At 43.9% G+C, this 143,305-nt stretch overlaps 5 protein-coding genes across 10 annotated transcripts; 3 read left to right on the top strand and 2 right to left on the bottom strand.

The window, feature by feature from the left end:
* Positions 1–38,836: 38,836 nt before the first annotated feature.
* Positions 38,837–44,013, top strand: COMTD1 (catechol-O-methyltransferase domain containing 1). 2 transcript variants are annotated; one of them, XM_046027042.1, is made up of 7 exons: positions 38,837–39,027; positions 39,189–39,316; positions 39,577–39,682; positions 39,773–39,891; positions 39,985–40,039; positions 40,314–40,447; positions 41,410–44,013. In XM_046027042.1, exons 1-7 carry the CDS (start codon positions 38,934–38,936, stop codon positions 41,419–41,421), a joined length of 648 nt encoding a protein of 215 aa, XP_045882998.1. In that variant the 5' UTR covers positions 38,837–38,933; the 3' UTR covers positions 41,422–44,013. The 2 variants fall into 2 exon arrangements, with proteins under 2 accessions (XP_045882998.1, XP_045882997.1); XM_046027041.1 differs by lacking the exon at positions 41,410–44,013 and adding an exon at positions 40,699–40,948 and having other exon boundaries at positions 38,839–39,027.
* VDAC2 (voltage dependent anion channel 2) lies at positions 43,640–55,939 on the bottom strand. Its single transcript, XM_046027040.1, has 10 exons — positions 55,779–55,939; positions 55,525–55,579; positions 54,352–54,420; positions 53,509–53,558; positions 49,744–49,896; positions 49,599–49,651; positions 48,747–48,974; positions 47,698–47,848; positions 45,525–45,582; positions 43,640–44,021 (listed from the first exon to the last, which is right to left on the bottom strand). Exons 2-10 carry the CDS (start codon positions 55,553–55,555, stop codon positions 43,930–43,932), a joined length of 885 nt encoding a protein of 294 aa, XP_045882996.1. The 5' UTR covers positions 55,556–55,579; positions 55,779–55,939; the 3' UTR covers positions 43,640–43,929.
* A 20,458-nt stretch (positions 55,940–76,397) lies between these two features.
* SAMD8 (sterile alpha motif domain containing 8) lies at positions 76,398–128,533 on the bottom strand. Of its 5 annotated transcripts, none has more exons than XM_046027225.1 (6): positions 128,332–128,533; positions 100,867–101,459; positions 89,750–89,845; positions 87,633–87,750; positions 81,241–81,391; positions 76,398–81,069 (listed from the first exon to the last, which is right to left on the bottom strand). In XM_046027225.1, the coding sequence occupies exons 1-6, from the start codon at positions 128,503–128,505 to the stop codon at positions 80,765–80,767; spliced, it is 1,437 nt and encodes a 478-aa protein (XP_045883181.1). In that variant the 5' UTR covers positions 128,506–128,533; the 3' UTR covers positions 76,398–80,764. The 5 variants fall into 5 exon arrangements, with proteins under 5 accessions (XP_045883181.1, XP_045883182.1, XP_045883183.1 ...); XM_046027226.1 differs by lacking the exon at positions 128,332–128,533 and adding an exon at positions 104,735–104,847; XM_046027227.1 differs by lacking the exons at positions 76,398–81,069; positions 87,633–87,750 and having other exon boundaries at positions 81,261–81,391.
* A 1,951-nt stretch (positions 128,534–130,484) lies between these two features.
* On the top strand, positions 130,485–131,632 carry LOC123955035 (dual specificity protein phosphatase 13-like). Its single transcript, XM_046026585.1, has 2 exons — positions 130,485–130,630; positions 131,398–131,632. Exons 1-2 carry the CDS (start codon positions 130,485–130,487, stop codon positions 131,630–131,632), a joined length of 381 nt encoding a protein of 126 aa, XP_045882541.1.
* On the top strand, positions 131,550–142,806 carry LOC123955483 (dual specificity protein phosphatase 13). The gene is made up of 7 exons (XM_046027591.1): positions 131,550–131,615; positions 132,626–132,833; positions 134,811–135,014; positions 136,002–136,096; positions 139,658–139,831; positions 141,519–141,739; positions 142,437–142,806. The coding sequence occupies exons 2-7, from the start codon at positions 132,747–132,749 to the stop codon at positions 142,637–142,639; spliced, it is 984 nt and encodes a 327-aa protein (XP_045883547.1). The 5' UTR covers positions 131,550–131,615; positions 132,626–132,746; the 3' UTR covers positions 142,640–142,806.
* Positions 142,807–143,305: the final 499 nt, after the last annotated feature.

Here is a 143,305-nt window from a genome sequence, read left to right as displayed (position 1 = left end):
CCTGGGTGGCTCAGTGGGTTAAAGCCTCTGCCTTTGGCTCGAGTCATGTCTCAGTGTCCTGGGATCGAACCCTGCATCAGGCTCTCTGCTCAGCCACATGGTGTTGGGTCCAACCCTCACTAGCCATGTGACCTTGGCCATGTAACTTAACCACCTACCTGTAAAGTGGGGATGGCACCAGGGCCGTGAGAGTTTGGGGGTTATGAGGACTCAGAGGAGAAACGTGACCTCAAAGCTCTCAGCGCAGTGCCTGGCACTCAATGGACACTCAGTAAGGATTTGTTGTTGAGTATGTTGAGTGTGGCATCTGACAGGATGTGTTATATTTCTTTAGCTCTTTCTTCAATTGCATCCTCTGTTTAAAAATCAGTAATCCCAGCTAATATCTATGCCTAGTTTTTCTAAGAAGCCATTATATTGGGGCACCTGGGTGGCTCAGTGGGTTAAAGCCTCTGCCTTTGGCTCGAGTCATGTCTCAGTGTCCTGGGATCGAACCCTGCATCAGGCTCTCTGCTCAGCAGGGAGCCTGCTTCCCTCTCTCTCTCTGCCTGCCTCTCTGCCTACTTGTGATCTCTGTCTGTCAAATAAATAAATAAAATCTTAAAAAAAAAAAAAAGCCATTATATTTTTTTAAGTCTGTTGATGTGGAAATAAGAGCCTACCTTCCCCTTAGTTAGCCACACCCGCGGGAATCTGCTGGCGTAAATTATAATCCAGAGAGGACAACTGCTTGGTGGCAGGACGACCAAGTGAAGTCAAAGGGTTCAGATGACAGCCTTTCCCACATTAGCCTCACACACGTCATGCCTTGACACGACAGAGTTCATCCTAGCCCTGGGTCCTGACTCAGGACCATCTCTGTCCACCCAGCAGGCCCAAGAAGGACAGGGGAATGCTCTGAACCTGAGGCTGGTGAGGGGGCGCTGGGGGGCTTCCACCTTCTGTTTCTAGCCTGCTCTTCCTGTGCTCTCTTCCCCGCTGCCCCTCAGTCACTTTCCCCACCCCCCAGAGCAGACCCCAGCCCATCCCTCCACTGGCCTCTCTTCACCACTCTGCTCTCCCAGACTGGTTTGTTAGGGCATGAGAAATGGCTCCGTGCAATAAAGACGTTTCCCCTCTGATGAGCACATTTGCAGAAGGTTTGTCAGAGATCCTGAGGCTGGGCTTGGGCGGTGTCTCAAGAAAGTTGTCCCCCCCACACACCCTGTCTAACCCCCCCCCTCCGCCCATCTTCTTTCCCCTCTCCCTCCTGTGCCCCCGCCCCACTTTGCTTACTTATTGGAAGAGTAATAAATATCGGCCGACAGGCCCTTCTCACAGTTACAAAGCCTACCTGTAAGCGAGCTCAATAATTAGCAGTCTTGAAGATGATCTATGACTTTCATTACCCTTTGGGACTGGAGACTAAATGAGGACAGAGCTAATTGCCGTGCAAAGCAGTTTGGCATGAATGAGAAAAATGCAGGCCCTGTCTCCTGCCAAAAAAAGGGCCCTATTGCCGCTCTGATCTCAAGGCTGGTTTCTGCCGCAGGAGTTCACTCGGTGTCCATAAATCATGGGCTGCTTACAGCTGGGGCTGCCCTGAGTCGTCAGCAGGCCGTGCGCTGAGTGACAGATCCCAGCCGACCGAATTAGGGCTTCAGCTAGCTCCTTTCTTCTCCTCCTCCTCGTCCTCTTCCTCCTCCTTTTGGCACTGACCAGAAAATTAAACCCAGACTCCTCAGAGAGGGGAGGCCGGGTGGGGGTGGCAGCTGTTGACTTGGGTTGGGTCCGGGATGCCCGTGCCCGCTGCTCACACCCCGCACCCAGCCTCCCCCTCCTCAAAACAGGACCCAGCCCCGAGGCCACGGGAGGAGGGCAGGCCCCTCCTGGAATGCTCCAGACTGAGCTTTTGTCCTTGGTTTGTCATCGAGACAAATGTGGCCTCTCTTCTGGCCACATGGCTCCCTCTTCCCCCGCCACCCTCTCAGGAAATGTTTCCTTTCCCTTAAAGGGGAAGGGCTGACACCAGCCACATGTGTGTCTGCAGCTGACAGATGTGCGCAAGCCACGGAGGGCGGGGCTGGCTGTGACTGACCGGCTGTGATGGGGGGCGGGGGGAGCGGGGCACCTCCTAGAAACTGTTTTCATCTCTGCCCAGAAGCCCTACCCCTTGGCCACACTCCTCAAGGAGCCCCATTTCCCAGGACCCACGGTGGGAAATGCCCCGACCATGCCAAGCACCCTCGCTGTCCCCCTCCACTCACTCTTCGGGGTTGGGAGGGGGGCTTCCCTCCCTTGTGGGCAGACACCAATTTCACACTCAGAGCTGAGCTTCCTGGCTTTTCTAAGGGCAGTCATATAATTAATTCTTAGTGTGGCCAAATTATATTTGACACTTAATTTAAAACTCAAGGTTCCATAATGCAAAATCCTCTCCTGGTAATAAGGGTGACGCGTACAATGAGCCCGTGTGTGACTAGACAGCCAGGATCGGAGGGGTGGTTCTGGAATTCCCAAAGAGGGGAGGGAGCTGACTTTTATTGAACAGCTACTGTACAACCAGGCATTTCCTGGAGGTCTTGCTTTCCTTCTCATTATCCCATTTATTTTCTCCCTTCTTTTCCAATAATCCTGTGAGGCAAAATGCTAGTCATCGCCTCCCCTGCCCCGATGAGACCAAGACCCAGTGAGGTTAATTCACCCAAGGCCATCCCGTTAGGGCAGAAGCCAAGCTGGTGTTCATGATCTTAGGAGCCTCCTACTTCTTTGTATCATTCAATTCCTCCTCTAAGGATGGGGGCAGGGGTTCCCCAAACTGGAAGCCACAGCCGCTTTACGAGGGTGAGAGTGAGGGCCACACTCGGGCTGCGGAGTGCAGGATGCCTGGTCGTGGCAGCGTAAACAAGGAGAGGTTATTGTCTCACATAAGAGGTAGGTCACCCAGGACAGGTGCCACCAACAATGACTTCAAGAGCCCAACCTCTAGGTTTCCACACTATCATTCCCGCATGCTAGCTTCTTGCATTCTGGTGACCAAGCGGCTGGTGCACTCCCGAGTATCATGTCTCAGTCCAGGGATGGAAAAGGGGTGAAAAGGCATTCTACAGCCAAGTATTTGTCCTTCTTTTTGGGAAGAAGAGCCTTCCCCAGCAGACTTGCATCTCATGTACCAGAACCGGATCCGATATCTCCCACCTTTCCAATCCCCACACCCTGCCCCATCTAGACCGATCATAAGCCAGGGGAATGAGTTGCCACAGTTCCTTGATTGAATCACCAGTCATGACTCATCTCCTGAGGCTGGGAGAGGCCCCAGGGTCCCAGCTTCCCAAAGATCAAGGCATTCCAGTCGCTAGCAGCAAAAATCACACTGTTAACAGGGATGGAGAGGGGATGGCTGTTGGGTATGCAATGGACAGTGTCTGCCACACCTGGTTCTTACCCTTGGCCTTCCCTTGTTCTCAAGGAAGAGACCCAGGATCCAGCTGGAGAAAGACTGATTTGCTGGATATGTGCATAGACAGCTTTGGGGGAGTTTTAGAAATTTGGTTCCCTCCAGAGTTACCATATTCCCTGGATTTTGTCTACCCCGAGTTCCGTGGTGGTAGGAGTTTGTGTTCTGTCCTTTGGACCTGGGTCTGTGGATCAATATGTGTGCATGGGGAGGGGTGACACCATGACCACTCTCCTGCGTGTGAGCCCCAGAGCCAGCGGTGGACTCTGCTTAGGGCCGACACTGTGATGAGTGAGTGGAATGAGAGGTAACTCCCCCAGGAAGGTAAAGATCAGCCTGCTAGAGACCCTGTCACCTTCCTGCGGAATTTCACACTCTGGCTTTGTAAAATCATCGACAATCAAGTTGATGTAGGCTGCTATTAAGAGGGTTTTTCTCTTCCCACCTCCACCTGCAGCTGGGGTAGGACTGAGCATTCCCTCCCCACTGAGTCTACAGCACCCACGGGGAAAGCTCTCATCACTGCCCCCAACTGGGGGCAGATTCACTTGCTGGGAGAGGCATCTATCCCAGAGCAGGGTGGAGACAGATGGCACACTCTGCCAGGGCCACCAGCTGGGGCCCAGGGGTGCTACACAGCAATGGTCACCCGCTCACCGCCCAACCTGCAGGACTCCACGGGCCTTTTCTGGGCTCCTGCCTGCCTCTCTCACTCCCAGATTTCGGATACACAACTTTCCCCAGAGGCTCCTCCATGCAGATAGGAAGGATAACGGGAGGTTTCTGAGCTCTATGGCCCCATTTCAGGCTCCAGGTGCAAACCAGGTCATATCTCTCTTTCCTCAGGATCCCAATGGCTTCTCATAACCTTGAGAATGAAACTCAGACTCTTTCCCTCGACCTACAAGTAGGGTGACCTGTTATCCCGACATTATTATTTGTAGCACCCCTTCAGTCTCAAATGTGTACTAGTCTGGATGATAAATTATGTGGCCACCTTATCAAGCAGTAGGCTCTACATCTTCCCAGCCCTGCCTCTGCCCCCAGGCTCCTCCACAGAGAGCCCCACTGCTCTCTCCAGCTTACACACCTCACTCTAGCCAGGGGGAGCCATTCTTTTTTTTTTTTTTAAGTAAGCTCCACACCTATCAAGGAGTCAAACATGGAGCCCAACTTGGGTTTTGGACTCACACCCCTGAGATCTGATCTGAGATCAGAAGTTGGACACTTAACCAACTGAGCCACCCAGGCACCCCTAGCAGAGTCATTCTTTGAAGGGACCTAGCTCTTGCCTGCCTCAGGACCCTCATGCCCGTATTACCCTTCCTGGAACACACCTAGTTCTACTCAGCTCTCAGGTCTCATTTCCAATGTTCCTTTTCCAGAGCAGTCTTCCATTAGGCCCCTATGAACCTTAGTTCTATCATACCCATGACGGTATTTTCCTTTATTGCCAGAATCATCAATTTGATGACATGTTTTTCGTTTAATACCTGTCTTCCCCACTGGATTGTAAGCAGTCACCTCTGTAACTCCAAAACCTAGTAGAGGCTTTTGCCCCATAACTGTTTTATGAATGAATGAATGAATGAGTACATGATATTTCTCCCAAATGCATATGCCCACTCCCAAGATAACGAAGTCGCCATAGTCATCTGCAAGGAGGTGTGTGTGGCTGACATGTCTGAAGCACAGTGTGAGCTTCCCAACAACACAACACAGCACTCCGAGCAGCCCGTCACAGTAGGACATCAAACCAAAGCTGTTATGGAATGAGAGACACTGCACCATAAGGCCTTCCCTGCACCTGGTTCTCATCTTACTCCAGGAGAGACATCAGCCAATCTGCCTCCGAGTCCACATCCCCATACACAATGTCAGAGTGAACGTATACACGTCCCCTTATGGACCTGTGAGAACATTTCCTTGGAATCTAGATCTCCCAGGGAGCTGAATCAGTAGATTATCAGAGATATACTCATTTAATATACTTAATTGGATTTAAGCCCCTCCCTGCCTTTTTTTTTTTTTTTTTTTTTTTTTGGTCTGCATAAGTTCGAGAATTCTTGGGCCAATTATCCATCTTGACAAGTGGGACCTTGAACCAAATTTAATTTGGTCAAAAAAATATACACAATTCTTCTATTCCAAGTATCAGGGAAAATTTGCTACCTGCTTTAGACACAACTTTATGTGCTATTGTCCACCTTTGGACTAAAGGCATCAGAAAGAGCTGGATGCTATGGAGGTGACCTGGGTAACATGAACCCTTGTCCCAGGTGGGGAGCAAGAGAAGAAAAAGAGAAAGTTCTGCTAAAGGCTGGCTCTCCTGGAAGTATGATGGCATTTGTTCTCCTGGAAGCTCTTGGAAAAATCCATCGTACAGAACACTAAGTATGTTGCTCTGAGACTTGAACTGGGCTGATAGCAGCAACCAGAGCCCTTTTATGCCCAGAGAGACCAGCATGCAAGCTAAGAACCATAAAAGAGTTAGCCTGGGGGCCTGTGGGAAGGGAAAGGAGCAGGAGAACCCTCAGATCAGCCCCAGTGACTCAAAACAGAAAAGCTATTCTGCTCTCACCCTGTCTTCTCAATCAGAACTACATAAGGCAAATGCCTGCTTGGCTCATCTGCAGCCTGTCCACCCACAAGCTCAGGTCTGATGAACTCTGGCATGGGACATCCAGAAATTTGGCAGGATGACCATATGAGCAGCCTGGAATATCACCTGAACAGACAGAAGGAAGAACCCTGTCCCAGGGAGACAGCCACAGACAGCTTCCCAAACTCTGATAGAATGCTTTCAGGCTTGCAGACAGACATACAGACAGATGTGCAATCAGGGATGACAGATATACAGCTGTGGGTGCAGAGACGCACATCCTGTCATATAAACTCACTCTCCTTCCAGCCAATCCCATCTCAGTGTCCTCCAGAACTGCTAGCCTCCCAGTTTCATGACACTATTCTGAAAGCAAAAGAGCACTGAGCACTTTCCACTTCCAGCCAAGATGGAGTAACAGGGACTGGATTTATTCTCCCACCTGAAACGATTAAAACATAGGACAAAATATACGAGACAATTTTTGAGACACTGAAAATGAAGCAACAAAGATGGGAAACCAACAAGGTGAGCCATACACTTTTCCCAACCTACTGCTTTGAGAGTTTCCAGGATGCAGCAAAGGGAGGAAGAATTCCAGACAGAGCTTAGTTAAGGAGATGAATTAAGGCGATGGAGCTAAGATGACCTCTGAGGAAACCAAGGTATCTGGCATTTGCGGGACAGATTCTTGGAGAGAAGAGAGCTGCACAGACAGACAACCTCAGAGAGGTGCAGTTCTCCCTTAAAACTCAGCAAAGGACTGGCCAGTGCATGGTGTGTGAGGACGCTCCCTCTGAACTATCAGAGAAAATTAGAGGGCCAAGAATATTTCCTGTTTCCACCAGCCAAACTGGAATCCCTCATTTTTCATCGGGCAATGAGTAAAGTACTTAGAAGGGTCTTACAAAATTAGCCCTAGACAAACACTACTCTGGTTCCACTAACAAATTTTAAAAGCAAGACCCAAAAGGATCAAACTGTTTCAAGTAAGTTAATGCATCCAGAACAAAGCTCAGGAAGATTAATACAAATACAAAGTACTCAACAAAGTAAAACTCAATATATCTGGCATTCATCAAAAATTCATCAAAAACTAGCTAAAGAAGTAAGAAAATGCAACTCATAAAGAGGAGAAAAATCTACCAACAAAAATCCAGAATTGACACAGACTTAGAATTGGGGAACAAGAATATTAAAACAGTTTTTGTAACTGTATCTGTATTTCCAAAAGCTGGAGGAGAGAGCAAACATGGTAAGTAGAGAAATGGAAGACACAAAAAAGACCCATATCAGCTTCTAGAGAAATAAAATTGGCCACATCATCAGCAAACTGTAGAACAACTCAAGCAGCCTTATATATAAGTATATAATTTTACAATATTATGTAATATATATTAGATAAAATACAAACACACATAACAACATGAATCGCCAAAGGAAAAGAGAGAGAAGAAATAGTAGCCACAATTTTTTTTAAAGATTTTTACTTATTTATTTGACAGAGATCACAAGTAGGCGAGAGGCAGGCAGAGAGAGGGGGAAGCAGGCTCTCTGCTGAGCAGAGAGCCCGATACGGGGCTCGATCCTAGGTCCCTGAGATCGTGACCTGAGCCGAAGGCAGAGGCTTAACCCACTGAGGCACCTAGGCACCCCAGTGGCCCCAATTTTTCAGCAAACTACTAAGAAAGCTGATGCAAGGAGAAATGTCTATTTCTGTATATGTATATGTATAAATGTCCTGAACATTCCTGTATCTCTTACAGAAATCAAATTTATAGTCATAAACCTTCCCAGTCTCAGATGACTTTACTGGTAAATTCTGTCAAACATTTAAGTTAGAAATAACATTGATTCTACACATTCTTCCAGAAAGTTGAAGAGGACAGAATACTCCTGAACTCTTTCTTTGAGGCTTACATTACTTTACCAAACTAGACAAAGACACCACTGAAAAAGAAAACTGTTGACCAAAATCCCTTGACATAAAAATTCTTAACAACTTTTAGCAAATTGAATCCAACAATATATAAAAAGAGTAATACTTTATGACCAGGTAGGGTTTATCCTAGGGATGCAAGATTGATTTAAATCTTTGATACAAAAATCAATTAATATGATACACCATATTAATAGAAAAAAAGGTGATAAAAACCAGTTGATTATATCAATTGATACAGAAAAAGAACTTGACAAAAAGAACAAAAAAAAAAAGCACCCATCCATGAGGAAAATTCTCAGAAACTAGAAAAAGAAAGAATATACTGGACCTAATAAATGGCACTACGGAAAGTTCACAGCTAAATCACATGTAATGATGAGAGACCTAATGCTTTTCCCTCAAGGTCAGGAACAAGATAGTAATGTCACTCTTGTCACTCCTGGTCTAGTACAGAGGATCTAGACAATCCAATAAGGCAAGAAAAAAGATTTTTTTTTAAGAGAGAGAGAGTATATTTGTGGGGGGTGGGGTGGCGGTGCCATAGGGGTGGAGGAGGAAAGAGAATCTTAACCAGGCTCCAGGCCAAGCATGAAGCCTGACAAGGGGGCTCCATCTCAAGACCCTCATTGAGATCATGACTTGAGCTGAAATCAAGAATCGGATGCTTTAACCTACTGAGCTACCCAGGTGCCCCAAGGCAAGAAAAAATTTTTAAGAAGGCATCCAGATTGGAAAAGAAGGAACAAACTGTCTTTTTTGCATATGACATGAGCATCTATGTAGAAAATCCATTGGTATCTACAAAAACCTACTAAAACTGAGTTTAGTAAGATTGCAGGATACAAGATCAATGTCCAAAAATCAATTACAGTTCCATATCTAGCAGTTAACAGCTGGAAACTTAATCAGAAATTCAAACTCCATTGTAGAAGAAATTAGAGTGACTATCATCAATCAAAAAGGTAAGCGATAAGAAGTGTTGGCAAAAATGTAGAGAAAAGGAAACCCTTGTGCACTATTGGTAGGAATCTAATTTTGTGCAGCCACTACAGAAAACAGAACGGAAGATCCTCAAAACACTACAAAATAGAACTACCATATATGATCCATATTCAGTACCTACTTACTTTTGGGTATATAACCAAAGGAAATGAAAAAAGGAGAATGAAGAGATATTTGTACTCCCATGTTCACTGTAGCATTATTCCCAATAGCAAAGATACAGAAACAATCTATGTGTCCACCAATGGATGAATGGATAAAGAAGATGTGGGGTATATTTTTTAAATGGAATATTACTCAGCCAAGAGAAAGGAGACCCTGCCATTTGCAACAACATCGGATTGAATTTCAAGGGATTATGCTAAGTGAAATAAACCAGGCAGAAAAAAATATAATGCATGGTATCACTTACCTCTGGAATCTAAAAAAAGGTCAAACTCATTGAAACTGTAGAAAAGTAGCTGTTAGAGATGGGAGGTAGGTAAAAGGGTACACAGTTTCAGCTATAAGATAAATGAGATGTGAGGATCTAATGTAAAACATGGTCACTATGGGGCGCCTGGGTGGCTCAGTGGGTTAAGCCGCTGCCTTCGGCTCGGGTCATGATCTCAGGGTCCTGGGATCGAGTCGCACGTCGGGCTCTCTGCTCGGCAGGGAGCCTGCTTCCTCCTCTCTTTCTGCCTGCCTCTCTGCCTGCTTGTGATCTCTCTCTGTCAAATAAATAAATAAAATCTTTAAAAAAAAACAAAACATGGTGACTATGGTTGGTAATACTGTATTGCATAACTGGAATTTGCTAAGAGCATAGAGATTAAATATTCTCACCTCCCCCAAAAAGATAAATGCATGAAGTAATGGACGTCAATTAACTAGATGATGGGAGGACGGGACTCTTTACACGGGGTATATGTGCGTTAACGTGCTGTAATGTCCACTTTATTTTTTTTTAAGAGGGTTTTTTTTAAGAGGGTTAAGGCAAAGGCTTAACCCACTGAGCCACCCAGGCACCCCTGTAATGTCCACTTTAAATACCGTAAAAACCAACGGCCTGGGTGGTGCAGTCGGTTAAAGCTTTTGACTCTTGGTTTCAGCTCAGGCCATGATCTCAAGGTTGTGGGTTTGAGCCCAGCATTGGCTCCACCCTCAGCATGGAGTCCGCTTGTCCCTCTCCCTCTGTTCCTCACCTCCCACCCCCTCTCACTCTCTCTCTCTCACACACATACACACACTCTCTCTCTCCCAAATAAATAAATAACATCTTTTAAAAAATAAGTACCTTACAACTTTGTCAATTATACCTCAATAAAGTTTCAAATGTTTTAAAAAATCATATAATGCCATCAAAAATACAAACTATTTAGAGAGAAATCTGATAAAAGATGTGTAGGACTTACATAGCGAAAACTACCAACCATTACTGAGAGAACACAAAAAAGACCTAAATAAATGGAGAGATACACCAGGTTCATAGGTCAGGAGATGATTAGAAGGTCACTTCTCCCCCAGGTTCATGGACAGCATCAAAGCAATCCTAATCAAAATCCTAGCAGGCTTTTGGCAGAAACTGAAAAATTCTAAACTGATTCTAAAATTCATATAGAGGGGCGCCTGGGTGGCTCAGTGGCTTAAAGCCTCTGCCTTTGGCTCAGGTCATGATCTCAGGGTCATGGGATCGAGCCCCACATCAGGCTCTCGGCTCAGCAGGGAGCCTGCTTCCTCCTTTCTCTCTGCCTGCCTCTCTGCCTGCCTCTCTTCCTGCTTGTGATTTCTGTCAAATAAATAAAATCTTTAAAAAATAATAAAATAAAATAAAATTCATATGGAAATACAAAAATACAAAAAAACTTAGAATAGCCAAAACAACTTTGAAAAGCAACAAAGGTGAGGGTCAGCACTACTGGATCTCAGGAAAGCTGCAGTTAGCAAGATAGTACGGAACCGGCATCAAGAGAGACAAACAGATCAATGGAGCAGAAAGAGACCCACACATATGTGGACAATAAACTTTCAACAAAGCTGCAAAGTCAATTCAGTGAAGAAAGGCTAGCCTTTTCAACAAATGGTGCTGAAACAACTGGACATGTATATGTTTAAGAAAATGCAGTTCAGGCTCTACCTCATGCCATATGCAAAGCATTAGATCAAAATGGATCATAGACTTACCACGTAAAACCTAAAACTGGAAATTTCTAGAAATCTTTGTATCTTGAGTTAAGCAAATATTTCTTAGATACGACATCAAAAGCAGGACACATGAAGGGAAAAAAATGATGAATGGGACTTGATCAAAATTAAAAAGTTTTCTACTCTTCAAAAAGCACCGTTCCGAGAGTGGAAAGACAAGTCCTACATTCGGAGGAATATGGGCAAATCACACATCTGAGAGTAGACTTGCAGCTCAAAAACAGGAAGGACTTTCAAAATTCAAAAATAAGAAAACAAACGACTCCATATAAAAATAAGCAGCCCAGGGGCGCCTGGGTGGCTCAGTGGGTTAAAGTCTCTGCCTTCAGCTCAGGTCATGATCTCAGGGTCCTGAGATCGAGCCCCGCATCGGGCTCTCTGCTCAGCAGGGAGCCTGCTTCCTCCTCTCTCTCTCTGCCTGCCTCTCTGCCTACTTGTGATCTCTCTCTGTCAAATAAATAAATAAAATCTTTAAAAAAAAAATAAGCAGCCCAATATTTGAACAGGCACTTTCCTTATATCCAAGGAAGATACACATAAGGCAAACAAGAGTCAATAGGGAAACACAAATGAAAGCCACATGGGGATGCCACGGCACACCTATTAGAATACAGAGCTGAAATCTAAAAGCCCGACCGTACCAAGTGTAAGAAAGAATGTGGAAGAACTGGAACGTTCATATGCTGTGGCTAGAATGTAACATGGTTCCACGCTTTGGAAAACAGTTTTGACAGTCTCTCCAGGAAGTTAAATATATACCTAGTGGACGATCCAGCTTATCCGCAGATACGTGCCCAGAGGAAATAAAAGCACAGACCCACATGAAGACCTACAGACAAATGTTTCAGCAGCTTTATTTGTAATCACCCCAAACTGGAAACAACCCAGACATCCATCCACCGATGAATGGACAAACAAGCGTTAGCTGGAAAGAACAAAGTGCTAAGGAGCTACTTGTACACCCGTATCCACAGCGGCATCATTCACAACAGCCAAAAGATGGACGCGATCCAAGTGTCCGCGGACGGATGGATGGATAAACAAAATGGGGTCTCTACATGCAATGGAATTGTATTCAGCCTTTAAAAGAAAGGAAATTCTGCCATTCGCTACAACAGGGGTGAACCCTGGGTACGTTATGCTCAGTGACATAAGCCAGACATAAAAAGACAAATACTGTTCCATTCCTCTTATTATGACATATCTAAATTTATCACATTCATAGAGACAAATAGTAGAAGGGTGGCTGTGGGAGGATGGGCGAAGGGGGAATAAGGAGTTATTGGTTAATGGGCACAAAATTTTAGTTTTGCAAGATGACAAGAGTTCTATGGTTGGATGGTGGTGGCTGTGCAATGAAGGGAGGGTACTTAAGACCACTGTGTAAACCTACAGATGGTTAAGAGGGGCACTGGGTGGCTCAGTCAGTTAGGCATCTGCCTTCTGCTCAGGTCATGATCCCTGGGTCCTGGAATTTAGCCCCAAGTTGGGCTCCCTGCTCAGCAGGGAGTCTGCCTCTCCCTCTGTTCATGCTCCCCCCCGATCATGCCCTCTCCTTCTCTCTCTCTCTAATAAATAAATAAAATCTTTTTAAAAAAATTGTTAAGATGGTCAATTTTATGTTATGTGTATTTGATCACAATTTTTTAAATTTGCTTTTTTTTAATGCCAGGGAAAGAAATTCCTTGAAAGTCTCCTAGACAACTTCCTGGAGGAGGTGTCATTTGAGTGAGATTCAAGAAGAATAGGATTTAGCTGGAGACAGGATTTGGCCGTCAGTCAGGGCACAGCTTGAGCAAAGGCAGGGAGGCTGGGACGAGCTGCAGGACAGGGGGTCAGAGAGCTGGCAGGCAGCGGGGCACCTGGGGCTGGCGGGGGGTGGTACAAGGCTGAAAAGTAGACTGGACACGGGCCACAAGGGCCTCTCGGCCTCCGTTAAAGAAGAGACATTTGTAAACACCAGCTTGGAGGGAGCCAGACCCACAGCGCCGTGGCTCCATCCAGACAGCCATTCGGGAAGGGAAAGACTTGGGATCAGCTCTGGACGGTCGTGGAAAAATAAACATGCCCCTGGACATTCAGGAAACGCTCAGCAAGGCTGTGTCCAGGCGGGGCTGTTTGCTTATTTGTGACTTTCCTGCTTTCCATCACCCTGTCAGCAGCCACCCTGGCCCTATCCTGACCCTGACACCTGGCGCTGCCTGGCCTCAGTCATTGGCTCCAGAAGATAACAGGTCCCTGGGAGGGGGAGGCAGGCAGAAGGGGCAGCACACATAGGGTCGGCGCGTGAGTGTGTGTGTGTGTCAGAGTGTGTTTGCATACAAGCAGGTCTGGCAGCATCGTGATTGGCAAAAGATGCGTATGTGGGTGTGTTGGCACACACGTGCATGAGTGGGTCTGTGTGTACATGGGAAGGCTGATGCATGTTAGTGTGTGTACAAGTACACATGCACATGCACACACACATGCACACGCAGGCACACACATGCACGCGTGCACACACACACACATGCACACGTGTCACACCAGACAGAGTAGGTGGGAACCTGGATGGACTCTAACATCGACTCTAGCCCCAGACGGACTGGGTGCGGATCCAAACTCAGGCAATTTACTTAGCTCCTCCGTGTCTCAGTTTTCCTATCTGTTAAATGGGGAAAATAAGATTACCTATCTCGCTGGGTTGTGGAAAGGACTGACATGAATTCATGACTAAAAAGCACTAGATGAAATGGTGCTGGTGGTACACAGTAAGTGCCTAATAAGTGCTAGCAGTTATTATTCCGAAGTGTACCCATGTGCATGTGTCTGCGTGGGTTCTGAGGGTGGAGATGTGAGCAGCTTTGCGGTGAATGAGCACGAATGCTCTCGAGGGCTCATGTGCCAGGATTCAGGAAAGAGCAGCCATGCCCAGCCGAGTGCCAGCCCCCAGGGTGCCTTCCCAGCCTGGCACCCACCCCTTAGGAGGCCGGGCCCAGCCTCCCCGTGGAGGCCAGCGAGGCCTTTGCACAGCTGCCTTCTCCGCAGCCCTGGGCCCTGGGGAGCAGGCCTTGCACAAGGCTGGCTCCTTCCTATCTTGGGCTATTGAAGGCTCCTGTTTTCTTTCCATTTCCTCAGGCTGAAGGATCACGGGTACGTTCTTCTATCAAAGGTCACTGACCCCAAAAAGAAATCAAGCAAGGGTCACATACAAAAATCAACTTAATCTGGGAACTGTTTTTCCTTGAAAAACACCAAAGGAACTCAACTCCTCTGCTTTTTAAATCAAGAGCAGTAAGTGGCGCCAAGTCTAAAAAAAGTCTTCAGTTTCATATTATGTGAAGTTGCTTTAAAAAGGATAAGGCACTTTACAGATGTGAGGAAGTCTTCTCTTTCAGAGGCACAGCACACCCCACTAGGGCGGAGGAGGACCGGGGAAGGGGGAAAAGAAAGGCCAAAAAGAAACCTGTGGTTCGGAGCTGAACAGTTCATGCAGGATGTGAACCTCAGGTCCAGCCTTCTGCGCTCATACGGGCCAACCCCGGCCCTCCGGTCTGGCACTGCCCTAACTCTCAAACCTTCAGGGGTTAAATTCCCGCTGGCAATAGCGGGCTTTGGAATCAGTCTGGCCTGGATTCAAGTTCCAGCTCTGCCCTCACCAGCAGGGCCACTGTGTTCAACACCGCGTCCCTGGAACTGCGTCCCCTCTGTTGTGTCCCAGAGCACTCACTGCTGGGGACACATGGTGAGTAAGACATGAGATCAGTATCGCAGGGAGAATTTTCAGTTTTACATCTACTTCGGAGGCCTCAAAGCCTGATTCTCTGCCTTGGTCACCTCCTGACTCCCAGCAACAGTCTAGAGCTGCCCTTGTCTCTAACGGTCTCCCAATATCTACTCTCCCCCTTCTTCCTTTTAGTAGCAGCGACTGCTGAGTGGCCGCTGAACACCTGGCTCTCCAACCAGAGACTTCATTTCCCAGCCTCTCTTGCAGCTAGGTGTGGCCCTCTAAGTTCCCACCAATGGGACGTGAGAGGAAGTGATGTGTGTCTTGAGAAGGAAGCTGCTCGCCTTCCCATTTCTCCTCCCCTTCCTGAAATCTACCAGGAGGACTGGTGGCGTCCCTTTCAGCCAGGCAGGTAAGGACAACAGTCTAGATAGGGTGTTCAGCACTGGAGTCATTAGCCACAGGTGTCTATTTAAATTAATTGAAATTAAATAAAATTTAAACTCAGTCCCTCAGTTGCTCTTTCACGTGCTCAACAGACGGATGTGGCCAGTGGCTACTGTTCTTGACACACTGAGAAGACTGTCATCATCACCAAAAGTTCTACTGGACAGCACTGTCCTGGAGGCCGTGGAGCAACAAGACAGAAGGAACCTGGGTCCTTGGACAACTTTGAGGAGCAGTCACCCTGCAGCCTCCCCTTCCCCAACATCACCTTATATTTTTACAAGAGAGAAACAAACCCATCTTTATATGCCTGTCAATGCAGCCAAACCAATATTCTAATAAATACTTAAAAAAAATCATTTAGGGGCACCTGGGTGGCTCAATCAGTGAAGCATCCAACTCTTGATCTCGGCTCAAGTCATGATCGTAGGGTCATGGGATCGAGCCCTGAGCTGGCTCCACACTCAGCAGGAGTCTACTTGAGATTCTGTCTGTCCCCTCCCCTCCCCCTACTTGTGCACTCTCTCTCTCTCTCTTTCTCTCTCTCAAATAAATAAATCTTTTTAAAAAAATCATTTAGAAAAAAAAAATCATTTAGGTTACTAGAGACAGTTCCTATTGCTTGCAAGTAATAATGTTGACTGTTAACAAAAGCAAGTAAAACCAGAAAGGAGAAAGAAGGGCTGCTGGTGTGTGGTCTGGGAGAGCAGGGAGGCCTTTCTTGGGAAAATGCTGTTTATGCCAAGACCATTGCCACCTGCTCTGTCCAAGAAAATGAACCTGGGTGTAGCTCTTTGGGTCATACAGTGCCCAGCCCAAAGTGGGGCACACAGCGTGAGAGAGGATGACCCTCCTCCCAGATGGGTCTAGACGTGTTCACCCACAGAAAATGGCAGATCCCAGTTCTGAGGCAGAAAATGTGTAAGATGAGCCACGTTATACCATTTAGCAAAGACTCTTCAAAGACCCCAAGGGTGCTGTCAAAAGGACTCAGGAGCCTACTGAAGTGCTTGCTCCCATTGGACAAAGATGGGACAAGCTGGGCATCAATAATAAAACTAACTGTAATGGGTTTGAAATGTGTCAATCTGTTTAAATCTACACATGCATAATGACACTAAAAGCAAACAAACTCAGGAGGATGATAGGAAACTAACTTTTTCTTTTGAAGACTAATAAATAAAAGGACAAATCAGCCTTATTCTCCCTTTCCTGTATCAACTATACTCAGTAACCAAGTGAGAGACAAAGAGAAGTTCCTTTGTGCTAGCAAATGAAGAAGGAACAATAGTTTTTGCAACCTCTTATGAATTTCTGGATCTAGGTATTGAATATCAGTGGTCCCTGATATCACAAAAAAAAAAAAAAGAAAGAAAGAAAAAAAAGAAAGAAAAAAAAAAAAAAGACAACCAGACATGATGTGTCTCCCAAAGGAAGAATATACTGCCACAGACTAGTCTTGCCAAAAACATAATAAATAATTTTTTAAAGACCCTAAATCTTATCAAACTTCTAGATCCAACTTCCAATTTACAGGAAATTCGGAGTCCAGAGGAGGTTTCCTAAACATACAATTAGAAAATTCAGGCTACAAGAAACTCTTCTGAACAACATTCTAGTTTCTTCAACAAATCAACGTGAGGAAAAAAAAGAATAGAGGAGGAACTTACGGAATGAAAAAGACTTAGCGATACACCGTCAATTAATCACAATGTGCCAACCTTGTTTAGATCCTGACTCCGACAAACAATTTTTTTAAAAGTATGACATTAATAAGACATTTGGAAATTCAGATAATGACCAGATATTTGATGATCTTAAGGAATTCCTATTCTAGGTGTGGTAATGGTATTATCAGATAAAAAGATGTGATGCGTGTGGGATTCCCTTCAATACAATCTGGAAAGGACAGAAGTATACGAGGATGTGGATGAAATTAAACAGCCACGTGTTGCGAATTGTTGAAGTTGGGTGACGGGTACACAGGAGTTTATTCTACTCTTCTCTTTCTGCTTGGATATGAAATTTTCTGTTTGACATCTACTTAAAGACCCCTTTGGTACCTTTATCTGTTTGAAATTTTCTAAAAATGTATATATTCTTCAATAATTCACCACACACAAAATCCCAAGGTGTAAACCCAGATGACTGGGCCAAGGCAGAATTCGGTTTCTGCTGCCTTTCCCACCCAGAGCCTCCTCCCTCTCTGCCAGCCAGGCCACTGGTGCCAAGCCTGTCCCTTGGTGATGTTATCTCAGGGACCTCAATAACCTTCCCTGCCACTGGGTTTCTTTGTTGTTGTTTTAGTAACCGCCTTACTGAAATAGAGTTCACACGTCGTACAATTCACCCATTTAAAATGTACAGTTCAGTGGTGTTTGGTCTAGTCACAGAAACGTGCAACCATCACCACAGTCCAATTTCTGAACATTGCCACCGGGTCTTTATCATAAACGCATTCCAAAAGCTCTTCATACCTTCAAGTCTTACACAGAAAGAGTTGGAATCTTGGTCCTTTCTCTTGCAGGACGTTTCTGCATTCATGCCCGTTTTCCTGCAATGACACAAGTCCCATGTATCCTTTATGTTATACACACACACACACACACAGTGCCGTCTCACTGGCCACCCTGGTCTTCCAAGCCCAGTCTCAGGAGGAGCAGAGGCCAGGAGGCATGAAGCCGTGAGCACAAGGGATCCATAGGAACGATTAGGTCATTCAGAGGCAAAAGAAGCAAGAGATGGAGAAAACCTGGCTGGGTGGAGGAGACTAGAGTGGACCATTAGCCAGTGGGGGCCGCAGGGGCCTCTGCCCACAAGGGTGGGGGCTGCCCCCTCAGCCCTCCTCCCAGGCAGGAAAGTCCTTTGCCCTCACCACCTTCACCCAACCTCCCACCCCACTCCTGAGGCCAGCAAATCACACAGGCCTCTAGTCCTGGCAGTCACACCTTTCAAAACAGTAGTTTCCCTTATTTGAGGACAAGAGACATTTCCACTGTGGGCAGGCTGGCCAGGAGCCCTTTCTCCTTCCCATCCTTCCTTCCCAAGGAATCAATCTTCTTAAACTTTATCCTCCCAGAGACCATCCAGATGAAAACCATTCAGGAAACTCGGCTGGGTACTAAGCCTAGAGCTCTCATCCATCTTGCCCTGTCAGAGCTCAGCATTCTGGTCTTAAAGAATCCTTACAGCTGGGGCCACCATAGGCCTCCCGCACTCTGGCAGCCTCACCTTCCAGACCACTCAGGACGGCAAACTGCCTTGCGGTCTTCTCCAGGCCTTGTCCTACTGCTAGACCCTTGGTCCCACTCTGCTACATCACCCAGTTACAATATTCAGACAAGTAGTGTGGTAGACTGGGAAGAATTCATACAGACCCAGAGCTGGAACCTTTCTCTGCTGTGTGACCTTGGCCAAGTGACCTGACCTCTCTGAGCCTCAGTGTCCTCACCAGTAATGGTAAGGTCAAATCAGATAACATACTTTAAAATTATTCTCCTCCTCATTTATTCTGCTCAAGCCTGCTTGGTATTCCTTGAATTTGCCAACTATCCCCCTACCTCAGGGCCTTTGCACTTGTTGTTCCCTATACTTGAGAGCTCTTTCTCTGGATAGCAGTATGCATAGCCTACTGATTGTAGGTCTCAACTCAAAGCTCTTGCCAGAGAGGCCTTCCTTGACCAGACTATCTAAAACAGACACTACTCTCAGTCCCCCACCTGCATCCCTCTTGACCCTTTACCCTGTTTTAATTTTCTTCAAAGCCCTTACTACTACCTAAGGCATTAGAGAATAAAGTGTTTACTGACTGCCTATCCTCCTCACTAGAATGTAAGTTCAACGAAGACAAAGACCATGTATGTTTTGTTCCCTGCTGTCTCCCCAGCACTGGGACGGTGCCAGGCACACAGAAATACTAAACCACTAGAAGAATGAGTGACGGATTGCATGAACACGTTGCACAGTAGTGGGACCATCACAGGTCCTCAGTTAACACGAGTTATTACTGTTACTCATTTGGAGCGCTGAGAGTGGCACACGGGACTGGATCTTTCATAATGGGTGGGGCTAAAGAGAGGAACTCAGAAAACTCCCTGGCCAGAGGCAGACCTCAAGCTCTACCCACAGCTTTCCCCAGTGTCCTCTTGGAGCTTGGTCCGGGATAGGTAGGGGCTTGGAATGTCCTGAGGCTGGATACCTCCCACCCGCACCTGCTGGGTGCGCAGCTAGCCCCAGCAATGGGGCTAATATGAGGCTTGTCCCCATAGGCAGCCCAAGCATCAGAAGGGATTTGTCACTGGGATGACTTTGTGACTGACCGCCCCCGCCCCCCCGCCCCAGGCCAGGTCCAGTCAGAGGAACCAGAGAACCAAGCCATGAATCTATCACCTCACCATGTACCTCCAGAAATCTGGGGTTTCCCACTTCAGAAGAGGCTGAGCCCCAGCGTTAGAGAGGAAAGAGCAAATCTGTGCTGAAAGCCCACCTCCAGCACTTTAACTGGTGATAGCGGGCAAATCACTTAAACCCTCTGAGCCTCAGCTTCCCCATCTGTCAGGTAGAAATAATAATATCCATCTCAAGATGCTGACCAGATGATCATTAAGAATACTATTAGCTGGGGTGCCTGGGTGGCTCAGTGGGTTAAAGCCTCTGCCTTCAGCTCAGGTCATGATCCCAGGGTCCGGGGATCGAGCCCGCATCGGGCTCTCTGCTCACCCTTCCTCTCTCTCTACCTGCCTCTCTGCCTGCTTGTGATCTCTGTCAAATAAATAAATAAAATCTTAAAAAAAAAAAAAAGAATACTATTAGCTAACATTTGCTGTGCTACGTGCCAGTGGCATGACATGATCTCCTTTGATTCTTTTTTTTAAAGATTTTATTTATTTATTTGACAGAGAGAGAGATCACAAGTAGGCAAAGAGGCAGGCAGAGAGAAGGGGGAAGCAGGCTCCTTGCCTAGCAGAGAGCCCGATGCGGGGCTCGATCCCAGAACCCTGGGATCATTGCCTGAGCCGAAGGCAGAGGCTTTAACCCACGGAGCCACCCAGGTGCCCCGATCTCCTTTGATTCTTAAAACATCCCTAATGTTAGACATTGCTACTCCTACTTTACAGAGGAAGAAACTGAGGTCCAGAGAGGGTAGTGACCAGCCTAAAACCACACAGCCAGAAAGAATCAGGGCAAAACTGGACCCAAGTCCACTGGTTGTAAAGCCCTGTGTCAACCACCACTCACAGAATGCCCTGAGGCACCTGGCCAGGCACAAAGTCCCAGTCAAGGTGAATTTTCTTCTGCCCTGAGCTTCAGGTCTGGGGGCAGATGAGCTCCGCTACAGGGGCTGAAGGGACAGACAGCCAGATGGCCCTCACGTGCCAGTCTGAGGCTGCAGCACCTACCGCCCCCCCACCCCCACCTCAGCCAAGCACTAGAAGCCTGGGCTAGATTCACGCTTCTAGCCCTTCCAACAGGCTCCTTCCCCGACACCTCCTCCCTCCCCGCAGGGATCAGGCTGGGCTCACCCCCACAGAGGAAGTTCAGCTAGGTCAGGCCTGCCCCTTTCCCACAGCCCCGGAGTGACCCTCCACAGCTTTTCCACTCACCTCTGGGCTGAGACTCTCCCAACGTCCCCCGCCCAGGGCCTGAGGGGTTATGCTGCCATTGGTCTCACGCCTTCTATAGGGGACAGCCTAATTCATGCATGACCCACACCAATAAATCAGGGAGGGGTGGGGGGGCGGGGACATTCATAAATCCATATCAAACAGTCCCCAAATTATGACAGATGACACGGCAGTCATAAAATTGCACAAGCAAAACTCACCAAGTCATTAATTTCATGGCCGTAGAAAATAAACAGACACATTTTTTCGCGGCCCTAATAAATTTTTAAAAACTCAAAGAATGGTCCATCTGCTTCGAATAATTTTTAATTTCCTATTCTGTCTCATTCCCATTAGCTATTCCACCGAGATATTTGCTAAATTCTTTCATTTACCTCCTCCCATCTGTATTCAATTACCCTATTCCCAAATAGAGTGAATTTTTGTTTCTCCTAAGCGCGGGACAAAATACCCCCGCCTGTACCTTAAAGCAAATGTTATGTGTGTTTTATTATCTGTTAGACCGTATGAGTCATTCTAACTCGATTGCCTGTGTGGAAAGGTTTGGAGAGCAATCTGATTTTGATGTTTTTTGGCTTGGGTGGAAAACACCTGCCCGATTCTCAAAGCTAATCTATTAACGTGGTAAATGCTGTAGCAGATGTTCCTGAGTGAGCGAGGGGCCGTGCTGGGCTGTGACCAGGCCCGGAGTGTGGGGCACACAGTGGAAATGCTCGGAGACCGGAGGCCAGAAGCGTCACTGGAGGCCCAGCTGTCGCAAAGTCACATTTTCTGGCTGCCCCCAGGCTCCGGCGATTCCTCACTGCCTCCCTGGGTTCTCAGTAGCCACTCCAGATAGAAGGACATTTCAAGGTCACCTGGTCCACTCCACCGGCCCTCATGTTTTTTACATAAGAGACACCGAGGCCCAGAGAAGAAGTGTGCCTTGCTCAAAACCACACAGCATCCTGAAAAAGAACATCCTTTGGGCTGACTCTAGTGTTCAGGAGACCCTGTAAGTGAGCTGAGACTCATTTTGTGGAGCTGAGATATGAACCATTTGGGAGGGTGGATTTTGTGAGCACACTTTCCCCCAAGTGCCTTCTACCTGGAAAAACAAGATCACCAAAGGCCTTTCCAGTCTAAAACTTTTCTATTCCAGTGCTTGGGTGGCTCAGTCAGTTGAGCATCTCCCTTTGGTTCAGGTCATGATCTCAGGGTCCTGGGATCGAGCCCCACATCGGGTCTACCCTCTCCCTCTGCCTGTCACTCCCCCTGCTTCTGCTCTCTTGCTCTCTTTCTCAAATAAATGGATAAAATCTTAAAAAACAAAAATAAAAACATGAAACTTTTCTATTCCATCTTTCCTCATCCTGCAAGAGTTGGGCCAGACCCATAGGAAGCAGGGTGAGGGGCCAAAGCCTTGCTCCAGGATGGGTTAGTTTCAGCACTAAGTACACACTGGGAACTGCAGAGCCCAAGAACATGGACTTCCAGGCCAGGCGACACATCTGGGAGGGATTCAGGGTCCCCAAAGACACACATTGCAAGATCTATGCAGCCGCACAGTGGGTGCCCACGTCCTCTCAGCCCTCATTAAATCCATGCATGCTGGTGACTTACTGTGGGCACCTGCAACACTGCCTGAGAGTTTTCTCTGGCCTGGGATCATGCCCAGTAGACCTTCAGGACAGGCCAGAGGTGCCAGGGACTTGATGTCCCCAAGAGCAATCCTAAAACAATGATAAATGGGAGTTGGTGTGCAAATATCCCAGCTCCCTCCCCTCTTGAATGGAGCAATTCTGAGACATGTTCTGTACCCACGGTTCTCAACCAGGTATGATCCTGCCCCCAGGGGACACTGGCAATATCCAGAGGAGAGATCTTGGTGGAATGCATCTAGCTGGTAGAGGCCAGGCCACTAAACACCCTACAGTTGCACAGATCAGCCCCCCAACAAATAATTATCCAACCCAAAATATCAGAAGTATGGACGCTGAGAAACCCCAATCTATATCCTCTCTAGAGGTTCCCAATGGGAATGAGCCTCAGATGCCTACATCAATAACCTGCTCACTTAGGCACACTCTCCTGACTTCTTTCTCTTCCCTGCCCCACTTCCCTACTCACCTTTCAGCACTTCCCAGGACCACCTCTCATGTAACTTTTACTCAAATCCTCATCTCAAGGTGACCTTCTTAGGAACCCAAACTAAGATCATCCATTACTACAGTCACAGCAACAAACCCGGAAGGTTCTCAAAGACTTGGGTTCCTATTTCAGTCATCTACACTCCTACCATACATATTCAGTTCCAGTGACACCCACACTGATGTGGCCACTTAAGAACACACATATGGGGGCACACCAGACCAGCCCGCCCATGAGGCCCTTTCGTCCTATTCTGGGAGACCATCTGATTGGAGCTATTTTTACCCTGAAAAGTGATATAAGACTTGAGTACCAATTCAATATAATCCCTAAAAGAACCTCAGCTGACTTCTTCATAGAAATGGATGAGGGACGCCTGGGTGGCCCAGTGGTTAAACATCGGACTCTTGATTTCAGCTCAGGTCATGATCTCAGGGTCAGAGATTGAGCACCGCCTCCTTTTCAGGCTCTGTGGTCAGCAGGGAGTCTGCTTGGGATTCTCTCTCTCCCTCACCCTCTGCATCCCCTCTCTAAAATAAATAAATAAATAAATAAATAAATAAATCTTTTTTTTTTTTTTAATGAATGAACTGATTCTAAAATTCATATGGAATTCCAACTAACCAGGAATAACCAAAACAATATTTAAAAAGAACAGACTAGGGGCACCTGCGTGGCTCAGTGGGTTAAGCCTCTGCCTTCGGCTCAGGTCGTGATCCCAGGTCCTGGGATCGAGCCCCACATCAGGCTCTCTGCTTGGCGGGGAGCCTGCTTCCTCCTCTCTCTTTACCTACCTGTGATCTCTCTCTCTCTCTCTGTCAAATAAATTAAAAAGAAAAAAAAGAACAGACTAGGAAGACTCGTGCCTCCCGTTTCAAAATTTGTCACAAAGCAACAACAATCAAAATAGTATGGTACTGACACAAAGATATATAGATCAATAAACCGTGTGTACATAAACACCCATATATCTGTGGTCGACTGACTTTTTTTTTTTTAATGTAGGCTCGACATCCAGCATGGAGACTGATGCAGGGGTTGAACTCCTACCCTGAGCTCAAGACCTGAGCTGAGATCAAGAATTGGACACTTAACTGATTGAGTCACCCAGGTGCCCTTTAACTTTCAATAAGGGTGTCAAGACCATTCAATGGATAGTCTTTTCAATAAATGATACCAAGATAATTGGATACCCACAGCAAAAGAGAAAAATGTTGAATCCCTACCTCACACCATATACAAAAATTAACTCAAGATGGATCAAAGACTTAAATGTAAGAGATTAAACTATAAAACTCTTAGAGGAAAACATAGGAGTAAATTTTCATGACCTAGCATTTGGGAAAGCATTTTCAGATATGACCCCCAAAGTATGAATAATAAAAGAAAAAAATAGTTAAACTGGACTTCATCGAAATTGAAATTCTGTGCTTCTAAGGACACCATCAATAAAATGAAAAGACAACCCAGGGCATAGGAGAAAATATTTGCAAACCATGTATCTGACAAGGGACTTACATTATCAAATATCTATGAATTTAGAATTACTATTTTCACCTGGTGAACCTAAATCTTACATATTGACCTCTTTTTTTTTTTTTAAACATTTTATTTAGAGAGAGAGAAAGAGAGAGTGCAGGGGGAAGGCGCAGAAGGAGAGCAAAAGAGAAATCTAAGCAGACTCTAGACTGAGCCCCAAGCCTGACACAGGGCTCAAAGTCATGACCCAAGATTACTACCAGAGCTGAAACCAAGAGTCTGACCCCTAACCAATGGTGCCACACAGGAACCCCACAGTGACCTTTTACATCACTGTACCTTCTATAGCCTTTTTGCCTTCAATGTATTCTATCTGATAGTAATATAACTATGCCAATTTTCTTTTGGTTACCTATTTTTCTGATGTTCTTTCACTGTTTTACTTAATTTTTTTTAAAAATCTGTCCTCGTGTTCTAGATGTATCTCATGCAAGCAGCATTTGGCTATTCTTTTTAAAATCCAACCTGATAGTCTATGCATATTAACCAAAAAGTTCAGTCTATTTAAATTTATAAAGATTACAAATATATTTGGTTTTATTCCTATGATCTTGTTTTGTGTATGGCTGTGTTGTTGTTGTTGTTGTTTTGTCCTGCTTCCTAAGGATTTTTTTCATCTTCTTTGTTGGATTGTTTGGAATTGATTGAGGTTTTTTACCCACTCCATTTTTTTCCCCATCTGCTAATGTGGAAGATAGACATTCTACTACTTCTTTCTTTTTTTTTTTTTTTAAGATTTAATTTTTAAGTAAACTGTCCACTCAGTGTGGGACTTGAACTTACAACCCCAAGATAAAGAGTCATATGCTCCACTGACTAAGCCAGTCAGCTACCCTACTACTTTTTTTTTAATGATTTTTAATTTATTTATTTGACATACAGTAACAGAACAAGCAGGGAGAGTGACAAGCAGAGGAAGAGGGAGAAGCAGTCTCTTGCTGAGCAAGGAGCCCGAAGTAGGGCTCAATCTTAGGACCCTTAGATCATGACCTGAGCTGAAGGCAGTTGCTTAACCCACTGAGCCACCCAGTCGCCCTCATTTAAGAAAATATTTCAGGGGGTACATGGGTGGCTCAGTGGGTTAAGTCGCTGCCTTCAGCTCAGCTCAAGATCTCAGGGTCCTGGGATCAAGTCCCACATCAGGCTTTTTGCTCAGCAGGGAGCCTGCTTCCCCCTCTCTCTGCCTGCCTCTCTGCCTACTAGTGATCTCTCTCTGTCAAATAAATAAATAAAATATTTTAAAAGAGAGAGAGAGAGAAGAAAATATTTTAGGGACACCTGGATGGCTCAGTCAGTTAAGCATCTGCCTGTGGGTCATGTCATGATCTCAGGGTCTTGGGATCGAACACTACATCCGGCTCCTTGCTCAGCAGAGAGCCTGCTTCTCCCTCTCCTTCTGCCTGCTCATCCTCTCCCTCTCTCTCTCTCTCTCGTGCTCTCTCTCAAATACATAAGTAAAATCTTTAAAACAAAAAAAAAAAAGAAGAAGAAGAGGCTATTTCAGTCTTATTGGGAATTGAGGCATACAGTTTTTGGTTGGTATGACTTTTTTAAAGTCCTTTAAATCTACTCCTCTTCTTTCATTGTTACAACATTTATGAACAACAAAAATTTTTCTTGCTGTCATTTAAAGATCTTCTCCTTATCCTTGTCTTTCCTCAATTTGACTATGATGTATCTATGTATGGACTTATTTTTATGTATCCTGTTTCAGATTCATTGGAATTCTTGAATCTGAGGATTCACAGAGGTTTTTTTAAATTTTTTATTTTTTTACAAATATTTTTGCTTGTTTTAATGAAGCTGGTACAATATCCCAGGCCAAAAATTACAAATAAAATAAAAAAGAGCAAGGTTCTGTTGAATATACTTCTGCATGACTAACTTTATTAACTGCTAATGAAAATTAGAACTTTTCTAGATCTCCTGACAAGACTTTTCTTTAATCTTAAAAATGCTTTCTCTTCAGTGAAGCCATCTTTGGAACCAGTCATTACTCTCACTAGCTCTGTCATCTTGACTCCAGGGTGGTATTTCTCATCTTTTGGTCCAGACCCTTAAATTTTAAAAGTAGCTTCAAGTTAAGGAGAGGTCATTTTCCCACAGTTCAGTTCCCTGAAAAACTTCCATCTCCCACCGGAAGTCATAGTCCCGCAGGGAAGCAAACATGCACGAGAACTTTAAGGTCAATGGGAACGTCATTATGGACACTTGTGTTGGTCAGTATTATTTATTACAAACCTGAAAATGCAATCCTGGAAAAGGTGGCCTCTCTGTGCATACATGTAATTTTTTGAAAAGGAGAGGGTGATATGAAGGGGGTTGAGGTTTGACCACCAAAAATCAGCTCAATGAAAACAAGGGATAATGAACAATGGGCACAAGAATTCAAATTGCCAGATGTTTTAAGGAGACAGGGGCCAGTTTTCAATTCCATATTGAACACCACATTACAAAATAACTATTTTGAAAAATAACATAGGATTGAGGGTGAAGAAAAAGATAAAAAGAAAATCTAAATCATTTATGACCCCCTTTCTATTCCTGATAAACTTCAATCACATCTTCTTCCTCCAATCCCAGTCGTTTGTGTGATTATCAGCAATTCTCTGACCTTCAAAGAGAAGCCTAAGTAAATTCACTGGAACTCCCTGTCTTTGGTGGTACAATTCTTTTTTTTTTCTTTAAGATTTTATTTATTTCTTTGTCAGAAAGAGAGAAAGCACAAGTAGGGGGGAGCAGCAGGCAGAGGAAGAAGCAGGCTCCCTGCTGAGCAAGGAGCCCGACCCGGGACTCGATCCCAGGATCCTGGGATCATGACCAGAGCTGAAAGCAGATGCTTAACCAACTGAGTCATCCAGGCATCCTGACAGTTCAATCCTTTGAATTTCTTGAGATGTGTTATCATTTTCACTTGGAAGTAAATCTCACTGCTATCCTGCCCAATGACTTTGAGTTTAATGTATTCTTCCTTCTTATTCCCGAAGTCCTAAGTGGAAGGTTTTGCCTACTGGTGATGGTGGCTTCACCCAGGATCTCCACATGGCAGCAGGCTTGGGTAGACAGAACCTCACTCCTGGGTTGACAAATCCACCTGTCTTCTGAAGAGTATAACACCGTGGCCACAGGGATTTCTGGGCTGCCTCACTTCCCAAGGATTCATTTTTTTAATAATCATGACAAATTCTCAGCTACTATCTCTTTACATCTCTCTCCCATTATCCTTGTCATTGCTTTCCAAAAGCTGACTAGACATATCTTAGAGCTTTTATTGTATCTTCCATGTCTCTTCACCTCTCTTCCATTTCTTTCTGTGCTGAATGATGTGTAGTATTTTCAGATTTGTCTTCCAATATGCTAATTCTCTCTCCAGCTGTGTCCAGTACGTGCCAGGCAGGAGTGCCCACTTGCTGAGCATCTGCTACAGGTCGGTACTGCACTCTCTGTCCTTGCCAACCTCCTTACAAGGGAGATGTTCTATTCTACTCAGTCACAGGATGAAGAAGCTGAAGTTGGAGGAGGAGGGAACATTCTAGTCTGTGCCCAAGCTGAGGTTCATCATCACATTTGTCTGAACATTTATCTCTAAAACCTAGATCCTTCTCTTCTCCCTTCCTCCTACCCTCCTTCCACCTCTCTCACCCTCTTCTTCCCCACCTCTGTCTATTTTTTGTGTCTCTAGGCTCCTTCTCCCTCTCTTTTGCTGTAACACTCCCACAAGGGTCTAGGACTCTTTAAAAGCTAGAATTATCTCCAAAATGGGCTTGACCTTCTCTTCGGTCTTTGGCCCCCAAATTTGGCCACACTTGTTAGGGAAACTCCAGAAAGGAAGGAATGGTGGCTACCTGCCACCTCCTTCTCCCCACCCCACCCTTCCTAGGTCTCTAAGCTAATACCCAGGGTGGGATGGATGGAGGAGGGAATGACCAAAGACCAGAATAGCAAGGAAGGGGGATTATTCCCTGGGGTCAGACTACAATAGGACACACAGGTCAGAGAAGACAGGAATTAAAGCTCTTATCAATAATCAAAGTTCCTCCAAACTTGAAAGGTCCAGCTCAAAAGAATGCTGCCATTTGCCAGCTATGTGACCATCATTATGTCACTTAACCTCTCTGAGTTAATAGTAATCCCTAATTTACAGGATTGTTATTATAATATAGCACTGATTTGTTTGGAATGCTTTGGGCAGCAAGTAACAGAATAGTCAACCAAGACTTCCTTGAGCAATCAAGATACTTAATTCTTCCACACACTGAGATTCTAGAGGTAGGTATTTTCAGGTTTTATGCAATAATTGAGAACGTCATTGAAAACCAGTTTCTATATTTCTGTTCACCACCCTTATTACCTTGCTGTTTCCTCATGGTTTAAAGATAGCTGCTGCAGCTCCAGACATCACATACCACATTTAAAAAGCAGGGCGGGGCCATCCAAATGGCCAACAGACACACGAAAGAGTGTTCCACATCACTTAGCATCAGGGAAATATAACTCAAAACCACAGTGAGATACCACCTCACACCAGTCAGAATGGCTAAAATTAACAAGTCAGAAAATGACAGATGTTGGTGAGGATGTGGAGAAAGGGAAACCCTCCTACACTGTTGGTGGGAATGCAAGCTGGTGCAGCCACTCTGGAAAACACATGGAGGTTCCTCAAAGAGTTGAAAATAGGGCTACCCTACCACCCAGCAATTGCACTACTAGGTATTTGCCCTAAAGATACAAATGTAGTGATCCAAAGGGGCATGTGAACCCCAAGTTTATAGCAGCAATGTCCACAATAGCCAAACTATGGAAAGAGCCCAGATGTCTATCAACAGATGAATAAAGATGTAGTGTGTGTGTGTGTGTGTGTGTGTGTGTGTGTGTGTATAATGGAATATATGCAGCCATTTAAAAAAACCGAAATCTTGCCATTTGCAATGACGTGGATGGAACTAGAGGGTATTATGCTAAGTGAATTAAGTCAATCAGAGAAAGACAATTATCATAGGATCTCACTGATATGAGGAATTTGAGAAACAAGACAGAGTATCATAGGGGAAGGGAAGGAAAAATGAAACAAGATAAAACCAGAGAGGGAGACAAACCATAAGAGACTCTTAATCTCAGGAAACAAACAGAGGGCTGCTGGAGGGGAGGGGGTAGAGGGATTGGGTGGCTGTGGGATGGACACTGGGGAGGGCATGTGTTATGGGGAGTGCTGTGAATTGTGTAAGACTGAGATTCACAGACCTATACCCTTGAAATAAATACATTATATGGTAATAATAATTTAAAAAAAAGGATGGGGGGGAGGGGGGTATTACTACTAATAACACCCTTTCAGGCCCTGGATTCCATTGCAGATGATCTAAGGATCCCACCTTGAGAGATTCTGACCTGCGGCACGACCTCCTAATGTGAAACTCATCCTCGTCTCAAGAAGCTTTTGCATCTTAAAAGTTCCGAGAAAAGGTGATGCCCCAGTAGTAGGGCTCCATGCACGTGTGAGGAAAGGTACAGGCAGGAGAGGGCTTCTTGACATCTTGGGTTAGATCACAGACCTTCAGAGCTGGGAGGGACCAGAGAGAGCTTCCCCTGACCCCAAACATATAAATGAGTAAACCGAGGCCCAGGGCACAGAAGTGATTTCTTCATAGTCACACAGCAGAGCCTGGCTCAGGGCCAAGGATTCCTGGCTCTGAACCCCTCTTAGCACCCTGGGAGAAGTCTTCAGAAGGGAGGGCTTTGGCCAGGAAATGCAGGCTATCTTACGTGGGTTCCCCAGAAGCACAGCCTGAATCAGGGATCCCTATTCATGGAGTTTACTGGGAGAGGCTCTGAGAAAAGGAGGGGAAGCACCCTAGGGCAAAGGGAAAAGCTAATGATGAATGTGGTCTCAGTTGGGGTGTAGCCACAGTCGGGTCCCACTGAGGGTTCTGGAGTATGAACGACATAACAGAGATAGTCCTACCTTGAGGCGTGGGATGGCCTGTTGTACCGCATCAGCCCGCCGTGGGCCACAGTCCACCCAGCTTGTGTGAGCCGGTGTGCGGCCTTCTGGGTGGGGTTGCCCTCGGCTGCCCGGGAATCGCCTCCCGGGAAGGGGCAGCTGTGAGCCATTAGCAGCAACACTCCAGCAGCTGGGGGAAGCGCCCACCAGCAGTCTAGAAGAAAAACAAGCAGGTCTCGTCCCCAGAGCCCTAAGTCATCTCTGCATTCCCAGCCACAGGGCTCAGGGTGGAGAGAACGGGCCCAGCCCTCCACCGCCTCAGTTTCCCCGGTCATAAAACGGGCGTGCAGGACCGAGGGCTGCTGATCTCCTGGCCCGCTCTTCCTTCCCAGCTTCTTTGATTCCACTTCCGCCCCGCCCCGAAGTTCCAGCCGGGCAGCCTTGGCCCCCAGACTGGCCCCAGCAGTGGAAGCCAGTGAGACCCAAGCAGGGTCTCCAATGAATCGGGCTTGAACCCCACGAGGCGGACAGAGGCAACAGTTTCTTGGCATCTGTACATCTCCCGCCTGCTGAGCCGGCCTGGGCAGTCAGTATTTCTTGAAATGTAAGTACCGAGACCACACTGGGTTGTCAGTAAATTCATTATCCCATTACGCAGGCCTGAATTATTCAGCGCTCTTGAGGGCGCCTCAGGAACGTGCCGGAGCACAGTCGATGCCGGCATTAGTGGGATGGATGGAGTCAGGCCCGGGGCATGGTTGGTGCCAGGATGACGGATCTGGGCCCGGAGCGGCTGCCAGTGCTTGAAGGCACAAGGGAGTGTCTGGAGAGCAGAACCTGGGCCCTGGGTGTTTCTGGGGCCTAGGAAGGGGAGAATGCACATATCCACAGTCTTCCTCACCATCACCCACCCCAGGAAATTGGCAGTGTGTCTTTGGAGCCCCATTGGTTCCACAGGGGCCAGGGACAGAAGGTCTAGGCTTCACCTTTTTCCTGGCTGTGTGACCTGGTTGTTCGCCTCTCTGAGCCTTAGTTTCTTTATCTGTAAAATGCAGCTCAGTGTTCCCAGTACCCATTCTCCCTTTCAGGTTTAAAGATAGAACTGATTTTTCTCTGAGAATATAATGCTCTAGAATAAAGACAATTTCTAAACTGAAATGCGGCCATATGACTAAATGCTGACCAAATAATACAAGGAGTATCCTGTGAAACATTCAGAAAGTATCATTAAAGGAAGGCGGTGAGTCCTATTTTGTCCCTTTCTGTCTTCTGAAAATTAAGGTGAAGATGTGATGGCTGGAGCTCAAGCAGCCATATTGTTCAATGAGGTGAAGCCACATGATGAGAACAGAGTAGAACTCTGTGTCCCTGTTGGTCCTGGAGCCTCCTTACTACCTCCAAGTTGCAACTCTATAAAATACTAATCAAATTCTCTCTTGGTTAAGTTGCTATTCTTTTGCATTTTTCTGTCACTCACACCCAAACCCAACCCTATCTTTTTGCACAAGTCTCAGGGTGAAATAAAACATTACAGGAAAAGCAGCCATCTCAGTAGGAATTTCCTCTAGGACACCTCAGTGATTAAGAACTGTAAGCCCTGAAACCTTAGGATCAAAGATCAAATCCCCTCTACCACTTATAAGCTGTGCAACTTTGGGCAGGTTGCTTAATCTCTCTGTGCTTCAGCTTTATCATCTGCAGATGGAGATCAAAAATTACACCTTGTCCCTCACAGGATTAGTGTGGACTAAGTGAGTTAAGTAACAAGAAGTTAAGAGTTAAGTTACAAAGTTACAAGAAGTAGCTGGAACACCGTATGCGTTATGTAAGTATCAGTCAGTATCCCATTTTACACATTACAGGGATTCCCTGTGTAGCTCAGGGACCTGGGTCCCCATAGCATCTGCCAAAGCATCATCTCAGCTTGGCTTTTTGCCTTCAAGTGATTGTGTTCTCAGGACAGTGAAGCCAACAGTGTTCTGAGCTTCAGCATGACGTGAACAGCTTTGCCCCAAGGGAGAGGACCCCAATCTGAGGCCACAGCACGGGGCAGCACCGGGCTGCTGGCCCCTAGAAGGAGGACTGCTCTCCAGGATGCAGATGAAGTTCTTACTCAGGAAAAGAGAGAAAAAGGCTCCCTTCCTGGCTACGTACTGTGCACAGACGCCCCTCCTCTCTGGGCCTCCTGGGCCTCCATTAAATCAGAGGTCACACAGTTCATGAGCCAGCAGGACAGAGAGCAATAAGAGATACAGGTGAAATGTGCTGGGTCTGAGGCAACGGGGAGTAGTGTAGACCAGGACCAGGGCCCCAAACCACCGGGGACAAGCATGGCCCAGCACCAGCTAACCTGCCCAAACCGGCTACTGTTGTCAGGCCTCCCGCCTTTTCAAAAGAAATGGAAATCAAATCTGAATTCCTTGTGACAATTTCTGATTGTTTAGTGTTGGCTCCATTCCAACAAACAAAACACTGATAAAGGCAGTGTCCCCAGACCAGCTTCCCGCCGCCCCAGCGGTCCCAGGCTGCCCCTCCTAGAGCCCGGCAGGAGGAGGCGCTGCCACTGAGCGCACCAGGCAGCTGCGCGGGGAGACAGCTGCGGGACGCTGTCCTTCCCAGGGAGGCAGGTGCTGTGCGGGCTGTCTGGGTTCAGAGGGGCAGGGAGCGTGGGCAGAGGTGGGGGGGTCACCTGCTGCCTCAAGAAACACTCTGACCCCCAGCGCTTCATGTGTTTCCTCTAAGAAGCAGACTGGGGAACCCAGCTCCAGCAGGAGGCAACACACAGCCCACCTGCCCGCTGAGGCCCTACCTGATGCAGAGCCCCTGCGCCTACAGCTTTGGAAACACCCCAAGAGGAGTCCCCATGGGGGGGCACCCACGGGGGCCCCACAGGGCCACTTGGACCTGTGTGTAGACAAGACCGCTGGTCCTGACTCTTGCTTCTGCCACCGTAACAGGTGCCACCGTAACCCCCACACCCTTTGCCACGGGACCCAACAGAGCCGCTCCCCAGAGGGGGCAGACTGCACACCCTCGCCCCCGACTCGTGGCCTGGCCAAGTGGCTTGCTGTGGACCCTGGAACATTCACAGACCCGACCGAGGCAGAGCCTTGAAAGCCACTGTGTGGTCGGCGTCTTGCCCCTGTGCCCTCTGCTGGGCACGAGTCTCCCCAGGCAACCGCTGGCCTCCAAAGGCTCTGAACCCACAACCCGAAGAAGAGGCCTTGCAGCTAAGCTGCTGACCCAGGAGAGAGAAGTGCATGGTTATTCTGGAAGCCACGGACACTTGGGACTGCTACATGGCACTTTGGCAGCAGCAGAAACCTATTACACCAGAAGACATGGGCTTCCCTGACCCCATCCCCAGCTCACTGCACAGAATCTCCCACCTGGTCTGGCCATCATCCATTGTCACAGAAGCCGCTGTGCCCCTACCCCTGAGGCATAATAGAGACTCCCCCTGGAGTGGGGAGTCCCCCCAGGTTGTGCGCCAGGAGACCTTTGGAAGAGTCATTTATAGGGCATGGGTGATCACGCCTACCTCACCAGGGATCGGGAGGTGTCAGTGGGATACCACAGGTCTGTGAGGGGACAGGGCGTAGGGGATGGCCAGTGCTGATATTTGCACTCATCAGGAGGGAGAGGGACTGGGCCTGGACATGGGAGATGGAGCATCTCCTCTGAGGAAGCTCACCCCTGTGGAAAATGAGGCCTCACTTTTGGAGGGCATGATTTCGAGTACAGTGGGGAATCTGGCACTCTAAACTGAAGAAAAAGCAAACAGGGTTATCTCAGTACCACCTCTAAACCACTCCTGTGGATAGAGGCCACACTGTTTGGAGGCCTGTATCCAGAATGCTTTTGAACTTCAGGTAAAAGAATATACAGCTAATCATGGGTTAAATACAAAGGGTTCCTTTTTCTCTTGTAACAAGGAGTCTGCAGGGAAACAATGGATGGTGTTGGTGGCTAAATAACTCCTTCAAGGACCAACATCTCATCTTTTCCTCTTGCCATCTTTACTGTTTGGGTTTTTCAGTCCTGAACATTATTACCTCACCATCACAAGAGGGCTGCCACGGTTCCAAGCATTTCATCTTTATACAACCCCTTTCAAGGTAAGAAGCAGCTAAACAAGAAAAAGGAGGAAAAAATCCTAAGAAGCACCTGTTTATCCCAGGCCAGAAATTCACTGCAGCTGAGGGTGAGAAAGCAAGTTATCTTCAAAAAAAGACTATGTTGGTCATGACCATCTGAGCTGGCTACATTGCCCAAACAACAACAGGTTCCTGTTAGCAGAAGGAAGCAGAATAGCTCCGAGGTAGATCAGATAGGCTGTTAGCAGGGCCGGCTGGAGGTGGGGCAGTCAGTCCCATAGAAGAACGGGTACCAGGCCAGACTCTTAACTGCAAACCTTCTAAGCTGCTCTGTGACAAACAGCAGATTTCACTTTGTTGCAAACAACAGAATCCACTCTGTTGCAAACAGTAAATTCCACTCTGAGGCATCGCCCACCTCAGCTCTGCAGCATCTCAGCACATGGAGACCGGAGCAGCCCGTGGCTCTCCGTCCTCCCAGCTTGTCTGAGGAGCCCCAGAAGCCCCTAACTCATGGTCTATCTGCATCCACCTGCTCAGCCTGAAGCACCCCCACCCCCCCGACTGGCCCCAGAACCCTTGGAGTCAGGGCACTCCCCCTCACCTGGAAGGTATAGGTTAACAGGTACCATCCTCTCTGGGGAGCGTGGCAAACCTCCCCCAGATGTGGTCAGACTTCAGGCTGCAAGTTTCTGTGTGGAGAGGCCTACAGAAGGCAAGACCTGGAGAGAGGGTCAGAGGTGCCTCCCGGAGAGCCCACTGAGGGTGGGAAAGGGATGGCGGGCCCAGAGGTAGGAAGAGGATTCCTGAGGTGGGAGCAGGGCAGAAGCGTCAGGCAGCCCCAACAGATTCCACTTCTATGTCTTAACTTCTCTGATCCATGCTCCCAATCAGAGGAAACAGTGGTCCCTTGGGCCAGATCAGACACAGAGATCAAAGAGCTATTCAGTTTGGCTGATGAAGTGTTAAAAAAATAATAAATAAATTTTTTTTTTAAAAGTCTATTCCAAATATTTAAAATTGTAAGATTTCACATTACCTGCCAAATTTCAACCTTTTTTGAAAAATCAGAAGCTCTGGCCATACTGCACCCATCGTCCCAAACGGCGACTTGAGCTAGACCCTAGTGGCGGTCCTGCCTTCAGATGGGGCTGGAGCGCCACAGTCCCCACTGCCTCCTACTGCCTCCCCTCACCTACCCTTGCAGCCCGGGAACACTTCCCCATTCCAATCGCTTACGCCTGACTTGACTCTATATCCCTACTCTTCTGCCCCTGCCCCTGCCCTGTGCAGTCCTGGGGGGCCTTGGGGGAGAAGACCCAGCCTGTGTGATCTTAGCAGGGAAAAGAAGTAGAAGTTGGGGGGATCCCATGATAGAGACTCAGGGGCCTCTTCCAGACCCATTTTTGTGACCAGCTGCTTCCAGTGGCCTGGTTTGGCTAAGAATTTGTCGGGGGTCACAGCCCTCCCTTCCTGGCATGGGCCGAAAGGCATGACGGGACTCCCATTGTCTCTGCTCTCCTGAGCCTGAGGGTTCCTTCCTTGATGCCTAGTGGGGCATTTGACCTACATTTGACCAAAAAGGCAAATGAGAGGGGTAGAAATGGTCTCCCTCCTCCCCAGCCCCTCCTGCACATCCACACGGCTCTTTGGGGATGCTTAGCCCCCCCCCACCACCACCACCACAACCACCACAGGGGCACCTCTGGGAAAAAGAAGCAGAACAGACTGTTTTCAGCTGCCTGGAAAAGGCACTGTATGATCCTGGGGCGACACTTTGCTCCCTCCATTGTGAGCTGAGACACGGGCACTACAGAACAAGAGACAAGAAATGAGTAGCAAACGGGGGAGGGAGGTGGAAAAATTAAATTTTGCGTGATCAGCAAGGTTTCAAACAATCGCTCGCCAACTGAAGTGGGTGCCACGTCTATAAGTCATTCTGTTTTATAGACCATTAGGATCTCCAGAGAGAACCTGCATGGAGACCACTGCTTTTTGTTGAAATTAAAATGTCAGAGAAAAAGAAATAGAACAAAACAGGGAATCTGCAATTAATTACCAGGCCATAAAAATTCAATAATCAGGAGGCAGAGCGGCCGCGGGCCCAGAGGTATCAGAGCCAGCGTAACAAGAATGGAATACATTAATCTTTTCAAATTAGTTTTTTAATCTGACGGGGATATATGGTGACATGCCTCCCCTCCCTGCCCGCTCCGCCCCCAACCCCCTCTCCGGAGCTCTCGCCTGAAGCGGGGCTCTCGGGGAGGAAGGTTCGGGTGTGAGCTGGGGGCCTGCCCAAATCCGGACCCCCAGACAGGGGACAAAGTGCTGGTCTGCGGCCCAGGCTGAGCCCAAGGGCCCCGGCCCAGTGGAGGGTGGCGGGAGCCCCGCGGAACTGCCAGGAAAGCGCTTCTTGGGAGTCTGGCTCCCGCGGGGGCCCAGTGCACCCAGTCAGCGTGGACAGGGCGCCTCTCTGAGCTTCGGTTTCCTCCTCTGCAAAATGGGAATCCTAACCCCGCCTCACAGGCAGGCTGGATGCAGACTGCCGGGCGCTCTGCAGAAGGCCCGTCCGGTTACTGTGTTGACTGGACTGGCAGCTCAGGCAGCAAGGAGCCCGATGCAGCTCCAACACACTATTCAGAGAGCAATTATTTAGCATTTACTGTGTGCTCAGCGCTGGGAGAGATCCGCAGCCTCAGCCATTACTCCGGGGAATGAGGACCCTAAGTCAGAGAAGCACGCACTGGGCCCCAGGGTAAGGGAGAAGGCCGCCTCGGGGCAGGGAGCCAGCGGGGACCACGGGGAACTGGGAGGAGCTGGGCAGGCAGCTACCCCGCAGCACCCCAGCCCAGCCCCGCCCCTGCGTCTGACCCCAGGTCATCGGCTCCCAGACACTTGACCGGAACCGGGTACCCTCCTGAGCGGCCTCCCAGCGGGGGTCGACGCTGTGCTCGCAGTTTCTGCCCTGCTAGCTGCGAGCCTTCGCCCCTCGCCGCCGCGCCCCCACAGACCCCCCCCAACCCCCCCCCCGGCCAAAACCTCACAAACCCGCCTCCGGACCTCGGAGTCTGCAGGCCTCGCGCGTGCTGAGCCTCCCCTGGGCTGCCCCGGATGGAGCTGTGGTCTGGACACTAAACGGGCTGGAGGAGCAGCCACGGGGTGGGGGGGATGACCTTGAGCAGCAGGTCATCCGATAACCTTCTGCCCTTTGCACTTTGCAAATATAACAGGTAGAGCTCGGGCCGGCCCTGTGTAAGTCCTTCACCTGGATTTTCTCATTTCCTCCCCTGTGAGGGGGTGGGGAGGCTACTAATAACCCCATTTTGCAGAAGAGGAACTTGTGAAAGTGGAGTTGCCCCCCATTTGTGTGTGTGCTCTGCTCCCCGAATGCAGCTTCCCTAAGAATACGCGCCCGCGCGGCTTCTGTCCCCTTCCCCACGCCGCGTCACAGTGAGCGCTCCACCTGTGCTCACCGGATAGGGTCCCTGCGAGCCGACCTCACCTGCCATCACTTTCCTCCCCAGAGGTCTCCACTCCAACAGTGGCCCTTTCTTGAGCACCTACTGTGTGCCAGCTCGTGGGATCTGGTGCCATTTGCAGTAAGACTGTGTTCCTGTTTTACACAAAGCAAACAGGCTGAGAATGATGGCCTCAATGATGGTCCACGTGTCCGTCTGGCGCTCAAGGGGAGGATTCTAAGAACCCTGTCTCAGAGCCCCATCAACGAGACCTGTCTCAGGACTCGCAAGCCTCACCTCTGGTTTTGTCCCCAAAGCAGGTGCTTCACTCCTTCAACCGGATACCCTTACTCCCCTGCCCCCAGAATCCTCCGCTAATTTCTCTCACTCCCTCTCAAGCTCCTGTCATTTCTAGCACATCGTACTCATTGCTACCCTGTTACACCCCGGGCCCACCCACCCACATAGGCCCCAGGGTCCCAGCAGAAACAGCAGCGATAAGCAGCAGCATACCCAGGAGGGCCATCCCATTCTCCCTCCCTGACCCAGGATGGTAGACCTGAGGGGCGGACAGGGAAAACCCAGACGCCACACGCAGGGTTTGCGCCCCTCTCCGGGCGCAGTACCGAGTGCAGCCACCAGATGGCGCCCGGCTCGCGCCAGCGGGGCTTGCAGTAACGCTGTGCGGTCGCCAGGTGGCGGTCGAGACCGCAGCTCCGCGGGCAGTGCCGGAACAGGGCGGAGACTGGAGGGCAGGCGGGTCCCAGTGCGGGCCCAGGAGCCCCAGACAAGTGACCCCGGACTTCGCTACCTCCCGGCCGCATCATGATCCATCCCGCACCCCGGCTCTCGGTGCCCGCCGTGCTAGTCCTGGGCTCCGCCGCACTGGGCGCCGCTTTCGCCACCGGCCTCTTCCTGGGTGAGTAGGGCGGGGCCTGCGGTACCCCCCGCAGAGCCCCCCACCCCCCCGGCGGGGCAGGTGCCGGAGCCGAGCCCGGGACTCCGCGAGGCGGGCTGCGGCGGAAGCTCCGCCCTAGCGCCCCGGAGTCCCAAGCACTGATCGGGACCCCTCTGCGGCAGGAAGACGGTGCCATCCCTGGCGATCCCGGCGAGAGAAGCGCCTGCTGCCTCCTGAAGACGACCCCCTGTGGCAATATCTGCTGAGCCGCTCCATGCGGGAACACCCGGCGCTGCGGAGCCTGCGGCTGGTCAGCAGGGCCAGGGGCGGGGACAGGGACCCACCTCAGATCCAGCGGGTCCCACGTGCTTGTGTGACCTTGGGCTGGGCCTTGGCGCGCTCAGGGCTTCCGGGGCTCGGCGGGCTGGGCGCGGTGGGCGTTTCCTGAGAGTGGGTCCCTCCCGACCACGCCCACGGCCGCGCACCAGGAGGGGGTTGTGGGCCGGGGGGAGGCGCTAGGTGACTGAGAGTGCTGGCGCGACCCTTTCCCCCGCCACCACCGCGACACAGCTGACCCTGGAGCAGCCCCAGGGAGATTCGATGATGACCTGTGAGCAGGCCCAGCTTCTGGCCAACCTGGCGCGACTCATCAAGGCCAAGAAAGCACTGGACCTGGGTAGGGCTCACAGCCGGAATCCCTGGGGGCCTAAGTCACGGGGATGTCCCCCAGCTCTGGCCCGAGCCTGTCCATATCCCTTGCCCCCAGGTACTTTCACAGGCTACTCAGCCCTAGCATTGGCCTTAGCGCTGCCCCCGGCCGGACGCGTGGTGACCTGTGAGGTAAATCCGGGGCCCCCGGAGCTGGGACGGCCCCTATGGAGGCAGGTGAGTGTCCCACACATTTGAGGCCCTTGGAGCCTAGCCACTCCCAGCTCCAGGATAAAAGACTTGCTGGCTCTGACCCAACTCCTTTCGCAGGCTGAGGAGGAGTACAAGATCGACCTTCGCTTGAAGCCTGCCCTGGAGACACTGGGTGAGCAAACGGAGTGGAAAGGGCCTTGGCGCCACGGGGCGCGCGCTAGTGACCAGGTCCACGGGGGGTGGGGGGGGCGCCTTGAGGCAGTGACAGCCCCCCTGCCTCCTGGCTTCGCAGCTGCCTTGAGGCCACACGCTGGGCGGCACAGTGCCCCTCCAGGCCAAAAGCCCCTTGAATGGTCACAGCACCTAGTAGCACAGAAGCCTGGGCAGGGGCTTCTGACCGCAGGGGCTGCGGACTCAGCCACATCTGCCCGCCCCCCCGCCCCAAGATGAGCTCCTGGCCGCAGGGGAGGCCGGCACCTTCGACATGGCGGTGGTGGATGCGGACAAGGAGAACTGCACTGCCTACTATGAGCGATGCCTGCAGCTGCTGCGGCCCGGAGGCGTCCTCGCGGTCCTCAGTGTAAGGGATAGGCTCGGGGGAGAAGAAAAACCCCTCACTGGGTCTCCGTCTTTTCACTTGGCTACTCCCTGTGCCTCGTCCCAAGCCACAAAGCCCCACCCAGTGCACACCTGTAGGCTGCCCCCTCCAGTCCCCTAGGCTTTCCCCACCTGTGGTCCGTGGCCAGTCTCGTGGTCTCCACCTCTCCGTGCCTAAGCTTCCCTCTCTCCTCCACTGCTACCCTCCTCCACCGATGCCCCGCCCCTCCGCAGGTCCTGTGGCGTGGAGAGGTGTTACAGCCTCAACCACGGGACAGCGAGGCCCAGTGTGTACGAAACCTGAATGAGCGCATCCTGCGGGACGCCAGGGTCCACATCAGCCTCCTGCCTCTGGGCGACGGCCTCACCTTAGCCTTCAAGATCTAGGGCCGGCCCCCAGCGCTTGGCCTCAAGGGGGGAGTGGGAACCCCAGACATCAACCCTGACTTTTAAATTCGACAATAAAGTGGGGTCTGGGACACGATCTTCTGAGCCTCCATATGTGGCACTGAAGTGGGTAGGGAGGAGGCCCAGCACTGGCAGGTTCTAAACCAAAAGGGGGCCCTGAGGTCACAGACGTCATCCCTTCCTTGGCACAGTCCTGAGAGCCACCTGGCACCAGGTTTATTGCCAGCTAACTGGAGGCAGGATATAAAGTTCTGACTGACCTGGCCACATACATACAGGACCCCAGCTCCTCAGGTCTGCTTCCACTCCACAGGATCTGAGGGCTAGCTGCAGGGTAGAGCCCCCACCCCTGTCTCCCTCCTACTTCACTTCTTAGGAGGGGCAAGTGAACGAAGGTCTAGTTTGGTGCAGCAGGGACTGGCTGGGAAATGGCTGGGACTGGAGTGTGACAACAGGAAACAGGCCTTGCAGCCAACCAGGTTCGCCACAGGGCGCTTTCATAGGTTATGCCAGTTCTATTTGCCCATGTTTTCACAGAACTCAGCTTGACCTCACCTCTGCAGTGGAGGCTCTGCTCAGTGGACATCACCTCAGGACCAGGCCACTTGACCTAGACCTGAGATCCTCAAAGTTGGAGTATATATCCTGTCCTCCCCCTGAAGTCCTGGAGGAAGGTGAGGGACTGGGTGGGATCACTGGCCAGAAAGGAGTGAAGCAGACAGGCCTATAGGTAAGAGACTATCGAGTACGGCAGTTTTTAAAAGTTCCCCACAGGAAGATGAATATAGTTAGGCTTTCCCACACCAACATCTATGAGAGGAGGTGGACAGGGAGCCAGGCCCTTCACTCCTCTCATTTAGACTTCCCTAATCCCAGTCCCAGTCCCAGTGGAAGATCTTGTCTCCACATCACAGGTAAAGGTCAAGGCAAATATTAAGTAGTCTTCCACTAACTGCCTCAGCCTAGGATACAGTTAGGTTTTGCAACCACTGGGTTAGGCCTGGGTCCTCTAAGGCTGGAGACTATTAGAAACAAGGCCACAGGGGCGCCTGGGTGGCTCAGTGGGTTAAAGCCTCTGCCTTCAGCTCAGGTCATGATCTCAGGGTCCTGGGATCAAGCCCCACATTGGGCTCTCTGCTCGGCAGGGACCCTGCTTCCCCCTCTCTCTCTGCCTGCCTCTCTGCCTACTTGTGATCTCTGTCAAATAAATAAACAAAATCTTAAAAAAAAAAAAAAAAAAAGAAAAGAAACAAGGCCACAGGGCCCACAGCTGGCAACTTCCATCATCCTCCATCTCCTTGGACGTACCTAGAATTTTATGCAACCCTCAGGGCCCTGGGTGTGATCCACCTTCGCTCTCCCACATGTTAAAATACTGTTAGGATGCACCTGGGTAAATACGTCCAATTTACTCGACAGTGTATCTTTGACCAAATGGTAATTCACTTGTGCCACACACACCCCAGTCCTGAGTTCGGGACCAGGTAATGTCTGGCCATAGCTGAGGGAAGGCCACCTGTTAGCTCTGAGGCAGCAGGCATCCAGGGGCTGCAGGAGCTACTGGCCTATGACCTCCCCACCAGGCAGAGTTGCAGAGATGTCTGCTGCTTACTTCACACCTCTCTTGAGTATCCCAAAAGCAGATGTGCCTTCCCACCCAACTTGCAGACATCTTTCCCTGTTTGACCTAGCAAAAGATCCTGACTCCAGCAAATTGGCTCAAATTCCAGCTGTCTGCCATTAAATCACGTGTCTTATTCACACAGGCCATTCCTGCCAGTCTCATAGCACAAACACAGATCAGAAGGAACCTTTTTACTGCACTAGTGCAGAAAGTTTTCTTCAGCTTCTAATCTCTCATCATTCTTTCTGACCGGGAAGTTTTCAGCATGTTATCACTGTATCACTTTTTCGGGTAATGAGCCTCAAAGTACTACATTCTCTTACCTGTTCTCTCTCAGGCTTCAAACAGTAACTCAGGTCTAGTAATATAAATGTGCCAAACACAGCTCTCTCTTCTTTAACCTCTTATCATGTATTTCAGACTATCTCCCATCAAAAACACTTGCTCTTTCCTGCTTTTCCAACCAACTTTCAGCCTAAGTGCAAATGAAGGCCAGTGGCCACAAGGCCTGAAGGCACTGCTTCTGGTCTCACACTCAGGCCCCACCCTTTGTCAGTGTCAGCTCAGACAAAAAGGACTACCCAACTCTCACAGAGGCCCATTTACTCCCTTACCGACCCCTCCCTCCATTTGCCTACACCTCGGCTAGTACCACCTATGCCTAGCTCAGGTCCCACAGCAACAGCTCTCAAGGGTATGGTGAGTGTGTACAGCCTTTCTTCGCCTGGGGTCAACAACAATCCAATGGATCTCTGGACAGACTTACAAACTGAAGATATAAAGGCATATATCCTCTTATTTTATTGTAGTCCAAAAAGTTCATGGAGTTACTTTAGGGACACAGAGGACTCTGACACAGATTTAGGTAAAAAGCAAAACACTCCCCAGAAAAATAATGTGCTAGCTAGATACGAGGGAGATCTGACCCTCGCAAGTGTTTAAACTCTGGAAATACTTGGAGTCATTAATTATGTATACTTTTTATTCATAATCTGTAATGTTTGGGGATACCAAAAGTAATTCTAAGGATGGCTGAATTTAACAAAAAATCTTTAACCTCATCTTAAAACTTCCACTGATCCATCTCGTTCAATGGCAATTTTCAGTAATAGGAACATAAAAACAAACATGCACACAACTGCACAGTTTTCATAAAGGTCTATTTCATTATTGGTGGGTAGCGCATTTAACAGTTAAATACATTTAAATAATGTATAGGTGACTGCACCACTGCAGCATTGGTAACTAGATAACCAATTCAACTAGGAACCAGCTAACAAGTGACTGTCTAAATATTTAAAATACAGCTCGTTTAGATCATCCTTTGTTTTGATCACCTTCTTGGGGGAGGGGGGGAAGCCTGCTGGTCACACTGGAAATATATTAAGGCCAAATCTTCTGATATCCATTCCCAGAGGTTTCTTTCAATTGGATTAAGCCTCCAACTCCAGGGCAAGCCCAAGTTTGTGGCCTCCAGCATTAATGCTCTTCCCGTCTATCAGAGCAGACAGTGTAAGCTTGACACCTGTAAACAAAAGGAGGCAACCATGATTTGCCTGAAACACCTCAAGAGTCTGCAGTCTTTAATAATCAGCCCAGAGCCTGCCTGTCCCTCCCTCAGCCTGTGAGATGACCTACTAGTGCCAGCCACCAGAGGGCACTTGGGAGTTCCAGAGATACAGGAGAGAACTCAGGTGGCCCCATCCTAGGTTAAGGATCAAATAACAGAGCATTAACAATGTTAATGAAGTTCAAAGTGCTCTAGAAAACACAGTAACATTCAAAACACTATTCAGACTATAAGACATTAAAAGAATCATATTTGCACCAGGACAACTACAATAAAGAGATAAGTGGGGAAAACTGAATGCAGACTACGTATTATGTATTGTTCAACTAACAGTAATTTCCTTAGCTGTGACAGTGGTATTGTAGTTATGAAGAAAAATGTCTAACTCTGGGAGATGTGTGTTAGGGAGATGTGTCTGCATGTCCGCAAAACATACATTTAGATAACTGAAAAGGGGATGTGGGAAAAAGGGAGTATGTATGCAGATATGCAAGAGAGAAGGAGATGTTAATTAGTGAATATGGGAAAGGGTATACAGGTGTTCTTCATAAAGAACCTAAATTCTTTAGGTTTCAAAAAGGCCAAATACAGAAAGTTTGGGGGAATATCCCTATTTGAAGGGAGAAAAAGTTCCAAGTGCTTTAGAACTTGCTATTCAAGTGGTGGCAAGAACCAGTGATGCTGGGGCGCCTGGGTGGCTCCGTTGTTAAGCAGCTGCCTTCAGCTCAAATCATAATCCCAGGGTCCTGGGATGGAGTCCCACATCAGGCTCCCTGCTCAGCGGGAAGCCTACTTCTCCCTCTCCTACTCCCCTGTTTGTGTTCCCTCTCTCGATGTGTCTGTCAAATAAATAAAATCTTAAAAAGAAAAAAAGAAAGAAAGAAAACAAAAACAGTGATGCTGGCATCACCTAAGAGCTTATTAGAAAGACAGAACCCTTCACCCCAGATTTACTGGATCAGAATGTACATTTTATAGCGAGAGTCCCCAGGTGACTCAGGCACACTGAAGTCTGGTAAGTACTGCTCTAGAAAACACAGCAAGCCTCCAAACACCACATAAAAGAGACTACAGAGACCAAGCAATGAGTGAACCTTGATTAGAGAAATAAACATCACTAGAAGGCATTTCAGGTACGAGTGAGGAAAGTGACTACAGAATGGACAGTAAATAATAATATGGACTATTAACTTTCTCAGGTGTGATAATGGTGTTATGGTTATGCAGGAGATCAGAACGTTCTTATTTCGAAGTAGACGCATGTTGAAGCATTTAGGGAGGTATCAGGATAGCCACAACTTCCCAAGAGCCCAGCAAAAGAAAGGGAAAAAAAGGAATAAAAAAAACTGTGGCAAAAGGTAAATGTGTTCACTGTGCTCTTTGAAAGGTTTACAAAGTAAACCTTTGAAATGAAAAATAATTTTTAAAACACCAATCCTACTTATCAGGAATACTTACCAGGCCTCAGAGTCTGAGTGTAGCCCACTCCAATTAAACTAGAGTTGTTGACTTTTGCCTAAAATAAAATACAAAAACAGCTGTAAAAAAAATTTCTGAATGGAGAGAGGAGAGAGAGCCCCTGCAGGTTTCCCTATTATGCAAATTATGAAGTGTTCTGCTTTTTTAATTCACATGTGAGATAATAAAATTTACACGAACCAAGAGAAACTCTGGACTCTGGATAACAAACTGAGGGCTGCAGAAGGGGAGGTGGTTGGGAGATGGGGGAACTGGGTGACAGCACTAAGGAGGACACGCGATGTGATGGGCACTGGGTATTATACGCAACTAACGAATGAATGAACACTACATCAAAAACTAATGATGTACTGTTACACTGGCTAACTGAATTAAATTTAAGACGTATAAAATATTTTGTAAGTAAAATTTAATACTATTAAAATTTAACACTATTAACTAAGCCCAACAAAACCCAGGTGCCACTTAATTCTTATCCATTAAACTCCAAGTCAAACTGTCAGTAGGACACAATATTCTTGGTAGTAAAAAGGCTGACCACCTCTGACATTAGAACAGATCTGGAAATTATTTGATGTCTTCACTCATTCATAATGTGTAACACTGAAATAGTCCGAAAGAGAAATGATGTAACAACAGACAGAAATCACAGGAACAGCACTTGTGTTCACACGGCAGTAGAGCCAAGTCTTCTGAAGCTACCAAGGACCAAATAATCTGTAAATCTAAGGAAGAAATGACCCCCTAGTGACCACCCTGTGCCCAATAAATTAAGAGCCTCAGACAACTGGATACAAGTTTCTCCTATTTTAGAACAGAAGTAAACGATGAACCTGTGATAGGACATTAAGCAATACTGCAGGGTGATGCTTAATTGGGGGCACAGAGCACTACTTAGGTGGGGAATGCTGGGTACATCTCCAAACAAATCCCCAGAAGTCACTCAATGGCACACAGACCCAAAGCTGCCTTCCCATTTTAGACTACGAGACCACTACACTGGCTGGCATGAAAGCCATGCTGCTGCTGTAGACATATATTTGAAAAGAACAGCAATGTAGCTACCAGGGAGTAGCATGCTGTGTGAATCCTAAGGTCTTCAGTGCCACAGTGCAATCAGAAAGAGAAGGGAAAAATAATAAATGAATCACTGCCTTACCAACCAATGGGAAAGCATTCCAGATGCTTCTCACGCTCTCTGATTATAGCCGCTAACGTAAGAATGGGGCTAAAGCTTAACTGCCCAAGTTATCAAAAACACTGTTCTCAGGAATGAGTATCACTTTATGTAACAGAAATAACTCCTGTGGAAGGTTTAACTTTAATTCCCAGTACGTACAGTACAGGCCATGCCTGACACACAGGAACAGCTGCTGAGCTGCCTGAAACCAGAGCCGGCATCTCTACACTGTCAGACACTGCACTCCCTCCTGCCCCAAACCCACTAGAACTCAAACAGGAAGTAGCAAAAAAGCCCAAGGACATGAGCAGGGTGGTCATCCACCACCAACGAACCCATGCTAAGCAGGAGGGACTCCTTAGGGTACAAGTTTTAATGTTAATGCCGGAACAGTCCCAGGCAAAGCAGGATGAGCTAGCTGATCACCCTAGACAGGAGGGAAATCAAGACACGCAAGCCCAATCCTGGCACTACCCCCTTTCTTCTCACTCTCCTTCCCAGGCAGTGATCTAAGTCCTTTCTCTTCCAAGCTTTATCTCCAACTGCAAAATGGCATTTGTACCACTGACCCCTAAGATCAAATCTAAAAGATATTGTGTAAACCCTAAAGACAAAGTAACAAAGTATTATTATTCCACAAAGAAAGACAAAGTAACAAAACACTATTACTCCTGGCCTGGGGCCCAAAACACAGGCTTCCCTGGGCTTAGACAGGCTTGGAGCTCAGGGTTGTTATCTACACTAACTGAGCAGCTTTTGAGGTTAAACAAACTCCTGTGACCTGGATATCAAAGTTCTAACACTGCCTCCATAGAAAATGCATGCAGCATTACAAATTCTAATCCCAATCTGTGAGTAAACTAGGGATTGTGCGAACCACGGTTCAAATTTTCAGCACAATTCAAAATACCCAAAGATGAATTCCCACAACCAAAGACCCCATTCTAAGCCCACAGTAGGAGCAGTACTCACAGAAATGGAAGCAGTGGGATCCAACTGGTATTTGGCTGCAATGCCAAAGCGAGTGCTGTTGGTACCTGATGTCCAAGCAAGGTTTACTGAAGTATCAAGATCTTCACAAACTTTTTGATAAATTGATCCTCCAAATTCTGTCCCATCATTGCTGTAAAATATTTTAAATTTGTAAATCTAGAACAGACAATGTAATGTCTGTGGCACTAGGCCGATACTGTAGCATTATAGTTAAATAAAAAGCACTGCTCATGTGGGACTGTAGTATTCCACTGAAAACATGCAAGTTTTAAAAGGTCTTTATCCCAACCTATGCCCCCAAATAGGGGTCATATAAATCATGATACATCCATCCAGTAGAATTCCCAAACAGCCACGAATAATCATGTTGTAGAATACATAACGCTATAGTAAAATAATGAAAATGTACTAAGGAAGAAAGCAAAGAATTATAAACCAGTCTTTCTGATATGTATTTTATACACATACACATATATTAAAAAGACGAAACTCCCAAACATTAACTAACAATGATTATTTATCTAGGTGGTGGGATCATAAGAAATTTTGGTTTTCTTCTTTGTCCTTTTTGTTATTTACCAATGCTTTATTTTAAAAGGGAAAAAAATTCTTAAGTCCCTTTCACATATACATAAAATGTCTGGTGTAAAAACAGTTTTGTTTTACACATTGTTTCTGTTAATGTCTGTTTTTACACCAGGCATTTTAGGCAATCCCACCAACTCAGTACCTCACATTATCACAATTAAGTCAAATGAACACACTGGTAATTTGGCAACATCTTAGCCTTTTCCAAAAATCCAAAGCACATTAAGCCTCATATAAAATAAACATTTACTCTCTCGGCACCAAAAGTCAGACCAACATTTTTTACTACATACTTTGAGAGGTCCCCAGAAATGCCCAACGATGATGATCTTTTTGTGTTAAGAGAAACTGACTGTATCCAGATTAGTAAGAGATGACAGGTGACATCAATATCATCCCCAGGTCCTACATCACAATAATCCCAAAAAAGAAATACTCACACATTAGTGTGTAGTTGGAAGTCCCCAGTCCTGTATCCCACTGCAAAGTTATTTCTTGTCAGCTTTGATTTGGCACTGTCAAAAGTCATCTGGTACCCAGCAAGCCAGCCTTCATAACCAAAGACAGCTGAACCATGGATTGCAGGTCCAGCAAAATCAAAGTCAACATCACAACCAAGGTTTATACACTCCCTCTTGTAAGAAGACTTGATTTTACCACTTTTCTTTCTGGAAAAAGAACAAACTGACTTAAAACTGACGACAGTGAGAAAGACTTACATACGTAACTTCTGGACGAAGGACACAAAACAGATTTATGAATTGCAGTAAAACAGGAGTAAAAGCAGTAGCAGGATAATCGTAAGAGGTAAAGAAAGTATAGCTCAATGAGCTAAAAAACAAGGGTACGTGGGGTTAATGGACTTCCACCACCATGCGAAGACTGCTGCAGGACTGACAATCAGCCACAAAAGCCTATTAGAAATGAGTTAATTACCCAAGTTAGTCCCACAATGAAAAGAGGCAAATATTTGAAGGGAAGCCAACAAGAGCAACCATAGTACTCCTCTCCAAAGCAGAAACAGAAATTCACCACAATTAATTAAGTAAGCCAAGTAATTAATTAGTTAAGTAAGCTATCAAACAGTAAATGTGCATCTTTCCTGAAGAAACAGAGAGAAAGGCTTTTAAATTTAAAGTAGATAAAGGGGCACCTGGCAGGCTCAAGTTTGTAGAGCATGTGACTCTTGATCATGAGCTGATCTTGGTCATGGGTTCAAGCCCCAAATTGGGTGTAGAGATTACTTAAAGGTAAAAATGAAATTTAAAGCAAACAAAAATGTCCACGCTTACCCCGTGTTTGGTGAAAAGGTGGTATCAAATGTCAGTTTCAAACCTTGACAAATCTATTTTGAAAGAAAAAGAATTTGTTTCAGCTATATTCCCTTTTTGAAATACAAAAATAAACTAATACTAAAACACATGTTCAAAATGTTACCTGGTCTTCAATTGCGATTTCTGTTCCCAGAGTGTTATCAGTGTTCCATTTTTCTGTGAAAGTCAGACCATACTCACACCATTTATATTTGGTCTCCAAGGTTCCAGTAACTTTACCAGTGTCTGTATTAGATGAACCAGACGTTGAGAATTCCTAAGACAATAAATGACTTCATGAACTTTCTTGTACGCCTAGAAGAATCACTGCCTAACTTAACTAAAAAACCAACCAAAACAGTTGTTTCACTAACCCTTTTTTTCCCATTTCCCAAATACTTCTACACTCTGCTACTGTATGTACAAACAACAAACTGTCAGTTACTAACTGCCACCTTCCTTACACTTATATTTTCAACCAAAAAATGACAAGTTAACTTGTATATAATTTTCAACAACAAACTGTACACCTCTTAAGGAAAGTTCCGCTAAGGGAATCAGAAGGAATGAAAGGCGAGGAATGAATGTTTCAGCACCGTATCCAATCTGCCTAATATTAAATAAAACACTATAAAGGTCAGTATGGTTAATCACAGAGCCCCATCACTAAAATGGGCATTCAACAGTAACTGAAACACTATTAGGAAATGTTCCCTGAAAATTCTTTTTTTTTTTTAAGATTTTATTTATTTATTTGAGAGTGACAGGGACAGACAGCAAGAGAACACAAGTGAGGGTCAAGGAGAGGGAAAAACAGGCTCCATTCTAGGACCCAAGGATCATGACCTGAGCCAAAGGCAGATGCTCAACGTACTAAGCCTCCCAGGTACCCCTGCTTCCTGAAAATTCTTAAAGGGAAAGCACCCCACTGTAGGAATTCAGGCCATGAGAAAAGATTTAAAAATCTTTGGTAACCCCAATATTCTGTTTTGCTGAGATAAAGACTGTTCACCTGATTTTGTACCTTCCCAACCATCTTTCACATTCTCGTTTAAAAAGGAAAAAAAAGGAATAGGAATTATAGGAGATTTACTCTACAGCTGGTTTATATTGTGCATAATGTAAACTATATTAAGTACAACAGATACTATCAGTAGAAAAAAAAATCTAATGCAAGTATCAACTTGAAGTGCATTATATAATCTTATGTTTATACCAAACACAAGTAACTTGCCAATCCCTAAATGCACACCAAGTGAACAGGAAGGCGTAATATGAAAGACTTATCGAAATTTAAAATCTGCTACAGAACATCTAAAACTCTACTAACCTTTCAGAGCTTGATAGATAGCCAAACTGCTAAGACAAAAGAGTTTAAATACCCTTTGAGCATTCTGATTCACAATTTGTCTGCTAACGATGGCTACATACTTTGGCCACTGAAAAGCCAAATCTAAAGACAGCTGATCTGAACTAATAAAAAGAACTTGACCTGAAATTGTGATGCCTACAAGAGTGAGAAAATATCAAAAACTCTATCAACAGGAGAAAAAGCCAATCATCCTTCACTTAGAAAATAGAACATTTCTACAACTATTGCTCTGCAATGAGATAGACTCAATATCCTAAAATAAGACACTTCAACAACAATTTCAAGTCAAAGCTTGGCATTCAATGCTAATATTAAAAAGCACAGAATTATGTCAGGAAAAAAAAACACCGGATATAAAATTAGGAGTCCTGGCTATCATCTGCTAAATGAGTAACACTGAGAAAGACGTTTAACTCTCCTGGGTCTCAGTTCCCTCAAGTGTAATAACAAAATCTACCTCTGGAGGATTAAGTTGGACAGACATGAAAGCTTTGCACATTCTCCTGTGCTTTATACAAAAGAAAAGCATTATTAAAACAATATATACGGAGCATATTCTTCTAGCAGGAATGGGGACTGTGTAGAAGTAGGTATTTTTAATCTTGAGTGACAATGATTATTGACTCTGGAGGCCCCACCCCCTGCCACCCATCAGCCTATAGATAATGAGCTAGCCTATATATACCCAAGGAACCCTCAAGACACAAAATCAAGATCACACAGTGGAACCAGAACTGGACCAGATGACAAGACTGGCCAAGCTTACACCCTTCACTCCATCACCATATACTCTGGCTTCTACATTGTGGAATGAACTGGACACCTCTGCAGTTTAGATGAGAAAACAGAACTGGCTGTTAACAGGACTTATTTGCGGCCAGGTACATATAAGATCAGTACCACGTTGAGATACACATTAAATAGAAACCAAAAAAACTATATGGAATCCAGATCATTTACTTCCTTCATAATCTCAAACCTAATTCCATAAAACTTTCTTAACCCTGTCCACAAAAAGGCCTTTCTCTCCAACAAAGATTCTGATTAACCAATCTAGTACTAGATATACTTCTGAGTGTTCTCCAGTTTAAAATATATTTTTTATCTCCAACCAGCAAGTAGTAAGCTTTTTAAACACAAGGACTGAGTCTCCCCTTTTGGGGGGAAGGCCTTTTGTGTCTCAACTGGTGCACAGCAAGAGGTTAAGAGTGGGAAAACAAAAAAAACAAACACAAGTCACTGCTCTGTACCTTGAGCAAGTAAGTTGCTCAACCACAGTGAATATACTCAGGCTTTCTTCCAGACCAAAGAAGCCAAATGGCAGATACAACTAATATAAACCCCCAGAAATCCCAGCCTGGGCATTTTTTTTTTTAAAGATTTTTTTTTTTTAAAGATTTTATTTATTTATTTGACAGAGAGAGAGAGATCACAAGTAGGCAGAGAGGCAACAGAGAGAGAGAGGAGGAAGCAGGCTCCCTGCCGAGCAGAGGGCCCGATGCAGGACTCGATCCCAGGACCCTGAGACCATGACCTGAGCCGAAGGCAAAGGCTTAACCAACTGAGCCACCCAGGCACTCCGCAGCCTGGGCATTTTAATTTTCATAAATACCAGTTATATGCACTAAGGGAGTTAACAATTACAGCAAGAACTTATCAAAAAAAAAAAAAAAAAAAAAACCAGCAAAATTCAATATTCACACACCATACCCATACTCAAAAGTCTCAAAAGAAAAGATTTTTGAAGAAAAAAAAAAATTCCATGAAATTAAATTTTATTCTACTTTGAGTGAGTTAGGCAGAATTAAGGCATCCAAATATCAAATACCAACTTCTTTAAAAACACTCAAATCAGGACTCTATAAATTCACAAAATTAACTTCCAGAGAAGGCTGCTAGAATATGCCCTTTATATAAATGATTAGTACACTCAAATTAAGAGTTACTGAGTATTGGGGCGCCTGGGTGGCTCAGTGGGTTAAATCCTCTGCCTTCGGCTCAGGTTATGATTCCAGGGTCCTGGGATCGAGCCCCACATTGGGCTCTCTGCTCAGCAGGGAGCCTGCTTCCCCCACTCTCTCTGCCTACTTGTGATCTATCTGTCAAGTATATAAATAAAATCTTTAAAAAAAACCCCAAAACCCATTTTAAAAAAAAGTTACTGAGTATTTTTATGCCCAGAACTCATAATGCTTTTAAATAGGCATAAAAAGGATCATAAAAAAGTTTAACAGGTTCCCTGATTTCAAGCTTGTAATCTTACTGAGTAAACAGCCCCAAATAACCAGTCTTTTCTGAGTTCCTTGTGCATACACAGTAATATGGCAAAAGACCACCTGAAAATCAGAAATCATCCAAAGCCCAAGTAAATCAAGTTTCATGCAAATTCCTTAAGACAAAATTAACTTTGCCGCCTCTTCAAGATAACATGGGGAGACATTTTTCAGTGGTGACTATTTTATGGGCTGAAAAGTTATATAAAGGCTCATCAGAATTTAGTAGGTATCTAACACTCACCACACCACTGCATGACTTTGTTTTCACATCCAGTTTCACCAAACCAAAACCTTCAAGTAGAGAGCAAAAGAACAAAATGATTCTCTTGTATAAAAAGAAGCATACCAATAGCTGACAACACATTAAAAAAACTGAAGGACTTCGTATGTTCAGAAGGGCATAAAAATGTGGACTGATACACCATATTTAAATGAAAAAATTTTTAATCATTTTATAGAAACTAACATATACAGCACAGAACATCTCTATGCAGCCTTGCCTAGTGTTCAGGTGTATATGTGGCACAAAAAAAAATCTGCTTTCAAACCATTTTAAAACCTAAATATCAGATCAGAAAATCAACTCAAATCTCAGAATAGCCAACAGTTTATTACAATAGTCACTTAAAACAATTATCCCAAAAAGGTATCTTCCTTTGGGATTAATAATCTGAATAACTAGGGAAATAATCTAAAGTAGAGGGAGTCTATGTGGAATAAAACCTGCAAGAAGAAAACGCAAATTCATTTTTAAAAACTCATTAACCCACTAAGAGTCACCACGAAAGCAAAAGAATATTACATCAGAATTCTAGTCAACCAATGCCTAAGCTATATATGAAAGAAATGAAAGCACAGCTGTTTTTTTCTTACAGGTAAATCCTTGAAGTAGTTTAAAACAACTGGGAAGAAGCTGGGCGAGAGGGAAATGTGGATTATTACAGTACTATTTTAACAAAAATTTTATCTAAAACCTATCTAATAAATTATAGAGCAAGGTACTTGCAATTTGAAAAAGTTAACTTGCCCCAAGCAATCCAAACACATTTTCACTTCTGATTTGAAAGGAAAAAAAAATTCTTACCAAATCCTTTGTTGAAAATATCTCTGGCAGCTTTGCCAAGGTCAGCATATGATGGAGGAATACACACTGCTGGTGGGAAGAAACATTCCAGTGTTAACCTTCCAGTTCTCCCCCTTTCGTCTGTCGAACTAGAATATGATCCCCTACTACCTTTAAATTCAAGCACTCCAACTTGTTGAAGAGGTTTCTGATACTACGAGGAGCTACAGTAAAACTAGACTTTAATGATCCCTATAATATCACCAATAAAGATTTATTTCTAAATGGATAACCACCATTGGTGACTACACAAACTTGGGAGATTGCTTCCAAAACACAAAACACACTTTCTATTCCTAAATTTACACAGTACCTACAGCCTTTCACCTCTTAGGACCCAACCAGTACAAAGAATCAAACACATACACATAAATATATCTATACTGTACACCCAGAGAGATCACAAATATATATCCAAAATTCACTGGAATGGGTTGACTTAACCAAATAACATAAAAGGTATTGTCTTAGGTCCTCTTCCCTAACAGATCTCTTCGTATCCTCAATGAGTTCTTAAACCAACATTCTGGAGTGAGAAGAGAAAGATAATTAACACTTTGGTCATTTAAATATTGGAACTTAGAAAACACACGATCATCTAGGCTTCACTAGTGTCTACATCAACTAAATGTCAAATAGCACTTTAAGACTGTTAATACGACATTCAAGTCCTTGGTCAATGCTCTGCGGCTTAAGGGCAAGCAATCTGGGTGGTTCCACCAGCTCATTCATTCTACAGAACACGTCCACGCCCTTAGGAGCACATGTAATGACCTTGCGCTCTCACAAGGGGGGTTACTACTTCCTCTAAAAAAGTGATCCAATCCTCCAAAGACTGAATCCAGCAGTTACAAACTTTTGGCTTCTGAGTTCGTCAAAGGCACGTCCAAGAACTAAAGGCTAATGAGGCCAAAGACCAACTCCCCTGGCCTAGACCCTCCATCCGAAACCCCGCAGCCCAGCCCCTCCTCCGCAGAACGAGGGTGGGGGGCAGACGGTAGAATGCCTCCCGAAAGGGAAGAACTTCCAAGTCTTTGGCGAGATCAGGGAAAAGAAGTTGAGGTTTTCTGGTCGACAGGCTTCGACTGTCCAGCCAACCCCGCCCCATCCCGCAGAGATCGCGAATCTACTTACGCCGCGCGCAGCTCTGTCCGTAGGTCGCCATGGCAAGGCCACAGAAAGAGGTGATCTGCGGGAGTAATAAGAAGTGCGATCAGCGGGGGTCAGAGACAGGTCAAAGGGCCAGAAAGGGGGTCTCAAACACACACAGGCGAGGAGCCGCGGGGCAGCGCGGCCATCTTAGGGAGCCAGGGCCGACCCCGAGTCTGGTTCAGGCGTCCTGCTTGGCCGCCGGGACCTAGACAGCCGAGTGACGCGCCGCAGCGTACCTGGTGGTCTCCTGAGAGGGGTTGCTACCGCCGCTCCGTTCGCAGCTGAAGCCGCTAGGCTCGCTCAGGGCCGGGGTGCAACTACCCCAGCTGGAGGGCGAAGTGAAGGAGACACCGTTCCGCCCGCCGCAACCCTGTCCTCCCACCGCCAGGACCCCGCCGATGCCCCCGCGGCTATCCGCCGCGCCGGCCCCCGCAACGGCGCCTGCTGCCCACCCCAGCCTGCTCCAGAACGACCACGAGGACAGAAGGCACCCTCGTCCCCGAAGTGGGCTGCTTCTCTCCGTCGGCGGGGGCCGGAAAGGTAGAAGCTGCTGGACCTCGGGTCAGGCAGCGACGAGGGCAGCTCCAGAGACGAGGGGGCGGGGAACGGCGGAGCAGCGCGGTAGGGACTGCGCGTGCGGGGGTATGGGACGGAGGCCTCGCGCGCGCTCCTCACGGGCGGGGTGGGGCGTCAAGCGCGTGCCCGCGCGGAGCCGGGCGCCTCTAGGCGCGGCTGCGCAGCACGGGGGTCACGTACTACTCTCCAGCCGTGGCTCCCGTACTCTGCTTAAGCAGTGTCCTTACGGTGTGTCTGGAAGGAATCAGCTGAGCGTTAGCGGGTCTACCCTGAGCAAGTGCAGCGTGCACTTCTGAAAGACTCTCTCCAGGCCCAGGGAGAGCGAATGCGGCCGTGGGGCGCCACTTCCAGCCCCACGCGCACTCGTTTCCTTCGTCCACCTCTCACCGCGGTGTAATGGCCATGCTGAGCCGGGCTCGGCCGGAGAGGCTCTCCTGGAGAGGCTGTCCTTCCCTGAACAAACCTGAGCCTGCTCAGGGTACCCCGCCCCTTTTCCCCCTCTTCATGCCTTAGGGTTCCTCTTCTGTCGCCTCCTCCGGGGTTAGGGGATTGGACTGCTTTGCACACTCACCCAGCCCGAGCTGTCTTGATGAGTCAAGCCTGCTAGAAAATTTAGGAATCTTGCTGACCAGGCATTAGAATGTTGCACTCGAGTTCCCGAGTGTGCACCAAGAGTGAGGAAGCCAAGGGAACAAGAAAAAATGAGCCGTCCTAATGAGAAATAGGGTCATTTGAAGCTCTGGAATCAATCGCCAGTCTCAGCATTTTATCCTTACTGTAATCGCAGTTTCCTCATCAATAAAATGACAAATTTAAATGAGACGAGGTGGCCTTTAATTGCCACTCAGCCACACACAATGAGCAAAACTTCCCCCAACCCCCATCTCTTCCAGCTCTGAAAGCCTCCTCTGCTCAAACGCTGCGGAGGTTCCGCCTTCCTCCTAAACCAGACGAAAACTAGGTAAGATTTCCACAAGGCAAACCCAGATTAGAGGTGCACCGTGGTGGACTCCCTCCCCTGTGCAAACCCAGCCACTAACCTTGCCTGGTCATGGTTAGAATTACCCCTGTAACAGATTAGCAAAGGAAGGGTCTTTGCTCAGGCACCAGAAACACTGATTAATTCTTCCTTCAAGCTCAGACAGGTTGAGCTGAAATCAGCCTGGCTGCACTGGAACTTTTCTCTGGCCTTTTGTGAAGCTAATGGCAGAGACTGATGTCTCATCTCAGATGCAGTATAACACAACCACCTTCCTGGAAAAATCTAGACTATGCTCAGTTACCTCCATTACCTGCAGTAGGTCTTATCCACTCTGAGAACTACCTGTAGCATTTTTAACCCCCAGAGAATTTCACTTTGCCACGAAACACAGACCTGAGGCTTTAGCCACTAGGAACACAAGGAATGTGTTCCTTGTGTTCCAATACCCAATGACCAGGAGAAGAATGATGGTGATTTATTTCAAAGTTGGATTCAGTAAATATATTCTAGTGCTTTCATTCAGAGACCTTTTGGGGTGCCTAGGTGGCTCAGTCAGTGAAGCAGCCTTTTGGGGGCACCTGGGTGGCTCGCTCGGTTAAGCGTCATTCTCTTGATTTTGGCTCAGGTCATGATCTCAGGGTGGTGAGATCGAGCCCCACATTGGACTCTGGACTCTGAGTTGGGCAAGCAGCCTGCTTAGGATTCTCTATCTCTCCCTCTGCCCCTGCCCTGTTCCTGTGTGTGCTCTCTCTCTCTCTCAAAAATAAAAACAACAAAACCCCTAAAACACCAAAGTCTTTTAGACCAAAGCAGCATTAGTAGCAGCCCCCACTTACAGAGCAACTACTTGTGTCACCCACAGGGGAAGCAGAATCCACTTAGCTGTACTTCCTGCTCTTAAGGCACTTCCGGTCCAGTGTGTGTGGGGGTGTCAAGAACTATGAAGGGTCCAATATTTTGCCATTCTTGCAAGTTAATCTAACAAGTTAGTCTGCCTTAGTTTCACAGGTTCGTAAATGTTGGCAGAAGACTCACAACTTGAAGGCCAGAGACAAAGGACTTTATTATTTGTAGCATGGCAGGTAACATACGGTTCATGGTTGACTTAGTACCCCTTGCCCTACTCTGTCCCCAGGAGTGATTCAGAACACCCTACGTAGAAGCTGTGCACACCATGTGTATGTATATGAGACATACTTCTCAGGAAATAAAATCTGCCCTCTGCCTCAGAGAGACCCACTACCTCTATCTTCCAAGGCTATTTGCTACGCAGACATCTTGAAAAGATAGTTTGGGATAAAAGCAGTCGCAAGACATGTAGAAACTCCATGGAAAACTGTCCCATGGCGAAGGATGAGGAATTCAGGAATTGCAAATACAGGGCTAAATGCAAGCACAGAGATTTGTGGGCATTGTCAGACTGAGAAGACACTTGCCCCAAAGTCTGAAAGGAGAGGTTATGAATATTAAAAAGCCAATAGGTCAAGGACTGGAAAAGCAAAATTCTAGAAAGAGGCATGTGCAAACCCATACATGCTTCAAGTGGCAAGAACCCTTTGGAAACTCAAGTAATTAAGTAAAGATGGAAAAACCTATAGGAAAAGTTGAGAGATTAGTCTAAAGATGTTGGGTGGAGTCAGATTCTGAAGGTCCTAAAAGCAGCAAGTGAAGATGAATCTAGAAGGCCTGGGAGCAACATTTCTGACATGAGCAACTGGAAGGACAAAGATTCCACTCAGTGTTGTAAGGACTACAGGAAGGGGGACAGGTGTGAGGATGGAAGATGAGGGAGTCAGAGCAAGGAGGTTGATTCCATTTCAGATAAGGATGAGGAGCCAGGGGCCACATCAACATGGAGTTTTCCGGTGGACAATTATGAAGCCTAGGAGAAAGGGTAGGAGACACTGCCATGAAAATTTTAGCTTTAATTATGATTATCCATGGGTGTGATTAAAGTCAATAAGAGATAGGATAGCAATGAAGATAGCAAAAGCTTTTAGGAGTATTGCTATTCCAAGGGCACCGTGAATGGCCAGGAGACTAAAAGAAAATTCAGGAGGGAGTAACTTCCTGGAAGCCAAAGGTGAGTGGAAGCCACAGAGCAGTGAGTGGAATGTTGTAGTATCTTAAAACAACAAAACATTTTATGATCTGGGAAAGTTTCTGTGAGTTAAAAATTGGCCTAGCTCAATGGCTCTAGCTCAGGGTCTCCCATCGAAGTTGCCGTCAAGATATTAGCTAGGGCGGGGCGCCTGGGTGGCTCAGTGGGTTAAGCCTCTGCCTTCGGCTCAGGTCATGATCTCAGGGTCCTGGGATTGAGCCCCATATCGGGCTCTCTGCTCGGCAGGGAGTCTGCTTCCCCCTCTCTCTCTGCCTGCCTCTCTGCCTACTTGTGATCTGTCTGTCAAATAAATAAATAAAATCTTTAAAAAAAAAAAAAAGATATTAGCTGGGGCTCCAGTCATCTGGAAGCGATCTGCTTCCAAGACGGCTCCCTCATGTGCCTCTGGCAAGAGGCCTCAGTTCTTTACCATGTGCATTTCTCCCTAGAGCTGCTGGAGTGTCCTGACATGGCAGCTGGCTTCTCCCAGAGCAGGTGATCCAATAGAGAAGATCAAAGCCTCAATTTCTTCCTTTTTTTTTTTTTTAAGATTTTATTTATTTATTTATTATTTATTTGACACACGGAGACCACAAGTAGGCAGAGAGGCCGGCAGAGAGAGAGGGGGAAGCAGGCTCCCCACCGAGCAGAGAGCCCAATGCGGGGCTCGATCCCAGGACCCTGGGATCATGACGTGAGCCGAAGGCAGAGGCTTAACACACTGAGCCACCCAGGCTCCCCAAAGCCTCAATTTCTCATGTGATCCATCGTCAGAAACCACACTGTCATTTCTGCCTCATTCTGTTTGTTAGGAGTTATTCAGACCAGTCCCTGCTCAAGAGGAAAGAAATTAGGCTCCATGTTTTGAAAGGAGTGTCAAAGAATCTGTGGATATATTTTAAATATATATATATGTATACACACACACACACATTTATTTATTTATTCATTTATTTATTTATTTATTTATGGATATATATCTACAGTCTGGTCACATTATTTACATTTCTCCTACATGGAAAATATATTAACTCCCTCCCAAGACCTCCCCCCAAACCTCCAGCCTTTACAGCACCAGCAAGAGGCTTCTCAGGTATATTTCCTTAAGTACAGCAACTTCAGCACAGTTCCTCTTGACTCGAAGACCTATGAACTAAAGAGACAAGCTGTCTGCCCCCTAACACATACATACATCTAACACACATGGGGTAGGATAGGCACAGGATAACTGCTAAAGATACCCCTGGTCAAAAAGGGGGAAATAGGGCATACACAGGAGTCCATAGCAGTTCTGAAATCCAGCCAGGCGAATTTCAAAGGTTTCCTTATTAGGACTCAGTCCTGCTGCTGCCTGTGCCAGATGAGGTCACATAGGGAGAGACAGCCTGAGATTCACAGTCTTTCTTTTCCTGCCCCAGGCTCTGTCACACAATGTGAGGGGTACACCCCAACCCACACATCCATCCCCCCTCACATACACACACTCCTTGACCACTGTGTGGGCTTGCGGGTGTGTCACTGGCAGTTCAGTTCATGTTCAAGAGAAAGGACTCTGGAAAAGAAATCCATGCATGCCCGGAGCAAGCTCAGGACTGTTTCAGTGGGGAAGAGAGCTTCTGTATCCAGAGTCTGGTCCAGCTACGGAGAGGGTGATCATGTGGGCATGTTTCTTTGGCCCTGCAGACTCCTCACCCCATAAGAATAGGCAGAGTCTGAGAAGGTTTTGAGTGGGGCACTCTAAAGTAGGAGGCCCAGGGTGGGAGGGCCTTCTTGCCCAGGTCTAAGGACAGTGTTGGGGCTAAGAACTGGGAATCTTCACGTGATTGAAACAAACACATACTGAGATGAGATGCGGGGGGGGGGGGGGGGAGGACTGTAAGCTGTGATTATGGTTAGAAGGTAGGACACTGAGATGGAAGGTTTAGCAGTTGAGCATTTGGGGTGGTGAGTAGCCATGGAAGGGTAGAGTGCAAGGGAGATTCACTGGAGTTGAAGAGGTCAAAGATGACAGGTGAGGCTAGGTTGTTGGAGCTAACTGCCCCCCACACAGTCAATACACAATGGTGGGATAGGCGCAAGTTACTGGCAGGGATACTGAAGTCACCAGGATTTGTACGATAAGAGGTAGAGAGGAAAACTGGGAGTCAGGTGCTAAAGTCCTCAGGGAACACAGGGGAGTAACCAGGGAGCTGGTCATAAAGGATAATGGTGGAACTGATGATGGAAGTAATTTCATAGGAGGGTGATTTCATAGGAGAGCAGAGGAATTAAAAAAGTGGCCACCCTGGGCGCCTGGGTGGCTCAGTGGGTTAAGCCTCTGCCTTCAGCTCAGGTCATGATCTCAGGGTCCTGGAATCAAGCCCCGCATCAGGCTCTCTGCTCAGTGGGGAGCCTGCTTCCTCCCCCGCCCCATCCTGCCCACTTGTGATCTCTGTCTGTTAAAAAAAAAAAAAAAAAAAAAAATGGCCACCCCTCCCAACCTCACGTCTAGCCCTCAAGTGCAAGAGGGCATGGGAGAATGAGCAAGCTTCCCTCTGGGAAGATGGAACATCTGTGGGTAAATGTCCTTTTTTGCTAAGGTGAGAAGAGTGAAAGCACTCAGCGGTGCAGTTGAAGACTTAGGGTAGTTTATTTACATTAGAACAAGGTTCTAGAGGGCATCAAGGGAGAGGGTAGCAGGGAGGCCAGCAGTGAGAGGACAAAACAGAAAGAAGGAAGCACAGCTAGTACCAGGGTGAAAACTAAGGAGGGTGCAAGTGAATAAAGGAACTTAAAATATTTGGGGGAATTAGGACCCATCCATGGCTGGAGGTGAGGGGCATGCTGGGAGTAACTGGGCTCGGGAAAGTCAATACCCTGAAAAATCCCTGAAATTGTGCATAAAGGACAGGGTGTCTGGTTTTGTGCACACAACTTTGGGCTATCATTCTCAGGTACACCAAAGCATGAAAATCACTGATCTAGACTGCCTGTTAAAGCCCAGCAGTGACCAAGGGAAGGAGAAGCATTCTACAGCTCTCCCGATCACATGCATATGCTCTTAACCACCATTCTCTTTGCCTCCCCATGGTCAAAGCCTTACCCATGGAGGGAGATTAATCATTTTTGCAGAAAATTCAAAGACTCCACTGCTTTGGACCATCCTTGTCATGGTGCATTAACAGAGATAGTTGACTTCAAAAATTTCCCTGGTAAATTTGTAGTAGGGGTATGAACTTCCACAGTGAAGAAAGAGGAGACCTGGCTTCTCCACAGACTTGTCACTGGGTCACTGCTGAGAATGTCTCATGACTCAGATCTCACGGCTGCCTGCATCCACTGTGTGTTTGCCCTTATCTCTTGGACTGGTGTGGGAGGGTGAAGGAGAGTTCTGAAGCCTGGAAAAGTCACAAGGACAGCTTGGCCAGCAGCCACCTGGACACTCAGTACAGAGGGAAGCTGATGAGGAAGCCAGAGGCACAACAGGCTATTATTTCTGGCCGTAGGAGGTTGGTCAGTTTGCTACTGGGTGACCCACCATTCCTCCCACCAGTTGAGTTCTCCTAGGCTCTTGGTTGGAAATAAAGCAATCAAATTTCAAGAGATTCACAGGCTATGTCTGGAGACTGGGGGACATCCTGAGGCTTATTATGGCTGAGAGTACTCAGGGATTAACTTTGAGGACCACCCTCTTGCTCCAATCATCACTACACACCACCACCAGATACCACAACTGAATGCATGACTCCCCTCTTCAGAACCCCTCCATAAAGCCACCAATGCTATGGGTTAAACAGGCTACAGCCCTCCTCAGTATGGCCTAACCTAACTTTCTAAACAAGCACAGAGTTTTCAGAGTGTTGTTAGCCATTATTTATCCAGCGCAGTAACAGAATTACATACATAGAAAGAACTATAGAATTTACACATACGGGAAGAACTCTGATCAAACAGATTTGGGAGCTGTTGGATTAATGAGCCCATTCTTCAGGTGGAACTTCTCAGACCTTCAAATTAATGTGCATGATAAGAAAGGAGAATGTAGTATGTTCCCAGTCTAGTTTTCTCAAAAAGTATCTCAAGAGACTAGTGTTCTATAGAAAGCATGCTGTCTCAACTGTCATTCTCAGCCTAGCTATCCCCCAAATTTAACCAATTCTTTCAAGTCTCTCATGGCAGCCGTGAAAGCGCCCTATTCACATCTGCTGTGTGCAGAGCATAGCAGACTTGCCCTTCTGGATCCAGTGAGGTCACACAGGTTCTGCCCAGCTGGTGACCCAGCATAATGATTAGCAGGGGTCCTCATACAGATCCATCCCTGAACAACGTGGATCTCCTGGCTTCAGAATGTCCCTTTGGCCTGGCTGACACTTTCTGGGAACAGTGTTGTCATCTGTGATGCTTCTTACCCAATCTTCTTTCCTGTGTCGAAATCCAAAGCTTCTGTTTTTATTTCTTTGTCTGTCACAGGCAGAGCCCTCAATGAATCTCTTGCACATTTAATTCTACCCCAGCAGCTGCTGCTTAGGAGATGTAAACAAGCCCACCTATCTCAAATGTGTTTCCAGAGCCTTCCCAGATTCAGCTCCTCCTTGGAAGCTCACTTCAGTTATGGCATCTGCCTTCATGATCTGCAGAGAGAGGCTCCTGACACAGTAGTGTAGCTCACAGAAGACACTCTTGGAGATTGTGACCCAGGTCTGAATCCCAGCTCTGTACTTACTAGCAGTATAACCTTAAGGAAATTCCTTGACAGGCTGTAAATGGGGGGATGATAGCACTATTTTACAAGGTTCGCAAGGATCAAATAAAACGTTATATTTAAAGCACCAACATATAACAGGTGCTCAAAAATAGAATAATGATCATTTACAGTCATTTTGTGTTTTTTCTACTTTCCCCTATCAAATTATAAGGACTTGAGGGTGGGCAGTGTGATTTGCATCTCTAACTCCCCCCCAAGGACCCGATATATAGGTGTTTTTTTTAATATTTTATTTATTTGACAGAGAGAAATCACAACTAGGCAGAGAGGCAGGCAGAGAGAGAGGAGGAAGCAGGCTCCCCGCGGAGCAGAGAGCCCAACGCGGGGCTCGATCCCAGGACCCTGGGATCATGACCTGAGCTGAAGGCAGAGGCTTCAACCCACTGAGCCACCCAGGCACCCCTGAGATATAGGTGTTATTCATAGTGGATCACCAAATAGCTGTTAAACGAAGTGGGAAGAAATGCAGAAGAAAGGGGGCATCTCAGAGAAGAGGGGCAGAAGAGCCAATTGGGAGAGTCAGCCAATATTCAAATATATATCATACATGTAAAAGCAGAAATGTTTATATATGTGCTTATATACACATACATGATACTATATGTTTTAATATATATTTATATTTAAATATATAGAAGAACCATGATTTCAGAATTCACTGCTTAGAAAAGGGCTAGGAAGACTAAAGTTGTGCTCCCAGACCCGTTTGCAGAGGGTTGTACTCTAAGCCCTGTAAACATAACCTGGAAGGGCGGGTTAGCACTGAAATCTTCATACCTAAGCTCAGCGCAACTAGGAAAAAAATGGTAGGAATGGGGATGCCTGGGTGGCTCAGTTGGTTAAGCATCTGCCTTCGGCTCAGGTCATGATCCCAGTGTCCTGGGATTGAGTCCCACATCGGGTTCCTTGCTCGGCAGGGAGCCTGCTTCTCCCTCTGCCTCTGCCTACCACTCTGTCTGCCTGTGCTTGCTCTCTCTCTCTAACAAATAAATAAATTTTTAAAAAATGATAGGAATGCAAAGGAAGGAAATTGCAAAGATGGATGAGAAACAGTGTGTCAATGAAGAGACACAATTAGAATATACAGAACCAGGGGTTTCCATCCAAGTTCAGAATATTGCTTTCTTGTTCACTTCAGGATATCAAGCCACCTTGATTTTAGCTTGGTTTGGAGGGGGAAACCACAGCCATGGTGGCCCCCAGAATAATCTGCTCGGCTACTGGAGAAAGGAAGAAGGAGGAAGCTACTGGAATTCCTATATCTTATGTCACTATGCCCAGCTATGGCTCCACCTCTGAAGCTCAGGAAAGGACATCATCTGTCTCAGGAGCCCAACATTGCTTTCTGATGGGAGGGGAGGCCTTCATACTCACCTCAGCTTTCCCCAAAGCCTCGTTGATTCCTTGAAACCCCAGCTCCAGGAAATTTTCAGTAGAGTACAAAAATCATAGCTGGAAGAAATGTCTAAGGCCCTGTTTGTGGAGCACCACCCAGCATTAATCGCCTCTCTGCTTTCCCAAGACATGTGTTCTTGTGTAGCAAGATCCTCTCCCCAGGTAACAACCTTCTGTTCTAACAGGATGACCTTCCATGACTGGCCTTTTATTTTCATTTAAATCCCTTGTGCCACAGGAAAGGTCTATGGGTATATCTGTATAGAAGTTGGCTTTCTATTACCTTTCTTTTTCTTTCCTTCCTTCCTTCTTTCTTTTCTTTCTTTCTAGGACAAGGAGGAGGGGCAAGTGTCTGTTAAAAGTCAGGGCTGTTGCTACAGCTCCCCTACAACTAGTACATCACCGAGCTCATTAAGGCTCAGATCTAGAGGCCAAAGTATATCAGGGACATCTCCTTTATCTTCTTCAAAACAGCATTAGGTTTCTCTGTGTTTCCAGTAATTTTATGAAACAAGCTACAAAGACACACCATTTGAATGAATCACTCTGCTCTCGATGTAATGCTAAGACTTCAAATATAGTTAATTCAAATTAACTAGGTCCCACTGACAAGAGTTGGCTTGACTGAATCATAAAGCATATTAAAAGAAATTCAGTTTTATTGCCTTCAGGAATCTAGTGGAACTATGCTAATAAATTGCTCCTCAGTAGAGATCTTCAGGGAAATCTGTTTTAATGAACAGACGAGAGTATCTTCTAATTCAGTCCATCAATCGTTTATATGGAAAGGGTTACTTGTCAAGTGTATAATGGTTACCTGAAATGCTTGGTCTTCTTTATATCACAGTATTTAAGTTGAAGAAACTCTGCTGATAAATGCTATAAAATAGAAGATCCAATTTGTTATTCCTTCAAAAATAGCAAAGCCCCAATTAATGCTGCCGTGGCTCTGTTAGCCATGATATCAAGCTAGTCTTTTCATCACTCAGAAGGAACACTCAGCTTTTGCATGAGCTCATCCTCTAGCCCTGGGGACATCCCTATCCTTTCAGATTCTGTGATACACTTTCCTTCCTCCCACACTTCCTTCTGTGTTTATTAAGCAACTAGTGTGTGTCAGACGCTGCAGTGGAGACTAATCTCAGTCTAGAAAGGGAGACAAACATGAACGAGTATTGTGAAGCGCTGTAGGCACAAGGATGGCTGTTATCAACAAAGGACCGTGGATTATGGAGTCACCTCACTCTGAGAGCATCAAGAAGGTTTCAGATTTAAACAGATTCTTTAAAATGGAGGCCATGTTTATGTGGCTATCTAGGAGGGAAAGGGCAGCACATAAGGAAAGATGCCGAGGCATGACAGATCACAGCATGTTCAACAAACTGCAAATAATACAGCAAGAAAGGTGCACCATGGATGTCCGGGGAGGAAATCGTAGGAAGAAGGGTTACTTAACGAGGGAAGGCTGGAGAGGTCCGCAGAGGCCAGATCAAGGGGAATATGGGCTGGCTGTCCTCAGTACATCACTTCTGGAGTACATTTAGCATGATGGTAACAAACTAGGGGGCAACGATGAAGTGAGAGAGTAAATCTGGTCCCTATACTCTATCTTGGCCACAAGCAACAGTCTAAATTTGTGATTTCTTAATAAAAAAAATTCTGAAAGCCTATGTGTTGGTCCATTTAATTCCAGGCAAAGCCAAATAAGAATGCATCAGTGACTCACCAATGAGATTGCATTTAAGATATACAGCTTCAGAGCCAACACCAGCCCTGTGAAAATAGACTTCAGGACAATATGGAACTGGATATTGGCCAAGGCGGCTGGAAAAACATATTCTGGGGACGCCTGGGTGGCTCAGTTGGTTAGCAGCTGCCTTCGGCTCAGGTCATGATCCCAGCGTCCTGGGATCCCACATCGGGCTCCTTGCTCAGCGGGGAGCCTGCTTCTCCTTCTGACTCTGCCTGCCACTCTGTCTGCCTGTGATCCCTCTCTCCCTCTCTCTCTCTCTCTCTGACAAATAAAAAATAAAATCTTAAAAAAAAAAAAAGAAAAAGAAAAACACATTCTGACCTCATAAAGAAAGGCAGGCCTTTCAAAATATAGAAGACCAGTGAGAAGGAGGATTAGGAAAAAAAAAAAAAAGTTAGGTATATGAGTTATTTATTACAATCTAACAAATACATTAAAACTTCGTGGTTTAAAATAGTTTATGTCTATGATTCTGCATGACTGGACAGTTCTCCTGATCTCTGTTGGGCTTACTCATGCAGCTGTCTCAGCTGATGGGTCAGCTAGAGGCTGGGCTCAGCTGGGTAGTTTGATCTGCTGGGCCTCTCTCTCCTTACAAGATATTTCACGCCAAGTTCCTTTATGGCACAGCATTTCAGGCCAGCATCCCAAGAGGGCGAAAATGGTATCCTCATGTCAGCACTTCCACCATATTTTATTAGTCACAAAGACAGCTCCTATAAAAGGGGTGGGGAAATAGACTTTGTCTCTTGGTGGAGGGAGCAGTAAAGTCATATAACAAAAGAGCAGGAGTCTACCCCAGAGGGCTTGAGCCCTACTGCTAAAACATCTGTATGATGTGGCTGAGTGCCGAAAGGCTGAAAAGCAGAGAGCACCTTCCCCCATTCCCTGATCATGCAGAGACAGAACGCTGGAAAAGCTGAGTGGCTATGGCCAAACTTCAACCAAAGCCTTCAGTGAGTACAACTTAGAGGGCCATCTAGCAGAAAAAGCTAATCAGGCTATCAAGAGAACCCTGTATCAAAAGAGGGCATACTGTTTACCCTCACACCCTGACTCTCTCACAGAACTCAACTTTTAGGGAGATTTGGTTCAGGTATGGTAATTCACCTACTATGACCTTATACTCCAATAATACCTTTTCTCTTTTATATCTGGGACTATTACCTCACTGTCTTCATTCAAGCACCTTGTGAAGTCAGAACAGAACTCCTCTTCTTCTTTTAGAGATAAGGAAACTAGGACCTGGAGGGATTATCCTCCAGTCCTCCAGAAGGTTGGCACAAGAGTCAGTCTTCTCATAAATCCCTTTCAGTTCTCTGCCTTATGCCAGGGCATGTCCTTGTCCCTGATGCCTATTGAGGTCTCTCTCCCCAAAACCCCTCCCCCTCTAATAATGAGGACCTCGGTCCTCCATGCCAGTTTGTGGACAGAGGAGTCACCCAGACAAGGGCAGCTACAATTCAGATACCTGACCCACACAGGAACTCCTGGCTCAGCGTGGCAGGACTGTGCTAAAGGCTAGATTCTTCCCACTCCTGGCTACAGCCTAACCTCCCCACTGTAGGAAGGTAGGGTTCTACTCTCTAGCTCTGGCCAATGAAAACTATTTTAAGGCTAGGTCTCTCACATCTTAGGGCCAACACACTTCTCATTATTTCAGATGTCTTTCCCCTAAGCATCCTCAGTGGTCACCTACAACTCAGAATGCTGTCAATTGCTTTGTGACTTGGTGTGTTAACTGTTACTGAATATCATGACAGAATGGGGGTCAGTAGATCTAGTTCTCGCTACCAAAGAAACAAGAATTCAAGTTTGAATAGGGGAAGGATAAAATGGTCACGACTCATGGATGGATGAGATTGTCTATGACCATGTGCAAAATCCTAAGAAATCTACAAAAGAACTTCTAGAACTAATACAGTACATGAGTTTGTCAGTGTCACAGGATAAAAGGCCAACAGCCAAAAGTCAATTGATTTCTGTACACTTGTAATGTACAACTGGAAACCAAAATTAAAAGATGGAATGAGAGAGCAAAAAAGCTAAGCGTGATGCTTATGGTAACTATTTTGTATAGAGCTTCAGTAGACAGGCTAAGAGGAAGGAGGAAGGAACTAATGCAGGAACATTAGTCTTTTTTACAACTGTCTGAGAGGAGGGAGGAAGGAACTAATGCAGGTACACTTGCATTTTCACTCCACCCCATTCTGAAATGCCCTTAGGAGAGGGCACCTCAGACTGTTGAAAGGCTCTTCAGGGGATTCCTATCACCTCCAGAAAGAGAAACTGACTGGGAACATCAGCATCTAAAATTTTCTGCATCTAACCTGGGAACCTGTTAGAAACAGAGGAAGGGCGGGGGAGGGAAAGCCAGATGATTCTAATGCACACATTATGTTCAAAACAGCAACTTCCATACTTCATTCCGTGCCTGAGATCTAAGGCATCCAAGCTGTTGAGGTTTATAGCACCCTCTGCTGGTGCCCATCTGCAAAGGCCAACCTCTGAACCAAAAATGAGGCTCTCATAACTAATTTGCCAAACTGTGAATTTTTTATTCAAGTGAAGAGATGTTAAGAAAAATCCTGTTTCCTATTACATCCACTGACGCCTCATTCTACCATAGGATTTCTGAGATTATGGTGCATTCTCCTTTGGTTCTTCTGTGGCTTTCATTTCCTTGTGCATCCTTCCTTCTTCCAGACTTCTAATAAAGGACCCAGAAGAGTTCGATGAAATTTTCAGAGACAACCTTCTGCAAGGTCAGACAAGTCACCCATGTAAGTCTTCTCTGCCTTAGCCTAAGGGCAGTGTCACTCTGGCTAAAATGGAGATGTGAGTCACTCTCATAGACACAAACCCAAAATCTCTCAATGGCTTCCTATAACTTTTTTTTTTTTTTTTTTTTTTTTTGTCAGAGAGAGAGAGAGAGAGAGAAAGTGAGCACAGGCAGACAGAGTGGCAGGCAGAGGCAGAGGGAGAAGCAGGCTCCCCGCTGAGCAAGGAGTCCAATGTGGGACTCGATCCCGGGATGCCAGGATCATGACCTGAGCCGAAGGCAGTCGCTTAACCAACTGAGCCACCCAGGTGTCCCAGCTTCCTATAACTTGAGGCAAAATCAATCTTCTTCACCAGGACCTTTGAGACTTACGTGCTTAGAGCCCTGGCTACTTCTGAGTTCACTTCCAATCATTCTTCCCCTTGCTCACTCTTAAGCTAAACTGTCCTCTTAATTGTTTGGAGAACATGCCAAGCCTGTTACAGAGGTCAGTGCACTCACTTTTCCCTCAACCCCTAGATACCCACATGGTTCCTTCCCCATTCAGGCCTCTACTCTAATGTCTGAGTAGAAGGCCTTAAAAGTGTTGTCAGATAGAAGTGCTCCCTATCACTCTCTATCCTTTTATCTGTTTCTGTGTGTGTGTGTGTATCCACTTTTGGCTACCAAGAACCAATTACCACTAAGCAAAGATCATGGGGTAGGAAGGAGCACACATTAGTCACAGTTTTTTTAAAATTCACATAAGCAAGAGAGACAAAACACTATTGAAAAGAATAGGAAAATTCAGGAAGAGGGTGTCGAGAGCAGCTTGCACAGGATTTGGGCTTGAGTTAGGAGTTGTTGCAGAGGGTTCAAGGAAACAAGGAGGTGAGATGCTATTCTGGAGTGTTTTTAGAAAACTGGGACAATTCAGTATTTTAGTTAGTCATATTAATAGGGAGATGGGGTACCTGGTTATTTTTTGTGTTGAATATGTTTACCCAGGCCTGTTTATGAGTGAAGATGGTCCATCACAATCGTGCAGAGCCCTCATCTGATGTGATATTCTGTAACACTGTCTATGTTCAGTAATGGAACACCACTGCCAGTTTTTAGTTGACACCCGTCAGGGATGCTTTTCTTTTTCATATATTACTGTCTAGAAAGTAAGGTTCCTGAAGGCAAGGACTTTGTTTCATTTACCACTGAAGCACCAGTGCTTAAATAGTGCCTGGCGGGGAGCCTGGGTGGCTCAGTGGGTTAAAGCCTCTGCCTTCCGCTCAGGTTATGATCTCAGGTCCTGTGATCAAGCCCCTTTCTCTCGGCCTGCCTCTCTGCCTACTTGTGATCTCTATCTGATAAATAAACTTAAAAAAAAAAAAATAGTGCCTGGCATATGATAGGTGCTCAATAAATGCTTGATAAATATTCTTTCAAAATATCTTCCATACTTCAGGTCTTACATATCTAAAATGGAGCCCTGTATCTGGGACAGGGTAAGTTCAGATCCTTGGAATGTCTCATAGGTCATGGCAGAGCAAATTGTAGCTGTTGGTGGGCAGGCAGGTATTAACATTCACCCTTTACAGAACTTGAAATGGAAAGCAACTGAGTCCTCCAGACTCTCCCTTAGACTGAACAGGACTTAGCTTCCTTTGGGTGCTTGGGAAGACAATTATCAACATCCTCACCCCCGCCCCTGACTCAGCAGTGGCAAGAGATGGTAAAGACAACACTATAAATAAACCGGAGAGACCCTTCTCAACCTGTTAAATCATCTTTCTTTTCCCATTCAATATTTTATAATCATATGGGCTTTTAACAAAACATATGACACAGTGTGCAATGCAGTTAGTCCTCCAGAAAGATGTGGATCCCAGTAAAGCTGTCACATTTCCTTACTATATTACTATTTAAAAATACTTCTGAAGCTTACTTATGTAGAAAGGGTATTAAGATATTTTTAAAGCTATCAGATTGGCAAACATGATAAAGTTCAATAATACATTATTTTGGCAATGGTGTGGATTTACTGGCAAACTCATACATTGCTAGTGGAAGAATAAATTGGTACAACTTCTATTAGGGTCAATCTGATAATATCTAACAAAATCCAAAATGTACAAATGCTTGAACCCAACAACTTCACTTTTAGCAATTTATTCTACAGATGAACTTGTACACATGCAAAGTAATATTTATTACTGCATTGTTTGAACAGTAAACAATCTGAAAGTCCATCTTTCAGGGAATGAGTAATAAATTATGAATGACATCTATGCAAGGGAATATCATGTTGTCATTAACAAGAATGAAGCAAATTGCATTCTTTATGTACTTATAAGGAAAGAACACTAATATATCAGGTGGGAAAGAGAAAAGGGGGAGCTGGCCTGGCATATACAGCTAGGACTACTGTTTTCTTGTTGAACATAAAGAAATTCATAGAACACCAACATATGACAAGGAGACCTGTGAACATGATAGACCAAGATAAAAACAAGGCTATCAATAATCATGTCTGAACACAGATTAAAAACATGAACATTACTAAACCACAGAAGCCACTAAACATCCTTCGATCCCGAGTGATTTTTATTTCTTTACTAATTATAACATTAAGCCTCGATCTATTCCTTCTGCCTTAAGATTAAGGCACCCAATTACAAAATTGGTCCAGCATCCTGAAAATACCCAATCCAGAGCAAATCCACACTTCCTTAAAACTTTCCTCTCAAACCACCTAATCCAAACGCAATCCTGTAAGTCCTTTCCCAACACCCTCCAGCCGAGATGCTCTGTAATTTACCATGGTGTGCATTCTCCCTCACTGCAATGAACATAAATCTAACTTACTTAACTAACGTGCGTTCTTGGAGGGGAAGGCATTGGTATATGTTAAGTGAAATAAATAAGGTGCGGGGCACCTGGGTGCTCAGTGAGTTAAAGCCTCTGCCTTCGGCTCTGGTCATGATCCTGGAGTCCCAGGCTCTCTGCTCGGTGGGGAGCCTGCTTCCTCCTCTCTCTCTCTGCCTGCCTCTCTGCCTGCTTGTGATCTATCAAATAAATAAATAAATCTTAAAATAAATAAATAAATAAGGTGCAAAACCATATCTATATATGCTACAATTTGTTTAAATAATATAAACATGAATAGAAACAATATGTATTTGTTTGAATATGCATGGAATGCCTCTGGGAAAACATACTATTTAAAAATGGCGGGGCGCCTGGGTGGCTCAGTGGGTTAAGCCACTGCCTTCGGCTCAGGTCATGATCCCAGGGTCCTGGGATCGAGTCCCGCATCGGACTCTCTGCTCAGCAGGGAGCCTGCTTCCCCCTCTCTCTCTCTGCCTGCCTCTCTGCCTACCTGTGATCTCTCTGTCAAATAAATAAATAAAAAATTAAAAAAAAAAAAAAAGGTAGTCTCAGGCCCCTGGGTGGCTCAGTGGGTTAAGCCTCTGCCTTTGGCTCAGGTCCTGATCTCAGAGTCCTGGGATCGAGCCCCACATCAGGCTTTCTGCTCAGCAGGGAGCCTGCTTCCTCTCTCTCTCTCCCTCTGCCTGCCTCTCTGCCTGCTTGTGATCTCTCTCTGTCAAATAAATAAATAAAATCTTAAAAAAAAATGGTAGTCTCTTGCAAAAAGAACTAAAGACTGGGGCACAGGAGTGGGAAGAAAGTTTTCAGTTTATATAGTTTGCCACCATGTTCATTAATTACTCACAATTAATAACTTTTTAAAAAAGATACTAAGAATCATGGGTACCTGGGTGGCTCAGATGGTTTCCATCATGTTGGAGTCCTTCAAATCACATCACCCACTACTGCCAACTGCTTTCCAGCTAGGCCTCCAAAAGAGTCTTTGAGGAAAAACAGGATCAGATTTCAAATACACTGACAACTTATCGATGAAGGCTGATTAGTTTGTATTGAAAAACCATTAGGGGGCATCTGGGTGGCTCACTTGGTTGGGCATCTGCCTTTGGCTCAGGTCATGATCCTGGGGTCCTGGGATCGAGCCCCACATTGGGGTCCCTGCTTGGCAGGGAGCCCGCTTCTCCCTCTCCCTCTGCCTGCTACTCCCCATGCTTGTCCACTCTCTCTCTCAAATAAATAAATAAAATCTTAAAACAAAGAAAAGAAAAAGATAAACCATTAGGTACATGTGTTTTCTTTAGAGTGGGATCCAAGACCCTTAAGGTTGGAATATGAACGATTCATGGTGGTTTCATACTTGTAGCTCTCCTAGGGGGCCCTGAAAGCTGAGAACATACAGCATTTAAATATCCATGCTGCTCTAGCAGAGACCTTACAGCTATCAAGTGGTCTTCTTGAAGTTACTGCTGATGGTGGTAACTGAGCTCCTCTGAGGCATCATTCTCTTGCCCTAGCACTCTTCTCAAGTCTCTGCCAGAGCTCTTCCCACTCCACATTATGCCTGGCAGCCCAGCACTTGGACAGGTAAGTGAGCTGTTTGACCATAAAACAGACAATTTTGGATAAAGGGTATATTATATCCTACAGTCACATTACATAATCCAGTAGCACTTGGCAGATAATTTTGGGATGTCTTGATCTTCCTTGGTTAGGTGTAGAGGCTTCCTACAAGCTGTGCCCAGGCCTGGGTTCCGTGACCTACGAACTTGGCCTGTAGCCTTTCCTTCATCTCGCATTTGATCTTTTGTGTACTTTCCATCATCCTACCTCTCTCTTTTTGACTTACGCTTGTGCCCTTTACTAACTCCTGTTTTATAAAACTACTTATACGTGTCCCAACAATTTAGACTCTGGCAACAGGCATTCCAATGGTTGTATTAAAAACATATGCCCTCTCAGAGGTGCCTGGGTGGCTCAGTGGGTTAAAGCCTCTGCCTCTGCCTTGGGTCATGATCCCAGGGTCTTGAGATCGAGCCCTGCATCAGGTTCTCTGCTCGGTGGGGAGCCTGCTTCCTCCTCTCTCTCTGCCTGCCTCTCTGCTTACTTTTGATCTCCGTCTTTCAAATAAATAAATAAAATCTTAACAACAACAACAACAACAACAAAAAATATACCCTGTGAGCATGCCTGGGTGGCCCAGTCAGCTAAGCATCTGACTCTTGATTTCGGCTGAGGTCATGATCTCAGGGTTGTGAGACCAAGCCCCGTGTTGGACTCCTCGCTCAGCAGGAATCTGCTTGAGATTCTCTCTTTCCCTCTGCTCTTGCCCCAACTCCTACTCTCCCCCTGCCAAAGAAATCTTAAAAAAATTTAAAAAACACATACCCTGACAACAGTTCCCTAATACATATACAAATCCAATTTTTTACATTAGTCTTCTAAAGCTTTCATCATGTTCTTACGAATTTTTTCTTCAGGGAAGGCTCAGTCCAAGTTTTACATGCTTAGTAAATTCTGCATGGACCCTCAGTCCCCACTGAGCCCTTCCTCTCCCAAGCTACCATTAAATGAAGACAGTAAAATTTCTATTGACTCAGCTATTTCCAAACATTTCCTTCTCCTATCCTCAACTCTTTTTTTTCAAAGGGAAAGCCTACAAGGAAAATCAAATATGTAGAACAGTAACTCTGTATGAAAATGGTACAAATTCCCCACTTTCCTTTCCCCTATCCCTGAAGATGTTCAACCAGACAGTTTTTTTAAAACTGTGGGTTGACTCCCCCAATGAATGTTTCATGTCAACTTCCCTGCTAGATTATTAATTTCCTGGAGGCATAGGCCATTTTATTGACCTAAATTCAACTAGTATTTCAGCACTATGTACCAGCTACTAAGCCAGCAAGGGTAGAGTACTTTCGTATCTGGCCTTTAATACAATCTATGAGAAATGCATTTTTTTGCTCTCCTTTTTAAACATAAAGTTAGGTGGAGCTGGAAGAAAAGATCTAATTTAATCAGTGGCAGAGATGCAACACCCAGGCCTTCAGAGTCTAAACCCAGTGCATTTTCTATTCCACCATGTAGTCTCTAGGTCTGTTCTAGACTATTCTTTCCCAGAGTTCCTGAGACAGAGACTAGCTGGGGCCACCAACAGATCAGTAGTGGTTATGAAAGTTAAGTTCATTCATGGATGAAGTTCATATGGTCCCATGACAATGCTTAGTGTTTCAGTTACTCCATGATTTTGGGCTACTGAGCTACCCCCTAAGAGCTATTTTCCCTTCTTTCCCTGTTCATCATTTTTTCCAAAGCTGACCTGCCAGGATGATGGCATCTTCCCATACAATCTACAATTAAATAAAAACCAAACAAACAAAAACTTTAATGTGTTTTTTGCATCTTTTCCCTCCCTCTCATCTTAATCCACAATTATTCTAATGCCCCCAGGAAGATTATTTTTCTTTTCTAGTTTACACAAAAGAAAGGAGAAAGGGCAAATGGCTTATCTAAGAGACAGCTAAGCATTAGTAAGAGCCAGGAACTAGATACTATATTAAAATTTAAAGTTGCTGGGCCCAATCATTTGCAAAAATAAAAATTTACTGTAAAAAAAATAGACAAGCTGCATTAGTAATGCAAAGACATTCAAATAAGAGACTGTAATTCAACTTTCAAAGGTTTTATTTTTAGTGTTTTTAAACATTTTAATACAACAAAGATATAAAATAATATATTAGTTAAATCTGGGTTTAATTTAGAATCAAGATATTTACTTATATACAACACTGTGCTTCAAGGTATGGCTACCACAGGAACATTCACATCTTCAAGTAATACTAGTTTCTCTGTGGACAGAGTTACATTTAGGTAGAGTTCTTAAAATAAAACATGCCCACTTTAGTCCAAGCTAATTTTGCTTCCCCCACTAAGTACCAGTTTCCACTTGCTTTGTTCCATATCAGAAATACTTCAATTGTCCTAATAATCCATAAATTCTCTGAATAAAAAATTATTAAAATTAAGCATTTTTAAGATGACATTAATAAGATGGCCTGGCTACCATTCAGACAACTCAGTAGTTCATATTGAAACAGACCTGAAATAATAATGAGATTATCATAGTATTCCCTCTCCCTTTCTATCAGGCACAAATCTTCCTTATGCTTAAATATGGAATACACTGAATAAAAAGTCTCTTGGCTAATTTAGAGTAGAACATATTCTAAAACCAACCTTACTGGTCGCTGAATTATGGTTTACAGATTTCATAGATACTTTTATTGAACTTGATGTAAAGTAATAGGCCACATTTTAGTTACTTGAAATTGGTGGCATTCACTGGGTGGGAGCAGTAGGTGAGAGGGGAGACCAAGACCTACTTTCATAGTAATTTCAGTCATTCAGAGCCACTCACACACACAAGAGGGAAAAACCCTCAAACTCTTTCCTTTCTCACTGGTCACCTGAAGCAGCCTGACTTTTGATGTTACTAACAAGTCTCTACAGAGGTGTAGGGGTAATTCAGGCTGCACTTTCTACAAATGCAAACCATCTTAACTGCCAGCTGATGATGGCATTGAAACTGACATGTTTGTTGGCTTTGAAACTATCTACAAGAAACCAATATTGTTTAAGAAAGCTATTGGACTATTCTAAAAGAGAACTTTCTTGTCTCAAATGCCTGAATACCTTAAAGAACTGACACATGACTATTACTGCTAATTACTCTTAGTAAGGGATACTTAAGTCTACAGAAAGACTATCAAATAATTAAGTTTATTAGATCACAGAGTTTAAAACAAGAATATGGTTAACATTCTCAAGCATTTTGGACCAAGAATGTTTAAAAAATGTTTACTATAAAACTCATGACTCATGATGAAATTGCCTTTTGCGGAATATACTTCAAGCAGGTTAGTGTTACGAATATGACTTTGAATATATAAATAACACTTTCCAAACAGATGTCTCTAAAACAGTCTGTTTCATATGAACTATAAAAGGGTTTGGCTTCTTTGTTCTCTGTCAATTATAAGATTTTTGGAATTCTAAGTAACAATACTTCAGCAAGTACGGGGCAAGAAAGAACACCACTGGCAGTGTCAGAGTTATAAAACCAGCAGGTCTTCAGTCAATGGATTCTTTCTCGTGAACAGTCCACATTTCTTTAGCTGACTGGTTCTAAGGCTACTCTCATTGTTTTCTGATTAAAAAAACAATAACAACTGAAAAACAGACCCAGCATGTGGAAGTTGTATTTTTACTCTAGCAAATCTGGCCACTGAGAACGATGAAGAGGATAGCCATTTGAAAATTCTGCAGCATAGCCAAAAAGTTTTTCCCAAATTATTCAGTAATAGCTTACTTGCTGTCTTCAAAACCTCCTTACTCCCTATGAACTTCAATACCCTTCAGTAACAATGCCTTGCATAGACTTAAAAAAAAGAAAAAAAGAAAGGAAAGAAAAGGAAAAGAAAAGAAAAGGAAAAAAAAAGGCTACACTGCCACCAGAATTATAGAGAAAGGCATCAAGGACTTTCAATGTAACTTCCAGTTTGTATCCCCAAACCAAAAACGTTCTTGGTTCCTTCTACACTAAGGTCTCAGTATTTAAGAATATAAGCCTCTAAGTCTTCAACTGTAGAAAGGATAAAAAAATACGTATGTAGCTTCTCCACCTAGGCCCATTCACTCCCAAAATGTGAATATAAATATCACCCTTCCAATGGTTTACATTTTAACAAGAAAAAAAAATACAAAGACAAAATCTGGAAATTTCTGGACAAAACAAAGCAACAACAAAAACACAACTAAAATACAGGTTTCATATTAAAAAAAGAAATGGAAAAGAATTTTGTATCAATGCTTTCCAAGAGACTTGGAGATGATGAATTTATGTAAACACTGCCTTGTATTAGTTATAACAATAAATTATAAATCTAGCTTACCTTTTCCTCAAATTAGATATGACAAATGCAAGGCTGAAAACTTATTTTACAATCCTCATTGCAGTCTGCTGTTAGGCACTCTCGATGTCAACAGCTCTGCAAAGTTACTTGCAATTTTTTTCTATTTTGTTCTAGAATATAATCCATATGAAGGAAAGAAGACTGATGTTAGGAAATTTACCATTAAGTAGCTATCTAACATTCCTGACTTAATGTTGCCACAGATTTTTTTCGAACATTTTTCCAAAAGCCAACACTCGATCCTCGCTAGCTAAATATGGTCTTGCTCTGTCACTTGGAAAGAATGGCAGTTACACGGCTTTGACCTCAAGGGTCAAAGTACTTTAAGTAGTATAGGAAACATCCCTCACCTTTCATGATCATGCAGTTTCCTTAGATGAAATCTTGACATTTTTGTCCCAAGCATGTATTAGAATCAATAATGTAAAATATTATAAGATTCTGAAGTATGAGATTTACAAGCATAATAAAACTTGAATTGCCTTGTGCCATTTCTCAGGTGAGAAAAAAGATAATATTCAGAGTAGACTCAAATTGGGGTCATTCAGCACTGGCTGGAATTTGTTTGCATAATATTCTTCTCCTGCCCAATCCATTCAGGCTCCTCTGTAGCTTATACAGGGGTGGGAATATGACTTAAAGTGCAAAAATAAAATATTTCACCCACATTAGGAGCGGCTTTCTGCTAAGTGGCCTAATTTTAGACCTCAATATGCCAGCACTTTTTCTAACTCCTTGCTTTAAAATGGAATGTAAAAACTATGCAATTAATATTCCAAGTAGCTAAGCTCAACTGAGGCTCAAAAGCCAATTCCATAACCATTCTACTGTCATAACTACTAACCAGAATCATTAAAAGTAAAGTGACAAATATTACCACAAAGGTCAAATTACTTAAGGTACTAAATTTCTAGTGTTGTAAACGGTATCTAAGTATATCACTTCCTGACTGCCAAATTAAGACTAAGTAGAAAGAATTTATGTACACAACTGTATTTAAAAATGAAAAACAACAAAACCTTTTTTTTCACATCCGAATATATCTAAGACTGTTTACTTCTGATGGCCAAGAATGACAAATTTCAAAAACCAAAAAGTGTATTATGCCTGCAGCCGTTATAAATTTCTTTTCAAAAACAGAAAAAATATTCTTTGCATGCATACCTCCCTACTTATGGACGTAAGAACTTTATCTAACATTTGGTAACAAACTCCACTATTTTGCTCATTAAGTAACATCATTTAAAGGCATAAAACTGGGCTGTCATATGTCTAACTAACAACAATAGCACAAAGTTGTTCCAGGTACCTATCTCACTAAAATTAAGCCAATTTTATTCTTATGGATGCAGCCATTTTCCCTCATACACTTAATGACAGTCATACTGAACCCTCAGAACAAAAGAGGAACTGCATCTTCTGTTGCATCTTTGGTGAGAAATGCCAGTACTGTATTTGTACTCCTGTCACCTCGTGTATGGCCCCTTCCATTCTCTTCTTGTTTCAGGCATCCTGGTATGTTCAGTATACTTTTCTTAAAGATAGTTCAGAAGGCAGAAATTATTTGTTAGTGACACAGATCACTTTCTAGAGTTGCATTTTTTAAAAAGACAGAGATTAGTTCAAAGAATAAGTACTGCTCATTTGGTAGGGGTTTTTCCTTTGAAGATAATAAGGACCTAAAAAAAATTATTTCTTGACTAGAGTCCTAATGAAGTTAGAAAATAAAAAAAACACATTCAATCACCAAATTACTTAAGTTCAATAAGCAAGTTCTCAACCGGTGAGGGTAACAGCCTCACTTCAACATTAAGTCTGCCGAAAGAGAAGGGTCAGAAACATCTACTTAAGCTTCCTACTCACACAGATATGTAAGGACCCTTGATTGCTCTTTCTTGATTGCAGCAATCATAGCCTTGCTCAGAACATGGAACTTCACTTTGTCAACATATAAGCCAAAATGCAAGGCATCCGGGAACAGCTTAGGGGGAGAAAGCAAAAGTTATTCACTTTCAACAACTACTGTATAATTTAACCATGAACCCATTACAAATACAGACTTTATCCAATCAATCTTTTCATTATTGCTGGTTTTGAAAATGGCCAACAATATTCATTAGGTACTGTACCATTCACATTGCATTCAAAAAAAGAAAACATGGGAAACCAAATTCTTGCTCTCCTACTCTGCTGATATGCTCTGGTATTGGCTAGAGTATGGTAGTACAAAAAGAGTCTTGTCGTGATATAAAAGGCAATAAACACATCAATGGAATAATGTTCATGAGCAGCCAAAATGAAGAAGATTCCAAAGAGGTTGAGAACCCAGGATAAAGTATGTAAGAAATTCCAGCTTCTTGGTGTATCTGGGAAAAGGACAGAAAGATCATTTTAAAACCACATTCTTTCCAATGCTTCTAGGTCACGTGTTTCTTAAGTCAGTCTGCTACTTTCATCTTCATAGAACTTGACACCCTTCCCACAGCCTACTCTATAGCCAGTCATCTAATGCATGGAAGCACTAAAGAAATACTTACATTCAGTGACAAAGAAATTCAGCATAGTTAGGACGACTGTGTGGCCACTGAACATGTAATCTCCACAAGTGTGAACACCAGTTAGGGTCATACCAAAGCCACTCCAAATGGCAAAGGCCCGGTGTAGTTTCTCCCATACACTGCCATATATCTATAAAGAAAGCTACAAATTAGTGCTTCTAATGCCTAGAGAGGTAGGGGCTTCCAAACATCCCTCATATTGAAATTCAAATGCCAAATGACTTAGAAATAAGATCTGAACAAATGCAACCAGACTCCCAGTCTAATTAATTCATTCCAGACATTAAGAAAGTGTGGTCAGAAATATTCTGGTAATTACATGAAATCTATGTAATTCAAATTTCTCTAAGAGTTCCTTTACAATGAAAAGGTCACCATTACACAAAATATTTTCAAGTTTTTAATCCAATAATGCAGTAGTATTTGCTGGTTGTTCTTGCCAGTAAGAAAGAGGCTATGACAGAGACAATAGCTACCATTCAGTATCTATTCTTCCCTTCTTCATTGGTAACAGAATGTCTACTTTATTTGACACAGCAATGAACTCAACCAAAACACTGCATTTCCTAGCCTCCCTTGCAGGTGTGGTTTTGTGACTAAGTTCTATACAATAAGATGTAAATGAAAGTGTAAAAGAGTTGTGGGAAGGCTACTTATAAAGGAAAGAGACAACAACTAGGAGGAAGTCTTTTTCACCTTTCCTTCTTTGAGCCTGCAACTCGGACATGATAGTTGAAACTCTAGCAGCCATCTTGGACTAAGTGGCCTTGAGGATGCAAGCCTAGTGTTAGGAAAGTACAAAGAAGAATCATGGGTTTTTGAGAACTCCATACAGAAGTGTTAGGATAGGAGAGGATAAAGACAGAAGAATCATGGGTTTTTGATAAGTCCATATGGGTACACATGACCTAATTTCAGATTTCTCTTATGAGGCAGAATAAACCACTATTTATTAAACCATGCCATCTTGAATTTCCTGTTATTAACAGCCAAACCCAATGCCAACTCCCATATATAAGCTTAAAAAAAGCAATCCATTTGGAGGAAGAGTTTGAGTAATGGTCCTTCTTTCAAAAAAAAAAAAAAAAAAAGCAAGTATTTAACACATAGTAACAGTACAAAGAATTCCTAAAATTTTACATGCATTTACTATGTGAAAGACATGCTGCTAAGTGCTTTAAGTATTACTGTATTTAATTTCCACAATAATCCTATGAAGTGATTCAATTATGCAGCTGAGGAAACTGGTTTAGAGAGGTCACACAGCAGGTAAGTAACATAACCAAGATGTGAATCCAGGAAGTCCAATTCCAAAGTCCTATGTCTTAGAGGGCCTCTCTACTTCCTAGATGGGGTGCTACCCAATTCATGAATCGTTCAATGAAGTCAATTAGAACTTTAAAGAAAATAACCTCACAAAACAACCAACCAAACAAAAAACCAAAGGCCTATGTTTTATTTTATTTATTTATTCATTTATAAGATTTTATTTATTTATTTGACAGACAGAGATCACAAGCAGGCAGAGAGAGAGAAAGGAGGAAGCAGGCTCCCTGCTGAGCACAGAGCCTGATGTGGGGCTCCATCCCAGGACCCAGGACCCAGGACCCAGGACCCTGGGATCATGACCCGAGCCAAAGGCAGAGGCTTTAACCCACTGAGCAACCCAGGCGCCCCTAAAGGCCTACGTTTTGAAGATTCTACTATGGCTAATTAACAACAGCAACAACCTCATAACACAATTTCATTAGAAATCTCACTTGCTGATTATGTACTACCTAGCTTTCCCTTTCTGCCTTAGTGAAGGGCAGGACAGGAAAAGGGATTTATCATTAGAGAAAAGAAAAGAAAAGTTACTAAAATACACATAGTTTGATTCTTCTAAGACCTCTAATGAGAATAGGGTTGGAGATGGTACTCTTGTGAAAATAAAAAATCAGGCAGTGAGGAACAGAGACTGCTAGGAAAATATCTCTCAGACAAGGGCAGGAAACAAGTGATGCCAGTCAAAAGAAAACAATCATTGCTCAGATACCCAGTCTCCTTAACCCTTCCAATTTTAAATGTCCCAAATATTCCGTATCTTCTTTCCTTAAGGTGGGTCCATTGCTACATTTCAAAAACAGGTAGTTCTTGGTTTTGTTCCTAAACCTCCTACTTCTGGGAATGAGATTTCGAGCAATTACTTTATTTCAATGAAAATGCCCTATGGAGTTTACTGTAAGGGACTTGATTGCTAGTTATTATCACCTTAACTTTCTATTTTTAACAACTGCTACAAATGATACAGGTCAATAAGTAGGTTATATTATAATGTAAAAACAATTAACAGTATTTAGGGCAGATTTGAATAGAAATGTCCATATATAACTAACTGATAATGAAACACAGTCATCAGAGACAGAAGGAGGGCTATCCACACTACAGAGGAATGGTATCTAATTTATTTTTGTAGCACACATTATAGCCCAATGCACATATAACATTCTCTTTAGTGGCTGACCCACAATTAAATCCCTCTGCTACAGAAAATTCTCTTTTCAGTATAATAAGCTTATATTTTTATTCTTTAAAATATCTTCTAATCAATTACCATACTACCCGGGGAAAACTATTCTATCTCTACTTCACATCATGTGCATAAATAAATTCAAATGTTAAGACTATATAAGAAATTTATATAAGAAATATAAAACATTAAGACTGTAGGGGCACCTGGGTGACTCAGTGGCGTAAGCGTCGACCTTCACCTAAGCTCATGATCTCAGGGTCCTGGGATCAAGCCCAGAGGTGGGCTCCCTGCCCAGCCGGTCTGCTTCTCTCTTTTGCTCTGTCTCTCTCCCTCTACCCCTCTCCCTCAGCCCCTCCCCCTGCTCATGCTCTCTAATAAGTAAATAATAACCTTTAAAACATAAAACTGTAAAAGTCTCATATCACCATCTTTCATGAATCAGAATGGCAATGACTCTAATAATTGACAGTTAAGTAGTGCTGGCACAGGAGTGGAAGACTGACATGAATATAATATTGGTAGTAGAGATAAATTTGCTTTTTCTGCTGGATATTTGTGCAGTATGTAACAGTATTGGTAGTAGTGATAAACTTGCTTTTTCTGCTGGACATCTGTGCAGTATGTATTTAATATGCATATTCTTTGATTCATAATTCTACTTCCAGGAAATTTATCTTAAGTAGATGATTAAATAACAGAAAATGCCTAAATGCACAAGAACATTTATGATAGCATGATTTATAAATAGTAAGATTTGGAAAAAACATAAATGTACATGATTTGGAAACTGGTAAATCATACAATGGACACTGTAGCTATTAAAAAGATGAAATATAGGGGTGCCTGAGTGGCTCAGTGGGGTTAAAGCCTCTGTCTTCAGCTCTGGTCATGATCCCAGGGTCCTGGGATCGAGCCCCACATCAGGCTCTCTGCTCAGCGGGGAGCCTGCTTCCCCACCGCCTCTCTCTCTGCCTGCTTCTCTGCCTACTTGTGATCTCTCTCTGTCAAATAAATAAATAAAATCTTTAAAAAAAAAAAAAAAAAAGATGAGATATAGCCATATGTATTTCTTTAGGAAAAAAGTAAACAACTAACTATTAAATAAAATATAAACCGAAGAACAATGTCTGCAATATAATCGTATCTTTTATTTAAAAAGTATCTACTATATAAACTTATACGAATGTGTGAGTATGCTTAAAAACAGTCTATGTGGGAGCGCCTGGGTGGTTCAGTCAGTTGGGTGGCTGCCTTTGACTCACATCATGATCTCAGTCAGGGTCCTGGGATCGACACTTGCACTGGGTTCCCTGCTCAGCCGGAAGTCTGCCTTTCCCTCTCCCCCTGACCCTCCTCCTTGCTTGTGCTCTCTCTCTAAAATAAAATATATTTTTTTAAAGATTTTATTTACTTATTTGTCAAAGAGAGAGAGTGAGAGAGATCACAAGCAGGTAGAGTGGCAGGCAGAGGGAGACACAGGCTTCCTGATGCAGGACTCAAACCTAGGAGCCTGGGATCGTGACCTGCGCCAAAAGCAGATGCTTAACCAACTGAGCCACTCAGGAATCCCTCAAATAAAATCTTTAAAAAAAAAAAAAAAAAGCCTATGTGGCTGTATACCCAACTGTTGACAGGATTATTTATGGGACGGGTGAAAGAAGAGGGAATGATGTTTTTACTTTTTAATTTATGTACTTTCAGAAAAATAAAACACTGCCTTCACAATAAATCCTAAGTGTCATATTAACCCTTCTCCTTTGCTTACTGGTCAATCTTTTAATACCTGGAGAAAGTTTTGTCACCCTTCCGCTCAGGGCTGTAGTTTTAGTTATTGATCCTTCAGCTGCTTAATCTCTCTTGTTGGCATTTCAGCTATTTATATTGTCACAGAAGAGCTGACACATAATTTTGTTTTACACATATACAAACAATATTAAAATAACAACAAAGGTGCCAACAGAGATATCTGAGTATTTGGCAATAAATAACTAAAGCACGGAGGCTTAGAGAAATAGGATAATAAATTCTTTTGTCCAAATTTAATGAGTCACAAGGCCAATTCTGTATGCAAAGTACAGGTGATTTTCAGGTTTTTAAAATTTTTTGGTTTTTTTTTTTGTTGTTCCCATCTGCATAATCTCTCCTCTCTCAATTTAATCAGAAGAGAAGATATTGTCTATAATATACCAAAACAAGCTACAAAATTTAAAACAAAAACAACAAGTTGGCCATTATTTAGTATATCCCAGCAAAGAGTGAAGTTCAGAATAGTGTGTACTTTAAGCGGAATATAGTCAAATGGAAAACTTTTTAAAAAGAAGTGATAAGGACATCAAAGGGACCACTGTCATGTTAATATTTATATGGAGAACAAAGACAAAAGAAAAAAACTAAATTTCCTTACAACTTACAGCCCACTGACAAGTCCCTGAGACAGGCAGAGTGACCCTCCTCTAGAAACTCAGGGGCCTCGATGTTAATACTTTGCTAAGGGCAAAAGGCAATTTTAGCTTAACATTATCCTGACCTCCAAGATCCTTTAAGTCTCCTTTAACATATAAAAATTCCTTCAGAAGGGCATCTGGGGCTCAGTGGGTTAAAGCCTCTGTTTTCGGCTCAGGTCATGATCCCAGGGTCCTGGGACAGAGCCCCGCATCGGGCTCTCTGCTTAGTGGGAAGCCTGCTTCCTCCTCTCTCTGTCTCTGCCTGCCTCTCTGCCTACTTGTGATCTCTGTCTGTCAAATAAATTAAAAAAAAAAAAAAATTCCTTTGGAAACTTCCTTTATCTCTATCCCCCAAGATATGACAGCAGCCATCCTCCAAGATAATGGACCCCTGATATACATCTGAAGGGTGTCATGACTAAGGTTTTAGTAGACAGTAATAAATGACCTTGTCCTAAAAATAGCTAGCCCCCTCAAGGCCCTGGAAACCTTGCTTCCACAATTCCCTAGAGACTTAATGCTAGTCCCTAAGCCCTTCTCAATTTGAAAGTCATAATCAATCCGTCACCTGTGACAACTCCAGTGCAGATCTCTGCTCATGAGTCCTGTCCCTGTTCTTTAATAAAACCACCTTTTTTTTAAAAAGATCTTATTTATTTATTTGACAGAAAGCGATCACAAGTAGGCAGAGAGGCAGGCAGAGAGAGAGGAGGAAGCAGGCTCCGTGTGGAGCAGAGAACCTGATGTGGGGCTTGATTCCAGGACCCTGTGATCATGACCTGAGCCGAAGGCAGAGGCTTTAACCCACTGAGCCACCCAGGTGCCCCTAAAACCACCCTTTTGCAGTGAAGATGTCTCAAGAATTCTTTCTTTGCTCTGAACCTGAACATTTCCGCATCAATATGAGGAACTAAAGATGCTCAGGATAGTGGGAAAAGGCAAAATGATAATTGAAAGAAACTTGTTTTCCATAGCTCCACAGCAAAGAACCAGTATTAATGGACAAATGTAATAAGGAGGTAGATTCTGGCTTAAGGTTTCTACCAAATTATTTTAGAGGTTTATTACAGATATTAAAAATACTAAAAAGGACATTTTAAACATTTTATCTATTTATTTATTTATTCTTTAGAAAGGAGAGACAGGCAGAGAGAGAGGGAGAGAGACAATCTTAAGCAGGCTCCATGGCCAGCATTAAGCTGATGCTGGGGGCTCAAACTCACAGCCCTGAGATCATAACACCCTGAGATCATAACATGAGCTGAAATCAAGAGTTGGACACTTAGCCAAATAGGCCACACATGTGCCCCCTAAAAAGCATTTTAACACTAAAAGCAAAGTTTAAGCCTATTACATATATGGTGCCATCAACCCACCAAGAATAAGAAAGAATGATAAAGAAGGTAGCAGGCTACCTTTCCAGTACACTGCAGGTGCTGTCCTGGCACGGAGAGGGAGGTCACAAACATGGTAAAGCAGCGAAGCAAGAATACAGTGCCCATCAGACTACAGAGCCTTCGGAGAAGTATTGACCTGTGAACAGAGTGACCAAAGACAAAGATCAGAAGAAAGCAAACCAAAAATCTCCAGGAATCAAGTGTTTACTTAAAGGGAGAGCAGGCAGGAAAACTACCAGAACTAGATTCTTTGAAGAAGACAGAAATCTTAAAGAAATCTTAGATCTGAAGTATCACTGTCCAATAGAACTTTCTGTAATGACAGAAATGTTCTATAAATGCACTGTCTAATAAGGTTATCTACATGTGGCTCTTGAGCACTTGAAATGTGACTAATACATCCAAGGAGGTAAATTTTGACTTAATTTCATTTTCATTAATTTAAGTAGCCACCTGTGGCTAGTATCTGCCATGTTAGACAGTGCTCACCTAAGAGCATTGTTTCATTGATTAGAAGATATGGCTAAGAGAAAGTAAAGGAACTATTCAGGAACAGAAGTAAGACTAGTACCTACCCTGACTCTTAGCTTAATGTTAATGCTGTTATTCATATATTGTTCATTAATTATTTACTTTGTGAGAGGTAAAATTAAACAAGATTTTAGGAAATTCTTGCTGAATAATAAAATTGTAACTTGGTTACTGATAGTAGCTATCTTAAACATTCTCTAACTTTTTAAAACTTAAAAGTATAAAAATACTGAGTTTTTTAAATACTAAGTTTTGTATTAAGTACACTTAGCAAAAATTTTGAACTGCATTGTGATATCACTTGTGCTGTGATATTATTTTTTAAAATGTCCAAACCAAAAAGACTATAATAATCTTAAGCACAGGGACTATGATTTACACGTTTTCAAAATGCTCTTCTCACCCTCAAGGAAGCAATGAACACAAGAGATCTCAAATTTTAGTGTGTACACTTGGGATGGAACCTAGGAAACCACATTTTAACAAAAGCGAGGTGATTCTAATGAAAGCAGTACAAAGGCCAAACATTGGAGAGAAACACTTTCTTTGACCAATTAAACACCAAAACTTGCAATTAACTAGCCACTGCTGTGCTTTGCTAAACCTACCAAAATTTCCGATATGGTAAATTCTTTCTTGTTTTGAAGAGTGGATAAATTCAGATTCACAGGGTCTTGTGAGCCAAAGTTAAACCACAAAGCAGCAGTGATATTACACGTTTTTAAACCATCTCTGTTTTTAAGCAATCCAGAGTTAAAAAATATTGCTGGAAAATGGGAAATGAAGCAAATTATAGCCTACAAGTGTGACAATAGCAACAATCAACCTTTCTTTTCACCGTCAAAGCAATGAAATAACTGCTGCTTAGGACCTAAAGCCCATCACTGGTTTACCTCAAATCCTTCCTGGTGAGGAGGAGAGGATAAAAAATTCAATAAAGTGTCCTTGTTCTTCATCAGTGTCCACAGACAATGGAAACCAGATCTATAAGGTACATAGCTTGTAAAATTTTTTCATTATGCCTTATTTTTTTAACTTAAATCAAGTAATTTCCCTGCATTAAAGTAGAAAAGAAGCTTCCCCTTACACTTAATTTTAATAAAAAAATTCTCTCCTTTACATTTCTTAGTGAAAGTGCCGAAGAAGCACTTTCCCTATTCAGCAATTTCCTGTATCATCTTAAGCAAACCACAATGACTAGATGTACATGGTATGCAAAATAATCCCTTTTCTAATAGGCCTCCTCCAAGCAGAGAATTTCTTTCATCCAAACACTGTCCATGACCAAAGACTGTCCTTGGAGTTTCTATTCTTCCACAAAAGCATTTCCGATTTGTTTTCAAAGAAAGTTACAGCTAGACTATCAGCAGTTGGCTCATGTCTGGACATCACCATCTCTGATCTTTGCCTGCAGAATATATTCAGAATACTACTAAATATGTAGGTATTACCTCACAGTGACTTTCTTGTTGATCAAACCCGAGGCATTTTTCATAACGACTAAAGGAAATTAACAAGGAAACTACAAAGGGAGAAACAAGGTTTGATGAACTTTATCCAAGACAGTCAAAATATTTCGTCTTTTAATGGCATAACTGAAGTACCTGTGTTTGTGAAGAAGAAGAACCAGGAGCCAAATATAGCACAATATCATGCCACATACTTCTGTCATGGCAAAGGCCCATGGGATTCTAGGAACACTGGAACAGAAAAAAATTACATTTTGGACTGACAAGAAGTGTATGTATGTAATTGACACCCTTTGCAATAAGATACTCTTCTAATTGCTTCCCATTAACTTTTCTCTCTTTTAGGAGATGGTATTCAAAGAAACTGGGGGGAAAAAAACCTGTTTCGTGAAGTATTCCATTTACCAAAACCTCTTTGCTGTCTGTGGTTCCCAATTAATGGTTCTCTGTGAAGAGGTTACAACCCTTTTCTTCTCTGTAGCATGGTAGACCTGGATACAGAATTGTCCACAAACATCAATGGGAAAAGTTTCACTTCATGCATGATGGGTTAACTGAAGAATCAGGGCTGGAACTTGACTCTTTTTTTTTTTTTTTAATAACAAATTTGGTTTTGTTTTAGAGGCAATAGAGTTTTTGTTTTGTTTTACTCCTTTATTTCTCTGTGCCCTCCTTTGTTTTATATCCCTGTTTTCTTCTCTCTTTTCAACTGATTTCTCTTTCTTCACCAAATCCACAGCTCCTGTGATTATTCATTAGTGAAGTATATGTCACATTTCTAAATTTGAAAAGAAAGAGAGAGGGCACCTGGCAGGCTCAGTTGGTGGAACATGCGACTCTTGATCTCAGGGTTGTAAGTCTGAGCTCCACACTGGGTATAGAGATTACTTAAAAATAAAATCTTGATAAAAAATACATACATAAAAAGGGGAGGAGGAGGAGAAAAAGACAACACAGGAGGGAATAGGGTAAATGTGAAAATGAGTTAGTGCAAACAGGCCATCTGGTAGGATTATTGTCTTATTTTTATTCTTTGTACATTTCCACTAAGAAGTCTTGTACAATATTGTGTTCATTTTATAAGAAGACAAAGGTATTTATTAAAAAGAAAACATGAAATCTGAATGAAAGATATTAATAGTCTACTGCAAAACTTATTCAGAGTAAGTGAAGAGTCAATCATCTTTAGTCAGGGACTTACCTTTTGTTACCTCAGAAAAAAGACTCCTCTTCTGTATTTTTAATCGATTACGGCCTTATTTATCTGGCATTACTGGGGAATGGGTTATTTCATATATCAGAAATTTTCAGATAAAAGAAAGATTCCTGAGGTGCCTTGGTGGCTCAGTCAGTTGAGCATCCGACTCTTGGTTTCAACTCAGGTCATGGTCATGGTCATGGTCATGGTATTGGGCTCTATGCTTAACATGGAATTTGCTTGAGATTTTCTCTCTCCTTCTCCCTCTGCTCCTGCCCCTCAAAAAATACATCTTTAAAAGAAAGATTCCTTTAAGTGACTTTTAACTATATAAATGTTTAAAATGAACATTTAAAAAAACCGTATTTGTACATGCATGTCCAAAAATATGTGTGTATGTGTGTGTGTGTGTGTGTGTGTGTGTATATATATATATATATATATATATAAATGTATGTAAAACAGTTTTACAATGTTTAGGATGAAATTAAGTTTTCTGTCCCATCCCCTACCTAATTCTTGCTCCCCAGAGGTAATCACTTTCACTCTCGTGTTTTATTTAGCATTGTATCTTTCAGTTAGCCCCCCTCCTACCACCCACTCCCATTTTCTCTTCCCTATCTCAATATTGTTCCACAACTTTTTAAAAAATAAATTTTGCAGGGCGCCTGGGTGGCTCAGTGGGTTAAAGCCTCTGCCTTCGGCTCAGGTCGTGATCCCAGGGTGCTGGGATGGAGCCCCTTATCGGGCTCTCTGCTCAGCAGGGAGCCTGCTTCCCTTCCTCTCTGCCTGCCACTGCCTACTGACAGTGATCTCTGTCAAATAAAATAAATAAAAATCTTTAAAAAAAATAAATTTTGGCTTTTACTTAACGTAAGTTTGTAAATATCATTTACAGCTGAGTCAGTAGAGAACAATCCCTTAAAGCAGAAATTCTTAGAATTCTCTAAAGCTAAAATATAACTTTTTTTTTTTTTTTTGGTTTGCTCTGTTTCTTGTATGCCTATCACCATTCATCTTCAAACTATTCTATCAATTTCAATTTTTTCTTTTGGGGAAATTTCTTCTAGAACTCCTCTCCATTTTTTTTTCTTCCCAATTTAGTATGGTTGCATTTTCTAGTCCTCCTGTATGGCTCTTTTTTGAAATAAAACTTGACCTTCATCTTGGAAATTCACCTTTTCTGTATTAGATTCTTTGGCTCCTGAATCCATGTTCTCCTCTTTTTCAGTTTACTCCTTAGTCTTGATGATGTGTATCCTCCAGTCGTTTTCTAAGAAACATAGGCGAAGGATAAACTTGGTTGTTGTTGTTTTTAAGGGGTGGGCGGAGAGAGAATCTTAAGCAGGCTCTGCACCCAGTTTAGAGTCTCATGCAGTGTTCCCTCTCACAACCCTGAGATCATAACATGAGCAGAAGCCAGCAGTCGGGATGCTCAAATGACTGAGCCACACAGGCACTCCCTTAACTTGTTTTTAATGTTAATTTTACTGAGACTTAATGAACAACCAGAAGAGAATCATCTCTGTTGGATGTACACTTCAATGAGTTTTGACAAACATATTCAGTCATATAACCACCACCACAATAAAGATATAGAATATTTCATCACTCCAAAAAGCTCCCCTGTGCCCCTATATAATCAATCCCCTCTCTCATTTCTAGACCTGGGGCAACCACTCAACTGATTTCTGTCCTGTATAGGTTTGCCTTTCCCAGAATGGCATATAAGTGGAATCACACAGTATTCCACATACAAAAGGTATGTATCTGGCTATTTTCACTTGTCATAATATATTTCAGATTTACCCATGTTACTTCATGTGTAAGTCTATCCACTCTTTATCTATGATTTTTTTTTAAAGATTTTATTTATTTATTTGACAGACAGAGATCACAAGTAGGCAGGCAGAGAGAGAGGAGGAAGCAGGCTCCCCGCTGAGCAGAGAGCCTGATGTGGGGCTCGATCCCAGGACCCTGAGATCATGACCTGAGCTGAAGGCAGAGGCTCAAACCACTAAGCCACCCAGGCGCCCTATCTATGATTTCTTTATCCATTCACTGGTGGATGTATATTTTGGATATCTGATGGATATGTGGATATATCCCATTTTGGGTGGTTTTGAATAAAGACCACTACACATCTTTGTATGAACGTACGTTTTCATTTCTCTTAGGCAAACACTTAGCAGTGAAACTGTTTTGTCCTATGTTAAGGGTATGTTTAGCTTTTTAAGAAACTGTCCAAGTTTTAAAAGCAGTTTTGTCATTTTGCATCCCTACCAGCAATATATGAAGAGTAGCAGGTGCTCTAAATCCTCATCAGGTATTATAATTTTTTTTTCATTTTAGCAATTTTAGTAGCTGTGGGGTTGGAAACTTTGCAATATTTAAAGACTTGCAAACTTAAAATTCTCCTTGGGTCTAGCCTTATAACTAACTGGTAGTTTGCCTGGACAGACAACTCTATATTAGACCTTATTTTCTCTTAGAAAGTTAAAGATAACTGCTCTCATTTTCTAGCTTCCACTCTTGCAAAGAAGTTTGATGCTATCTGGATTTCTAATCTTTGTATGTTACTTGATCTGTCTCTTAAGAAGCTTTAAGGATCTTCAGTCTAAATCCAGTGTTCTGAAATTCTCCATTTCTTGTACTGAGTGCTCAGTGGGCCCTTTCAATCTGGAAAGCCATATCCTTTGAATTTGGGAAATTTCCTTACATCCTAAATAATATCTTCCCTTTTCCTCTATATTTTCTGTTTACTGTTTTTGTCTGCTATTGTGTCAACTGGATGATCTTACCTTTTCTCCTCTTTTTTTTTTTTTTAAAGTAATCTCTATGCCCAGTTGGGGGGCCTCAAACCCACAACTCCAAGATCAAGGGCCGTATGCTCCACTGACTGACCTCTCCACTACTTTTCATTTGTTCTACATACTGGGCAATTTCTTCAAATCTATGTTCCAACTAGTCTGCTGGATTTTAAATTTCTACTTTCATTTTTTATTTTCCAAAAGTTTTTCTTTCCTCTGAATTTTTTTTTTTTAAAGATTTTATTTTATTTATTTGACAGAGAGAGAGATCACAAGTAGGCAGAGAGAGAGGAGGAAGCAGGCTCCCTGCGGAGCAGAGAGCCCGACGCGGGGCTCGATCCCAGGACCCTGAGATCATGACCTGAGCCGAAGGTAGTGGCTTAATCCACTGAGCCACCCAGGCGCCCCTCCTCTGAATTTTTTTTTATAGCCTACTGTTACTGTCTCATAAAATGCAACAGCTCTTATCTGTGAGAAAATGCTTTTTTTTTTTTTGAAGTGTTCTTCTGCTCCCTATTTTGTATTTCCTACTTTGCTTTTTTCTGTTTGTATTGTTCTGTTTTCCTTAAATGTCTGGTCATTCTTTCTTTTTTTTTTTTTTTTAATATTTTATTTATTTGACAGAGAGAAATCACAACGAGGCAGAGAGGCAGGCAGAGAGAGAGGAGGAAGCAGGCTCCCCGCGGAGCAGAGAGCCCGATGTGGGGCTCGATCCCAGGACCCTGGGATCATGACCTGAGTCGAAGGCAGAGGCTCTAACACCCAGGCGCCCCAATGTCTGGTCATTCTTGACTGACCATTAATACCTGACAGTGAAGTACTAAAAAAATAATAATTTGATGCTCTGTATGCACAGACTGGGCTTGTTATGTTGTGGGTTTCACTGCAGAGTGATAGAGCAGAGGTCTGGCTGAGGAGCTAGAGATATCTCCCCTACCACAATATCTAGAGTCCTTTTCTCTTGTGCAGGTTTTCTAAGGAGAGAAATCTGTTTTCTGCTTAGAGAACTGGCTCCGGGTGGGAGTAGGGATGGGAAGTCTGGCTACTTAAGGAAAGGAGCTAGAAGTCTCAGTGATCGGTATATAAATTTATAGTAACCACCTCGAAAACACCATCTGGGCATGGTGTCCCAGAGTCCCTCACATTTAACTGGTCTGGAGAATATTCCACCTATCTTCTGTTGGAATAGAGGTCTAAAAGCCTCCTAAGTTGCCAATTCTCCCATATTTATCTGTAACTAGTTATGAAAGATGCCTGGTGCCACCTGTTTTGAGAGTTTTTCTGGAGCTCTGAAATACAAATAAACTCACCTCTTGGACACTGCTAGTCTCCATTCCCAATTTTACAATAGGGACTCAGCGTTCTACTTTCCAAACTCTCAGCATTATCACTGTTTTTGCCTTCATGGGATTGTAGGGCTCCCCCTTATCTCCTTTTACTGTCATTTTAGTGAAGTACTGTAAGGAAATGTTTATTCAATATCTCATATTTATTTTGATGCAAAGTTTTCTAAAATGCATTACACACGGATACGCCTCTTTTTTCTGGATAAAAATTTAACTTTCTTTGGTAATTTAGTCATGATTGTGAACAATGATTATTTCACTGAACATGGTAATGACTTCAGAGACTACTGAGGAACGAAGGTTAATCTCCAGACTAGAGTAGTTTTTCCTTTAGTTATATTTGCTTTTTATACTGCTTCTGGTTCTTCCCTTGTTATTATGGCTATCAGCTAACCCCTCTCGCTGTTGTTAAGTGGACTTGCCAATAAAGACATCCCTTTCTCCTTCTAAATTTCTATTTATGATGTGCTAAAGTTCTTGGGATTGTTGACATAAGCTTTAGATGCAGACTCTGAAACAAAGATCAGTGTGAAAGTGAATAGGAAGGAGTGTTCCCAAGAGAAACCTTAGTGTAGTGAGGAAATGAGATCAGGAAGGCAAGTAAGCAAGGCAAGGGTGAGACATTAAACAAAGCCTTGAGGAGTACTATGGCAAGGGTTAAATATGGCTCAATCCTGTGTGGAATCTGAAAGACAGTATAGGTCTGACCTAAAAGTTGTCCCAATTAGAGGGAAGAGAAATAAAATATGTATACCCCATCTCATCAGTCATTGGTTAAGGGCTATTGCTGGTAGGATATAAAGTCCTAAGCATGTCTGCCTCTCTTTCCAAGCATATAAAATGTGTTCAAGAGCTCAGAAGCAGCTCTTCAACAGAGACACATTTGCTGGATGTTGGGAGTATCCGTGTGCAAGAAAATGAAAAAGAGAAAGTACATAAGGAAGAACACTGACACTACCTGCTATCATTCTCCTAAGAATAAAGCTTACATGGGGCGCCTGGGTGGCTCAGTGGGTTAAATCCCCTGCCTTCAGCTCAGGTCATGATCCCAGGGTCCTGGGATCGAGCCCCACATCGGGCTCTCTGTTTGGCGGGGAGCCTGCTTCCCTTCCTCTCTCTCTGCCTGCCTCTCTGCCTGCTTGTGATCTCTGTCTGTCAAATAAATAAATAAATCTTAAGAAAGGAAAAAAAAAAAAATAAAGAATAAAGCTTACATGCTTAAGAGCATAAGATTTGTAGTGGGAGGCACTACAAAAAGGCAAAATTTGGTTTCAAATCCCCACTGCAAACTGAAAATCACATATAGGTCTAAAAATTTTGTACATACATGTTCATAAGCAACATTATTCATAGTAACCAAAAAATGACAACCATTCATCAACTGATGAACAGATAAACAAATGAGTATATCCATACAATGGAGTATTATTCTGTAATAAAGAGAAAGAATAATTATTTAATAAATGGTGCTGTATTAAGGGCACCTGGGTGGCTCAGTGGGTTAAGCCTCTGCCTTTGGCTCAGGTCATGATCTCAGGGTCCTGGGATGGAGCCCCGCATCGGGCTCTCTGCTTAGTGGGAAGCCTGCTTCCTCCCCTCTGTCTCTGCCTGCCTCTCTGCCTACTTGTGATCTCTGTCAAATAAATAAAATCTTAAAAAAAAAAAGGAGTAATGAAGTACTGATACATACTACTGTATGGATGAATCTTAAAGACATTATACTAAATCAAAGAAGCCAATCAGGGGCACCTGGGTGGCTCAGCGGGTTAAGCTTCTGCCTTCAGCTCAGGTCATGATCTCAGGGTCCTGGGATCAAGCCCTGCATCGGGCTCTCTACTTGGGAGGGAGCCGGCTTTCTCTTCTCTCTCTGCCTGACTCTCTGCCTACCTGTGATCTCTCTCCCTGTGTCAAATAAATAAATAAAATCTTAAAAAAAAAAAGCTTAAAAACAAAACAAAAAAACAAAGAAGCCAATCACAAGAAAAGGCCATCTTTTCTTTTATAATTCCAGTTACATGAAATGTCCAGGACAGACAAATCAACGGATACAGAAAATAGATTAGTGGTTGCCAGGGAATGGAGGGAGGCAGGAATGGAATGGGACTGATAATGGACAGGGATTTCTCTCCGGGCTGATGAAAATGTCCTGGAATTAGTGGTGATGGCTGCACAATTGTAAATATATTAAAAACCACTGAACTGTAAACTTTAAAAATAAGATCCTCATTTTTCTTCCAAGCCAGTCTTCCTCCTTTCTCCCACTATGCCTTGGTTATATAGTCTGTATAGAACCTCAGCCTCAGAACTATTCCATATTCTGGATTTGTCTGAAAATTTCCTCATGATTAGATTCAGGTTATATTTTGGGAGGGGCAAGATTATAGATGATGAACATCACATCCAATGCACATAATGTCACTCTGTCCCACAGCAAGGCTATATTTGTTCATTTGATTAAAACGATGCATGTGGGGCGCCTGGGTGGCTCAGTGGGCTAAGCCTCTGCTTTCAGCTCAGGTCATGATCCCAGGGTCCCGGGATCGAGCCCCACATCGGGCTCTCTGCTCGGCAGGGAGCCTGCTTCCTCCTCTCTCTGTCTGCCTGCCTCTCTGCCTACTTATGATCACTCTCTGTTAAATAAATAAATAAAATCTTTTTTAAAAAAAATAAATAAATAAAATAAAACGATACATGTCAGATCATGCCATCATCAAGGTACCTTATTCTCCCTATAATTAAGTAATATGTGAGATATTTTCAGATTACGTGAACATCCTTGACCTTTCACCTAATGATTTTAGCATGAACTGATGACTTGCCTGAATCAATTAATAGGCTGGATATTGCAAAATAGGCCATCTATTTATTCATATTATTCTTGAAGAATATCCCCTCTCACCCCACCATTTTTTATCACTATGGATTCAGAGTCTCTTACTCAATATATTAGAATCCATTACCATAATTATGTTTCTGATGTTCCAATTGTCCCAGTTTGCTCAGTGCAAGCCCCTTCAAGCTGACTCATACACTCTTTTGACATGCTTTCATAGGTTTTATGCACTCTCATGGTTTATGGAACAAGAGCTGTTTTACTCATTTTATACTTTCCTTGCCCCACACTTACAACCAGTTCCTATCAGTTCTTAGAAATCTTCCTCACTCTTCTTTGATTAAATAGTTCTCTGCTATATAGACATACTATAGTATATTCAATCAGTTTTCCATGGATAAGCATTTAAATTTCCAATATTTATAATTACTACAAATAATGTCACATGAATAAATTTGTACATATGTTGTTTCATATTTGTGGATATATATTTTTAGCAAAGTTCCAGAAAGTCTCCTATTCTCTTCGGAATCCTAACAATTAGCTTTTGTTCTTACTGACTCTTGTAAAGGTCACAGATGACCAACATTTTGCTAAATCCAGTCATCAATTATCCACTTTACTGATCCCTCAGCAGAACTTGACACAGTTAATTATTAATTATTCCTGCCCTCTTACATTTTTCTTTTTTAAGTTTGTTTCCAGAATACTACTTTCTTTCTGCCCTAACATTTTCAGTTCTCTTTGCTGGTTTTGCCTTACTTCTAAGACTACCATTACACTGTTCTTGGGCTCCATCTTTAATCTTCTTTCCTCTTCCAAACTCATTCCCTAGAATACTTTATCTCACGTCATGGCTTTACCTATTCTGGCAACTTCCAAATTTCAGCCTGTATCTCTCTGAACTCCAGCTCATCTGTCTCTTATGTGACATCTGAAGACATCTCAAATTTGACATGTCCAAAACCAAATCCTTATTTTTTCTCTCCAACTCAGCTCCTTCCATAGTCTTCCCATCTCTGTAAAGGGCAACTTCAACCCGGATACTCAGGTCAAAAGTCTCAAGAGTAATCCTTGACTTTTTTCTTTTTCTTACACCTTACATACAAATCCATTAGCAAATCTTGTCACGGTGCTTTCTAAATATATGAATAGAACTTGACTCTTTCACACCATCTCTCCTACTATTATTCTCATCTAATTCACTTCATTTCTGTCTAGATGAATTCAACTAATTTAATCCCTGCTTTCCCACACCCACACCCAGGCTATTCTCAATACAACAACTATAGTTACCTTTTATTTTTTTTTTTTTAGGATTTTATTTATTTATTTAACAGAGAGATACACAGCGGAGAAGGAACATAAGCAGGGGGAGTGGGAAAGGGAAAAGCAGGCTTCCTGCAGAGCAGGGAGTCCGATTTGGGGCTTGATCCCAGGACCCTGGGATCATGACCCGAGCTGAAGGTAGACGCCTAACGACTGAGCCACCCAGGCACCCTATAGGTACCTTTTATTTTTTTTTTTTTTAGATTTTATTTATTTATTTGACAGACAGAGATCACAAGTAGGCAGAGAGGCAGGCAGAGAGAGAGAGAGAGAGAGAGAGAGGAGGAAGCAGGCTCCCTGCTGAGCAGAGAGCCCGATGCGGGGTTCGATCCCAGGTCCCTGGGGTCATGACCTGAGCCGAAGGCAGAGGCTTTAATCCGCTGAGCCACCTAGGCACCCCCCTATAGGTACCTTTTAAAATGGAAGTTAGATCACTGTACTCTTCTCCTAAATACTTTCTAATGGCTTCCCTTCTCATTCAGAATGAAAGCTAAAGTCCATAAAACAGTCTACAAGTCACTATGCAATCTAGATTCCTGTCTTCTCTCAGACTTCATCTCCAGCAGTTCTCTCTCCATCTCTCACTTGCTGTTTCTTGAACATGCTAAGGATACTACCAATTCAAGATTTTTTGCACCTTGTTTCCTCTGCCTAGAATACTCTTTCCCCAGATTTCCATATGCTTTCTTCCTTACTTCCTTAGGTTCTTTTGTTTATAGTTGGGAAACCTGTACGGAATAGAGGAGGAGATAAAGGGATCTAACAGCTTCTTAAACAGTTCCACTAAATTCTTCGTATTGCGCACCACCCTTTTACCTGCAATAACCAGAACTTTGAGAAATCTGCAACACAGACTGGGTTGGTTCTGTTTTCCTAACTGCTGTTTTTGAGTTAAGTTATTTTAGGTCTGTTAGTTGCCACTCAAACATCTATTTTCAAACTTCCAAAAATGTATGACAGCTTTTTCCTCTCTTATCTGCCCTATCTTTGTAGGCTTTCCACTTAAACAAACAAAAACCTCTTTACTATATTTTTAGTCAGGGTTTGAGAGGAACAAAATGTGGTATGTATGTCATTCTGACATTGTAATATGGATACACTGATTCATTTCATTTTAAAAAACATATTACAAGGCACTTTCAGAAGGGTAAAACAGTTTATAAAAACAAACAAGAAAGCTCTACAAACTATAAAAGCTTTAAAAAATCACAAATATAAAAACTAACAGTTTTGAAATTTGTTCTATTCTTATTTTTCACATGCATATACTATATTATTATGCACTCAGCATTTCATAAAAACAAGATACTATCAATGAATCAGTTTGTACTATTTGTGATAATTCCAATTTATGTGGTAGTACAGGAGTCCTCCCCCTACTTTTGGAAAAGCTGAATCCCATTCATCATAAAAAAAAGGTAACCAAATTTCATTTATTACAGACAACATTCCATGAAACCCTTTTACAATTTCAAGTGCCCAACAAGCTATGATATAGCTACAAAAAAAAAAAAAAAAAAAAAAAGCAGTGACCTTTCCCACTCACACAGGCTTAATGTCTAATTTACTCCAGGACAAAAAAGCAATTTTGAAGTATATCTGCATATATTACCAGATAAAGCAAAAAAGTGTGCATCAACCAAAATAATAATAAAAAACACAATTATCATAAATACATTATTATCACTGTTTTATAGCAACTTTCTACAAACTTGGCAACTAGAAATAAAACTTACCTGTCTAAGAAGATATCTGGGAGTGGTGGGTAGGTCTGCATATCAGGCACTCGCTCGTGGACTATAACCATAATGAAAGATGTAAACCCAAATACTATAAAAACATATATACAACTCAAAATGGTCTTCCAGTACTCTGGGTCCAATCTTCGAATAGAATGTTTGTTTTTACCATTCATGTATTGGTACTGATCAGAATTCAAATCAGTGATGGGTCCATCACAGTCATGTGAAGGCTCCCCATTACAGAGCCACTCTGCGCTCTGAAGAGCACTAATGAAAGGTGTCATGGAACCCATGGGACTGTCACTGTTGTATCCCATTTCTTCTAAAACATCAATATGTATTTTCTGCAATTTTCGGACTGAAAGCATTAACCTTTTAATGTCCCCTAAGATTTTGATCTCCAGAGGAGGAGACCGGAGATCGTATTCAGTCAATGTTAATAATGTGATTCCATCAAGTCGATGCTTATTACATAAAATGTCCACATATTCAAAAAAGCCTTCATCCTTCAGCCAAACAGCTACATGCTTGGTAGTCCAGCGACGAATGCAAAGGTGATTAGGAACAGCCATTTCCTCCTCCACTGCCTGTCCAGGGAAAACAGGAAAACAAAACAAAATCTTCAGTGTGTCCTAACAACTCCATTAAGACCAAAACCATGCAAACATACCAGAAACAACAATTTATTTACATTGATCTATTAGCTTCTAGAAGAGAGGAAAAGGAATGAAAATTACTCAGGGATTGGTTTTCAATAGATTAACATCCTAATAATTTTATGCATATAAACCCAACAGCAGAAGGAAGGCTAATGACTAAACATTTTTACAAAAAGTTACCTTACAAATGACCTTTCCATACCATAGCAACCATAACTTAATTAGAAAAAGCCTACTGTTGAGAATAATTGAGAAAAATCCTATATTAATGCTTTTCATGACATACAGAAAGATATGTAATACATAAAAATAAACCAAATTTCAGAAATCTTCATGTTTGATTAAGTATCTCCCACCTCTCCAAAATGAGAAAACAAAAACAACACAAAGGCAGAAAGATAACTAGTTTTAGGAAACTCCTTAAACATATTTCTACCCACTATACAAATAACGATTTCTACAACAGCCTGTAAACGAGATATAAATATCTATAAGTATCTTAATAGCTCAGGTCCTTTTATCTACACCTTGAATATACCATTATAGAACTGATTAAGCAATTTCCTTCTTAAACTACCACCAAGATTTCAGTGACAAAATTTTTAAAAGAAAACTGTCATTTTGATGTACTCACAAATATGAAGACCCAAACTTTATGTTGGCGTATAGAAGGCCAATAATGTACTGTTTCAAAAAGCACTAATAATTTTTACTACTCTGATCCATACAGTTCTGTTTATATTCTTTCTCCATTTTAAAACTTTCAGTAACTTGGATCTGTATAAGGTTTATAAGATATACAGGAGACAAAGGCCTACATTAAAAAAAAACCCTATTTCCCTAAATACTTTTCTCAATTACTAAAGCATGTGGGTTTTCTGACATTTCCCAGATTTCTAAAGATCCTCTTCCCTTCTGAAATGATTCTTTAAAAAACACAGTAGGCAAACTTCAAAGCATAACAACAGCAAAGAATGATGCAAGAAATACCCATGTGCCCATTACCCTGCTTGAAAAAATATAAAATAATTCCAATAATTCCAATTAAACACATGCTCTGTTTCTCAATCTGGGTATCAGTATACAGGTATGTTCACTTTGTAAAAATTCAAGAAGCTGTATACTTATGGTCCACACTTTTCTCTATGTATGTTAAACTATATTTTAAAAGTGGCGCAGTGGTTTAAGCCGCTGCCTTCGGCTCAGGTCACAGTCTCAGGGTACTGGGATCGAGTCCCGCATTGGCTCTCTGCTCAGCGGGGAGCCTGCTTCCCTCTCTCTCTCTCTGCCTCTCTGTCTACTTGTGGTCTCTCTCTGTCAAATAAATAAATAAATAAAATCTTAAAAAAAAAAAAAAAGTTTGTTTTAAAAAGGCAAAAACAAAACATCAATACAAGTGAATGTCCCTCTCTGGTACCATCCCCTTCCTCCCCTTCCCAGATGAAATAATTCTTGATTTTGGTGTTTATCATTCCCTTATAACATGCATATTTGGCTATGAAAAACCTTCTATGCTTACTTATGCTGAGAAAAGTAAAAACTGCTATTGTCCTATTCTTCCCCATCCACACAAACTCTTGCCATGAAGACTCATAATCAATTAAAAAAGGAAATTACTTAACTACATGAGCACCACTTACACCATCAGAAATATTCAGCCAGCAAGAAATACTCACTAAATATTCCTTAATTCCTAAAAAACAATATTCTAGTTTTTGGAAGCCTTAAATCAAATTTTGTTTCCAAACAGAGTTTTTCATATTATTAATCCACAATGGCTTTTCAGTCTTAGGAAATTAACAGCACATCCACCTGTAAGTATCTGTACATTTTAAAAGGCTAATTCTTATATACTGTAGAGCTGTAAGAACTCTCTCTTACTCAGCTCTTTTTAGCTACAACACCATCCCTAAGGCCAAGGAATTACACATTTTATGCAGTTTAACACTGAATTTTATACACATTAATGTATATCATTTAGTATAAGTTATTACATATATATAAAATTCCATTAAAATATCATTTTGCTATTTTAGTTCATATATATACCCAGATGGTTTCATCCCACCCACTACATGCATCTTTTTTCCAAGATATGCTCTGAATAAATTACTTCATCTTTGAATATCCAACAAGCACAGGCTACAAACTCTGTAGCAGTTACAATGTAGCACACTTGGGAAGCTCATCCCACACACAAAAATGCCAGATTTCTTCTGTCATTTTATTTTCTATTCAGCTGGCTTTCTCCTTTCTTAAACAGCTTACCACCAATGGGTTCCAAGTCACTCCCATCCTTGTAGCATGATCCTTCAGTATGGTTTTGTCTCATACATTGCTCAAAATGATCTTCTCTCTCATAGCTTTTTTTTCCCGTCTTTTATCACTAGTTCTCTATACCCTCAATCAGGCTAATAGGCTTTGAAACTGGTGTTTTAGTTGTTAGAAAATATGAGTTACACAAGGAAGCCTTCTGGAAGTCTTTGAGCCTGCTGTGGCAATGCCCTAAAAACATGACACACTCCACTAATGTGCTTCATCAAGTCAGGACATGTCCTTTAATTGTATGCTACTACATATAGTTAGAGAACCATATTTAGCTAACACTGTGAAACCTGCTCTAAAGAGGTGTATTAAAAAGATGATAAAAGGCTTTAGGGCCAATTTAATATTTATGTTGCGCCATAGAGACTACATGAAACAGGAGACTTTGAACAAACATATGGCAGCTCTAAGTTTCATACAAATCCAAAAAATGAAGGAATTAGGTTAGTAAGTTTTTAAGAACATTTTCAGCTTTTTTTTTTTTTTGAGGGGGAGGGGCAGAGGGAGAGGGAAGGAGAGAATCCCAAGCAAGTGCCAGGCCCAGCATAGAGCCTGATGCAGGACTCTATCTCAAAACCCTGAGATTATGACCTGAGCCAAAATCAAGAGCCAGACGCTTAACTGACTGAGCCACCCAGGCACCCCAGAACACTTTCAACTTTAATCAATAATTTATATGAATAAATTATCAGTTAAAGAGACTCTGTTTCTGACCAAGATATAATAAGAGGGACCAGTTTACTTCCCTACCTCAAACAACCAAATAACAGACAAAGTATACGGGGGGGAGGGGGGATCTAGCTTCAAGACACTGGGCATCAGACAAAAAAGATCCCTGAGAGATGCGAAACAAAGTGAGCCCTACTGCCCCAGCTTACTGCCTTGAGAGTTTCCAAGTGATGTGTGGCACAGGACCCAAATGTGTGAGGCCTGGCAGACTTGCTGAGTTGATGAGATGGAGCTGACAGTCTGGGTAGATCCAGGTGGCTAGTGTTCATGAAACAGAATACTGGAGAGGAGAAAGGTGCACAGAGAGAACTTGTTATGGACTGAATGTTTGTGTCTCCCCAAAATTCATATACTGAAACCCTAGCCCACAATTAGGAGATGATCATGTCATGAGGCAGAACCCCCATAAATGGGATGAGTTCCCTTATAAGAGATTTCTCAGAGAGTTCATCAACCCTTCCATCATCTAACGACAAAGCTAGAAGATGACTGATTATGAAGCAGGAGGCGGACCCTCATCAGACACCAAATCTTCTGGGCTTTGATCTTGGACTCCTCAACCTCCAGAACTGTGTTTTGTTTAAGACACTCAGTCTACAGTCATTTTGTTATAGTAACCCAAAAAGACTAAAACAGACCCCGGAGATCTGCAGACTTGCCCTTAAACATGTAGCTGAATACTGATCATCACATATACATGAGGAAACAAAACAGGACAAAAAAAAAAAAAAAAAAAAACCCACCCAGAATAATTAGGAGGAACAACATACATACAGTATATACACAAGACCAGTAAAAGTGCCTACCCCAAACAGCCAGACCAAAAACAAAAACAAAAGCAAAAAACCACAAAAAACTCACAATCCATGGGGCATTGGGTAAAGCAAACAGGAAGATCTTGCCATAGTACCGAGACAAAATTAATCCTAAAGCAGTAGTTATTCAACTGGGAGCAATTAGCCACTCCTCCCCACATTTGGCAATTTCTGGAAACATTTTTGGTTGTCATGAATGAGGGGGGCACCTAAAAGGTAAAGGCTAGGGACGTTGTTAAACATTTTACAAAGCATAATATCGTCCTTCACTACAAAAAATAAACTGATCCAAAATGTTATAGTGTTGATATTGAGAAACCCTGCATAAGAATGAATGTGTCTCTGATCCAGCCAAACAAATCTTAAAGGCAAGATCCAAAAGGATCAAATTGTTTTCCAGAAATTTAACTATCTCCCACAATAAAACTCAAGAATATTATTAGGAATACAAAAGTATTCAGCACCCAACAGATAAAATCCATAATGTCTGGCATCCAATCAAAGATTACCAGACATGTAAAGTAAGAAAATTCACCTATAATGAATAGCAAACAATCAGCCAAAACTGACCCAAAACTGATACAGATAATAGAATTAGCAAAGAAATTAACTAAGTTGTAAGAATTCTATTACAGATGTTCAAAAAGTTAGAGACATGGACACAAAGAACACTCAATTCAACTTCTAAAAATGAAATTACAATATATGTAATGAAAAATATGCTGGATGCATGGGTGGCTCAGTCACTGAACATCTGCCTTCAGCTCAGGTCATGATGCCAGCCAGAGTCCTGGGATCCAGGCTCATGCAGGGCTCCACTGGAAGCCTGCTTCTCCCTTTTCCACTCCTCCTGCTTGTGTTCTCTCTCTGTCTCTCTCTGTCAAATAAATAAATAAAATTAAAAAAAAAAAAGAAAAATATGCTGGACGGAATTAACTGCTGATTCTTATAAGAAGAATAATAACTTGAAGACACACAATAGGAATTATTTAAAATGAAACACAAGAAAAGATCATTTTTTCCTTTCTTCCAAAAAAGAAGAGAACCAATCTTTCTTTCTTCCTTCCTTTCTTTCTTTGAGGAAGGGGAAGGGGGCAGAGGTTGAGGGAAAGAGAATCCTAACATGGGGACTGATCTTACCTCCCTGAGGTCATGACTTAAGCCAAAATCAAGAGTCAGATTTTTAACTGACTGAGTCACCCAGGTGCCCCAAGGAGAGCATATTTCTGAATACATTCCATAAGGCCAGTATTACCCTGAGACCAAAATCAGGCAACAACAGCCCAAGAAAATAAAACTATATAGCCTGATAATTCTTTAAAATCACAGATGCCAAAATTTAAAACAAGACTTCTGCAATCAAATCTAACAATATTTCAAGAAGAACTAATACATCATAACCAAGTGGTATTTATCCCAGGAATGCAAAGTTAGTTTAACACTTGAAAAATGAAATAATTCACATATAAATAAGCTAAAACAGGGAAACCACAAGGTTATCTCAAAAGACACTTAAAAAGTTGAGGTGCGGGCGCCTGGGTGGCTCAGTGGGTTAAAGCCTCTGCCTTTCGCTCAGGTCATGATCCCAGAGTCCTGGGATCGAGCCCTGCATTGGGCTCTCTGCTTAGAGGGAGCCTGCTTCCTCCTCTCTCTCTCTCTCTGCCTGCCTCTCTCCCTACTTGTGATCTCTGTCTGTCAAATAAATAAATAAAATCTTTAGGGGCGCCTGGGTGGCTCAGTGGGTTAAAGCCTCTGCCTTCGGCTCAGGTCATGATCCCAGCATCCTGGGATCGAGCCCCGCATCGGGCTCTCTACTCCGCGGGGAGCCTGCTTCCTCCTCTCTCTGCCTGCCTCTCTGCCTAGTTGTGATTTCTCTCTGTCAAATTAATAAAATATTTAAAAAATAAATAAAAAAAATAAATAAATAAAATCTTTATTAAAAAAAAAAAAAAAAGTTGAGGTCCCCAGCTGGCTCAGTTGGAAGAACATGTGACTCTGGATTTCATGGTCATGGTTTGAGCTCCATGTTGGGGGCAGAGATGACTTTAAAATAAAGTCTTAAAAAAAAAAAAAGCGACACTAAAAAAGCATTTGACAAAATCCAATATTCATTCCTGATAAAAACTCTCATCAAGGGGCACCTGGGTGACTCAGTGGGTTAAGCCTCTGCTTAAGTAAGGTCATGATCTCAGGGTCCTGGGATCAAGCCCTGCATTGGGCTCTCTGCTCACCAGGGAGCCTACTTCCCCCTCTCTCTCTGCTTGTCTCTCTGCCTTCTTGTGATCTCTCTCTCTGTGTCAAATAAATAAATAAAATCTTAAAACAAAAACAAAAACAAAAAAAAAACACCTCTCACCAAACTAAAAATAGAGAGACGCTTCATCAACTTGATAAAGGGGACCTTTGAAAAACCTATAGCTAACAAAGATTGCTTTCCTCTACTATCAGTCACCAGGCAAGACTATCCACTCTTACCATTACTATAAAGCAATGGACATTCTGCTCAGTAGAACAAGGCAAGAAAAAGAAATAAAAGCCATACAGATTAGAAAGTAAGAAATAAAATTCACAATTTGCAGAATTTACAAACAATAAGATTATTTATGTAGGAAATTCAATGGAATTCACACATACACAAAAAAAACTGACTAGAACTAGTAAGTTAGTTTAGCAAGATTGCTGCAAATAAAATCAACATAAAAATATCAACTGTATTTCTATATACTAGTAATAAAAAATCAAAAACTGAAATTTATAAAATACCATTTATAATAGCATCAAAAACTATCAAATATTCAAGGATAAATCTGACCAAACATGGGAAAGACATGTATACTAAAACCTATAAAACATTACTAAGAGAAATTAAAGATCTAAATAAACAGAGATGGAATGGTCAGAAGATTCAGTATTTTTAAGATGTCAATCTTTTTTTTTTTTTTTAAGATTTTACTTATTTATTTGACAGAGAGAGATCACAAGTAGGCAGAGAGGCAGGCAGAGACAGAGAAAGGGAAGCAAACTCCCCATCAAGCAGAGAGCCTGACGCGGGACTCGATCCCCGGACCCTGAGATCACGACCCAAGCCGAAGGCAGTGGCCCAACCCACTGAGCCACTGAGGCGCCCCAAGATATCAGTTCTTCTTTAATTTGATCTATAGAATCAATGCAATTCCAATAAAAATCCTGGCATTTTTGTAGATATTCATAAACTGATTTCACAAAAGCTCATATGGAAATGCAGAAGATCCAGAATAATCCAAAACAGCTTTGAAAAAGAAAAAAATTGGGGGCACCTGGGTGGCTCAGTCTTGTTAAGTGCCTGAGTCTTGATTTCAGCTCAAGTCATGATCGCAAGGTCATGAGATTGAGCCCCAAGTCAGCTTTGTGCTCAGCGGGCAATCTGCTTGAGATTCTCTCTCTCTCCCCTCTCCTTCTGCCCCTCTTCCTGTGCAGATGCATACACAGGTTCTCTGGCTTTCTCAAATAAATGAATCTTAAAAAAAAAAAGAATAAAATCAGCTGATTTCATTATAGTACAATAATTATTTTCTACTGCTATGTAGCAAATTACCATAAACTTAGTGGCACTTGCATTTCTTGCTATGTGGCCTCTTATTTTGAAAACCAGCAGCGTCTCCCGTATTGAATTCCCCTTGTGCCTGGAATCTCTCCAGAAAAGGCACATTCCTTCTTTAGGGCTTGCCTGATTAAGTCAGGTCCACCAAGAATACTGTTTCTCAGTCAACTGCACCATATAACATAATCTAATTGCATCACTGATAGCCCCCTTATATTTACAGGTCCTTTCCATTATTACACAACAGTCATTAAAGGTCATTTTAGAATTCCATCTATCATACTATATTAAATCAAGACAAAGTGGTAGTGGCATAAAGATAAATGGAACAGAATGGGAAATCTGGAAACAGACTTACACAGATAGATAACTGATTTTCTACAAATGTGCAAAGGCAATTTAATGAAGAACAGGCTTCATCAAATAGTACTGGAAAAAAATGGATATCCATATGCAAAACCAATCAATCCATATCTCTCACCACATACAAAAATTAACTCCAAATGGATGACAGATCAAATATAAACTCTAAAACTAGAAAACATCTAGAAGAAAACGAGAGAAAGTCCTTCCGATCTTAGGTTAGGTCAAGATTTCTTAGCTATGATACCAAAAGCAAAATCCATAAAAGAAGTTGATAAATAGGACCTCATTTGTCTAGGCAGGAGACTGAAGGACTTTTACGGTTTTTAGTCTGCAAATTTCTGCACTGTTTAAATCTTTTGTAGCAATATATTTCTATAATAAAAAGAGATAATACATAAAACCAATATAGTCACTGAAGAACATTTAAAATAAAATTTTAAAATTACCTTTGAGAACTATTGCTTGTAATTTGTTATATACCTCTCTCACAAAATTTTCTATAAAGAGAAATCATACCACAGATAAATCTGTCTCATTTTACTTAACATTATTACAAGAATCCGACCTAGTATTATTAAATTATCTTTTGAAAAGGACATTCTATTCTATGGCTATACAATAGTTTGTTCATTTCTTCATTTTTGACAATTGTTCACAATTTTATTACTGTTACAAATAGTACTGCAGAGTCTGACATAAGATTTCTAGCAGTGGAGGGGCACCTGGGTGGCTCAGTCATTAAGCGTCTGCCTTTGGCTCAGGTCATGATCCCAGGGTCCTGGGATCAAGCCCCACGTTGGGCTCCTTGCTCGGCGGGAAGCCCACTTCTCCCTCTTCCACTCTCCCTGCTTGTGTTCCCTCTCTCGTTGCGTCTCTCTCTGTCAAATAAATAAATAAAATCTTAAAAAAAATTTTTTTAAAAAGATTTCTAGGAGTGGAGTAACTGTATCAAAAAATCTGGTGTTGGGGCACCTGGGTGGCTCAGTGGGTTAAAGCCTCTGCCTTCGGCTCAGGTCATGATCCCAGGGTCCTGGGATCGAGCCCCACATCGGGCTCTCTGCTTAGCTGGGAGCCTGCTTCCTTCTCTCTCTCTGCCTGCCTCTCTGCCTACTTGTAATCTCTATCTGTCCAATAAATAAATCTTAAAAAAAAAAAAAAATCTGGTGTTTACATACTAATATCATTAAAGCTTGATTAACATTAAAAAGCACTGCATGCAAAGCTCATACTTACCCAAAATGTTAAGTAGTATGTATAAAGGAAACATTCCAATTTGAGATAAAATTTTAAGGTTTATTCTGAAATCATGAGCTATTAAGAAATTATCAAAGTACTTTATTTACTATCAAGGCACTGAGAGAATAAATAGTCCACTCCTGCAGAATCTCACTATCAATAAGCATTAGTCAGTTTCAAGTCCTGGATAACAGATAAACAAAAAGAGCTGATCATTCTTTATAGAGTGGAAAAAAAGATATCTTATCTTATGGGTGGACTCTGGTTAGAAATTTTTGAAAACTGTACAAAAATGCACTTTTCAGCACCCCACCTCTTTTATTTACAAGCATGTTTCTTTTCTCTCCAAATTTAATTCATACTAGAGATTTCACCAGCCTGAGAGTAAAAGAGCTCAGTACATTTCCTATGATGACCTTATCTCCATAATTAAGAAAATGAAAAAAGCTTATCATAAGAACTTTAAATCTGCTATTTCTTAATAGTAGCATAGCTATTCTTTATTAATGAGCCTTTAAGGCATCCCATTAGCGGCCTAAATCTCTCCCCAATAAAAACTCAGTTGTGTTCTACTATATTAAAATGGCAAATACTGCATGTTAGTTCTGACAAACTGAGTATAACCAGTCCAGAACAGCAAAAGGAGATAATGAATATCAATAAACTCTTTCCCTACTCCTCCTTGTTGATACCTTGTTGTTTGTTGTGCTCCACCCTACGTTTGTACCAGCAGCTGCAGGACAATCTGGCCAGCCTGAAAACGACTTAACCAATGCTCCTTTTAGAGCATTATATTCTGTGAATCACCAGTGACTCAATATCCATGACAAATATGTACTTGGCACTATCTTTTCTAATCTCCCTCTAGTTGTTTTCTGCTACTACAGTTTGAAAAGCTAAGAATTATTCCCCAGGATCTCTTGCAACTGGGATTCTAAATGTGAATTAGGTTCAGCCAAGTAGAAGTTCTGATGTGCTTCTGATACAGAAAGCAGAAAGTGAAGTGGGAGCCATTTCCCTGAAGTTTTGGCTATTCACAAGACAGACTACGTAAATGTTGGTGTTGTGTGTGTGTGTGTGTGCACATGCGCACACACGCACACACGTAATTCTCCAGCTTTTAGTCACTGTTGAGTTCAAGGAAGCAGTTGCAGTTGTGAAACAGCAATACTGGCTTTCTAACACCTGGATCATAGATATGATGGTATGTTGTTTTGTTTGTGTGTGTTTGTTAAATTATACATAAAACTTACGATTTTAACAATTTTTTAAGTATACAGTTCAGTGGTATTAAGTTCATTCACATGGAAGTGCAACCACCATCACCATCCACTTCCAGAACTTTTCATCATACTAAAAGAAACCTTTTTGTTCATTAAACAGTAACTCCCATCATCCCCATCTTCCCCTTGTCAGAAAGTAGACAACCACCCGTCTACTTTCTGTTTCTACAGATTAGGTTATACTAGGTACCTCATATAAGTGGAATCACACAACATTTTGTCTTTTTGTATCTGGCTTATTTTCCTTAGCATAATGTCTTTGAGGTTTACCCATGTTTTAACATGTGACAGAATTTCCTTCCTTTTTGAAGGTTGAATAGTATTTCATTGTTATGCATATATCACATTTTGTTGATCCACTCATCCATCAACAGACATGGGTTGCTTTCAACTTTCAGCTATACTGAATAATGCTCCTATAAAAGTGGGTGTACAAATATCTGTTCAAGTCCTATTTTCACTTCTTTTGGGTAAATACCCAGAAGTAGAATTGCTGGGCCATTTGGTAATTCTGTTTACTTTTTTCAGGAAATCACCGTAACATTTTGCAAAACAGCCGTATCATTTTACATTTCCACCAGCAATGTACAAGTGTTCCAATTCTTCTATATTCTCGCCAACACTTGCTATTTTGTTTCTTTTTTTTTTTTTTTAAGATTTTATTTTATTTGACAGATCACAAGTAGGCAGAGAGAGAGCAGGGGAAGCAGGCTCTCCACCGAGCAGAGAGCCCAACGTGGGGCTCGATCCCAGGACCCTGAGATCATGACCTGAGCGGAAGGCAGAGGCTTTAACCCACTGAGCCACCCAGGCGCTCGTTTGTTTCTTTTTTAACAACAATCATTCTAATGGATGTAAAGTGATAGCTCATTGTGGGGTTTTTGTTTGTTTGTTTGTTATAAAGATCTGATTTATTTGTCAGAGAGAGAGAGAGCACAGCCAGACAGAGTGGCAGGCAGAGGCAGAGGGAGAAGCAGGCTCCCTGCCAAGCAAGAAGCCCAATGTGGGACTCGATCCCACCACGCTGGGATTATGACCTGAGCGGAAGGCAGCCGCTGAACCAGCTGAGCCACCCAGGCGTCCCTCATTGTGGTTTTTTATCTGATTTCCATAATGACTAGTGAGGTTGAGCATTTTTTTATGTGCTTAACTACATATCTGTATATCTTCTTTAGAGAAATGTCTATACATGTCCTTTGCCCATTCTTGAATTGAGTTGTTTGTTTTTGTTGTTGAAATGGTATGTTCCTAAAACTAACAGTTCCACTCTGGCCTCCCAATTCTAATACCTTTGCTGACTGTGACAAAGGTAGTGCTTTTGGCACACCAGTTTAAATCTTGTTACAGAAGTTATTCCTAGCAGCCCAGCCTGGAGTCTGGAGTATTTTCTATCTCTTGGAACTAAACGCTGACTGAATGCACCACTATGGGCCCTTCAGTCTTCCAAGTTATCACCCTTTAAAGCAAGTGAAGTACCCAAGGTTAAAGGCTTCAAGCTCTCTTGTAAGTTCCACATTTTTCTTCAATTCTAGGTAAGGCAAATAAATTTATGCTATTTCCTTTAATTTCCTGGGAAATTAAGTAAGCAGGATATGGTTTCATATGCTCTTTTCAGCAAATGCATATACTCTTGCATTATCTTTGGAATTGACATGTTTTATTTCAATAAGCTGTATGACTTATTTTTTTCTCAAACAAGCACACTGTGCCAGTGGAAAAAGACTAAGCAGTAAAATGTACCTTTAATAATATAAATACAGCAAAGGCCCTGATCTGGCCATTTCATCTATTAAGTGGGTTCAATTCAATCAAGAATAAGAAAGTAGACAGGTGCCCCTTGGCTTCCAGCCAGCTGTCGGTCTCACAGGAGCATGGGGAAAATGAGGGGGCTGTGGACCCAGGTGTACCAGGCTGCCATTGGGGGTGGGGGTGGAATAAAGTAGACAAATAGCACACTACAAATTTAAGAAAGGGGGAGAAAAAGAAAAAAAGTATCTAGCACTTAGGGCAGCATAATATATTTTTATTTGTAAAGCTATTTTTATTTTATTTTTAGAGAAGATAGTAGGGATTATTAACACCATTACAAAGGCCTGTATGATTAGCACATAATAAGTTCTTAAGCATTATTAAATAAATGCGCAAAAACAGTGGTGCTTGGGTGGCTCAGTCAGTTAAGAATCTGCCTTCAGCTAAGGTAATGATCCTGGGGTCCTGGGATCAGCAGGGAGCCTGCTTCTTCCGCTCCTTCTGCCCCTCCCCCTCCCCCTGCTCGTGCTCTCTCTCTATCCCAAATAAATAAAATCATTAAAAACAAATAAATGTGAGAAAACAAAGTAGCAATCAAAATAACTCAATGCCCTAATGCCCCTCCAAAGACAATTATTAAAGACAAAACAAAGGGGTGCCTGGGTGGCTCAGTGGGTTAAGGCCTCTGCCTTCGGCTCAGGTCATGATCCCGGGGTCCTGGGATGGAGCCCCACATCGGGTTCTCTGCTCAGCGGGGAGCCTGCTTCCTCCTCTCTCTGCCTGCCTCTCTGCCTAGTTGTGATTTCTCTCTGTCAAATAAATAAAATATTAAAAAAAAAAATCCCTGCCTTTACACTATTATTTCATTCTTAAGAGTGTACTCTTGGGGCACCTGGCTGGCTCAGCCAGCGGAGCTCGCGATTCTTGATCTCAGAATTGTGTTCGAGCCCCATGTTGGGTGTAGACATTGCTTAAAAATAAGATCTTTTAAAAAAAGTATATTCTGGGGCGCCTGGGTGGCTCAGTGGATTAAGCCGCTGCCTTCGGCTCAGGTCATGATCTCAGGGTCCTGGGATCGAGCCCCACGTCGGGCTCTCTGCTCCGCGGGGAGCCTGCTTCCTCCTCTCTCTCTGCCTGCCTATCTGCCTACTTGTGATCTCTCTGTCAAATAAATAAATAAATAAATCTTTAAAAAAAAAATAAAAAAATAAAAAAAGTATATTCTTAAAAAGATTTTACATTTTCCCTTTATTTAAGCATGTTTTAAATTATACAATAATGTCTAACTACCAAGAGATAAACCCTATATACAATGGTTCTCAACCTGACTACACATTAGAGTAATCCGAACTTTAAAAACATGCCTGTTTCACTGCCCATGCCCCACCCCAGAACTGGATCAAAATCTCTGAGGGGACAGATGCTTGACATCTGCATTTTTTAAAAGCTCCCCAAGTGATTCCCCAAGTGATTCTGAAGCACTATATTGGACTATCCAATCAAATTCTGCTTGTTCTTCTATTTCTGTCTTGGCTAACATTTAATCTTCCAAGTCCCTTCAGACACATCTTATTTCATCCATTATATATGTTGATTTTGTGTTGAGTAGCTGTCTCTCCGATATTATAATCTACATGATACAACTGAATAAAACAGTTAAACACATACACAGAACTGCTGGTAAAGAAGTATTGTACTCTAGGGTTGACTGCTGATATGTATTAGAAAAACTGCATTTGTTTTACATTAAAAATAATTATTTAGAGTCTGTTTATAATACCAAAACCTAATACCCAGAAAACATAATTTTTATTATTTTTTAAAAGATTTGTTTATTTATTTATTAGAGGAAGAGAGCCCAAAAAAGCCAATGGAGGAACAGCAGAGGGAAAGAATCTTTAAGCAGACTCCTCGCTGAGCAGGGAGCCCCAGAGCTTGATCTCATGATAACCCATAAGATCATTTCCTGAGCCAAAACCAAGAGTCAGATGCTTAACCACTGAGCCACCCAGATGACCCGAAAATTTTTATTACTTTTAAATAAATGATCAAATTTATCCACAATTTATATATTTCTTTTTTTTTTTTTTTTAAGATTTTGTTTATTTGACAGACAGAGACAGAGAGATCACAAACAGGCAGAGAGGCAGGCAGAGAGAGAGGGGGAAGCAGGCTCCCTGTTGAGCAGAGAGCCCGATGCGGGGCTCAATCCCAGGCCCCTGAGATCATGACCTGAGCCAAAGGCAGAGGCTTAACCCACTGAGCCACTCAGGTGCCCAATTTATTTATTTCTGATAATTATAAGAATAAGGAAATAAGTCTTCAAAATATAGTAAGAATGCTAAAAAAAAAATCTATAATAAATATTTTAAAATCTGTAAATCCCCAGTAGGATTTAATAGCTTTATTTCCAACCTATCCTTTAGCTTTAAGGAAAAGCAGCATGATATGGTGAAGAACAGTGAATTGGTTGTCAAAATTCTTGGAGCTTAATTTCATTTATATTAACACTTTAGGAGACTTAAAACCGTCTAAACTATGTGGCATCTAAATATCTGTAAAATGAGGAGGGAAAGAGCAAGCTAATAGAAGGAAACTAACATTTATGAACATCTATTACAGGTCAGACACTATGCAGGGTTATTTCACATGTGATTTCATTTAATAATAATAACAACAATAATAATAATAGCAATAATAATTCCTGCTTGATCTTTGCTTAGTTGCTTTGGGAACTCTGCCTGACTGGACCTGTTTTATCTTTTATTTATTTTTTTAAAGACTTTTTATTTTTAAGCAATCTCTGTATCTATATCCTAAATCACACATTTTAAATTCTGACCTGTGTTCAATGCATTTTTCAGGAAAACAAGAGGCAATAATTAGATTAGCTAAAATCTTAAAACATTTACAAAGTGCCAGGAAATGTTCTAAGTGTTTTTACTTGTATGCTCAAATGATTCTCACAACCATATAAAGCAGGTATTATTATCTTCCTCATTTTACAGATGAGATAATTGAAGGAGATGGATTAAATAACTTGCCAAGATAAATGGGCACTAGTAACTACCGCAAGTTTGCAACCCAGGCAATCTCATTTCAAAGTCCATGTTCTTACTCACTACACCACACCATCTCACATAAGCTGAAGGCTCTTGTACTTCTGTAGGGATTGAATCTCATAAATATTAAATATTTTCTAGTTATCAGCAGAGGAATTTGTCAAAGGTTTTCAGTTACATTACATAAAGATTACATAAATGAGATGCCTAATGATGAAAGCTTTTTTTCTTTTTTTGATGGAAGCTTTCTGAATCACAAATTTTGCACTGTTCAGTCTGAAACATTTACTGTCTACTATATGCAGATGGCAGGTACCCAGGCACTGGGGATATAGACAGTATTAAAATGCCCTCATGTTATGTTTGTTCGCCTATTAAATATTTATTGCGCACACTCCATTTGAAGGTATTACACTAGGCAAATGGCACTTACATAGATGAATCTGAAACAGAACCTGCCCTCAATGATTTTAATCTAGAAAGGGATATTAAAGAAAGTTATTTTTTAAAAAAAGGTAAAATGAATTACAGCTGTTGTTCTTTATCTACATTAGCTCACTTAATCCATAAAACACTAACTAAGCAGAATACTTATGAAACACGTTTAAGAAACTGTAAAGTTAATTAAGGGAGTTGGAAAAGAGAAGTTATTTCCAGTTGGTGAGATCAGAAGAGTTCTTGGAAGTGACATCTGAGCTGAACCTTTGAGACATGAAACTGTGAATAGAGATGGAGAAATAAAAGTACACTAGTTGAGGTAAACCGCATGAGCAAGGCTATGAAAATAGAAAACAAAGGAGAACCATTAATGTTCAAAAGACATAAGGGAGTAGTGGGATATCAAGTTTAAAATACAAACTGGGGGCTTTTGGGTGACTCAGTTGGTTAAGCAACTGCCTTCAGCTCAGGTCATGATCCTGGAGTCCTGGGATCGAGTCCCACACCAGGCTTCCCCTCCTCTGCAGGGAGTCTGGAGGGAGCCTGCTTCTCCTTCTCCCTCTGCCTGCCACTGCCCCTACTTGCATGCTCTCTCTGTCAAACAAATAAATAAAATCTTAAAAAAAGAGAAAATATAAATTGGGGCTAGATCATGGAAACCTTTAACTGTCAAGTTCAGTATATTCTATAGACAACGGGGAGCCACTAGAGATTTTTGAACAAGAGGATGACATAATGAGTGTGCTTTAAAGAGCATAATTGTCAGAAAAGTGTAAAACAGACTGTGAGGATTGCAGCTAGCTTAAAAGTATTTAACAGACTGACTGAAGGAAAACAGCTTCTAAAAAACAGAGGCAAGATGGGGCGCCTGGGTGGCTCAGTGGGTTAAAAGCCTCGGCCTTCAGCTCAGGTCATGATCCCAGCGTCCTGGGACCGAGCCCCACATCAGGCTCTCTGCTCAGCAGGGAGCCTGCTTCCTCCTCTCTCTCTGCCTGCCTTTCTGCCTACTTGTGATCTCTGTCTGTCAAATAAATAAATAAAATCTTTAAAAAAAACAAACAAACAGAGGCAAGAGATGAAGGAAATATTATAGGAGATGAAAAAATGGCAGTGATTGCATTCTTTCTGACAAATACATTTTTAAAAACAGCATATGTGGACTTCTGCTTGTGGGAAGATGAAGTAGATATACTTTTCCCTATTACTCCCTGGATAAACCACATACCTGAGAAAGGACCCATATCTAGAACATATAAAAAACTCCCAAAATTCAACAGTAAAAAAACCCAAAAATCCAAAGGAAAAAATGGGCAAAAGACACAAATAGGCTTGTCATCAAAGTGGATACATGAGGGACACCTGGGAGGCTCAGTTAGTTAAGAGTCTGCCTTTGGCTCAGGTCATGATCCCCATTAAGCTTCCTGCTCAGTGCGGAGCCTATTTCTCCCTCTCCCTGCCCCCCCTTGCTTGTATGTGCTCGCACGTGCGTGCTCTCTCTCGAGCTGACAAATAAATAAATAAAACCTTAACAAAAAAAATAAAAGAGGATATATGAATGGCAGGGAAGTACCTGAGAAGGTGTTCAGCATCACAAGCTGCTAGGGAAATGAAATTAAGACCATGGTGAGGTTTCACTACACACCTGTTGAACAGCTGAAGAAAAACTGTGCCAATATGGAATGCTACCAAGGATGCAGAGAAACTGGACCTCTCACATACTGCTGGGGGCAAGCAAAATTGTACAGCCATGCTGGATGATAGTTTGGCAACTTCTTTAAAAACAGGACAGACTGGGAGCACTTGCGTGGCTCAGTTGTTAAACGTCTGCCTGTGGCTCAGGTCATGTTCCCATGGTCCTGGAATCTGTTTCGCCCTCTCCCACTCCCCCTGCTATGTTCCCTCTCTCACTGTGTCTGTCAAATAAATAAATAAAATCTTAAAAAAAAAACAAAACAAAACCCCAAACAGCATAGACTTCCCATATAGCCTAGCAACTATACTCCTACTCCTGGGCATTCATCCCAGAGAAATGAAAGCTAAGGTTCACAAAAAAACCTGTATACAAATGTTCCTAGCTTCACTATTATCATAGCTGAAATGTGTATAAAATCAAAATATCTCACAATATGCGAAACTGTGGTACATCCACACCATGGAATACTACTTGGCAATAAAAATTAATAAACTATGGACACACATAATTGGTGGGTCTCAAGGACATTGTGCTAAGTGAACAAAGTCAATCTCAAATTGTCACATACAGTATGATTCCCTTTATAATATCTTCAAATGATAAAATTATAAAGGCAGAAAACAGATTAGAGGTTGCTAAAAGTTAGAGTTATGTATCTAGAGTGTGGAGGTTAACCCAAGGGAAATCCTTATAGTGATAGAATAATTCTATACGTTTTAAAAAAATTTTTTAGGCTTTTTAAGTTTTTAAATTTATTTATTTAAGTAATCTCTACACCCGAGGTGAGACTCGAACTCATAACCCGGAGATCAAGAGTCACATGCTCTTCCAAGTGAACCAGCCACGTACCCTTCTATATCGTGACTGGTGCAATGGTTAAACAAATCTACTCATGATAAAATGACACACAACTACAGACACATTCTGAACCAATGTCAATTTCCTGGTCTTGATACTGTACTATAACTATGTAAGATATAACTAGCGAGGCAACTTGATAAGTGGATTCTCTGAGTACTATCTACACAATTTCCTATGAATCTAATTATTTTAAAATCAAACTTAAAAAAAATTAAAGGAGCAAAATGTCTTAAAAAATAGCACATGAAGCCTAGGCATATATCTTTAAATAAATAAAATGTCAAACTATTATTAGTTACTCCTCCAGTGAACTCTTTCACTCTCTACCTTAATTATTTCTAAAATTCCTAAATTTTATACAATGAGCATGTAATACTTGATATCCAAAGCGAAAAGACTCTTTTTTTGGGAAGGGGGTAAGGATGCAAAAGACTCTTGAGAAGATGACAAGGGGGTGCTTGAGTGGCTTGGTCAGTTGGGCATCTGCCTTCTGCATGGGTCATGATCGTGGAGTCCTGGGATGGAGCCCTGCATTGGGCTCCCTGCTCAGCTAGGAGTCTGCTTCTCCCTCTCCCTCTGCTCCCCCCACAACCCCCACTAATGCACTCTCTCTCTCACTCTCTCAAATACATAAATAAATCTTTAAAAAACCCGCAAAAGAATATTACTTCTCATCGTTTAAAGCACATCACACAAATAGATATGAACAGAAAATTTAAAAATCAACTAAATTCAACTATTAACCCATGTATGCATATACACACTAAATAAGGGTAAAAAACAGTGAAGCAACTAACAAGACCAAGAAGTCCAAAAGAACATCTGATTACAGACCCGTTTGATCACCCATTATCAGTGTGACTTTAGAAAATGACTTAACCTTTATACTTTGAGACCAAGAGATTACAAATAGAAACTAATTAGAAATACTAAACATATGTTTTGTAAATCAGGATGACAGAATTCTTAAAATGGTGGGAACTGTGATCTGAAAGATCTAGTATAATTCTTCAACTGACAGCTAAAGAAACAAAGGCTTGAAAGTTTAATTTCAGACAGCTATTCTACAACAGAATCTGATATAAAACCCAGAAAGCACAGCGTTTAAGAATGCTGGCTCTGGAATCAAACCGCGTAGGTTCAAATCGTGGATTTACCACTCACAGCTATGTGACCTTGCATTAGTTACTTAATCTTCTTGGGCCTCAGTATTTTTAATCTGCAAAATGAAGAGAATACTGGTTCTTACTCCATAGCCTTTTTAAGATTACATAGAATACTACATGTAATGCACTTATAATAATGCTTATTAGCAAATACAAACTTCGCAGTAAATGTAAGCTGGTTTTGCCATCCTCATCAACTCCCTTCTGCTAGCGTTGCCCTAGGCCTGAAATTAAATCATTAGGATAGTCATATATAATTAATAATCAAACCCACTCTTAACTCTTGAAACCTCTGGGTTAATATGAAATAATTTTGAGTATTTGAAAACAACCATAAAGTCTTATAAAAGTTTTGCTCAAGGTGGATTACCTTTTAGGGAAACAACTGTGTAGTAAAATAACATAAGCCAAAAAACAAAATAACAATAGTGATTTCAGTTAATCAGAGTAGAATTCAACTCAACAGGAGTTCCTCATATAAAGACTTATTTAATAACAAGTTTAACTTAATAAAAATATTTCAACAAGAACATACCAACCGTTAAAAATATGTTACAGGTTGATGCAATTGATTATTGTTGGTATATAAAAGTACTTCTAGGGGTGCCTGGCTGGTTCAGTCAGTAGAGCATGTGACTCTTGATCTTGCGGTTGTAGGTTCGAGCCCCACACTGGGTATAAAGATTACTTAAAAATAAAATCTTAGGGATGCCTGGGTGGCTCAGTCAGTTAAGGGTCTGCCTTTGGCTTACATCATGATCCTAGGGTCCTGGGATGGAGTACCACATCAGGCTCTCTGCCTTTGGTCATGATCCTGGGATCCTGGGATCAAGTCCTACGTCAGGCTTCTTGCTCAGCGGGGGGCGTGCTTCTCCTTCTGACTGCGGCTCCCCCGTTTATGCGCTCTCTGACAAATAAAATCTTTTAAAAAAAAATAAATAAAATCTTAAAATAAAAAAGTACTCTATACTTTAACAATCTGGGAAGAAACTGGGAAAATTTCCTAAAGTGACAGGTTCTAGTAACTGGAAAGACACAAACTATCCTGCTGGTTTTAATTATGCAAACACATAAAAGACCAAAATGGTTTCTAGTTTATCATTATGCAATCTTTAGAATACAAAGCATACATCAACAGGGGCACCCAGGTGGCTCAGCTGGTTAAGTGTCCAACTCTTAATTTCAGCTCAGATCTCAAGGCCATGGGATCAAGTCCCTCCTGCACTCAGTGCTCAGTGAAGAGTCTGCTTGAGATTCTCTCTCTCCCATTGCCCCTGCCCCTGTGTGCACACACACCTGCTCTAAATTAATCTTTTAAAAAAAAAACCCACAAAGGATATATCAGCAAAATGAAAACTTTATTTTCTGTGTGTCTTACAGAACCAATGTCTAGGTTCATATAGTGACAGTGATTTATTTATTTATTTATTTTTATTTATTTATTTTTTTAGTGACAGTGATTTAAATATGCTGGACTTTCCTTGCAGTTTCACTTGATTATGTGTATCTAAAATACTAGAGTATAGCCTGAAAAAATTGTCTTCTTTAAAAACCATACTTGTCTTTAAAAATTATACATTAAAATGTCTCTAAAGGAATTTAGAACAATGAATGAAACTTGATTCATAAATACAAAATGTGCTGTTTTTGAAAGTTATTACCGATTGCGTACACAATAAAATTTTTATGTATTTTTTTTATTTTTTAAAAGATTTTATTTTTGGGGGGGTAGAGAGCACAAGTCTGGGGAGGGGCAGAGGGACAAGTAGCCTCCTCACTGTGAGTGTGGAGCCCAATGTGGGGCCGGATCCCAGGAACCAGAGACCATAAAGTCAGATGCTTAATCGAATGAGCCACCCAGACACACCTACAATATAATTTTTTTAATTGTAATTTTTAAGTGATGTATAAAACCTAAAAAATAATATCCACATCTCAAGAGAAAAAAAGGGGAAGAAATTTTTAAAAATTATATAAAATTAATATTAATATATTCCCCTTTAGGCAACTATACATTATAACTGAACTTACACTAAAATAAACTTAAGTCTAAATTTACCTAATAAAGCTTAATTATTATGCACACAATAGAGACAAATCATACCAGTCTGTAGATCCATAAACCAGAGCATAAAATTAATTTTTATGAAAGTAGAAAGCCTAAATTATAACGTAGAAGGATGAAGTTTACTTTGGCATTTAGCTCTGCAGTTTGTTAGTATTCAGGACTATGCAGCTTTTATTTCTAATCTCATTTTTATTTTTTTAAATTCTAAATTAAAATCTTTCTGTTGAGCAAACACAAAACTATTATTTTCTTTATATTTATCAAAAAATAGTTTACTTTTCTTAAAAAGCAGAGAGCATTGTTTCCAAAACATCTATGAAATCTTCTATAGTTACAAGACAATTACAAAGACCTGGAACCAATTTCTACCATCAATTTTTGAAACTCTAGCAGTGATTCTCTACTGTTTTGTTATGTTCCACTTTGAAGCAGTAGAGTTTAGGACAGCACATGTGAAGAAATGCTGTACTTCAGTTCTCAGATATTTTTTGCTGCCTGGACCATGCACTCTGAGATACTATTAAAAAAAAAAAGTTGTCATGTATACCAAAGAACACAAACTTTTTCTGGTTCCAACTTGCCTTTAGACTAAGACTTCCACTAGCAGGTTGCACCAAATTCTATACCACATCCAGAACATCACAGCTCAGCGAGTAAGAATCTAACAGATAACACTGTCCAGTTTAAATACTCAGTTACAGTAAAAGTTTTTACACAATGATGAAAATTTAGTAGTAAATGTGATGATGGGTTCTTGATCTGGCTGCATGTCAGTACATAGAAATACACCAGCAAAGAAGCATATAAAATTCTAATTCTTATTCTAATCACGAAAATGATATTTAGAGGGGCACCTGGGTGGCTCAGCGGGTTAAGCTTCTGCCTTCAGCTCAGGTCATGATCCCAGGGTCCAGGGATCGAGCCCCACATCGGATTCTCTGCTCACCAGGTAGCCTGTTTCCCCCTCTCTCTGCCTGCCTCTCTGCCTACTTGTGATCTCTCTCTCTCTCTCTGTCAAATAAATAAATAAAATCTTAAAAAAAATTTTTTTTTAAATGGTATTTAGGGGCACCTGGGCGGCTCAGTGGGTTAAAGCCTCTGCTTTCAGCTCGGGTCGTGATCCCGGTGTTCTGGGATGGAGCCCCGCATCTGGCTCTCTGCTCAGCAGGGAGCCTGCTTCCATCTCTCTCTCTCTATCTGCTTGCTTCTCTGCCTACTTGTGATCTCTGCCTGTCAAGTAAATGAATGAGATCTTTAAAAAAAAAAAAAAAAGAAGTTGTTCTAGGGAAGCAAGGGCTTCATTTCATATTTGAAAAAAAATGGTATTTAGAAAGGCTAAAGATATTGATTAGTAAAACCTTTATTTTTACATATGCTACACCTCCAAATCATACCAGCATAATGGAAAATTAGAAACTAGCTCAAAGTTTCAAAACTATTATAATATTACAAAAATATATTGGACTTGGACCCCAAATTTAATGTATGGTTTTGGCAAGCTTTAGTTTTATGACAAAATTGTACTGATGAAACTGACATCAATTTGGTCTCAAAGTTCCAGACTAAAACCAATTTGCAAGCATTTTCAGTAACTCAGTGATACAGTTTCACTTATAAGACCTAAAATTAGTAGAATTCATGGTTCTCATTTCTTATCTCCTACTAGAATGTCCTGTCAAGAATTTTGAGAACAAAGGGTCAAGATAATAGATATGTTACAGCCTCTCTTGACACTGCCACAATTCAAATGCTTAACTAAACCCACAATATAAATTTGAGACAAATAAAAATATAGGTCACTGACTTCAAAACACCCCTCTGAGGTACATATGATGAAAACCGTTCTATGTTGAAACACTGTGATTAAACTATTGTAACCAAGCTTTCCCAGTTTCTACTATCCTAAGCAAGAGTCAAGAGAGATTCATGTTACATTCCATATTGAAGTGATTTTATCACTGGGAGGACCCAGTGTGCGGTAAAGTAACAGAACATTACAACAGAGAGGCATGAAGTCTAGATCCAGCTAGCAGGGGTCAGGCTTAAGATTCAGGGATGATGGTGCTGTGTATTATGGGGGGAGGAACTTTGACACAAAAAGTCTGTCACAAATCCGTACCCCATACTCAAACGACAAATTATGAACCAGTGACAGAGGCATCATGTAAACACTGAACTGATCAACAAGCGAGTCTGGTTCATGCGTTCCAAGTTTTGTTAACTTCTGGATTTCTCAAAGCTAAGAGGACAATAAGACCTAAAGAAAGAATTACTATTAACATCATATATTACATTAGGGCTGGAGGTAAGAATTTTCAAAGAATATCTAATTAATGTGGTCATTCTTACAAGACAAAATAACAGTATTCATTAGAACATCAGTGATACCAGAACTTCTCAAAAACAATGTTCAAATTTCAATTCTCAAAAAAAGCCATGAAAATGTCTCTAAATCAGCTATGGCAAAGTTTTGAAAAAACAGTGAAAATATGTTGGTTAACAAAAAAAGAATGTTTACAAGTAGCTGTGCACTGTGAATTAGAGTCTTTACAGAATGGAAAGTACTACTGAAATAAAAACTGATTTATCTAAGTATATCTGCAAGTTCTGCCATTGTGATCATGATGGCTTCTCCTTGTCTAGGGAAACTGCTCAAGCACGAAGCTGAATTTTTTTTACAACTAAGTGTGAGAACTGTCAAAGGGAAACAAAAATAACTATTAGGCATGCTAATCTATTAATTGCACAACTCCATTTAATGGTTTGTTTAATTTCATAGTAATATTAAGATGTAACCTTAATAGAGTTCTATTTCAGTTCAACTCCATAAATTTTTAATTGCTTTTATTTAATTTATTTGTTTATTTGAGAGAGAATGAGAGAAACAGAGAGAGCATGAGAGGCGGGAGGGTCAGAGGCAGAAGCAGACTTTCCACTAAGCAGGGAGCCCGATGCGATGTAGGATTCGATCCCGGGACTCCAGGATCATGACCAGAGTCGAAGGTAGTTGCTTAACCAACTGAGCCACTCACGTTCTGGCTGACTTTTATTTAGAGCTAAGTATGAAGACATAGTCTTTAGAGAATCTCAGTCTGGTGTCCTTAAGTAGAAACATAAACAATAATAATATTATGTAACTTCCTGCTAAAGATCATTTGTATTAAGTTAAAGGAAGTTATTAATCTTTTGACAACAGTTAAAGAAAAGAGAATTTGTCTTTCCTTTGAAGAAATAATTACCAGTCCCCTGAGCATCTGAACATATGATACAGTCTATACACATAAACTAATATTTAAAAGTTTTTGCAATCAGAACATTTTCACTGCATGAAGATTAAACAGTAAATACCCGTTTAGAGAAGAAACGCTGATTAAAAGTTTGTTTTGAAACGGCCAACAAATTTGCAAAATGTGTAACCAAATAAAAAGTTGTAAAAGTAATCTTATGAAACACAGCTAAAGTTAAAGAATTCCTGAAGCCACGCTATAATTTAACAATTACAAAACGTAACTTTTTTTTCTACTAAAGTGAATGTAAGTATTGCAATCATCATTTTTCTAGCACAATTACTGTTTTGGTACTACATCTTCCACAAAAAGTATCTACGTTGGGGTGCCTGGGTGGCTCAGTGGGTTAAGTCTCTGCCTTTGGCTCAAGTCATGATCTCAGGGTCCTGGGATCATGCCTCACATCCGCTCTCTGCTCAGCAGGAAGCCTGCTTCCCATCCCCCCCACCCCACACTTGCGATCTCTCTGTCAAATAAATAAATAAAATCTTTAAAAAAAAAAAAAAGTATCTATGTACCCACCTATCCCAGTTCTGTTTACTGCCTACTACAGCATCCTCTATTCTTATTTTTCTAGATCACTCTATTTAAAATATTATTCACACAATATATGCAAAGTTGCATTAATATTGGTCCTGCAAATTTGTCAGAAGTACCCCTCCAATTTTCAAGAGACCCCAGTCCTGGAGTTATGAATGAGAGAAGAGCTGGTACACCTGGACTGTGGTGATTTCACATATACAGCCGACTCTTGAACACCAGGGTTTGAATTGTATGGGTCCACTTGTATGAAATTTTTTTTCAATAAATGCAGTCCTGTAAATTTATTTTCTCTTTCATATGATTTTCTTAACATTTTCTTTGCTCTAGGTTACTTTATTATAAGAATATAATACATAATATGCATAACAAATAAACTGTGTTAACTGTTTATGTTATCAGTAAGGCTCCTGGTCAACAGGCATTAGCTAAGTTTCTGAAGAGTTAAAAGTTAAAAGGATTACGACTGCATGCTTCTAAACCCCTGTTGTTCAAGGGTTAACTGTAGTTTTATAAACTCTTTTAACCCAGACACCTGCACTGACCATATTTTTACCCTGCAGTAAATGTGTCAACTCAAGTTGGCAAAGTGTAACCAGTCAATACTGAGTATCTGTAAACCCCAAGTGTCCAAATTCTTGTTTTGGTTTTTTAAATTTACAGGCAGCATATTAAATCTTTTCTTTCTAAAAGATCTAAACTTGTCTGGTAAACTTTAAGGAAAAAAAAAGAAAAGAAAAACCCACACCATTACTGTTAGAAGAAACCCAAATGGTATCTTTATTGTCAGAATCACTCCTTTCACTATCTTTTCCGAACATCACTTCCTTTTTACTACTTCCCCCAGCCGTTCCTGCAAATCAGTGTTCAACACCGCCCCAGATTCTTAAAAGGATCCACTGTCCACAAACGAGAAAGCCCCACAATCCAAGAGTATTACCCTAGTGATCTTCGGCGCTTTCAAAGACACCTGTGAAAATGCCAAAGCCTTGAATTAGATCCCCAAGGGCTCCTTTTCTTTCTTGACCCCATTTCTCTTTTTCTGGCCCTTCAGGTCAGACGACTTCCTATCCGACAGCCCCTCCCTCTTCCAATCAAACCTAAATCCGTCCTATTAGCAAGCCAACCCACCCACCCTGAGGTCAGCTACCTCGTCTGTCACAACCTCGTCGCGTCTCCCTCGCCAGGCTGTAATACCCACCTGGCGGCTTCCGATCCCTCGCCTCCATCGCCAAATCCCAGAGCATCCCTTCCTCCGGCTCCGCATTCCCGCGGGACCTCTTGAATCTGCTTCCCCCACTACTCGGCTTCCAAAACCCTCCAAGCCCTTGCCTCTTCAAAGCCACCCCTCCCTCGGGTCTCCCACTACCCTCGCTCCTCAGCCTCCTGCCATCGTCAACCCCCTCAAGGCCCTCGGCTCAACAGCCTCCATTTCCCACAGATTCCATTCTAGAGCAGACTCTCCCGGGTCCCTCAACCGTCTCCTGTGGCCCCTCCGGACCCCAGTCCTCTGCAGCTCGGCTCCGCCCCTGACTCCCAATTCATCCTCCGCGGCGGGCGCCCCCCCAAACTCCCCTCTCCTCAGCCATTGCTTCCGCTCACCTCCGCGGTGCGAGTCGGGCTCCCCTGACCCACCTCCGAGTCGGCGTCCGAATCGCCGTCGGAGTCCCGGGCCCTCCGGGCCTCGCCGGAGTGAAGCGCCTCGAGCGGCGGAGGCGGAGCCGGGGGCGGTGAGCTAGAGTGGAGGCGGGGGCGGTGGCGGCTCCGCGCAGGCATCGCTTCGGCTCGTCTCTGCCTCTCCCGCAGCCGCTGGAGTCCGAACCGGAACTGCTTCGGGAGGAGGGGCCCTACGGGCGTGAGGCGGGGCCCTACCGGCGGGGGCGGGGCCCAAACCGGAAGGGTCTCGGGATTCAAGATGCGCGAGGGAAGCAAAACCGCAGCGAAGAAGCCCGAGAGCGCATGCGTCAGCCCAAGGCCAAAGTGGGAGAAAATAAGGGGTTGGTGAAGAAGCGGGGGCGCTTATGAGATTAGTAGATGAAGTTTGGGAGCAAGAAGAGCTTGCCTAATTCCTTTGGAGGGCGCCAGCATCTCCCCAAGAGTCAGCATCCAATGATCATTGTTACTATTTATTGCCCCTTTACTTTCTGACAGTCCTTATTCCACATGCCATATAAATCTCACTTAAAATCTTTGTGCCAACTCTGCAGGGTGTTAAAACACAAAAGGGCTGAGTAACCTGTTTGAGGTACCGCAATTAATATGTTTTTTTTTTAAAGATTTTATTTATCCATTTGACAGGCAGAGATCACAAGCAGGCAGAGAGGCAGATAGAGAGAGGTGGAAGCAGGCTCCCTGCTGAGCAGAGAGCCTGATGAAGGGCTCAATCCCAGGACCCTGGGATCATGACCTGAGCCGAAGGCAGAGGCTTTAACCCACTGAGCCACCCAGGCGCCCCTTAATATGTTTTAAAGCCAGTATTCCTACTTAAATCTGTCTGCCTTAAATCTGTCTACAGGAGAACCTGTGCTCCTCTTCGTTATCAGAAAGTCCCTAACCCAGACCTAAAATTGGCATAAGCCACGTTCCAAACCACCTATGAACTGGGCTCCAACCCCTCCTTGACCTTCTTTCTTATCAAGTGCAGGGCAGACTTCGGTGGCTCTGATGGGGTGGAGACAGGTTCCAGGGTGAACATGAGTGCATACTTCTCCCACGGGATCCCCTGGTGTAGCCTTTACCCTCAAGCTGGGCTCAAGACCAGGGGCGGCTGGAAACCTTCCCACTGCAGCTCATACGCCTTCCATCCCGTCAGGCCTTCACGAAGTCACCTGAGAGCAGGCACGTTTTCTTACCTCTTCTGCCGGTAACTGGCTCTGACAAAGGGACAGAATATAGACCTTTCGCAGTTTCCTTTGTGGGGACAAAAGCCCTTGCAAGCAGGAGAATCTCCCTCCCACCCCAAAAATGTTTCTGATGACAGTCCCTTTGGCTCCTTAGAAGGTTTAAGGCAACATTCACTTCCCTTCTTCCCACTTCGATATACACGGCCCATTTCAGCCTTCTCTTTTGAGAAATCATTTATTTTCATTATAGAACCATTGTTCAAACCTTCCCCCACAAATCCTGTGAGCACCCTTTAGATGAGGAGTGCTCCTCTCCACACTTCTCTGACCCTACAATGCAGGAAACTTCCCCTCAGCCTCATAATCCTGAAGCTCACTCAGCAGCCATATGGTTCCCACCCAGTTTTTGCCACCCCTGCCCCCAGACCTGCAGAGCTTTTTTAAAAAATCCATTCATTGTTGAAACCAACCACCCTCTCTCCACCCTGGATCTCCACTTTAACTCAGTTCTCAGAACGAAATAGCCTTATTCAAGGCCCTAAGGCTATTAGTTCAACAAAAGTTTCTTAGGCATCTACTATGTGTTAAACAGAGAATATCCTTTGTTTCATTTAATCCTCATGTTTCTTTGAGGTAGATGTAATTTTCCTTACTTTACAGATAAAGAAACTGAGGAAGAAATTTAAGTGACTTGCCTAGATATGACTGATTCCATGTTGTCACGGAGTTTGAGGTTAAGGGGGTGGCTTGGGGGGAAACACTGTCCTGTTCTTTCTGGAGGCCTCTGTGACTTGCTGAGTCACTTGCTTCTGTCCCACCTGTCCCTGCCAATCTCCGGGAAGGAGAAATGACACTGGAGAGGCAGAGAGGAGTAACTGCAGAGACAGAGGGGTGGGTGGGCTGGGCTAGCCCATGGCTGAAGCCTCCGTCCCGGGGCTGAGAGGAGAGGAAGCCACGCCTTGCCCCAGCGTTCTGGAACTGGAGGAGCTCCTGAGGGCAGGGAAGGTTTCTTGCAGCCATGTGGATGAAGTTTGGCCCAACCTTTACATAGGAGATGCGTGAGTGGTAGCTGGTCGAAGGGGTGTGGGGAAGGGGACAAGGAGAGACAGTTCTTGGGCTCTTTATCAGCAATGGGAGCCGGGTGGAAGAAGGAGAAATAGTTCTGCACTGCACATCCCAAGCCAGGGACTTACTCCAGGACCCCAGGGTGCTGGGAACAATGCAGTGATCAGGTGTGACCACCAGGGGGAGCAGGGCTTTTGCCTGTCTGGATGACTGGAGCTCCCAGAGGATCCTGAAGTCTGATATACCCCAGACAATTGGTGTGTCAAGGGGCAGAGGCCTGGGGAACGGTGCTTTCAGGTATGAGATGGGGTAGACAGAGAGTTCCCCTTCCTGGTCCCAGCCTCCCTCCTCTGGACACAGAGTGGGTGAGAAAGGTGAATCAGGGAAGGTGTCACCATTGAATTTGCAAATTAGAAGCAGGTATGAGGTAGTGGCCAGGAGAGGCCAGATGTGGGCGGGGAAACATGGGGCAGGAAAGGAGGGGCAGCTGGATTCCAGGGCTGAAGCAATTCTTTCCTTCCTGTCTTGGCAAAGGCAGGAGCAGATGGCCTCAGGAAGTACAGAGGGTCTAAAGATAACCCTGTATGCCACCAACTCTTCCACCAGAAAGCTCTGAGGATGGGGCTCAAGCCTACTGGGTTCCTTGTGGCTCCCTTTGGACCTTTATGACTCTGTCCCTCTGAAGCAGGGGGCCAGAAAAAACCTCCTTCCTGGACTCCGTGGCTTAGCCAGGATCCAGCCCTATTCCTCCCCTTCCTAGGGCCACGGCAAATAACCGCTTTGAGCTATGGAAGCTGGGCATTACCCATGTGCTGAACGCAGCCCACGGGGGCCTCTACTGTCAGGGTAGCCCTGACTTCTACGGCAGCAGTGTGAGCTACCTGGGGGTACCGGCCCACGACCTCCCCAGTTTCGACATCAGTGGCTACTTCTCCTCAGCCGCCGACTTCATCCACCGTGCTCTCAGCACACCTGGGGGTAGGACTTGGGTCTGAACCCATATCCCATCCTGCTTACTCATGGGGGGCGATGTCCAGTTTCCCCTCAAATATCAATGCCTATAATCCCTGCCCCCGGGTTAGCCAATATCCCTCTCTGGATGTCAGTTCCTCATCTGCCTGACGGGAAAGACAAAACTGTGTCTCACTGCACTTTTTTTTGATACCCAGAGCGCTCTGACATGCATTTGTTCAACACCCATTCATATTCCCTCTGTTTATTATCTTTTCTGTGCCAGGCGCTGAGCTAGATACTGAATCTACGCTTAGACAAGGCAGAGTTCCTGCTCTTATGGAACTTGTCATTATGTTTTGTGGAAAGACAGTCAAAATTATGAGTACTATTCATATGAATGGGTAAATGTGAAGAGATCTAGGAGAACAGGAACAGGGCAAGGGCGCTCAATCCAGAGGACCAGGGAAGTGAGGGGCCCATCCTCTACAACAGGATTCACTGGGCCACGTGCAAAAAGTTTGAGCTGCTCTGTGATTCAAGTGATGTCGTGAATGGTCAGGAAAGACTACACAGGGAAACCATGTCTTAGCCGAGACCGGTCAGATGAGTAATCTACATTAGTCAGACCAGGAACAGGAGAAGTTTTAGAGGTAGTTGGCATAATGTGTGCTAAGGCTGGAGGCCAGAGGCCAGCATAGCTTTGAGGAACTGAAGGTGACTCAGTGTTCCTCAGGGTGAAGGTCGCAGTGAGGCAGCCTGAGGTGAAGCTGAAGGGTCAGCAGGGGCCATTCCAGCTCATGGACAGTCTTGTAAGCCACGTTAAGGAGTTTGGACCCTATCCCCAGGGTATGCTAATTAGGTATTGGTATACCCATTGGACAGATCAGGAAACTGAGAACCATAAAGGCTGAACAGTTTGCCCAGGGTTACAGATGTACCCAAGGCAGAGCAGGGGAAGGCATGTGGGCCCCTACCCCTGCTCCTGGGTGGGCCAGCAGGCAGGAAAGCGTCTTTCACCAGGATGTCTTCCTCAGCCAAGGTCCTTGTGCACTGTGTGGTCGGGGTGAGCCGCTCGGCCACGCTGGTCCTGGCCTACCTCATGCTGCGCCAGCAGCTGTCCCTGCGCCAGGCAGTGATCACCGTGAGGCAACACCGATGGGTCTTCCCCAACCGAGGCTTCCTCCACCAGCTCTGCCAGCTGGACCAGCAGCTGCGGGGCACAGGCCGGAACTGAGGGGCCAGGTGAGGGCTGAGCAGGACACGAGGAGGGGAGGGGGCCAGGCTGGGTGCAATTAGAAGTGAAAGGTCAGGTAAGGGCTGCACAAGAAATGTGGCAGGGAAGGCCAGTGAGGGCTGGCAGGGGTCCGGACCCAACTACAGCTCTGGGGGGCCAGTGCGGCCGCAGCTGTCACTCTACACTTAGTTATTTTCAGGCCAGCCCTGCATCTCCTTCTCACAGTGGGGAGGGAGAACTGGGGCTCCTGTCACCAGCCGTGGCCTCCTCACATGAGCCCTGCTTGATACACAGTTCTCCTGTCATCATGCCCTTCCCTTCCCCTCCTTTCCCTGTCTTGGACCCAGTACCCCACTCCCTACCTGCCCTCCCCCAATCAGTCCGATCTCAGAGATCCACAGAAGGAGCCTCCCTACTTTGCTCCCTCTCTGGTTCTTGGGATCCCTGTGGGACATTTTAAAGGTCTTCCAGAAAGTCTATCCAGCTCCTTTCTGCTTCCATTGACTTCCTGCCCGGCAGCTCCATGTGCAAAGGCATTTGGAGAATTAGCAGGCAGTCAGTCCTTAAGTTGCGTAAGAGGAACAGATCCTTAACACCTCTTCCCACCCCCCCACCCCACCCCCCCGTTTTCCCCATTCCTGTTGGAGGCCCCAGTATCCCCAGCTGCCTAGGAGAAGGAGTTGGGCTCCCCCTGCAGCCATGCTGCTTCTCAGGCTTCCAGACCACAAAAGTACACCGAGTGCTGCTTCAATCTCCTTGGCACCAGCCCTGTGAAAAGTTCTCCTTCAGCTCAGCTGGGAGGAGACAGGGGTTTTTCTTCCTGCGGTAATGGGTGGTGCAGGGAGCAGCATTGTGAGGGAGCCACAGTGTCCACAGCCCTTCCTCTCCCACCATGCCCAGGCTGGATCTGTTCCTGTCTGTCTCCAACAACTCACCTTCCTCTCATTCACATCCCCGCTGAGGGCCATGGGCTGGGGAGTTAAGCCCCAAGGCTGCTTTCCACTGGCCCTAGCCCACCTCTAGCTCCTGCCCATGCTGCTCCTTCCCTCATCTGTCCTCAGCCCTGACTTGGGCTGTGTGCCCCACCACCCCTCTGGCTCAGAGGGTCTGGCAGCTGGGGGTGGGTGACTGGCCTAGGCTCTCTTGGGAGTTGGGAAAGTGACAGGTTTCTCCTGCCAGGTGTGGATTGAATTTCCCCCTGCCGGGCCCCCCACCAAAAGCTGTTTTTGTCTCTGAAAGCATAACCAGCGCCACTAAGGGGGAGCACTTTAGCACTCTGCCCCCTTCCTGACACTGGCAGGAGGGTGAGCATCTTGGGGGTGGGGATTAGGGCAGGATGGAGAGCTAGGTTTAGAGTTTGGGGATGAATGTAATGGGAGAAATCAGGGTTATAGCTGGGTTTGGGATTAGGCCCAGGGCTAATCTGGGTGGGAAACTGTTGTGGGGAGCTCTGCAGATATGGGGAGCCAAGAGAGAGACAGGAATGGCATGTTGCCATCCTGCTCTCTCCTCTGAACCAGTTTCAGGAAACTGGTAGAACAGCAGATCTCTGATTATGCCCAGTTGCCCCACTTCCTTGGCCTGGAGCCCTTAAATACCCTGACCTCAAGCCTCAGCTAATTTCCCATCAGGCAGCTGGCTTTGGGGACATCAGTCAGGCTGCAGCACTGCAGAGTTCCTGGAGGTGACATCCACCAAACAGCCGATGCAACTGGAGCCCCAGGAGTTATGCAGTGTGCAGCCTATGCAGCCATACACTGTAGACCTAGGGACTCTGAAAGATGATGGGGAGAGGTCATGCCTCTCCATGAGCCCAGGGCCCCAAACCTGGTTTATCTCTCTCGGCACCCATACCCACCTGACCTTACACAGAGGGATCAAGGCAGAGACAGGTTAGGTGGAGGTCTTGCCCATACCCTTACAAGTCCCAGCCGATCTGGGCCTTGGATTGCCAACCTATAACATGGAGCTCATCTCTCCCCCAGAGCTGGTCCTTTCTCCCTGCCACAGGGCTGGGCCACTTTGTTTCCCTGGCACTGGCCCTGTTGGTGCTGCTGGAGGCTCTGGCCCAGGTGGAGACCAAGAAGATGGTAAGAACCCAGTGTGCGGTCTGCCCTAGAGCATGCTACCCCATCTGCTTCCTCCTGCTGCCTGCACTCCATGTTGGCTGTTGTCTTCAGTCCCCTCAGGTGGGAATGCGCTGCCTTCTCAGCCAACCCCTGAGGCTCCTCTGTCTGGGACTCCAAGTTCCCTGGGTTATGAGGCTGGGAGGAGAACAGGAGGGGATTCTAGGTGTTTGTGATGGCCCTTGGCCACAGCTGTCTCCACCAGCTCTCCCCAGGACTCCGGGAACCCCAGCAGGGGCTGAGCCCTATCTCTCTGGAGTTCAGACTTCAGAGACCCCTTGTAGGTGTGACTGCAGGTAGGCAGACGTCTCTGTGTGTGTCAGGCATCTGGGAGTGTGAGTGGAGGAGTACTGAAGTATTTGAGTCTATGGGGAGGGTCTCTGGAGAACAGGAAGGGATCTTAACAGGCCCAAATCCAAGGTCCCTAACTGACCCCAGTGACCTTGGAAAGGACCTAACAGACCATCTGGCTGGCCTCAAGAGACAGTGAGGTCTGGGTTAGGAAGCCCTTCTGGGGCAGGGAGGAGCCTGGAGGAGGGCACAGTGGCTTCTAGACACACAGCTTCTGACTTCAGAAGCACCTGACTTCACCTTTGTAAGAGTACACCCACTTTCCTCAGCCCGAGTCTTCTAGATCTGAATCCTGGGCTAGTCCTATAGTTCTCAGCTCCCAGCTAAGCACCCCCCGGACCTGGGTTCTAATGTTGGCATTGCTGCCAGTTTGTGTGTGGTTTTGGCTAGTCTTTTTTCTGTCCTCCTCCATGGAAGATCCTTCCCGCTCTAACCTTCTGCCCATGCTTCCCACCACCCTTGAAGGCTAAGGGAGCTTTGAAAATGGCTTCGTGGGTCTTCCTTCTCCCTGTCCCACAATCAACATATGCATACATCCAGACCCCTGCGGGCTGCCTCCGCCCCTGGCAAGGCCAGGTGCCTGGCTGGGCTTGGCACTGACCATGCCAGGGACCAGTGGGTGAGTTGGGAGTGTCGGGGGAGGCCAGAAGAGGGGAGTAGCACATCATGCTTTATAATTAAACTCAAATCAAAAAATAGCAACAGCATCAAGTGTGCGGAGACAGGGAGCTGGAAGCAGACAGCACGAAGTGCCCGTCAGAGAAGACCACAGCCTGGGCCAGATATCCCCACAGGTGGGTGAGTGCCCCTATCTCAGGGCCACAGAGCATGCTGGGTCATGAGGGCCAGGGCACCTGGGCTTGTGGGTGTTATGGAGGGATTGGGTTAGATTGGAGGACAGACTGGGTTAGAGACAGAGGCACAGACAAAGCAAGGTAGAGTCAGAAAGACATGGTCTTGAATCCCGGATCCCATGCTAATTGGCTGTATGACCTTGAACGTATTGCTTAATCGCTCTGAGCCTCAGTTTCCTCATCTGTAAAATGGGGATGATAATATTATCTGCTTCATAAGGGCACTGTGAGGATCCAATGAGAAAATGTAAGCATTTAGCTCTGTCTGGTACCTTAGTAGCTTAGTAGATCCTTAGTAAGTGGTGAATATAATTACAATGATTGCTGGACAGAGAAACAAACCTCAAGAAACACAAAGAGACAGAGACTAAGCCTCACTCTCCTGTGGGGAGATATGGCTGAGGCTCGAAGAAATAAGAGTAATAATAATTATTATTATTATACTAAAAAGGGTAATAATAATAGTAATGATAATAATAGTAAGCTGTATCCTTTGGGGGGGGGGCATCTATCCTAAGATAGGCCTGTGGAAGGGGCCTTCCTTTTAGTATCTCATGAAATTCTCACAGTAGCCCTGTGAAGGAACTGGCTCAGCAAGGACCACACAAATACCAGGCCTGAGAACTCTGCCCAGATCTGTCCTCCCAGGCCTGCCACCTGTATGCACAGTCCCACTGGCCAGTCACCGTCGGCTGCCACCTGCCACTTGCCCCGAGGTGTCCTTCGCCAGACTCCTCATGTCCTGCCCTGAGATGCCTGGCCTCCACTGTCCTTGGCCACGGTCCCATGTTCTTGGGGAGGAGGCGGGAGAAGCAGAGAGACTGGCTAGGAGGGAAGGCCAGCGGGAACATCTGGAGGTTCTGCTGAGGAGGTGGCTGGCCACGGCTGCTTCCTTGCCCTGAGGAGGTCTGGGCCTTGGCCTGAGGCCACGGGCATTCAGCGTGCGGTGGCAAGCACTGTGGCAGAGCACGAGCTCCTGTGAGAGGCTGAGGAGAGCCACAGGGAGAGGAGGGACACACACAAAGACAGAAAACAAGTGCCTAACCTCGTAAACAGCGGCAGCCCGGGAGCCGTGAAGCCACTGCCTAGGGAGGTAGCTGTTGGGCTCAGGGAGAAGGTGCAGGAAGGAGGCAGAATGAGGGCCGGAGAGGAGGAGAAGAGCCCGGCCTGGCCTGTCCCTGCCAAATGCTGGGCCCTGTGCTTTTCTCTGTGGTGGCTGGTGGCGGAGGAGACGTGGGAGGAGTCAGTCCAGCTCTGGGGGCAGCATAAACCAGGGGAACTGCTGCAGCCACAGACTTCCCTTCCTTGGCTATGTCTGGAGCTTGGAGGATGAGTCCTTGGGCAGGGGGGTGGGCCCAGCGGGACAAGGCAGACAGGTGTGGGGGTATATCCATGAGCTTCAGGTGTGCGGCTCTAGGTGGAACCAAACAAAGAATACCCCTAAGTCCAAGGAAAAGGCCCCATTCTCCAGACTTGGACCTAAAGCCCCTCAGAAGCTGAAACATGGGCTGTGGCCTAGCAGCCCCCAATCTTTGATGCCTATGCTGTGTCTTTCTCTTCCCAGGAGACCCCGAGACCCTCTCTCAGCCAGACCCAGGCGGCCGGCTCCCCGGGCACAGCTGGGCTGCAATGCGCCCACTGGCCACAGGGTGGCGGTCACACCCCACGCCACGCTCAGAGGCTGGGGTGGGCCTCCCGGGCTTCTCAGAGCTCCATCCAAGCCCACCTGCGGCTCACTCAGCCCCAGCCTTTGGCTCCACAGGGGTGTGGCCTTTGGACAGGCCTGGAGCCTGGGCTTTCCCCAACCCCAACACACTCTACTGCTCCCTACCCTGTGGTAACCACAAACCCAACCGCTGCTCTCCCTCTCAGGTCAGACACCCCCATCCCCACCCAAGGAATCCTAAAAAGGCAAGGCCAGGATCTCGCACAAGAAAAAGACAGGCCATGGCCCAGACAGGAGCAAAGACTTGCCGGAGGCCACAGAATGAGTTAACGGCCCATCTCTCTTCCCTCCCTCTGAAGTTCTTTCCACCACTTCTGTTAGCCTCCCATGTCCAAGGAGAGTTCCAGGGCCAAGGGCCTTTGTCCCAGAGATGCCAAGCAGAGAGGGGCCTGGGAGTTGGGAAGGATTGCACTTCAGTCCACAGCGGCCTAGGTCTGCACTCAGACCCCACCCCCACCGGCTCCAAGGGAAGGACCTGGAATTCTAGCCACTTCACAGCATTTGTGTTCTGGGCGGAACCCGCTGCGGCCGGGTTCTGCTTGGGTGCTGAGTCCCGTCCCTGTACCCACTCCCCCATTCCCGGCCCCAGGCCATGCCCTAGGTAGGTGGCAGGCCACTCAGCCTGCCCTGAGAGGTGACAGTGGGAGATGAGGGGGAAAGCCGGGTCTTCACTTCCACCCTGCCCACCAGCTGCCCACTGGGTGAGCTTGGCCAAGCCGGTGGCCTCCTGGGTGCCCATTTCTCTTCCCGGTCCTGTCCCTGCCTGCCCAAGAGAAAAGATGTTCTTCCCAGTTTGTTCCTTTCCTAGTTACTGGCTGAGGGGGCCAGGGACAATCAGCCAAGATAGGCACTCCTTCCCAGCTCCGCACCAGCCCCAGCTTCTGGTGCCACTGACATCCCAGCTCTGCAGGGGCCCGGACACCCTCAGACAACCGACTCCTGACACAAGCCACCCCACCTGGGTGAGGCCTGACCTGCAGCACTGGCCTGAGTCATGGGGGTAAGGAGGAACGTCCCAGGGCCTAGAGGTAGAGGTGCGACAGCCCCACCAGGCTCCTCTGTAGAGACAGATGGAGTAGTAACCCTCTCTGGAGTTCCCAGAGGTGGCAGCCGGAAGGCTTGGGGCACAACCGGACTGAAACCCCAGACTTGCTCCCTATCAGCCACACAGCTTTGGGCATCACTTAAAACATTCTGAGTGAGGCCTCAGGCTCTTACGAGGCATCAGCTTACTTCGTATGGAGAGGCTAACAAATGCCATTTCATGAGATGGGCTCTGTCCTTCAAGTACCCGAAACTGGGAGGGACTAGAGACCTCTGGAGAGGACTTGGAAATAGCAGAGGAGGGGGCCTGAGGTGAGCTGCCAGGTATGAGGGCCTTCCTAAGTGCACCTCTGAGGTCCCCATCCCTACAAAGTCCCAAGTACCAGTGACTTAAGGGGGGAGAGTCTGTACTGACTAGTTGCTACTGACAGGGAACCCTTTCAAGGGCTCCTTGGGCAAAGCTTCCAATATCCGGGACCTCTGGAAAGGTCAGGAGAGACCTTCCCAGCTCCACAGCAGTGACAACGAATTGATTCCCTTGTTCTCTGGGGAAAAGGAACTAGGTCTCAGCCCCAGCTGACCTGGTTAATAACCTCATCCAAAATAGCTGAGGCCCTTCCTGCCACCTCCCAGTGGCCCCTGGGCCCTGCACCGTGCCTGGGCCTCCCCTTCAGCTGGACCCTCTGGTGGGAATCCTGTCCCCAACCACCACAGTGTCCACACTGTTTCAGGATGGACTCGCTGCAGAAGCAAGATCTCCGGAGGCCCAAGATCCACGGGGCAGTCCGGAGGTCCCCCTACCAGCCGCCCACACTGGCCTACCTCCAGCGCTTGCTATGGGTCCGTCGGGCCGCCATGCTGAGCCACGTCAATGAGGTCTGGCCCAACCTCTTCCTAGGAGATGCGTAAGTACGACCAACGGCAGGAGGTGGAGGGAATAGAAGGGAAGCCTCTCCCCGAGTCTTGCAGGGGCAGAGGGGGCACTGTCTTTGCCTCCCACCATCTCTTTCCACACGTCCCTATCCTTTGATGTTATTAATTTTAACTGTGGAAATAGAACACACACAAGAAAAGTACATACAGGACATACAAACTGTTTCACCATCCATGTTAAGAAACAGGACATTCCTTATGCCTCAAAAGTAACTGACCCTTCTCAGCATAACCCCCTTCCCTGTAGATGACTACTATTGAAATAATAGTATTGAAATAATCTCCTTGCTTTTCTTTATAGTTTCAACATCCATATACCTTACAATGTGGTTTTGCTTGTCCTTTTTTTTTTTTTTTTTATTTGACAGACAGAGGTTACAAGTAGGCAGAGAGGCAGGCAGAGAGAGAAGGAGGGGAAGCGGGCTCCCTGCTGAGCAGAGAGCCCGATGCGGGGCTCGATCCCAGGACCCTGGGATCATGACCTGAGCTGAAGGCAGAGGCTTTAACCCACTGAGCCACCCGGGTGCCCCGGTTTTGCTTGTCTTTTAAAGCTATATGAATGGAATCATATTGTGTGCATTTTGTGCCTGATTTTATTTGCTCAATATTGTCAGATTCACCCATGTTCTATGCAGCTGCGACTCACTCATTTTTCATCGCTGTATACTATTCATTTGTATGACTATACCATAGTTTATCCATTTGGTCGTATATGGACATTTGAGTTGTTTTGACTTTTTGGCTATTGTGAACAGTGATCCTAGGAACGGTCTAGTACATGGGTCCTGGGAGCACACACACAGGTTTCTCTAGGGTGTACAGTTATAATGGAAGAACTGTCATTTTCCCAAAAGTTTTCCTGAAATTTGAAACCTACGGATCAATATATGGATTTTAGAAATTATCCTTAATATTTAGAAAATATGTTCAGTATCTTGTCAATAATATGACAAGTATGCTATCCCCCACCAGGTAATCAGTAATAAAATCCTTGTTGACTTTTAAAAAATGCATACACTTCTATGTACATAAATGCCTCTTCACATTTTTCTTTTTTTACAAAAATGATACCTCTTTCTAGTCCCATTTTGTAATCTGCTTTAGGTAGAAAGCTTTTGAAATGGAACCACATAACATCTTTTGAAAATATTTTTAAACAGTGTTCTGTATTGTATCCTGCATTTTCCACAGGTTCTCAATATAGCACAGACACCTTTCCTCCTTTACCTGCAACTGTAACATTTTAAGGGTTGCAAAGTATTTCATTTAGCTATACGACACTCAGTCTCCTGTTATAGGATATTTAGTGATTTCTTCCAATTTTTCACTATCTTGAATATCATTAGATCCCCTTTTTTGGACACATTTTGGGTTTTTTTTTTCTTTAAGTTCCTAGAAGGGGACTTGCTGAGGGAAAGTATGTATATATTTCACATATTTTTAAGGCTTTTGATGCATGTGGCCAAACTGCACTTGACCAGAGTGAAAAAGAGTCTTGAACGTCAACTAGAGGAGCCCCTTCACTCAGGCCTGTTCACTCTTTCCAGTCTCACACTTGGAGGAGGATGGCAGAGGAGGGAAGGGGATAAGTACTAGCCCAGTCAGAGGGGACCCAATGAGACCTGCCCCCCTCTCAACTTTCCCATGCCTTCCCTCTAGGTATGTAGCGAGGGACAAGAGCAAGCTGATCCAGCTGGGCATCACCCATGTCGTGAACGTTGCTGCAGGCAAGTTTCAGGTGGACACAGGTGCCAAGTTTTACCGTGGAATGCCCTTGGAGTACTATGGCATTGAGGCTGATGACAACCCCTTCTTCGACCTCAGTGTCTACTTTCTACCTGTTGCTCGATACATCCGAGCTGCCCTCAGTGTTCCCCAGGGTGAGCTGCTGGGAAAGGCGTGGGAGGTGGGGGGTGGGGTCGTGATGGTTGTGGTGGTGGTGGTGGGGGGGAAATCTGGGGCTCTTTTTCCAGTAGCACTGCTGGGTTGGGTGTCCAGAGTTACAAACCACTTCAACAACCTTCCCGCCCCACGGAGCAATGAGCTACTACCATTTAGTGAGTGTCCCCTTCAGGGGACCAACAATCACAGACATAGCTAAGGTCCAGTGCAGTTGTCCCTGTAACCATATCCCTCAGTACTTGTGTTGGGCAGAAGGTACAGGGCCTAGCAAAGGCTAAGCAAGCCCTTCTAAGATGAGGCCTTGGCAAAAGGTTACAGGGACAGGGAAAGAACTGGCAGGAAGGGGAGGTAGGTGGACACCCCTGTCATCTGCCACAAATCCAGGGAACTCCAGAAATACAGTATTCCCCTCCCACCCTGCCAGAGTTGCAAAGGATTTCAGAGGAAGCATGTTGGACCTGGAGAAGGGAATCCCACCTGTTAACTTGCTGTGTGACCTCCAGCCAGTCCCTTTCCCTGTCTAGGCCTCAGCTGCCCCATCTGACTGTGAGAACACTGTCAGTATTCCCGGGTGCTGTGACAGGTGGGCTGAAGTCTGCCAGAAGGATCTTCAGTTCCCAGTGGGGTTGTCAGTGCAAGGGCAGGTAACTGACACTAGGCTGTGTCTTCCTGCAGGCCGTGTGCTGGTACACTGTGCTATGGGGGTGAGCCGCTCTGCTACAGTTGTCCTGGCCTTCCTCATGATCTGCGAGAACATGACCCTGGTGGAGGCCATCCAGACGGTGCAGGCCCACCGTGATATCTGCCCCAACTCGGGCTTCCTCCGGCAGCTCCAGGTTCTGGACAACCGACTGGGGCGGGAGACAGGGCGACTCTGACTTGGTGAGCAGCCGGGAGCCCTGACCCTCTAGCCAGCATGGCCTAACCCAGCCAGCCTGGCCCTGGGGACAGCAGCCTCTGCTGTTTCCAAAGACCTTGAGGTATAAATAGCAAGTGGGGGCTTAGCTGAGGCAGAAGCAGGGAGAACTGAGTGGTGACCTTTAGCAGGTGGATTTCCCTGACCCAATCCAGAGATTCTTTATACAAAAGAGAGTTCAGTCTGTCTCTATAATAAAAGGTTCATCATAATAAAGACAGGAGATCTCCTGGTGGTTTGTGGGGTGTGTCTTACTCCAAGATGGTCATGAGAGTCCAGAAGACTTGCCTGCTCTGAGTCAGCATGAGGGCAACCTACAGAAAGGGTCTGAGTCCATGTCAAGTCTCCGTGGAGACGGAGGGCGGGTGAGGGTTAATCAGTGGTATCTTCCTCCGGTGCAAAAGGGAGGAAGAGGGTACAAGTGCTGAGAATTAGCTGGTCCTTTCTTCATTTTGTCCTCCATTGTAGCATCAGCCAAGAGCTAGGTTGTCGGAACCAAGACTGATGTTCAGTGCATCAGCATCCTCTCCATGCTCACCCTAGCAAAAAGCAATCATCAGAACTTTTGCTGTGCAAGTAGCGTCTCTTGAATATTTTCATCTATGCTTTACTTTAAAAAGGACTGACT

The sequence above is a fragment of the Meles meles genome, chromosome 13 (genome assembly GCF_922984935.1).
Source record: "Meles meles chromosome 13, mMelMel3.1 paternal haplotype, whole genome shotgun sequence".
Lineage (NCBI taxonomy): Eukaryota > Metazoa > Chordata > Mammalia > Carnivora > Mustelidae > Meles > Meles meles.
The sequence above is the reverse complement of the archived record's forward strand: the minus strand, read 5'-3'. Positions and strand labels throughout refer to the sequence as shown.

Coding starts and splice junctions, on each gene's coding strand:
- COMTD1 (XM_046027041.1), top strand. CDS start 38,934: ATGATCCATCCCGCACCCCGGCTCTCGGTGCCCGCCGTGCTAGTCCTG. Junction 39,028..39,188: donor CGCCACCGGCCTCTTCCTGG/GTGAGTAGGGCG, acceptor CCTCTGCGGCAG/GAAGACGGTGCCATCCCTGG. Junction 40,040..40,313: donor GCCTGCCCTGGAGACACTGG/GTGAGCAAACGG, acceptor CCCCGCCCCAAG/ATGAGCTCCTGGCCGCAGGG.
- VDAC2 (XM_046027040.1), bottom strand. CDS start 55,555: ATGGCGACCTACGGACAGAGCTGCGCGCGGC. Junction 49,897..53,508: donor CAAAGTCATGCAGTGGTGTG/GTGAGTGTTAGA, acceptor TTATTGTCTTAG/GAATTCTCAACGTCTGGTTC. Junction 48,975..49,598: donor ACCTTTTCACCAAACACGGG/GTAAGCGTGGAC, acceptor TTCTTTTTCCAG/AAAGAAAAGTGGTAAAATCA.
- SAMD8 (XM_046027225.1), bottom strand. CDS start 128,505: ATGCCTGCGCGGAGCCGCCACCGCCCCCGCCTCCACTCTAGCTCACCG. Junction 101,460..128,331: donor GCCCGACTCGCACCGCGGAG/GTGAGCGGAAGC, acceptor TTCCCTGGACAG/GCAGTGGAGGAGGAAATGGC. Junction 81,392..87,632: donor ACCTGCAGTGTACTGGAAAG/GTAGCCTGCTAC, acceptor CTTTCTTTATAG/ATATATGGCAGTGTATGGGA.
- LOC123955035 (XM_046026585.1), top strand. CDS start 130,485: ATGGCTGAAGCCTCCGTCCCGGGGCTGAGAGGAGAGGAAGCCACGCCT. Junction 130,631..131,397: donor AACCTTTACATAGGAGATGC/GTGAGTGGTAGC, acceptor TCCCCTTCCTAG/GGCCACGGCAAATAACCGCT.
- LOC123955483 (XM_046027591.1), top strand. CDS start 132,747: ATGGGTCTTCCCCAACCGAGGCTTCCTCCACCAGCTCTGCCAGCTGGA. Junction 139,832..141,518: donor AACCTCTTCCTAGGAGATGC/GTAAGTACGACC, acceptor CCTTCCCTCTAG/GTATGTAGCGAGGGACAAGA. Junction 141,740..142,436: donor TGCCCTCAGTGTTCCCCAGG/GTGAGCTGCTGG, acceptor GTCTTCCTGCAG/GCCGTGTGCTGGTACACTGT.